The sequence below is a fragment of the Cololabis saira genome, chromosome 14 (assembly GCF_033807715.1).
Source record: "Cololabis saira isolate AMF1-May2022 chromosome 14, fColSai1.1, whole genome shotgun sequence".
NCBI classification, from domain to species: domain Eukaryota; kingdom Metazoa; phylum Chordata; class Actinopteri; order Beloniformes; family Belonidae; genus Cololabis; species Cololabis saira.
The window spans coordinates 42,553,217-42,679,526 of NC_084600.1; the positions used below are offsets into that span (position 1 = coordinate 42,553,217).

The 126,310-nt window shown below is 42.4% G+C and overlaps 5 protein-coding genes across 7 annotated transcripts; 2 read left to right on the forward strand and 3 right to left on the reverse strand.

Annotated features, from left to right (window-relative positions):
• The first annotated feature begins 2,372 nt into the window (after positions 1–2,372).
• On the forward strand, positions 2,373–15,588 carry LOC133459388 (thrombospondin type-1 domain-containing protein 1). The gene is made up of 7 exons (XM_061739279.1): positions 2,373–2,762; positions 4,582–4,973; positions 6,627–7,254; positions 8,799–9,324; positions 11,741–12,203; positions 14,567–15,039; positions 15,148–15,588. Exons 1-7 carry the CDS (start codon positions 2,711–2,713, stop codon positions 15,485–15,487), a joined length of 2,874 nt encoding a protein of 957 aa, XP_061595263.1. The 5' UTR covers positions 2,373–2,710; the 3' UTR covers positions 15,488–15,588.
• Positions 15,589–16,748: 1,160 nt separating this feature from the next.
• Positions 16,749–31,462, reverse strand: fgl1b (fibrinogen like 1B). Its single transcript, XM_061739281.1, has 8 exons — positions 31,436–31,462; positions 30,115–30,364; positions 29,234–29,393; positions 24,426–24,523; positions 24,208–24,296; positions 23,126–23,251; positions 22,974–23,038; positions 16,749–17,651 (listed from the first exon to the last, which is right to left on the reverse strand). Exons 1-8 carry the CDS (start codon positions 31,460–31,462, stop codon positions 17,471–17,473), a joined length of 996 nt encoding a protein of 331 aa, XP_061595265.1. The 3' UTR covers positions 16,749–17,470.
• A 5,225-nt stretch (positions 31,463–36,687) lies between these two features.
• On the forward strand, positions 36,688–59,380 carry tpte (transmembrane phosphatase with tensin homology). Of its 2 annotated transcripts, none has more exons than XM_061739218.1 (19): positions 36,688–36,910; positions 40,388–40,460; positions 40,690–40,770; positions 40,862–40,909; positions 41,046–41,207; positions 45,721–45,840; positions 47,267–47,366; positions 48,942–49,005; positions 49,094–49,158; positions 50,405–50,465; positions 50,549–50,630; positions 53,570–53,658; positions 53,731–53,792; positions 56,249–56,329; positions 56,808–56,913; positions 57,166–57,263; positions 57,949–58,044; positions 58,949–59,019; positions 59,106–59,380. In XM_061739218.1, the coding sequence occupies exons 2-19, from the start codon at positions 40,417–40,419 to the stop codon at positions 59,203–59,205; spliced, it is 1,530 nt and encodes a 509-aa protein (XP_061595202.1). In that variant the 5' UTR covers positions 36,688–36,910; positions 40,388–40,416; the 3' UTR covers positions 59,206–59,380. The 2 variants fall into 2 exon arrangements, with proteins under 2 accessions (XP_061595202.1, XP_061595203.1); XM_061739219.1 differs by lacking the exon at positions 36,688–36,910 and adding an exon at positions 39,729–39,809.
• A 13,802-nt stretch (positions 59,381–73,182) lies between these two features.
• On the reverse strand, positions 73,183–88,213 carry smpd1 (sphingomyelin phosphodiesterase 1). Its single transcript, XM_061739221.1, has 8 exons — positions 87,945–88,213; positions 85,060–85,380; positions 82,628–82,908; positions 80,826–80,999; positions 79,248–79,419; positions 78,164–78,240; positions 77,499–77,644; positions 73,183–74,005 (listed from the first exon to the last, which is right to left on the reverse strand). The coding sequence occupies exons 1-8, from the start codon at positions 88,182–88,184 to the stop codon at positions 73,620–73,622; spliced, it is 1,797 nt and encodes a 598-aa protein (XP_061595205.1). The 5' UTR covers positions 88,185–88,213; the 3' UTR covers positions 73,183–73,619.
• A 2,414-nt stretch (positions 88,214–90,627) lies between these two features.
• On the reverse strand, positions 90,628–121,078 carry ilk (integrin-linked kinase). Of its 2 annotated transcripts, XM_061739222.1 has the most exons (14): positions 120,977–121,078; positions 120,585–120,620; positions 120,450–120,554; positions 108,371–108,536; positions 107,497–107,592; positions 102,872–102,968; positions 102,710–102,793; positions 102,544–102,629; positions 99,530–99,639; positions 94,807–94,934; positions 93,433–93,554; positions 93,245–93,344; positions 92,312–92,442; positions 90,629–91,060 (listed from the first exon to the last, which is right to left on the reverse strand). In XM_061739222.1, exons 3-14 carry the CDS (start codon positions 120,536–120,538, stop codon positions 90,911–90,913), a joined length of 1,359 nt encoding a protein of 452 aa, XP_061595206.1. In that variant the 5' UTR covers positions 120,539–120,554; positions 120,585–120,620; positions 120,977–121,078; the 3' UTR covers positions 90,629–90,910. The 2 variants fall into 2 exon arrangements, with proteins under 2 accessions (XP_061595207.1, XP_061595206.1); XM_061739223.1 differs by lacking the exon at positions 120,977–121,078 and having other exon boundaries at positions 90,628–91,060; positions 120,585–120,638.
• Between the last annotated feature and the right edge of the window lie 5,232 nt (positions 121,079–126,310).

Here is a 126,310-nt window from a genome sequence, read left to right on the forward strand (position 1 = left end):
ATCTGGTTAGAACAGCAGTAACTGTACTGCTGCACCGTTACTAACTGTACTGCTGCACCGTTATTGATCTGGTTAGTACAGCAGTAACTGTACTGCTGCACCGTTATTGATCTGGTTAGTACAGCAGTAACTGTACTGCACCGTTATTGATCTGGTTAGTACAGCAGTAACTGTACTGCCGCACCGTTACACACACGGGAAGAGAGTTTTCTAAAGAGCAAGTTTTGGGGGTTTTAATAGAGCTGGGGATCCATTCAAATGTCAAGAATCGATTTGATTCTTAAGATTCAGAATCGATTATCGGGATTTGATTCGATGCTGATATTGATTTGGGTTAGTGTTAATATGTGGTTTTTTTCTCTACATTTCAATTTTTTTCTCCACATTTGGAATTTTTTCTCGACATTTTGACTTATTCTCCACATTTTGACTTTTTTCTCCACATTTAGACTTTTTCTCAACATTTTGACTTTTTTCTCCACATTTTGACTTTTTCTCCACATTTTGACTTTTTTTTCGACATTTTGACTTTTTTCTCGACATTTTGACTTTTTCCTCCACTTTTTGACTTTTTCCTCCACATTTCCACTTTTTTCTCCACATTTCCACTTTTTTCTCGACATTTTGACTTTTTTCTCCACATTTTGACTTTTTTCTCCACATTTCACATTTTTTCTCCACATTTGGAATTTCTTCTCGACATTTTGACTTTTTTCTCGACATTTTGACTTTTTTCTCGACATTTTGACTTTTTCCTCTTTTTGACTTTTTCCTCCACATTTCGACTTTTTTCTCGACATTTCAAATTTTTTCTCGACATTTCAAATTTTTTCTCTACATTTTGACTTTTTTCTCTACATTTTGACTTTTTTCTCCACATTTTGACTTTTTTCTCCACATTTCCACTTTTTTCTCCACATTTCGACTTTTTTCTCCATATTTTGACTTTTTTCTCCACATTTCGACTTTTTTCTCCATATTTTGACTTTTTTCTCCATATTTTGACTTTTTTCTCCACATTTTGACTTTTTCCTCCACATTTTGACTTTTTCCTCCACTTTTTGACTTTTTCCTCCACATTTCCACTTTTTTCTCCACATTTCCACTTTTTTCTCCACATTTCCACTTTTTTCTCCACATTTTGACTTTTTTCTCCACATTTTGACTTTTTTCTCCACATTTCACATTTTTTCTCCACATTTGGAATTTCTTCTCGACATTTTGACTTTTTTCTCGACATTTTGACTTTTTCCTCCACTTTTTGACTTTTTCCTCCACATTTCGACTTTTTTCTCGACATTTCAAATTTTTTCTCAACATTTTGACTTTTTTCTCTACATTTTGACTTTTTTCTCTACATTTTGACTTTTTTCTCTACATTTTGACTTTTTTCTCCACATTTTGACTTTTTTCTCTAAATTTTGACTTTTTTCTCTACATTTTGACTTTTTTCTCCACATTTTGACTTTTTTCTCCACATTTCGACTTTTTTCTCCACATTTCGACTTTTTTCTCCATATTTTGACTTTTTTCTCCACATTTCGACTTTTTTCTCCATATTTTGACTTTTTTCTCCACATTTTGACTTTTTCCTCCACATTTTGACTTTTTCCTCCACATTTCGGCTTTTTTCTCCACATTTTGACTTTTTCCTCCACATTTTGACTTTTTCCTGCACATTTCGACTTTTTTCTCCACATTTCGACTTTTTTCTCCATATTTTGACTTTTTTCTCCATATTTTGACTTTTTCCTCCACATTTCGACTTTTTTCTCCACATTTCGACTTTTTTCTCGACATTTCCAATTTTTTCTCGACATTTTGACTTTTTTCTCAACATTTCAACATTTTTCTCGACATTTTGACTTTTTTCTCCACATTTTGACTTTTTTCTCCACATTTTCTCAACATATTACTACTAGTATTATATTGAGATTCAACAGCAAGTATTGCAGCTAATGATGCTGTAAGGACCAATCAGCTCCCAGAATGCTGATAGAACTGAAACAGAAACATCGTGGGGCAGAATTACCAAACAGATCCAGGGAGGAAACAGAGACGCATGAAATTGCTTTTATTTTTTCCCACATTCCATTTAAATTCTTTCCATTTTCGGTCTATTTCGGTTTTTAATTTTTGAGAATTTGGTTTTTAGCATTTTACGCAAATGTAACCCCAGGACAGTATATAAAGTAATTCAATATAGACAATTTATGCAATTATAACTGAAAACTTTAATGTTTTCATACCTTTAAACAAACAAAAAACTCAGAAAAGACCAGCTTGGTGAAGGCTGGGGATGTAACTTTAAAACAACAACAAAACAGACTAGAAAAGTCCTCAGATTCATATTTCTACTGGAGGAAGGGGCTGATCTGACCTGGAATTGTATGTTTTCAAGGCATGTTGTCAGTGGAAGTGTGTCTAAAATAAGTCCTGAGGTCTTTGTTGTGCACAAAGGCCCCGGAGGAACCTGCCTGTGTGATGCCGTCACCTCCTTCACCATTGTGAGAATGAGAGGAAGAGGAAGACGATAAATCTGAGAAACCCGTGTTGGCCACCTCTCTCCCTCTTCTCCCATCCCTTCCTCCGTCCCAGCTCTTCACGGGATTCCTCTGTTGATGTTTCTGCTTTTGAAGGAGCGAGGGATGGAGGCCTGAGCCGGCCATGAGAGGGAGGAGAAGAGCGGAGAGGAGGCCAGGACTTCGGGATGCCACCGGCGGCCTCGCCGCTGCCCTTCCTGCTGGCGCTGGCGGGATACGGTGAGTCTCCCAAACGCCGTCACACTCTGACACCGAGCGGTTTTGTTTGGTTTTCTTTAATCCGTGGGAGCAGAAATACTTCCTCTTATGTGCTGCTGTCAGTTTTCCCTCTTATTTAATCAGGAAGAGGAATGTGATGAGTTTCAAAGAGTAAGAAGTTCAAAAGGCTGCAAACTTTTGACTTTGCAGCCAATGAAATGGAATGTTTCCTCACGCAGCAAAGTGGTGCCAGAAAGTATGAACTATTGATCCTTATTGTTATTTAGACAAAAGAATCAGACAAAATATCCTGTTATTTTGGTCAAGTATTTTATTAATTTTTATTAAAACAACAATCTTTCCGGTGTACTAGTTTAATATGAAAGAGAGGGCTAGTGTTTTCATGTTGCATAATGGGTTTTAACATCTTGTTATAGATAGTAGGAATGGGTGATATTTTACCGTTCACGATAAACCGTCAAAAAAATTCCCCACGATAAGAATTTGTATCTCACGGTAAAAATGATAAATTGAAGAAATGAGAAAGAAAGAAAGAAAGAAAGAAAGAAAGAAAGAAAGAAAGAAAGAAAGAAAGAAAGAAAGAAAGAAAGAAAGAAAGAAAGAAAGAAAGAAAGAAAGAAAGAAATGATTCTGAAAGAAAGAAAGAAAGAAAGAAAGAAAGAAAGAAAGAAAGAAAGAAAGAAAGAAAGAAAGAAAGAAAGAAAGAAAGAAAGAAAGAAATGATTCTGAAAGAAAGAAAGAAAGAAAGAAAGAAAGAACGAAAGAAAGAAAGAAAGAAAGAAAGAAAGAAAGAAAGAAAGAAAGAAAGAAAGAAAGAAAGAAAGAAATGATTCTGAAAGAAAGAAAGAAAGAAAGAAATGATTCTGAAAGAAAGAAAGAAAGAAAGAAAGAAAGAAAGAAAGAAAGAAAGAAAGAAAGAAAGAAAGAAAGAAAGAAAGAAAGAAAGAAAGGAAGAAAGAAATATTTTATATATATATATATATATATATATATATATATATATATATATATATATATATATATATATATATATATATATATATATATATAAATAGATACTTTATTGATCCCAGGGGAAATTCAAAGTGTGTGTTATGAAATCTACTGTAAACTCATTTATCTAGAAAAATTGCAGGAAAATTGCATCTTTTTTTAGAAATATTTTCCTGTCAACCATGAAAGAGTCAATTACAAGCGTAAGATTAACCCGAGTCAAATAATTAAACTTTAAATTGAATATTACTGTTTTTCTACTCCTTTTTTTGGAGTCCTTCCCATAATCAGGTCTTCTTTCTTCTTTCAAAAAGAGACAAGTTATCGTATTTTGTTGGACTTTTCCAAGATTCTCTGATTCAATTTTCCTGAGTTAATTCTTTTTTTGTTATAATTTCATTCCAAATCCACTGATTTCTGTTTATTACTCGTGGAATAATAAAAAATAAATAAAAAAAAGAAGAGGAACCTGAGCTGAAGGATGAATTAGACTAAATTAAAGTTCAGAAAGTGTGTGAAAGTGTGTGAAAGAGGAGTGTGAGCTGAAGGATGAAGATCTTTGATGCAGCGCCAGCATCTTCCCCTTCGCAGACAATCTTTGCTCAGTGATATAATTATTATATTAATATTGATTATGGAAGAATTATGTATTTAAAACAGTTTTCCACTGATTTTGAGGCATTTTTTTTAAATGTATCAAACTAAACGAGAAATGTTGAAAATTCTGCGGTAAACTTAAATTTAAGACTAGATTAATGCTCAGAAAGTGTGTGAAAGTTCATAAAAACCACAAACTAACTGTACTTTTGTGCCGTCTCCCCTGCAGCCTTCGGAGGGCTCAGTATCTGGCCCTCCTTCCACGTTGCCCTTAGCAACCGCAGCGTGTTTGTGAACTTCAGCACCAACTCCAGCGGCGGCGTCGCCGCCGGCAACGGCAGCCTCTCCCTGGTGGACACGGACAGCAACACCACGCTGCTGAGCAGGAATCTGCCCGGCAACCCCCCGGCCGGCAGGGTGGAGTTCCACTGCTCCTGCTTCCTGTACGCCGGGACCTTCCGGTTCCTGCTGCGGCGGCCCGGCGGCCCCCCTGGTTCCCACGGTAACGGGTCGGGCCGGGCCGAGGGCTCCACCCTGTGGTGGAGCTCGGAGCTGCAGGTGCAGTGGCCGACGTTCCACCTCTCCGTGGAGAGAGACGGGAACCAATCAGGATCTTTCCAGGTGAGACGTCCATCATTCATCTGTTCATTCATCCATCTGTTCATCCATCCATCTGTTCATCCATCTGTTCATTCATCCATCCATCTGTTCATCCATCCATACATTCATCCATTCATCCACCCATCATTCATCCATCCATTCATCTGTTCATCATCCATCATTCATTCATCCATCCATCATTCATCTGTTCATCCATCTGTTCATCCATCCATCCATCTGTTCATCCATCCATCCATCTGTTCATCCATTCATCTGTTCATCCATCCAACCAACCATCCATCCATCATCCATCCATCAGTCATCCATCCATCCATCCATCATCCATCCATCCATCTGTTCATTCATCTGTTCATCCATCTGTTCATCCATCCAACCATCCATCCATCCATCCATCCATCATTCATCCATCCATCCATCCATCCATCCATCCATCTGTTCATCCATCTGTTCATCCATCCATCCATCATTCATCCATCATCCATCTGTTCATCCATCCACCCATCCATCATCCATCCATCTGTTCATCCATCCACCCATCCATCATCCATCCATCCATCCATCTATCCATTTTCTTCCGCTCATCCGTTACCGGGTCGCGGGGCAGCAGTCTTAGCAGAGATGCCCATCCATCCCTCATCCCTGTCTGGGTCTCCTCCCGGTGGGACATGCCTGGAACACTTCCCTAGAGAGGATCCATCCATCCATCCATCCATCCATCCATCCATCCATCCATCCATCCATCCATCCATCCATCCTCCCGGAGGGACATGCCTGGAACACCTCCCTAGGGAGGAGGGACATGCCTGGAACACCTCCCTAGGGAGGAGGGACATGCCTTGAACACCTCCCTAGGGAGGAGGGACATGCCTGGAACACCTCCCTAGGGAGGCGTCCAGGAGGATCCGATACAGATGCCCAAGCCACCTCAGCTGACTCCTCTCGATGTGAAGGAGCAGCGGCTCGACTCCGAGCTCTTTAAGGAGCAGCTGCACACCAGCAAGGGGCTCTGCTTGAGGGGACACAGAGCTACTGAGTGTGCTGATACTCGTCTGTGTCTGGCTGAAATAAAAGTTCAAGGATTTCTCCTCGAAACCCCGTGTCCTCTGTCCTGTCTGGTGACCCCCGGTAACATGAGATTGCTACAAGGGGCGAAATCGATACAGTGGTTTCGTTTTTCGTTTGTGGCGTTTGTGTCCACAAGGCAACCGTCTGTAGCGGTTCAAATCTGTTAACAAATGCCATGCGCGAACCAACTGTTCTCTCATTGGTCAGAAATGAATGCGGAGTTTCCTCTTCCCTACCCCAGGAAAGACGACAGCTATGGAGCATCGTAAACGAGTGTGGTTAGTTTGTTTCTGTGTGTTTCCGTGTGCTGTGTCAATTATGTTCTCACTGGAAACAAACCGCTCCAGGTCTGGAATGGAAGCGGGCCGAGAACCTAAACCTAACCTCTCCTAGGATCTCGGCGCTCTTGTTTTGTCCCGCATCCAAGCGATTGCTGTGTTCACATATACAAAACGAACCGATCTTTAGGGAGAAACACTCCCTGTTTCGGAACAACTGGTCCAAATGGGATAGGTGTGAAAGCACCCTTAAAGTCGGACTAAAGCTTCCAGAGACACTAATTCCTGCCAAACCTTTCTTCGTCTCCAGGTCGGAATATCCACGAACGAGCACTTCCAGGCGTGCTCCCGCGGTATCGACTCGGCGCTCTTCCTGGAGGTCAGCTACGTGGAGCACAACCAGATTGGGCGGAACAGCATCGACAAGGTTCGAGCCCGGACGCGCCACCCGATCCTGCCACTGCGGACCCAGAGCATTCAGCTAGCCTGCGTCTTCCCGTTCACGGAGAAGGACTTTGTCCGGTTGGCCCTGCGGTCGCCTCACGCCGCCCAGGAGGTGAAGAGCTCCGACGCCCTGCACCTCACCCGGATCTTCTCCTACAAGCTGCTGGTGGACGACGCCGGCGCCTACCGGAGCGGCTGCGAGGGGACGATGACGGTGAGGATGGTGCCTCCGCCGTGCGCTAGCATCAGCGGGAAGGTGCTGCTGTACAGCGACGCGGGTGTCGGTTCCCCGCCGGCACCGGCCGGGTTTGGGGCGGAGGAGCCGTCCTCGCCGCCGCTGGCCTACAACTGGCTGACGCAGGGCGAGAACGAGACGGAGTTCAACTGCTCCGTGTTTCACCCGGGGAAGAACAAGTACTGCTTCCGCTTCGTCTTCAACTTCAGCCGCTCGCCGAGTCCCGCGCAGGTGTGTCTGGTGGTCTACAGGAGCGCAGGTGAGGTGTCTATCTATCTCAAGTAATAATAACTAACTATACTATAATTATACTCACACACTTACCTATACATACATACACATAGTTGAATATTTCTATATATTTGTACACACATGCCCATTAAATATTTATATAAATATATAGCCATTTTCACATAGAGGGCGCACAGCGGCAGCCGCTGCCGGCTTTGCCATTCGTTGTGTATGTGCTGCCTCCGCGCAAGGGCGCAGGGTCTGCCGCCGAGGTCGGCGGGGCGCATCAGGGTGCACGCCGCTGAGTTTGCGCGTCGGCATTGGGCGCAAGTGGACGCACACCGCCGGGTTGCCGCGGTGGCAGAACGCGCAACAGGCGCACACCGCTGAGCTGCCGCTGGGTTACCGCGCAAGACGCCCCAAGCTGCTGCTGCGAATTGAAAATTTTATAATTTCACCGTGCGCCCTGTGACGGCATCTCAGCGGTGTCCAATAGGAGAGAAGGTGCTGGAGGGAGAAAGAAAAGTTGCAGCTTGTAGATCAGAGACGATCAAGATGGAAGAATCTTGGCTGTGAGTCTGTGTGAGGAGCTGTGGGATGCGAGACTGCAGGCCTATCGGGACATCAATAAAAAGGGACAAAAGTGGAGTGAAATCTCCCTGAATTTGGACATACCTGGTGTGTTTAAAAGTGGTAGAAATGTGATATTCTTTTGCTCTTTTAACAATAACATGTCAATTTAAAATAAAATATAGCATTTCCATGCCTCATATCAGGATCCGTTGAATCATTTATCAATATATGGTTATGAAACTTTTTTTCGGTCGCCAAGCAACTTGCAACAAATATGTACGGCAGGGTTGTCCAACCCTGGTCCTGGAGAGACCTATCCAGCATGTTTTAGGTGTCTCCCTGCATGAACACACCTGATTCTAATCAATGGTCGTCATTAACTCGTCATCAAGGTCTGGACAGTTTTGTTGTTGACACAGATCCTTGTATCATGGTGTGCTGAAGCAGGGAAAGATCTAAAACATGCTGGATAGGTCTCTCCAGGACTGGAGTTGGAGACCCATGCGCGCCCTGCTCTGCCCCGACTCTGCGCCGACTCTGCGCCGAGTCTGCGCCACCCCGGCGGTGTTGCCGCGTTCTATGTGAAAATGGCTTATTTATTTACACCATACTATCTCTATATTAACTCCATCTGCTCTATATCTCTATATATCTACATACACACATATACACATACATATTCACACACATACATATTTACATATATATACACATGCATACATAGATGCTCATTTCTGTACATAAATATATACAAATCTAGCCGTTCACCCAATAGTGTTATCTGCAGGCCCCTAAAGGCCGCTAAACCCCTTATATTTGTTTTTAAACTGTTTAATGTTTGGACATTGTTTTAATTCTGAATCCATTTTGTTCCATAGTTTAACTCCACTGACTGATATAGAAAATCTTAGCAGCGTGTTTCCTGGGAACAGAGCTGAATGTTGTGTGAGCTCCTCCTCTCAGGTCTGGTTAACTATCCTGCCCCCCCCTCCCCTGCAGAGTCGTGGGGCCCCTGGCAGCCCTGGAGCCCCTGCAGCGTGAGCTGCGGCGAGGGCCTGAGGGAGCGTGAGCGAGGCTGCCTGCTGCCCCCCGGTGGCCCGGGGGGGCGCTGCAGCGGCCAGCCGAGGGAGCAGTCCCCCTGTTCCCTGGAGGACTGTCCCGGCCGGCCCCCGTCCCCGTCCCCGCCCCCGGGGAGTCCCCCCCTGCTGGGGGGGGACATGATCGTGGTGATCGGCATCTCCCTCTGCCTGGCCGTCATCGCCGCCACCGTGCTGGTGACGGTGTGGAGGAGGTTCTGCCGGACCCCCCCCTGCAGCCCGGTCCGCGGGGGGCCCCTGCACCCCCCGGGGGGCCGCAAGCTGTCGGACGAGGCCTCCATCTGCGGCCACAGCCTCCAGAGGCCCAGCCTGTCCGAGGGCGCCCCCCCGCGGGGCCAGGCCGTGGCCCAGACCCGGGTGGTGCCGCTGGGCCCGGACCCGGACCGGCTCTCCCCCAGCGGCCAGAAGATGCTGCCGCCGATCTTCGGGTACGTGAGGATCTGTGACTACGTTTACATGCAGTCAAAACTGGGGTTTAGGTCAATATTCCAGTTATTGAAACATTGGGAATAATCTGTTTCCATGCGTGAGGCAAAAAGAAAGAAAGAAAGAAATGAGGCAAAAAGAAAGAAAGAAAGAAAGAAAGAAAGAAAGAAAGAAAGAAAGAAAGAAAGAAAGAAAGAAAGAAAGAAAGAAAGAAAGAAAGAAAGAAAGAAAGAAAGAAAGAAAGAAAGAAAGAAAGAAAGAAAGAAAGAAAGAAAGAAAGAAAGAAAGAAAGAAGGATAAATTCACGTTGATGAGGTTTTTGTGTAACAAACATGGCGGATCTGAGAGCGAGATAGATTTATAATTACAAAGTTGGAGTTGAATTGGTATTTTTTAATCGTCATTTTTATCGTTATCGGGATAAATGCCAGAAATTATCGTGATATATTATTTAGTCCATACCGCCCTTCCCTAATACATGGTCATTAATCATTTGGGATATCTGGATCAAACCAGCGACGCATGGAGGACGTCATGACGCAATTCCCGTCATTCCCACTTCTTCTTCCTGTATCCAAATCCAAAACAACAATAACAGCAGCACGGTGGATAATCAACAGCCCAGTAGAAGTCGCCTTTTCCAGCGTTTTCCAGCGGAGCTTGATCTGGTCTGGTGTTCGTACCAAATCCTGCTTCGCGCAACTTTTTGCTCACCTTTTTGTAAATCTCGCTATCAGAATCAGGTTTATTAGGTCAGCTTAGAAAACTGTTTTTGACTTCAGATACACCGGCGGCGACACGATGGTATTGTGTGCCTGTTTTTCCAAGGGTAACACTGGGATAGGGGGGGGGGGGGAGAAAAAAAACATCTTCACACTGAGTATACAGTAATACACAATGTCAAGGTGCAAAAAACACCTCGGCACACAAAGCAACAGACATCATCACAAGACTTGCATGTGGGTGTATGGGTGTGTGTGTGTGTGTGTGTGTGTGTGGGGGGGGGGGTCCCGGCACAGTACATCCAAGTGATCGCCGGGACTTCGTGGCGCTCGAATCCCGGAGACTGTTGGGGGGGGGGCTGATAAGAGGGGGGGCCGAGGAAGGCGTTGAGAATGAGGGAGGTGTGGTTATCAGTAAGTGTGTCTGTAGCGGTAAGTCCGTGAACTTCGCTCCGAGCTGCTCCTCAGCCAATGTCCTTGATGTTATCAGTCGGCTCGGTCAGTTCTGACAACAGTCCACAGATGACCCTGAAGAGGGGAGGGTTAGTGGGGGGAGAGTCCCTTGTTTACATTCCACCAGGAAGATTGTGACCAGAGCGATCGGCCAAAACCGCCCTGTCAAGGCCAGATTATAGAATCAACAATTATATTGCAAAACAGACAGACTCAGTTATTTTCCGTCTGCCTTCAGTCTCTGGTTCATCAATGGCGACTCCAATCAGACGAATTTGTGATCAATTCCCGCCAAGCCGAGCTTCCAACTTCTCTAAGGTCTTATCCATCTTGCCAATTAGCTCAAAGGCCGCTGCTAGCCTGCGATTCTGTTCAAGAATCGCATCCAGCTTACGGCTTTGCTCCCCCAACGTTAAAGTCTGAGTGTTGATCGCCGAGCTTATCCCCTCAGCCACGTCCGGCAGCTCTGAAAGAGCCAAAACAGCTGTTGATGACTTACGCGTTTGTTGGTACTTTCTACCATCTACAAATGTCAAAATGTTCATATCTTTCATTACATTTATGAAGTGATTAGTCTCTTCCTGGTCTTGCGTTTCTCCATGTTTATAAGAACTTCCTGGACTCAAAAGACCAAGATTCCTTGCAAAAAGAACATGCGCAGAAAACAAATTCCTGTTTTTTTGTTTTATTTGAGAGGGGAAGGTTTTTTTTTTTATTGTGCACTTCGAGAAAAAAGTTGAAATGTCAAGAAAAAAGTCGAAATGTCGAGATTAATGTTGAAGTACAATTTCAAGAATAAAGTCAAAATTTCGTGAATAAAGTAGAAATTTAGCCTTTTTTCTCAACATTTCAACTTTATTCACGAGATTTTGACTTTTTTCTCGACATTTCAACTTTTTTCTTGAAGAACATAATGAAAAAAAATCTTCCTCCTCTAAAATATTGTTTTGATTTTTCCCCTGCCTGGCGCTAATACTCTTAGGCAATACATGACCAAATATTCGGGTTAGAAAAGGAGGAACCCAGGGGTCATATTCAAGTTTTTAATAACCGGAATAAGAGCAAATTCCACTTATTCAAAGGGGTTATTGGTGTTTACATGACCGTGCGCAACCGGGTTATTGCTAATATTTTGGTTAGAAAAGGGTTATTGACTGCATGTAAACGTAGTCTGTGTGTGCTGGTTCTGTCGCCGAGCCGCGGTAACCACGGTAACCACGGTAACCACGGTAACCCCCCCCAGGTACCGGCTGGCCCAGCAGCAGCTGAAGGAGATGAAGAAGCAGGGCCTGAGGGAAGCCACACAGCTGTACCACGTCTCGTCCAGCCCCGTCCCCGACACCCTGGCGGAGACGGACGCCTCGGCCCCCTCCGCCCCCTCCGCCCCCTCCGCCCCCCCCACTGTGGGTGCTGCCACCCCGGACCGCCTCAGCCCCAGGGTGGACCTGGTCCTGGGGCCCCCCGTCTCTGCCCGGGCCGGCGGGACCAGGGGCGCGGGCTCGGACTGGCGCGAGCGCACGGCCGACTGGGTGGAGATGGTGGAGAGGAGCGGGTTCGCCGGCCTCAGGGGGGGCGGGGACGCCGGGACCGGGAACTCCTACCCCAGGAACCCCAACTTCAGGCGCACCTCCAGCTTCACGGACCCCAAGCTGCAGCAGGCCGTCCCGGGGCCGTCCCGGCCGTTCAGGGAGAGGAGCATGACCCAGGTCAGCCGTCCAGCACCACACATCCACAAGTCTCACAAACCCAGAACTCATGGAACATACTCAATACCAAGTTTTTAAGTTGTTTTATTCAATGTATGGGTGGGTGGGTGGTTTGATGGACGGACGGACGGACGGACGTCCGTCCGTCCGACCGACCGACCGACCGACCGACCGACCGACCGACCGACCGACCGACCGACCGACCGACCGACCGACCGACCGACCGACCGACAGACAGACAGACAGACAGACAGACAGACAGACAGACAGACAGACAGACAGACAGACAGACAGACAGACAGACAGACAGACAGACAGATAGATAGACAGATAGATAGATAGATAGATAGATAGATAGATAGATAGATAGATAGATAGATAGATAGATACACGTGTGTAACCCGGTGGGTTTCCTGAGGTTACACACAGTGGTATGAAAGAGTTTGGGCAGCCCTGATCAATTTCAAGATTCTCCTCTATAAATCATTGGTTGTTCGGATCAGCAATAAATATATAAATAAATATATCACATAGCAGACAAACACAGTGATAGTTGAGAAGTGAAATTAAGTTTACAGGATTAAAAGGAGTTATGTTTTGTTGGGATGCCCAAATTTATACACTGGGCTGGGGAACTTCAGCTGATGTTCAAGGTCCACCAGCAATTGCCAGTCTCTTGCAGACATCAGAATGCCTGCAGATGAAGTTCTTCTGGCAGGCGCTGCCGTGTCCCCAGCTCTGACAAATGTGATAGTTTTCTTGGTAGGTTGGAACTGTTTTGACCACACCAGTCCTGTGCTGATGGCTTCAGCGATGGTCTTAAGGACCTGGTCATGTCTACACCTGTACCGTCCATCTCCAAGTGCCCTTGTGCAGCAACTGAGGATGTGTTCCAGGGTTCCTCGCTTGGAACATAGTGGCCATGCTGGTGTCTCTGCTATGCTCCATATGTGCAGGTTCGACGTGCTTGGTAGTACATCATACACTGCCTGGGTGAGGAATTTGATACGGTGAGGCTCGGCTTTCCAGAGCTCAGCCCAGATCACTCTTCTCTTGTCCAAGCTCCCTGTTGCTTCATTCCCACTGCCTTGCAGGTTCTTGTTTCCTCCACTGCCGCTCTCACCTCCTCCTGAACAAGACGTCGCCCCCTCCTTCCCCTTGGTGTTCATTTGGGGAGTTTGAAAGGATCCTAGCCCAGCTACACCTCGTGTGACCACTCCCACCAGGCTCCTGTGACGCAGCCTTGCATCTGCCTCTTGAACTGCTTTCTCCGCCCTCCATTTCCTGCCAGTCCTCATTTGGATCCCTGCGTTAGCCACCTTCGAATCACTTGGGTACTTGTACTGAACCACTTCTTTGGCTCTGGTCACCTTGAATTCTTCCTCCAGGGATTTGAAAGGCAGTTGCAGTTTGTTGGTGTTCCCGTAGAGTGCGATGCTGCTCAGGCTCCTGGGTAACCCAAGCCATCTCCGGAGGTGGTTGCTGACCCTCTTCTCTAAGGTCTCCACTGTAGAGATAGGGACCGCATAGACAAGGAGGGGCCAAAGGATCCTGGGAAGAATGCCATGATGGTACACCCAGGCCTTAAACTTCCCGGGTAGGCCTGACTTGTCCACGGCTTTCAGCCAACCATCCAACTCAGAGCAGGCTGCCCGGATAGATGTTGTATCTCTCAGTGAGCAGTCAAAAACCTTCCCCAAGCTCTTGACCGACTATTCTGTGATGGTTGGGATGGCTGTGCCTGAGATGTTGCACCGGAACTTGCCCTCCAGTTTCCCTTTCCTCAGGACCATTGATCTGGATTTGGCGGGTTTGAAACACATCCGGGCCCACTCCACCAGCTTCTCAAGTCCCTTCAGAATCCACCGGCAACCTGGGACCGATTCTGTCATGACTGTGAGGTCGTCCATGAATGCCCTGCTGGTTGGTTGCCGTTGTCCGGATTTCGTGCGGGGCCCTCTGCACTCTGGCTCAGCAGATTTAGTGAGCATGTTCATGGCTAGGGAGAACAATGTTACAGAGATGGTACACCCTGTGATGATACAGATCTCCACCTTGTGCCAACTGGATGTTGTTGCTCCTGATGAGACCCTCATCCTGAAATTGGTGTAATAGAGGGTATGCATTGACGTCACTTTCCTACTGGACCACGCCCCCTTAAGTGGCAAAAATGGCTGCAACTAGTAGAGAAACTGTGGAGAAGACGTGATAACAGCCCATTATCAGCTTAAATTAAAGGCAATTGGACTTGACAGTGACCCGTACAGTTACCCCAAGAACCAGTGGTCCATGGACATTAATATTTGGCCACGAATCAACTTTCCTGATATTTATATGTACTTAATTACATCTGTTCTCTCCAGGTTGGATCTCGGACTCTGCCTGAAGGAAGTAGTTGGAGCAGGGGAAGGTGGGAGAGTCCGCCCCCCCACCCTCAGCCCATCCCGGAGCACCGGGTCTCGGACTGGACTAAAGCCGGACCCCAGAGACCCGATCAGAGGAAACCCTGGACCGAGCTCAAGAACACGGGGACGAACACAAACGCCTCTTCAGGACCCGGGAAACCCGTGAGCACCGCGGAGAGGAGGAACCGCTGCGACCCTGCAGGTGGGGCTGGGGGTCCAGGCCCGGGGGGTCCAGGGCCAGTTCCAGGCCCGGGGGGTCCAGGGCCAGTTCCAGGCCTGAGGGGTCCAGGGCCGGTCCCAGGGGTGAAGGGTCCAGTGCCGGCCTCAGGCCCGGGGGGTCCAGGGCCATTTCCAGGACCGAGGGGTCCAGGGTCGGTCCCAGGGGTGAGGGGTCCAGTTCCTGTTCCAGGACCGAGGGGTCCAGGGCCGGCCTCAGGGCCGAGGGGTCCAGGGCCGTCCCCAGGGCCGAAGGGTCCAGGGCCGGCCTCAGGGCCGAGGGGTCCAGGGCCGTCCCCAGGGCCGAAGGGTCCAGGGCCGGCCTCAGGGCCGGGGGGCCCAGCCCCACACGCCCCCCACCAGCTGAGCTTGGACCGGGCCGAGCAGAACTGGAACCGCCGGGGCCCGTCCCCGATCCAGAGGAACATCCTGGCCCGGAAACTGAAGGAGGCCCAGTCCAGCTCCGGGGCCCGGGGGGGCCGCCAGCGCAGCTCCAGCTTCAGTGCCGCCCCCCCGGACCCGAGGAAGGCCCGCTGCAGCTCTCTGAGCATGTCCGGTGACATCACGGCCGGGGGCGGGGCCTCCCCCTACAGGCTGACGGAGGCGGAGCAGAGGATGCTGGACCTGGACCTGGTCCCGGTCTACGTCCGCGAGGAGGACTAGAACTCTGACTGGACCAGTTACATCTCACCCCGGCTCAGTTTTAAATACACTGTAAATTAAAAACAACTATTTCTACTTTAGAAAACATCTTCCTTTTTTGTTTTGCATGTTTTAATCATTTGATGTTTTTGTTGATGTACCACCGGCTCTATGGAGGTAGATTTGTTTCTTAATTATTCAATCAAAATAAAGATTGCTTCAATCAAACAATATATTTTCAATGTAAAAAAAAATCACTTCAATCAAAAAAATGTATTTCAATCAAAGAAAAAAAGAAAAAGAAAAAAGAAAAAGAAAAAAATATTTGAGATTCAAAAAAATGTATTTGAACACTGTTTTTCTTTGATTGAAAATGTTTTCTTTGATAGAAGTGAAGTTTTTTATTAGAAGCAACTTTTTTGATTGAAGTAGTGTTGTTTTTTGTTTGGGCCATATTATGGGTAGGACATTTGTTTCTTTATCATTTAATCAAAAAAGTTGCTTCAAAAAGAAAAAAATATTTTCAATCAAAGAAAATAAGTCTTTTTTTTTTTTTATAGAATCATTTTGACACAAACATCCCGCAGTGGGCGGATGCTTCCCCACAAAAGTGTTCAAATACAATTTTTTGGGTCTCAAATATTTTTTTGCATTCAAAAACTTTTTTTCTTTGATTAAAATCTTTTTTTTTTATTGAAAATATATTTTTTTATTGAATAAATAAGAAGCAAATCTACCTCCATACGGCTCAAGATTCACCAAAACAAGTCTCACTTCACCAGATGAACTTTACCGGGGCCCGTAAAGGGACACAGAATTTTTTAAATATATGTAATGAGTTTTACGCACGCGTGTGAAACCTTTAAGTGAGCACGTAAAATTGTTTACGTGAGCACGTAAAACGTTTATGCACTCACTAAAAAGTTTCACGCGCTCTCGCAAAACCCTCCAGTTGCTCCTGCTCTGTTTATGAATGGAAATGACATTACAGGATTTAGCTGAGCTATATTTTAACCTGGGACTTCATTATAAGGACATTACCTCTTTGCTTGCAAGTAAACAACTTTACGTGCTCACTTAAAGGTTTTACGCGTGCGCATAAAACTCATATATATATAAAAAAAATGTGTGTCCCTTTAGGGGCTCCGTAGAACTTTGATCTTCGTCCGTCTGAACCGTTCAAGTCAAGACGAGTTAGAGACGGGATCCAGAATGATGCACAATTAAAAATATGTCGTATTATACTTAAAGTCGACTCTTTCCCTGCTACTGTGAATTCCCAGAGTGCATTGCTGCCTAAACTAAAAGAGGGGCCAAGTTGTTGAGATGCTTGTTTTATTATTACTGAGATAAACAGTTTAGGACAGAAATGCTACCTGGAACAGAGATATAATTATGTTTGATAAAACATTCAAAGAAATGAAGGAAAGGGAGGAATTAAGAATAAAGAAGTGGAAAGCGACTACACAGTCTCTGCCCTTCTCTTTGCCTTGCAGGTTCAGTTTTAATTATACTGTAAATTAAACAAAACTATTTCTACTTTATAAAACATCTTCCTTTTGTGTTTTGCATGTTTTAATCATTTGATAATATGATGCTTTTGTTTATGATTCACCAAAACAAGTCTCACTTCACCAGATGAACTTTGATCTAAGTCCGTCTGAACCGTTCAAGTCAAGACGAGTTAAAGACAGGATTCAAAATGATGTAGAATTAAAAATATGTCGTATTGTACTTAAAGTCCACTCTTTCCCTGCTACTGTGAATTCCCAGAGTGCATTGCTGCCTAAACTAAAAGAGGGGCCAGGTTGTTGAGATGCTTGTTTTATTATTACTGAGATAAACACTTTAGAACAGAAATGCTACCTGGAACAGAGATATAATTATGTTTAATAAAACATTCAAAGAAATGAAAGAAAGGGAGGAATTAAGACGATAAAGAAGTGAGACACCCCAGGCAGTCTTTGCCCTCTGCTTCGCCTTGCAGGTTCGGATCTGTTGGGGTCAAAGGTCGCCCGCTCCGCTCCCGACGCTGTCCAGGAAGAGCAGCGGCCGCACCTTCATGGCCGTGTGTCTGAGCGAGTACCAGAGGCCCCGCCAGGGGCCCCACACCACGCCGTTGTCCACCTTGGCCTTGTAGGCCCCGCGCCGGTAGTACTTCCCGTTCAGGTTGGCTTCGTGGCATCTGGGGGTCCAAACGTTTGTTTGTTTGTTTATTTTCACATACAAAACTAGGGCTGGGTATCGATTCAAATGTCAAGAAAGGATTCCGATTCTTAAAGGGGACCTATTATGGCATCTAATCCCTATTTTAAACAGGCCTTGAATGTCTTAAAAACAAGCTTTTGATTGTTTTTGCTAAATAAATGAGAAATTCAGCCTCTGAGCCATGTCTTTATCTTCCCATTCTCTAACCTCATTATCTATGCAGGATTCTGAGTGGGCGGGGCTATGATAATGAGGCTCTGTGCTGATTGGCTGCCTGAATGACGCGATACACCGCTACGGAAAAATGGAGGAATCTCCGGCCGGCGGAGTTAGTTGTGGGCGTGGTTTCACGCATCGGAGGCCAAACTATGTACCGTATTTTCTGGACTATAAGCCGCACCTGCATACAAGCCGCACCCGCTCTATTTAAAAAAAAAAAGATATGCAAGCCGTTGATATTTATGTTAGATTAGATTTACTACATGTACAGAAGGATTTTGAACTGTAAATGATGTACATGTTTGTACCTAAATAGATCCTTTCCTAACAGTGTCTTTTAACACGGCAGCAACTTTGCTGATTAAAACGGGACAGAACCAAGAGGAAATAACCGCTATTTATTTATCTATTTATCTGTTTGAAATCTGCTTCTACCTACTTCTATCTGCTAAAGAAGAAGTGTATTCTTCTTTGCATTTATTTTGTCTTAGTTTTGATTCTAATTCTGGTCAGAGCGCACCCGAGCGCTGGAAGAAAAATCCACAGAATAACCGCACCTTTGTATAAGCTGCATGGTTGAAAACCTATGAAAAAAGTAGCGGCTTGTAGTCCAGAAAATACGTTAAATTGCGCCCGTCGTTACGTAACGACGGGAGCAGAATCTTATTGGCTTGTAGATCCACATGACACTGGACGATCATCCGGGCGGCTGTACAGACACTGCAGAATTTGGTTGTTTCCTCCTTCTCTGAGTTGGCAGGCTGAGGGGAGACCACTTTATATATGTTAAAGCAAGAGAAAACATGTTTTTCATAATAGGTCCCCTTTAAGATTCAGAATCGATTATCAGGATTTGATTCGATCTGATTTGATATTGATTTGGGTTTAGGCGGGTGCAGATATGAAAAAAAAGCACCTTACCCCAAAAAAATTGCAACAAAAGGTTTTTCAACAGTTTTCTGTAGCATTAGGTGTCCTTAATAACATACTAAAAGTCTGCCAAAGTCTGACCACTAGAAAGGTGTCATTTTCAAGATGGCGTCCCAGATGGTCAAAATCACCCTAAAATGTGTATAGCTCCTTTATTATATACCCTAGACAAGTAATTTTGGTGTCTAATCCTATGTTTATGAGGCCTGGGAATCCACTGGTCTTGTCCAAACTGCAGAGATACACTTACATAATTATGAAATCCAATATTTTGTATTTGCCCTATTGGTGGACCATGTCCACACCCATCATGTCCGAGTACAACGATGCCACGCAGGAATTCAATGAGCTGACCTACACGACCAGTGAGCAACACAAGGAATCGACAGAGGCAAGGATCAAACGAGATCACGCTGACCTGGAGAGAATGAAGGAAAAACTTTCCTTTTGCAAACCATTCTCTCAAGAACCAGCTTTGAGAAACATTGTTACCGGTGTTGTCGCCAAACCTGATGTCAATGTTCACGAGTTTGAGTCTGTTGGGAATGAGATCATTGGGAAAATGGTTGGGAAACCAGTTTTTGGAATCTCATTCAAACGCAATGACAGGGCAAAAACTCTTGCAGATGATTGCAGCATCAAAATCACCCAAGACCGAACCACTGATCCTGCTCTGTTGTTCCAACATTTTCTGATTATGTCAAAAACACGACAACTTTCACTTGAAGATGTCATGGGCTATGAGCTCAGTCCATTCCCTGCAGCACTGTTCGAAGCCAAAGAAATCTTCCGTAAAGCCGATAAGCCCCAACTGGCACAGGCTGTCGCTGAATTTACAGGCAAGAAGTCAAAGAAAAGTGTCCTGGATTCTATCCCACCAACTGAACAGTATGTCCTTGATGGTGGCTCCCTGATTCATCGCTTGCCATGGAAGAGGGGTGACAGTTATGGTGCCATTGCACAGTCATATGCAGACTTTACGATAAAGCATTATGGTAAAGCAACTGTTGTCTTTGATGGTTATAGTGAAGGTCCTTCTATCAAAGACAATACACATCAGCGGCACGGGCAACATGCACACCCGGTTATTAGCTTGGATGCAAATACTGAGTTTATGGGAAGAAAGGATGACTTCCTATCCAGATCCAGTAACAAACAAGGGCTTATTCTTCTTGTCACTGAGGAACTGCAGAAGAAGGGCTGTACTGTCATCAATGCACCAGGGGATGCAGATGTGGACATTGTCAAGGCTGCAGTCCAAGCGTCACAACATCAGCCCACAACCTTGATAGGGGAAGATACAGATTTACTTGTTCTTCTTCTCTACTATGGTGAGACGAGCAATAGAGGCCTTTATTTTCATTCAGATAAGTCAAAAGTACCCAAGGTGTATGACATCAGCGAGATGCAAAAGGTCCTGGGTAAAGACTTGTGTTGTCTGTTGATGTTTGTTCATGCCTTCACAGGCTGTGATACAACATCACGCATTTTTGGTGTTGGGAAGAAAACTTCTTTCCAGAAACTTGTGAATGGGGAAACGACCATCCAGGCATGTGCGAATGGATTTGCACTACCAAAGCAAGCAAAAGCTGCCATAGAGGACCTTGGGAGCAAAGCGATGGCAGTCATGTTTGGTGGCAAGAATACCGATGCACTTGCATCTTTGCGCTACAATCTTCTCAGCAAGAAAATTGTGTCTGCGAAGGCATTTGTTACCCCAGAACATCTCCCTCCTACAGAGTCCTCAACGAAATATCATTGCCAAAGAGTTTATTACCAGATCATGGTGTGGACTGAAATGGATAGTGATATGAATCCTGTTGATTGGGGATGGAAATTGGAGGACAATCGTTTTCTGCCAGTTATGACAAAAAAAGCTGCTGCCCCAGAGAGCCTCTTGCAGATGGTCCACTGTAATTGCACAACTGCTTGCCGTACACAACGTTGTAGTTGTAGAAGATATGGACTGCCCTGCATGCCTGCCTGTGGATCATGCCAAGTGGAAAATTGTGAGAATCCACATAATCAAGCATTATGGGAGGAAGAGTGTGATGATGACTAATTGTTACTCCGGAGTGGAAAAAAGGAAATGAAAAAATATAAGTAAGACGGTAAAAAAAAAAAAATCACAAAAAACAAAAAAAAAAAGAAAAAAAAACACAAAAAAACTAAAAAAATAAATAAAAATAAAATAAAAAAGGGGCTAGCGGTACTGAGCCTTCACGTGGCAGCCCTGTTTAGACTAATTTCACAGTACCACGTAGTAATAATTGATTTATTTCTCATTAGTATAAAAATTAATCTCCAGAAATCACCAGAATGTGAATTGAGAGAAACCTCATTTCCCCATGCATTTTGACATCTTTTTTTATGGCATGTGGAAAAAGGAGATTATGTTTGAAATGTTTTTCTTTGTTTTTTTTCATGTCTATGTACTGCATATTTCATTACATATTCGCTTATAGTCAATTGTTTTTATACATAATTGTACTTCGATCACTTCACTATGATTTGTATATGCTTATTTTAATTCTAGATAATCAAATCATGGGGTTAGACACCAAGATTGCTTGTCTAGGATGAATAATGAGGGAATAATGGTATTTTTAGAGACTGGCGGCGGCCATTTTGAAAATCGGACCTTTCTAGTGGTCAGACTTTGGCAGACTTTTGATATGTTATTAAGTACACCTGATACTACAATAAACTATTGAGAAACCTTTTGTTGCAATTTTTTTGGGGTCAAACCATAACTGCACCCGCCTAGTTTGTGTTATTTGCAGTGGAAAACTTTTTGCACACCGGATTTGCAGAAAGGTGCGTCGGAGGAGGAAAGCAGCAGCCAAACTTAACAAGAAAACTCCTGCACACCTTCTTCTCACTGTTCACTTATTTATTAGGCCAACGTTTCGGTCATAGACCTTTTTCAAGGCATCAGGCAGCATGTGACCCTGTTAGAATGTGCTCAGGTGTTTGTTATCAATGCTCACCCCCTTATGATCATGTGGCGGCGTCTGATTGGATCACACAGGCCTACCAGCCTATAATAGACAAGCTCTTTGTCCGATCTGCTTGATGCCTTGAAAAAGTTCTATGACCGAAACGTTGGCCTAATAAATAAGTGAACAGTGAGAAGAAGGTGTGCAGGAGTTTTCTTGTTAAGTTGGGTTTGTGTTATTTAAAATGTTTTTTGAGCTGTTGCCTGAATTATATGACTGTAAAATAACTAGTGAAATAATAATTTCACAATAATTATTGTGAAATAACTAAGAAATAAATAACTCAAACAGACCTTTCAATATCCATTTAAAGTGCAAAAAAAGAAACAAATTGCAACAGTTCATGCAGTAAACAAATCTTTTTAGCTTGTCTAATTTATTCCGTCACCACACACATATTGCCTTGAAGCGCCAGGCATTTTTCAGAAATGTCATGACAAACTGTGTCCGACTTCTGGGATTAAAGTTCACCGGGCGAAAATGTAATGATGAAAAAAAATCGATCTTTAGACATAAGAATTGATTTTTAGAAATTAATATCCATTAAAACCATTAAAAAAGATAACATTTCCTTAGATAAAAAATAAGTATTCCTAAAAAAAAGAAGAAAAATTAATAACAAAGATAATGAGACATACATATAGGGTAAAAAACACCAAGAATAAAACTCTAAAGAAAATAATGAAGGGACCCAGGTTCATTTAGCAGACGGTATGGAAAGTATTTAGTGTCCAAGGGATTTCAGAGTTCTTACATTTATGAGGAGACAAGTCACTGATATAATGGCAGAATTGTAAATCTTTGATCCTCTGAAGCCTATATTATTATTATCATTGAATAATATAACATAGTGGCTACCTCAGAACTGATCAGAGGATGGGTTTTACGGAGAATACCGATACTCTTAGCCACTTTTGTGGAAATAGCCATTATATGTGATTTCCAGGACACTAATCAATCATCAATCATAATACCAAGAAATCGTGTAGAACACGTTAGTTACAGGGATGTTATCAATATATATTGCTGATGACTTTCTTTCACCGAAACCAAATAATCAGTTTTCCAAGTTCTTCATTTAAGACGTTTATAATATAACGTGACCGAGGCCAGACTCAGACCCAGAACAGGAAGTGACATCACGGTCGTACCTGTTGAACCACCAGCCCGCCTGGTTCTCTTCGGCGCAGCTTCCCTGGGTGAAGCGGTCGTTGTCCTGTCAATCACACTCATATCTGGTTACTAGGATCAGTTCTTCACAGAGACCAGGACCACAGACACGGTGAGGGGAGGGGGGGCTGACCTGGTCCCTGGTGCTGAACTGCATCCCCCCCAGGCCAGCCGACCACTGCTGCACTCTCCCTCCGCCGCCGGCCAGGCCGTCCCCCGCCCGCCCGCTGTACTGGCCGCACTGGAGCCGGTACTTGTCCTGGGGACGGAGAAGGACGAGAGGAGGTTGGTGGAACCGAGGTTCCTCTGAATCTCCGAATCTCTGAATCTCTGAACCTCCGAATCTCTGAATCTCTGAATCTCTGAACCTCCAAATCTCTCAATCTCTCAATCTCTCAATCTCTCAATCTCTGAATGTCTGAACCTCCAAACCTCATAACCTCATAACCTCATAACCTCTGAACCTCTGAACCTCTGAACCTCTGAACCTCTGAACTAGTGATGCACCGAATGTTCGGTAACCGAAATTGTTCGGCCGAAAAAAGCAAAAAAAACACTTTCAGTGTTCAGTGGAATAAGTGGGGAGCAAAAAAACGAACAATTAACGGCATGTTTAGATGACGCAATCAAACAGCGAACAGTGTGGAGTGAGGGAGCGGTGTTAAATGCAGCAAACATGTCAGCATGTCAGATCATTACTTGGATGTGGGGAAAAAGCAGAGGACACGAGAAATGATCCAGAGTTTGATTTGGGAAACTGCTTGGTGATGGAGACGGTGACGGGACGCACAGCAGAGAAAAGGTCGTACTACCGATGCGGTGGAGAGAACTCACTGTCTGATATGACGAGATCCTCCAAGAAAATAACCCAGATTTTTACAATTATTATACAAGGCTTCAAATTGCGGAGATCAGCCCCACCACGACCCGATTAATTGGATTTGAACGGGTGAGAATGAAAAAGGATTATAAGAAAAAATACAATAAGTACAGTAAGACAAATTGTGACTGGCGGGTATTTCACTGCACATTTATTTGATTTATGCAATGGTGAACAAATTGGCAAAATAAGTGAAAAACTGCGAAGAACCATTGTTCGGTATTATTCGGTATTCGGCCAAGTGTTTATTATTAGTTTTGGTTTCGGCCACAAATTTTGATTTCGTGCATAACTAGTCTGAACCTCCAAACCTCCGAACCGTCATCAGGACTTACGGCCTCATCGGTGATCCGGAAGTTCTCGTAAAACGCAAAGCTCTTCTGCCCGTCCCAGTCCATCAGATCGATCTTCACTAGGTTCTGACCTTCAGGAGAGGAAGAAGTGGTCAACTAATCAGACATGATAAAACTATTTATCTAAGATGAACCTCTGAGATGTATTTAGGTCCATAAACATTAAGTTCGAGGTGAAGTGAGACGTGTCGACTTCTGACCTTCAGAGAGCAGAGAGTACATTCGCTCGTTGCCCAACCAGAACTCATCGTTCCACAGTTTGAAGTCGCCAAAGCCGTCTCTGTAGTCCACCCAGTCTCTGAAAGGGACAGATAATAAAATAAAATAAAATGTTATTACTTGCGTATAAAGCCCAAAACGGCTTAGCTCCGCATTATTTGCAAGACCTGATAGTGCCTTATGTTCCTGGCAGAGCTCTCCGTTCTCGGAGTGTTTACTCGTAGTTCCTAGAGTATCCAAATGTAGATTTGGAGGGCGGGCGTTCTGCTATCAGACACCATTACTATGGAACCAACTTCCAATCTGGGTTAAGGAGGCTGACACCAACTCCACCTTTAAAACTAAACTTAAAACCTTTCTGTTTAGTAAAGCCTATAGTTAGTGTTTAGTAAACCTCTAGCTGGTGTTGGTAAATCTCTAGGTAGTGTAAACTCTAGTGTGTTAGAGTCAGTAGTCATAGTTGCAGCTATAGAACAAGACTATAATAGTTAGTGTCAAATATAGCTTGGTGGTAGATATGCTGCTATAGGCCTATGCTGCAGGGACATGATCCGCTGGGCGGTGCCTCTCACCCTTCTTCTCCTCTTCCCTTCCTCTCTTCTCCATTTCCATTTTTATTTATTATAAGTATCTCATAGCTATCATTTTTGTCCATCGTTCCTGTAGTTTCTTGTGCTGGTCCCCCTTTTCTTTTTTTTTTCCTCTTTTGTACATGGTGCAGCATCCTCTGCCAGTGGCGAAGAGCATCTCTGAATGCACAACACCAGAACCTGCAGCGTGGGAGTGAGAGAGGCAGGTTAACGGCCCGGTCAGGCGGGGGAGAGATTTGTCCCTCAAGACTCCTCTCCCTGGCCCTGCCCCTTCTCAACCTTTCCCCGACCCTGCACCTAACCTGGGGCTTGCTGATTGGGCCGGAGCTTCGGGAGCTGCGTGCCCCCCCCGGTCATCCCGTTGCTGCTTCCACCTGCCTGCTGTGTGCTGCTGATGTCCCCGACCCCCAGTCTGGCCTTCGGCAGGAGGGTCCCCCCTTATGAGCCTGGTCCTGCTCAAGGTTTCTTTCCTCCTAAAGGGGAGTTTTCCTTGCCACTGTTTGGCTTAAGGTTTTTCTCCCACTAGGGGAGTTTTTACCTGACATTGTTTATGTAATAATTGCTCGGGGGTTTATGTTCATGTTCTTGGTCTCTGGAAAGCGTCTGGAGACAACTTTTGTTGTATTAGAGGCTATATAAATAAAATTGAATTGAATTGAAGATGCTTCAGGAGCTTCACGCGTAACCATGACAGCTTCGGTGGGGATTTTAGGGATTTTAGAGATTTTGGGCTCCACCGCTCACACGAAACGTGGGTAGAGAACCGAGAACCGGTTCTTGTTCAGAACCGGTTCCTAGTGTTTTGAATTCCTTGGAATCTTTTGCAATTTTTTTTTTTCAAACCTTTATTTTAAGATTTTAAACACAGTCAGAACATTGACCATGAACAATACAAAGTCTGGTAACACTTTACAATAAGGGTCCCTTAATTAACGTTAGTTAATGCATTATTAAGCATTAATTAACAGTTTAATAATAGTTAAATAACCATTATTATGTATTACTTAACATTAATTAGCATATTAGTTAATGCATTAATAAACAGTTAGTTAATGCATTATTAAGCATTAATTAACAGTGTAATAATAGTTAAATAACCATTATTATGTATTACTTAACATTAATTAGCATATTAGTTAATGCATTAATAAACAGTTAATTAATGCCTACTGCTCAGAGTTAATTAATACATTAGTAAGCATTAATAAACGTTACATGATGTAATTATGTATCCTTATGTATGCATTACTTAGTATAAAGTAATACATTAGTTAATACATAAGTAAAACGTTAATAATGTCCCTAGTAATCATTTACTAATGGTGTTTATTTGGAGTGAATATGCATTAAGTAACAGCTACCTAATACATCTACTAATCATTCGCTAATGGTGTACATGTTTACTGGATGGGCATTATTAAACAACTATTTAGAGTCTTAAGTAATCATTTCCTAATGGTGCTGTGTATGTTATCAGGTAGCTTACCTGACCTTATGAACGGTAACCTGACATAAACCTTAATAAATGTATAGGAGTGGCTCATAACCATTACTTAACCATTAGTAAAGGCTTGCTGGACCCTTATTGTAAAGTGTAACACATTTATCCCTTAGGTAACACATTATTAATGCTTAACAGCCTCATAAGCATTACTTGACCATAGTTAACCATTAGTAAATTAAGCAATCACATATAAAGAAGTTTACACTTTTTATTTAAAACAAAATAAAACAGATTTTAACAGATAACATTTGTTATATGTATACAACATATATATATATATATATATATATATGTTGTATACATATAACAAATGTTATCTATCTATATATCTATATATATATATATATATATATATATATATATATATATATATATATACCGACCTTTGGAGAATTTGGTTTTATGTATTTGGAATTTTGCAATTAGAATGATCAAGTTAATTAAGTGTTGCCTCTTTCTATCTTTATTATTATAGTGTAACAATATATCTTTGGCATTTAAATGTATTGGTGTGTTGGAATATGATGTCACTTAAGAATCAATCAAAGAATCTGGGAAAATTTACATCAAAGAAAAGGTGCCTAATCATTTCCACTTTGGTATTACAAAATACACAATTAACATCAATATTGACACATTTTGACACAAATCTGTTAGTAGGGTAAATGTATAATTTTATATTGAACTTCTTTGATATTATAGGATATTGGATTTTATTAAATGTTCCAGTTAATGTCAGAGAGAGGCCTAGACGCCTCTAGGCGTGATTTTCCTTTTTTCTGGAGAAATAATTGCAAACAATTCCCTTTTTGATTCCAGTGGGCAGAATGACGTCATCACGCACGTTGCGTAGCTTACGTACGTTGCGTTAGCAACGAGTGTAAACCAGCAGTCAATAGTAATAAACGCTCGAAAGTCTGGTTAAGTTTCAGTAAAAAAGACGACAACAGGGCAACTTGCAGTACCTGCCAAGTGGAGATTTCATCAGTGGGTTGCAGATTTGCAAAATGCACAGTTTAATAGGATTTGAATTGATTGTATTTGTCACTGGCTGAGTTTTATTTTTGAGTGTTCAGTTCATATTTCCTTTTACAAAGGTGAATTTTAATTTCTATTAGAAAAATGTTGGACATCCTTGTGGAATAGGGCTTGGTCGTCTTGACGTCATCACTTGACGGAGCCGCCATGTTGGAAGCTTCCTTAGCTGCTCTTCGGACCACTGTGTACAGACGTGCTCCCTCTTCGTTGTGTCTTACAGTACTTGTAATCGTTACTTTCCGTTATTCTGTAAACCATGGTAACCGTTGCTGTGTTGTGGGGTGCAACAGCTCCACACATAACAGACGTGGGGAAAAGATCTCTAATGGTTTAACTTGTTCCCACTGTTTGCCGGCTTTATGATCTGAAGCTCCTGCACCTGTCCATTTGTGAACTGCACATGAGACTCCAACGACTTAACAACAGAACTGCTCCGAAGTGTAGGCGCTCACACCGCAAACACGGTAGCTGAAGACGTCGGTTGTGCAGAACTGCGGCAGTAAGTCCTCGTCGGAGCTCCACTCTTTAGTAGGGATTTCATATGCATCCAAACCGCTAATAATCATTATTTTCTCCATATACCGATCCCTGGCTTCCTTGTTTAAGGTATCCCAGTAAATTCCAGTTCCTTTCCGGCATTTTAACTTTTTTTTTTTTGCGGTCCGTCTGTTCACTTGGTACGTCACGGATGACGTCACAGCCGTGTCCGTGCATTCCACGGATGTTTATATTAATATATATTATGTAATTATATTATATTAATACATTAATAATATATGTAATGCTATACATGTAATAATATACATTAATTTATGTATTATATTAATACATATTATATTAATATTCGCGGCATTCCCCCGGGGCATGATGGGAGGCCCCAGAGCATCATGGGAGGTGACTCAACTGCGCATGCTCTATGGGCCGCTGTATGCGGAAGTAAACCCGGAAGTCAGGAACTTTTTCAGCGTATGCGCTGAGTGAGTAATATGCATTGAAATGAATGGGCGGCCATTTTCAGTCTCCGATCCAGTTTTATAATACATCCATGGTTTACACTCACGAGGCTGCCAACATGGCCGCCGTGTCCCAGAATGCAACTTGGCGACCAAGCCCTATTACAAAAATGCTGGACATCCTCGTGAAATTGCCACAGAATAATTTATGTTGTATTATGTTAATTTCTACTGAAGAATATTTATTTTATTATTATTTTATTTTTATTTATTTTTTTTTTTATTATATCTTTTTTTCTTTTCTCTTTTCTTGTGAAGAAGGTAGGCGTCATAAGCTTAGGCTTCAGTCTACACCTTTTGGTCCTTGGTTTTTAGTAAAAACTGTGTATGTATGTATGTATGTATATATATATATATATATATATATATATATATATATATATATATATATATATATATATATATACCAAATAAAAATAAAAACATTTTTGTATTACACTGACGATTTACACCTGTACTTTGGGTTATTTGTGTTGTGGAAATTGAAAGGACCAATAAACCTTTTTTCCCATCGTCTCCCATCGTTAAACAGAATCGAGAATGGAACTAGAATCGTAAAAATCTCATCAACTCCCGTCCCTACACGTGTTTCTCTGTCTGGTTCTTGTATCACCAGGTCTGGGACACGTGTTCAGCCAGATTACCTGTTGAAGTCAACTTTCCCGTGCCGGCGTCTTTGAAACACCGTCCAGCCTCCTCCGTCCGTCATGTCGCAGTAAACCAGAAAAGGCTCTTGGTCTGACCTCGGTCTGATCCTGTAGAAGCCGCTCGGTGAGCTCAGTCGCTCAGATACTTCAGAACAGTCTGGGGGGAAATGGTGATGGAAGATTATCACCTTTAGCACCATAACTGCTCGTATAACAAGACTACGGTACTTAAATAAAAATGAAAGTATTTAGAAAATTCTCCAAGGCACTGTGGTTTACTACGGAAGAGTATTAGGGCCATGCAGGAGAAAAAATATTTGAGAGGGGAAGATTTTTTTTTTTTTGTGTAATTTGAGAAAAAAGTTGAAATGTTGCGAAAAAAGTTGAACTGTTGAGGTTAATGTTGAAATACAATTTCAAGAATAAAGACGAAATTTCGTGAATAAAGTCGAAATTTCGACTTTTTTCTCAACATTTCAACTTTATTCAAGAAATTTTGACTTTTTTCTCGAAATTGTATTTCAACATTAATCTCGACATTTCAACTTTTTTCTCAACGTTTCGACTTTTTTCTCGAAATTGTACTTCAACATTAATCTTGACATTTCGACTTTTTTCTCGACATTTCGACTTTTTCTTGACATTTCGACTTTTTTTCTCAACATTTCGACTTTTTTCTCGAAATTGTAATTCAACATTAATCTCGACATTTCGACTTTTTTCTCGACATTTCGACTGTTTTCTCGAAGTGCATAACGAAATAAAAATCTTCCTCCTCTAAAATATTATTTTTAATAACACCGTGTCTGTGGTCCTGTTCTCCTGCCTGGCCCTAATACTCTTCCGTGGGTTTACACATCCCGTGTCTCGTTTCTCACCTTTGTCATAGACGATCAGGCTGCCGGCGGGTGGGAGTGGCGTGATCGGGGCCTTGTTCAGGCTGTTGTTGCGGGTCGCCGCCGGGCCCGGGTCGATCTCAGGTTTACCGTCAGACTCCACGGGCTGAAACGGCCTGAAGTATTTGTGCGACTGCAGGTGATCGACCTGCCAGTTCACCAGGAAGAGCCGCTCCTCCAGTTTCCTGATGCTGCTCTTCAGGGCGGCGGCTTCCGGGGAGCACGGCTCTCTCTGCTTTCATAGAAAAACAATAATATCATCAAACATCAAACACCAGCCAATCATGTGCATTTGTTTTGGTCATGTACATCCCTGTAAAACAATAGAGGGTCTGCATTGACGTCACTTCCACACTGGACCAGCCCCCTTACTCTCACTGAGTGGCAAAACATCAGCAAAAATGTCTGCAACTAGTGGAGAAGACGGGATAACAGCTGATTATCGGCTTAAATTAGCGTCAGTTGGACTTGACAGTGACCCGTACAGTTACCCCAAGAACCAGTGGTCCATGGACATTCATATTTGGTACAGTTACCAAGAACCAGTGGTCCATGGACATTAATATTTGGTACAGTTACCAAGAACCAGTGGTCCATGGACATTAATATTTGGTACAGTTACCAAGAACCAGTGGTCCATGGACATTAATATTTGGTACAGTTACCAAGAATCAGTGGTCCATGGACATTGATATTTGGTACAGTTACCAAGAACCAGTGGTCCATGGACATTAATATTTGGTACAGTTACCAAGAACCAGTGGTCCATGGACATTAATATTTGGTACAGTTACCAAGAACCAGTGGTCCATGGACATTAATATTTGGTACAGTTACCAAGAACCAGTGGTCCATGGACATTAATATTTGACCATGAATCCAGTTTCCTGGATTGTACTTAATTTCTACGCCGGGGAAATACACGAAGCAAAGCTTGAAGGCTTACAAAAGTCTTGACGCTTGGTCCGACTTCAAGGCAGGATTTGTTGTAGAAATTAAAGTGATGAGGACACCGAACTTTATGATTTGACCGTTTAACGTTAGCTACCCAAAAATCCAACATTACCTGATACAAAATGGGAACCGCAAATCCACGTTTCGGTGCCTGGAATCCAGTTGTTTTTGCGAATTGCAGCGATCCATTGGTCTCTCTTAAGCTTATTTTTCGGCAGTCTGTAAAACGATAACTCCGATTGCTAAATCTATGAGTACAGTCGATCGCACAACAGCTCTTTCCCATTTTAGATGTTTTCCAGCTGCTCAAACGGAAAGTTTGACAACTGAAGTTTCCACCACAGATCACCCAGTCAAGATTGAGACCTGATATCATCTTGGTCTCAGAGGCAACAAAGCAACTCTTCTTGCTGGAGCTGATGGTTCCCTGGGAGGAGAGGATGGAGGAGGCCCATGAAAGAAAGAGGGAGAAGTACCAGGAGCTGGTGGAGGACTGTCGGAGGAACGGGTGGAAGACCAAGTGTATGCCAGTGGAGGTGGGCAGTCGGGGGTTTGCCAGCCACTCCCTGAGCAAAGCCTACAGCACACTAGGCATAACGGGTGCCAACCGTAGAAGGGCCATAGGCAACGATGTGGAGGCAGCAGAAAAAGCCTCCAGATGGCTCTGGTTGAAAAGGGGAGAGCAGTGGTTGTAGTGGGTGCAGCATGCCACTTGGACGCAGGCAGAGACTTGATCACCTCGGCCGGGTCGCCTGGATGAGGGAGTCTGTTGCCAGACCCGAAACACCCAGTAGTCCAGGATACAACACTGATGATGTGTCCAAGTTTGTGTATCAGCAGATGTATTGTTAACCGTTAGTGTTATTAAAACAGTTTTTGGAGCTGTTGCATGAATTATATGACTGTAGTTCTGCAACATATTAATACTAGTATTATATTGAGATTCAACAGCAAGTATTGCAGCTAATGATGCTGTAAGGACCAATCAACTCCCAGAATGATGATAGAACTGAAACAGAAACATCGTGGGTCAGAATTACCAAACAGATCCAGGGAGGAAACAGAGACGGAGGAAATCAGTTTTAGTTTTTCCCACATTCCGTTTTTATTTTTTTCATTTTCTGTCTTTTTCGGTTTTTAATTTTTGAGAATTTGGTTTTTAGCATTTTATGCAAATGTAACCCCAAGAGAGTATATAAAGTAATGAAATGTAGACAATTTATGCAATTATAACTGAAAACTTCAATGATTTCATACCTTTAAACATATTTAAAGGCAAAAAAATGGCACCAGTTTCGATTTTTTGACATACAAATCGATTTTAATGAATTAATATGAGAATCGATTTAGAATCGGAAAATTGATTTTTTCAACACAGGCCTAGTTTGAACAGAACAACGTGTTAGAAATATATTTGAGAAGGTTCAGGTTACGTACGTCCAGCTGTGCAGCGGAGGCCAGCGAGCTGCATACCAGAGACAGAAACACCAGCAACACCAGCATGGCTGCTGGAAAAAACTCCTTGTGATTGTCTGAAATGTAAAATACACGTTAAATTCAAATCATTAAGAATATTTACCAATAATAACCTCACGTTTACCTGAGAACGCTTCCCTCTGCCGTGTCCAGGTCCGTGTTCCTCCTGCAGAACCTGTCAGGGTTATTTATAGGCTGCTCAGTTCTGCATGGTCCATATTAGAGGATCCAGACTCAGACAGCTGCTCCAGGATCTGATCTCAGGTCAGTTTCTGGTTTCTCCTCCTCCACCGGTCCCACCAGAACCAGGAGACACGGCTGACCCCAGAACAGCTGAGGTCCAGGTGGACGGAAAGTTCTGAGAGGTTCATTCCTCACATAGTGTCCCGGCGCAGCGGGAGGCATCACAATAACAGGAATAAACAGTGTTGAGCTGCACACTTTAATACAACACACATGTTTCCTAGAATATAATATCTTATGAAATGTCTTTTTTCCATTAGTTGTTTATTTTAACAGTATTAACAACCGGAATATTTGATAATTTCCTTCCACCCTTTATTTTCTAAAAGATTAGAACTTGTTTCACTTTTTCTTATTGGTCAATATTTGGCTTTTAAATGCTCTTTTTTGTTTGTACATGTATCTAAAGATCAGATTTTTTTTTAAAAGGACCCTCGTTGACCTTTAAAAGAGCCTTATGGTTCTTTAAATCTGCAACATCGTTCATATTTTTTTCTTGGTTTTGCCAAAAATAAAAGAACAAAAACAAATGTTATTTTACAATGTTTAAATGCTGTATTAACAACCAGAATATTTGATCATTTTCTTCCACCTATATATTCTAAAAGATTAAAACTTCCCAAATTAAAATCTCACTTAAGGGAAATATTATCTCGGTCTCGGATAATTGAGAATCCGTTTGACACCGAGGTGACAGAATCTGGTGATCAGCAGTTCTTCAGTGTAATCTGGATACTTTAATGGTAAATAATGCAATTTTAAGTTGATAATTGTGTCTTTAATATCTCAAATTCAGGACCAACACTAGTTCAGTTCAGCTCCAGACCAAACAGAAACCTAGTTATATCCTGATCCTGCGTGATTGTAGAACATCAGCTCCATCCTGTTATCCTATTTTTACACTATTGGAAGATTGACTCCAGCGCTTTTTTTTAAAACAATATTTTTATTAATGTTTCACTTTTACAAGTAAAGAATGGATACATAATATGATCCACAGAAATAACAAGCAAAACAGGCAAACAAAAAAAGAGAACAAAAAAACAAAATCAAAACACCAGCTCAGATCCATATAAATAATAATAATAATAATAATAATACTCTGGGTTACAGTAAACATGTACAGTATGACCAGTCAATAAATCCCTGCAACATGATATTAGAGACATCAGGCTCTACATAGTTCAAGTATTGCTCCCAAACCTTATAGAATTGGTCTGTTTTTGAATGTAATACACATGTAAGGTTCTCTAATGGCACCAGATCAAACACCAGCCTTTAACAGTTGCTACTTTTTCATTGATCCACTGCAATAAAATATTCTTCCTCGCTGCATAAATAAGAATACAATACAGCGTCCGATTATGTTTTGATGTTAAGTGTTGTCTAGTATGAGAGATACGGGTCCATCTCCAGTTTTAAACCCAATATCTTTTCTATTTCAGATCTATTTCAGATATTAGACCAATACACTTGCATTTTACAACATGACCAAAAACAATGGGTTAGGTACCAATTTCTATCTTGCATTTAAGGCACATGGGTGAGAGAGTAGGACTGAAGTGATGTCTACGGTTAAGGGGATTTGTGCTTTCTGTGTATAATTTTTAACTGTATTGCTTGGGCGCGATTGCAAACTGAAATTGATTTAGCAATTTAGTCTCCATACATCCTTCCATTCTTCATCATCAATTATGATGTTTAGCTCCTTCTCCCATGTGCCTTTAAGCTTTAAGCTTTATAAAAAAGGCTTACAGATATCTCTCTTCCTGTTAATAATAATAATTTCTCAACAGGAGAGCTTTCATGGCTCTCAACTAACGTAGTTCTGTGAAAGATACAGTATCATGCCTTATCTGTAAATAAGGAAAGAGGTCCTGTCTGGGGATAGAATATCTCTCTATCATTTGTTCAAATGTCATGACCGTATTATCAGAGAGTAAGTCCTTCAGTCTGTGAACAACATTATCACCACTGACTCCAGAGCTTTTAAGGATTGACACGACTACTAACTAGTCCCTAACTAGTCCTCTAGCAGAATAACCAGCTCCAACACCCCCCTCCACCTCAGAAACTACTAACTAGTCCCTAACTAGTCCTCTAGCAGAATAACCAGCACCAACTCCCCCCTCCACCTCAGGAAAGTAGTGAATAGTAAATGTTACTGATTTAAATTGGACTGAATTTGGAGATGAAACCTGAATTTTAAATATTAAAGATTGAAATTACATTATTCACCATTATAGTAATCAGATTACACTGTATATCAGCATCCCTGAAATGGACCTGATGCTTAATCAATGACAACGATGTGCAAATATTATCCATATATTTATTCAAACAAGGCCACTATAAACACAAAAATGTAATTAAATACAGACACATGCAGATGCACCAAAACATTAAATCAGATGCAAAATACAAATAGTTTACAAAACTGATGTTTCACGCTATAATTTACATGTAGATTTTTTGTAACTTAAGTTTTATCTGGAGAACTATATTTCTGTTTAGATTTCTATTGTACTTTTCACACGCTGCCTTTTTTAAATAGTCTATAAAATAGTTCTGTAAATCATCCTTTCTATGCAGGGACTCTGGATTGGTTGTTATTCATTGTGGACTGCTGGGTAATAATCTCCTTGTGCGTCTCTTTACGGTGCACATGATAATAAACTTTGAATTTTGAATCTTGAAAACAGTTTGGATCTGAGTGGATTTGAAAGTTTGACCCTCCCTCCCTCTGAAAGGTCAAAGGTCAAGGGTCAAGGGTTGATTCTGGGCTGTTTTAGCTCCAGAATGAAGACGTTTTCTGTGTTTCTGATATGAATGTAAAGCTGAATGTATTATATTGGTAAATGAACAGAAGCAACACACAGGTCTGAACGAGGGACTGAAACATCCCAGCATGCACCAGAAATCCTGCTGCTGTTACTCTTTTATTTTACGCCTCAAGTCACTGATTGACTTTCACTAAACCTTTACTGTTTCTGACAGGTTAACTAACTAAAGAATATAATTATAATAATACATGACTCAGTAACGTCAGAGGGGGCGGGGCTGGAGCTTAAAGAGACGGAAGCAAAATTCAGACGTTTCTGATTGAAATCAGCAGGGAAGCAGAAAATATGAATTTACTGATTTTAATTTGCTATTTTTATTGTTCTCAAATTTACAAAATACAAAAAAAAAATGTACAAAAAAAAAAGTTTTTAAATCTGCAATTTCGTTCATATTTGACTTGGTTTTGCCCCAAAAAAAACAAAACAAAACAAAAACAAATGTTATTTTACAGTCTATCAAACATTTATCCGAGAGTAAAGACATTTAAATGAAAGATAAAATAAATCAATTAAAAGAGCCTTATGGTTCTTTAAATCTGCAACTTCGTTCGTATTTGACTTGGTTTTGCCAAAAAAAAAATGGTTATTTTATAGTCTTATCAAACATTTATCTGAGAGAACAGACGTTTAAATGAAAGATAAAATACAATTAAAAGAGCCTTAGGGTTCTTTAAATCTGCAATTTCGTTCATATTTTACATGGTTTCGCCCAAAAAAAACATAACAAAACAAAAACAAATGTTATTTTACAGTCTATCAAAAACATTTATCCGAGAGTAAAAACGTTTAAATGAAAGATAAAATAAAATAAATCAATCAACAAGTAGGTCAATGTTATTTAAAGGCAAAGTTTAGTGCAACTTCTCGTGGCTCGGGAGCGCGCATCCAATTAAAGCCAGATGTAGCGGAGTCGCGGGAGCGCGCAGGGAGGAGGGTTTGGTTTCTTTTCTCCTTTAAACGTGTTAAACTGGTTCTGGTTCTGGTTCTGGTCCTGGTCGGGTTCAGTCGGACTTCAGGGCGTGAAAGTGAGAAAGAGGGCTGGACGTTTGCAGAGAGAGAGAGTTGAACTTCAGGAAGTCCGAACAGCTGCGTCTGCAGAAAATCTGCAGAAAAACAAAAGCAGAAATAAAAGGATGAGCTTTATGAGCGCGGGCACGAGCGCGAGCACGAGCCTGCCGAGGAACCTTTGAACCTCCGTCCGTTTGTCTTCGCGAGAGTCACAAGACTGGAGTCGTTTAGCTCCACGGATGACACGGAGGACGGTAAGCGGGGATCCGGGGATCCGGGGCCGGAGGGCGGGCTGGGGGCCCGGTGGTCTGGGGGGCCCTGGAGGTCTGCACAAAGATTGCGTTTGATCTACTTAAAAAAACAATAAATCAACTTTTTGCATGGGATTATTATGTAGATCAACAAAGACTAGTCTTTAGATTATTGCAATGCACTTTTTGCAGGACTGACAAAGCAAGTGTTGCATACAGGACTGTCTCAGAAAATTAGAATATTGTGATAAAGTTCTTTATTTTCTGTAATGCAATTAAAAAAATGTCATACATTCTGGATTCATTACAAATGAACTGAAATATTGCAAGCCTTTTATTACTTTAATATTGCTGATTATGGCTTACAGTTTAAGATTAAGATTCCCAGAATATTCAAATTTTTTGAGATAGGATATTTGAGTTTTCTTAAACTGTAAGAAAATCACAATATTCTAATTTTTGTGAGACAGTCCTGTAAACTCCAGTTTATTCAAAATGCTGCAGCCAGAATTTTAACCAAAACCAAGAGATATGAACACATCACTCCTGTTTTATCCTCTCTTCACTGGCTCCCTGTGAAACAAAGAGTAGATTTTAAAGTACTTATTTTTGTCTTTAAATCTATGAATGGCTTAGCTCCCTCCTACATGGTTGACATGCTGAATACAGACCGGACAGATCCCTTAGATCAAATAAGAGTCTTGTAATCATTCCTAGAATCCACACTAGATCTGCTCATTGTGTTTTCACTCACTACTACTCTCTGGAATTCCTCTCTGCAGGAACTAAGGTCTTAACTAAGGTCTGCACCAACAGCCCTCTTGGTAAAGCAGAATAAAAACGTACCTTTTTGCACAGGCGTTTGACTAAACTACATGGTTGGCTGAGTGATCGCACTTTTGTTAAAATGGAATTATTATTGTTTTTCTCTTAACATACTTTTGTCTGTTTCTGCTATTGTAAACCTGTAATTTTGTTTGTTGTTTTATGTATTTGAGCACATTGAGTCCATGCTCGTCGTGTGAAATGTGCTACTGTATTTGCCTTGCCTTTGTATAAACTACTTATTTTTTTGTATGTAAATGTATGTAAATTTTGCAAGTACAGTCAACTTAATTGTGTTAAGTTTACTTTATTTATCAAAATTAAGTTGACTTTACTTGCAAATGAATTTTGTACATACTAAAAATGAAGTAGTTTATACAAAGACTAGTCTTTCTTGATCTGCATAAAAATCTCATGCGAAAAAGTCGCATTAATTTTTTTTAAAGTAGATCAAGCATTATTTTTTACTGTGGTGTTTCTACTTAAACAAATAAAACATGATTTTTCTTTTAAACGTTGGTAAATCTGCCCAATAAATTAAAATTGTTAACGGAAAGGTAAATACAACAAGATCATTGCTTGTTGTTTGTGTGTAAATGAAAAGATTGCCTTGGATTACATAAATACTGCTTGTTGAGGAAAAAATGCACAATGTCTTTAAGTTCAAAACTAGATGTATTCATGTAAAGCAACATTTTTAATTGTTAATATCACAGATTTAAAAATGTTATATTTACATGTGCTTACATTTATTTTTTTCAGTGCAGTGGTCTGGGGGGGTTGTGGGGGTCCTGGTCTCCTAAAGGTTTTCAACTAGTTTTGTCCCAGGGACCACCATTATAACTAAGGGAGCTTTCCCACCTGTCCCGTTTGCAGCAGTTGTTCCGAAACAGGGATCGTTTCCCCCTAAAGATCGGTTCGTTTGGTACATGTGAACTAGGGTTGCCACCCGTCCCGTAAAATACGGAATTGTCCTTTATTTGAGAAAAAAATGTTGCGTCCCGTATTGAACTAAGACGGGACACGATTTGTACCGTATTTTCCTTAACTTTTACACCATATTCTAGTTGAATTATTGAAATAAGTTAACTTTTACACCATATTCTAGTTGAATTATTGAAATAAATTAACTTTTACACCATATTCTAGTTGAATTATTGAAATAAATGAACTTTTACACCATATTCTAGTTGAATTATTGAAATAAATTAACTTTTACACCATATTCTAGTTGAATTATTGAAATAAGTTAACTTTTACACCATATTCTAGTTGAATTATTGAAATAAATTAACTTTTACACCATATTCTAGTTGAATTATTGAAATAAATTAACTTTTACACCATATTCTAGTTGAATTATTGAAATAAGTTAACTTTTACACCATATTCTAGTTGAATTATTGAAATAAATGAACTTTTACACCATATTCTAGTTGAATTATTGAAATAAATTAACTTTTACACCATATTCTAGTTGAATTATTGAAATAAGTTAACTTTTACACCATATTCTAGTTGAATTATTGAAATAAATGAACTTTTACACCATATTCTAGTTGAATTATTGAAATAAATTAACTTTTACACCATATTCTTCACCTGTAGGCTATATTACATCTGGGCTGATGTGGACATACGTAGCATAGGAGGATATTTCAGCTGCTAGTATGGTTGTCTGCCTGTACAGTCATGCAAGTTCAATGCTATTAAAGCACTTTAAACTTTAAATCAAAGCATTTTGTTTTTTCATATAAAATAAACACATTTTTATTCAGTTTAGAAGTTTTGGGGCTGTTTTTTTGGCTCCTGCGCTGCTGAAATCAGGGCGTCCCTTATTTCTATTTCTGAAAGGTGGCAACCCTAATGTGAACACAGCAATCGCGCTCGGATGCGGGACAAAACAAGCGAGCCGAGATCTCCTAGGAGAGTTGTTCTCGGCCCGATTCCATTCCAGACCATTCATTTTTTTTTTTCTATTTGCAGTGAGAACATAATCCACACAGCAACCGACACAACTCCATTCATTGTGTATGTGCGACTGCGGCGCAAGGAGAGGAGTCGGTGCAAGGAAAAGGTCGGCGCAGCCTCCACTCCTTCTCTCCTATTGGACACAACTTTCGCTCTTCTCCCTTCTATCTTATTGGACGTGCTGAGATGTCGTCCCAGCGCGGCACGGCGAAATTAAAAAATTTTCAATTCGGGCAGGTTTGCGCAGCGTAAACGCCGAGGCAGGCGGCCTCTCGCCCGCAGAGCGGTCCGCTCTTGCGCCGGTAGCACATACATGAATAGGAAAGCCGACGGCGGGCTGCGCTTTGGCCCTCTCTGTGAAAGGGGCTTGTTGTTTTTCCTGGGGTACAGAAGAGGAAACTCCTTCCACGTTAATTTCTGACCAATCAGAGAACAGTTGGTTCATGGCATTTGTTAACAGCTTTGAACCGCTACAGACGTTCGCCTTGTGAACACAAACGCCACAAACGAAAAACGAAACAACTGTATCAATTTAGCCCCTGAATCGGAACAAAACAAATGGGCCACAGGTCTGAAAGCACCATACAGTCAAGCCATTATATATAGATAATATTATAAGCCAAGAGGGCTTATAATATTACAAAGTTCACAGTAAAACTTCTCTAACGGTTCTGTCCGACCCAGGAACCCAAGACCCGGGACTTCTGTGCACCATGTCTGTTTACTTCAACCCGGGTTCGGACTCTGGGGTGAACGGGTGAGTAGAACCACATGGAGGTTCTGGTTCTGTCTGGGTCTGACTGGTTCTGTTTGGTCTGACTGGTTCTGTTTGGTCTGAATGGTTCTGTTTGGGTCTGTTTGGGTCTGACTGGTTCTGTTTGGTCTGAATGGTTCTGTTTGGTCTGACTGGTTCTGTTTGGTCTGACTGGTTCTGTTTGGGTCTGACTGGTTCTGTCTGGGTCTGACTGGTTCTGTCTGGGTTTCAGAAACATCGCGAAGATGGAAGACGCCAAAGTGGAGATCGATGATGGGAAGGAGGAGAGTTTCCACCCGGACACCGTGTACCAGTAAGTTCTGATGCTTCCCGGTACCGATCGGGTACGGGTCGGTTCTGCAGAACCAGATTGATCCGGACTGACGACCCGTTTCCCTCCGCAGGACGGTCCGGAAGAAGATCAGCCCGTTTGTCATGTCGTTTGGGTTCCGGTGAGTCTGGTTCTCCTGTATAAACATCAGTGATGTGTTGGTTCAGGCCCGGTTCTGACCCGGTTCTGACCCGGTCCTGACCGGGTCTGACCCGGTCCTGACCGGGCCGGGCCTGGCTAACGACCCCCTCCCCCAGGATGTTCGGCGTGGTTCTGATCCTGCTGGACTTCGGGCTGGTGGTGGTGGACCTGGCGCTGCCGGCCCGGAGCCGGGACGTGGGCAACGCCCTGGAGGCCGTTTCCCTCAGCATCTCCCTGTTCTTCCTGCTGGACGTGCTGCTGCGGGTCTACGTGGAGGGGTGGGTACCGACCCGGTTCTGTTAGGGGGGGGTACCGGTACCGACCCGGATCTGATTAGTGATGCACCCAATTTTCGGTAACCGAAACTGTTTTCTACATCCTGCTCCCGCATCCGCTAAACTCTGAGAGTTCATGCCCACAAGGCGCACGATAATAAAGATGCATTGATTTAGTGTCTTCTCCTGTCCCGCAAGAGAAATGTCCAGACAAATCTATCTGATTTAATGTTAACATGATCATTGTGGAGTTTGATGGATAATTGACAGTTCATAGGCACCTGATTGAAAGTTAGATGCAAATCCATCATTGTCATCACACAAGCTTTTTCTCCTTTCGCGCAGCATCAATTATGATTGAGGTTAAAGCAACGAGAGTAGCTGTGAGTGGCTCAAATAATACTAATAAATAACATGAAATAAACAAAGTTAATGAATGAAACAAATTAATTTAACAAATGAAAATAGGTTTAATATCTGACCAAGGCGAGTCCGTTTCGTTCAACACTCCGACGTGCTTTCTCTTCAAATGCATTACCATTATCGTGCTCCCGTGAAAATCAGGTCGGCTTTGCAAACCTTGCAAGTATCTTTTTATTCACCGTATCAAGGCTAAAATGCTCCTAAACCTTTGAAGTTTTATTCCCCGCAGCTGCTGAGACGCTATCGTGCTGCACGACTCCTGGCAGAGATTGTATTGAAGTGAGACGCCTCACTCCGTTGGAAAAACACGTCTGGAGACAATTTTGATTATCGTTTGTCGACAACGTCGACGAATCGTTGCAGCCCTATTGTTTAGTGGTAAAATGCATTGCTAAAGAGAAAGGTTTTTAGTCCTCTTTTAAAATTGTCCGTAGTTTGTGGTGCCCTTAGGTTGCCAGGGAGGTCCTGTCACCCATGGGTGCAGAGTCTGGTCCTGGGAACATGGAGGCGGTTAGTGTGAGAAGAGTGGAGGGAGCAGTGCGTTGTGGGAAGAGTAGTTCTTTAAGGTAGGGGGAGCATTTCCATGGACACTCTGGTGAGTGAGGAGGGAAACCTTATATTCATTCCTGGTGGAGACAGGAAGCCAGTGGAGTGAGTGAAGAGTGGAGGTGATATGTTTGTGTTTCCGCACTCTCATCAGGATCCTAGCTGCAGAGTTCTGGATGTACTGGAGACTCTGGAGACTCTTGCTGGGGATCCCGATGAGAAGTGCGTTAAGCCTGGATTATGGTTCTGCGTTAAACCAACGCAGAGCACTTGCCGTGACGCCGTCCTGAATCCTTCGGACTTCTCCGTCACTATTTCGCCGCGGTGCAGTACCCCCCCCAGAGCGCTAGGGGGGTGCGATCTTTTCCTGAATGGTTTATCCGACTTTTCCGGTCAAAGTGAATCAAAGAGATAAGGACAACTATTGTGCAAAAAACCAAAACAAAAAAAATCGCACACACGCAAAGAAAAGAGCGCTGAAAGTTCACGACTGCTTCACGAACCGGAACCGGAAATGCGTTGCTACCATGCAAACCACTCACAGCCCTCTCGGTCTGCGTTTGGTCTGCGATCTATTGACGCGTAGTTACATTTTTTGGGAGGTGCGTCAGGCATGGCGTGTAGTGCGCCGTGGGGTGCTCATTGCAGCGCAACCTGCGGCGCATGCTTGCCGTTGATTTAACGCAGAACCATAATACAGCCTTTACAGTAGTCCAGTCTGGAGGAGACAAAGCCGTGGACCAGCTTTTCAGCATGTGGGAGGGTGAGGGTGGGACAGAGTTTGGCGATTTTCCAAAGGTGGTAGAAGGAGATCTTGCAGAGGTGATTGATGTGGGAATCAAAGGAGAGTTGGGGGTCCATTTTGACACCAAGGTTGGTGACAGATGAATAGAGGGGAATATTGTGGCCAGAGACGGCGATGCTGGATGATGACTGGGTCTGGTGAGGGGGGGCCAACCATGATCGCCTCTGTTTTGGAGCTGTTCAGTTCAAGGAAATGTTGCTCCATCCACGCCTTTATCTCCTCCAGACAGATGGTGAGTTGTGAGGAGGATGACACTGGTGACAGTCAGAGGTGTCTTCAGTATTCACATTCATTACTCAGGTAGAAGTATAGATACTAGAGTTTAAAAATACTCCTGTAGAAGTTGAAGTATCAACTCAAGTTTTTTACTCAAGTAAAAGTATAAAAGTACTGGTTTCAAAACTACTTAAAGTATAAAAGTAAAAGTAATGTAAGGGGGAAAAAGCCATTAAGGACAAAAGCCATTGAAAATGAATACATCTTAGTATAATGCAAATATATTAAAGAAGCATATATGTGTACTATTGAGCATTAACATGTGTTTCAGAGAGCAGGAGATATGATGACTAGTTACCTATAAGTATTGTAATGGTGCAAAAAGTCAAACTTCATGTTCATGTTATCATTTATCCTAACCTTTATTGGAATGTACATCCAAGTTTAGTTGCAGGAATCTGAGGGAACGGATGTAAGAACAAAACTGGACAAGAACATCTGAAACAACCACAACCAAATTCACTCTATCCGGATGGAGCAATTTAACTGGATAGTTTTATTAAAGGACGAAATGAAATAGAGTAACGAGGCTGTTTTTAAAATGTAAGGAGTAAAAAGTACAGATAATTGCGTGAAAATGTAAGGAGTAAAAGTAAAAAGTCGTCTGAAAAATAATTACTCCAGTGAAGTATAGATAACCAAAATTTCTACTTAAGTAAGGTAACGAAGTATTTGTACTTTGTTACTTGACACCTCTGGTGACGGGGCTGCAGCTGTAGTTCTGACATAAAGTTGTGTATCATCAGCATAGCAGTGGTGAAGAGGGTGGGGCCGAGCACAGACCCCTGGGGGACCCCACAGGTGACAGTATGGGGTTTGGATTGTGGGTTACTGAGGGAGATTCTGTTCTGTTCGATTTGTAAGGTCTGACTTTAACCAGTCGAGGGCTGTATGTCGGAGAGAGAATGGTACGATGAAACCGGTTTAGGAGGATGTCATGCACTGTGTTTCCATGCATCAATAACCCTTTTAAAACCGGAATATTAGAAATAACCCGGTTTTGCACGGCCATGTAAACACCAATAACCCCTTTGAATAACCGGAATTTGCCCTGGGTTACTCCTTTTAAAACCTGAATATTGGGTCATGTAAACGCCAAACGGAATATCCCCATCGAACGGAACAGGAATTTGTTTTCTGCACATGCTCTGTTCACAAAGAATCCTGGTCTTTTGAGTCCAGGAAGTTCTTATAAACACGGAGAAACCAAGACCAGGAGGAGACTAATCACTTCATAAATGTAATGAAGGATATGAACATTTCTGCATTTGTAGACGGTAGAAAGTACCGGGATAGAAGATTTACAAGAAGGAGAGAGAAAAGTTGCGCGAAGCAGCATTTGTTTTGAATTTGGATACAGGAAGAAGAAACGGAAATGACGGTAATTGCGTCATCACGTTCTCCGTTGCGTCGCTGGTTTGATCCAGATATCCCAAATGATTAATTACCATGTAAACTGAATATTCCCAATGTTTCAGTAACCGGAATATTAGCAATAACCCGAATTATTACTGCATGTAAACGTAGTCATGGTCAACTGTGTCAAATGCTGCATATAGTCCAGGAGAATGAAAAGGGGGAGCCAGCACGGTTCTGCTGAAACGGCTGTGAGCGAGGGAGGAGGAGGAGGAGGAGGAGTGGTGCAACATTCCTGGTCCTGCGTCAGCAGAACCTCCAGTGATTAGCTGCTGAGCAGGAAGTGAAGAACAGGAAGCTGCACAGGAAACGTTTGCAGATCCTCCAGAGGATCTTTAACCCCCCATGACCCGTTCTCTTCTATTGAATGTTCTGGGTTTTATTATTATAGTGTTGTCCCGATCGATCAGGCCCGATCAGGGCATTTTCAAAACATCGGTATCGGCCAAAAAATTATCGGGACATACCTAGTTACTAATGTTTTTAATATATATTAAATCATTTTATATATCGTTGCATTTAACGTCACTTCCAGCCGGCGAAGTAATTGAAACTAACATGGTTTACATGTTTGAATTGTGAAATGTTCTATCTGTTCATGTTCATTAAGCTGCTGCTATTCATTCATTCATTCATTCATTCATTCATTCATCCATTCAGAATGTTGCACTAAGGTTAAGCCAAAAAGTATTTTAATTTTCTTGTGTTTGTGAGTTTTGCACTTTTTGTTTTAGTTTACAATTTCCTGTTTTTACATTTTGTGGCACCAGAGCTGATAATCTTTGTTGAAATAAATGTCCATGTTATTTCCAATGGACAAGAAAAGAAACTTGGATAATTTAGTCCTTTTTTTTTTTTTTTTGTATCGGGAGCCAAAAAAAGTGATCAGATTGGGAAAAATCGGGATCGGCAGAAACTCAAACTCAACTGATCGGGATCCGATCGGGAGTTAAAAAATCCTGATCGAGACAACCCTAATTATTATTATTATTATTATTATTATTGTTATTATTATTTGTCAGGAAGCTCATGAATGTTTCTATCTTCCAGGTTCCGAGTTTACTTCAGCTCCAGGCTGAACGTGGTGGACGCCTGCGTGGTGGTCGTCACCCTGGTGGTCACCATGACCTACACCTTCACCGACCTGTCGGGGGCCAGCCTCATCCCCAGGTGGGCTCGGCACCATCTTAGAAAACTGCTTTTCACGCGTAGGAAAATATACAGAAAAGATGTCTGCACACTAGGGGTGTAACAATATATAATATATAATTTCGCGATACAAAAATGTCACGATACGTGTCGTGGAGGTGACAAAGTGTATCGCGATATTGGGTTATTAATATTAATCTATTGTGTTGACTAGTAACGCGCATCTGACCGGGCCTCGACCCGCGGACCAAAATCTTCCTCCGCTCAGAAGAAACTAGTCCCGTTTTGAGCTCTGAACTTTTACTGATGTAAGGCGGGTGTAGAGTTAAGCCGTACCTTATTAAATTAAACCTTTTACTGATGTAAGTCTGGTGTAGAGTTAAGCCTTACCTTATTAAATTAAACCTTTTACTGATGTAAGTCTGGTGTAGAGTTAAGCCTTACCTTATTAAATTAAACCTTTTTGGGGTTGTGAGTAGGATAAACACGGGGAAACTTCTGCTGAGTTCCAGTGTACTTTAATGTCCCTCAACAGTGTAGGATTTTAGAACATCAACACAGCACCTAGTGCCGTACTGTGGCGTATCACTCCGCCCAATCTAAAACAGACTAATCACTACAGATAAACTGACTAGTGTCATTATAGTCCCTGATTTACATCAGAATATAAAGAATATATTTATAAAATAATGAACCCTGAATTACCAAAATAACCAAAATAAATCTCCTCTTACACTTATAAGGTGAGCATGAATCAATCTTTTTTAGGATGTAAAATTGTATGTATTTATTTACTTGTATTTATTTATTTATTTAATTTTAGTTGTTAAATTTCTGGAAAAGAAAAAAGTCAAGTCATACATGAGAGAAACTATTCAGTTTGTGGCTAAATATTTGTACTTGTATGAAACTGAAGATCATAATGCAAACCTGACATTTACTTTTAGTTCAGTTTGTGGAAAATGGTTGGCCTGGCTTTCTCTTTAAAACTTAAACAGTTATAAAGCATTACAAACTGTAACAATAGGGCAAATGCACAGCATTGTTTTGTATTTTGTGTCTTTCAAATAAAAGACAATTTTTTCCAGTCATATGTTCCTCATTCAAGGTTGTTAAAAAAATACTGCTATAATATCGTATCGTTATCGTGACCTCAATATCGTGTATCGTACCGTATCGTGACATTAGTGTATCGTTACACCCCTACTGCACACAGAACACGTGCTCTGAAGTCGCTGCTACAACTGCTGCTGTTACTGTTGTTGTTATGCTTGTTTTATAAAGGGGAGGTATTTTCATGAGCCTTTTTGACTTCCACCTCTCCTGCACTATGCTTCATTTGACCATTGTTTTTACTGTTCTGTTTTATGTGCAAATAAACTAAATAATTATTGTAGTTTCTTGCTAGATTTTATGTTTTTTTATGTCTTTTTTATGTCTCTCTCAGGGTGGTGTCGTTCCTGCGCTTCCTGAGGATCTTCATCCTGGTGCGGGTCTTCAGGCTGGCGGCCCAGAAGAAGGAGCTGGAGAAGGTCACCAGGAGGATGGTAGGGACCCGCCGGAGGTCAGGTCTGGTCCGGTCCAGCGGGTCCGGACCCGTGTAGAACTGAACTGAATATTTTACAAAAAAAAAGCAATTAGAATTGTAAACTTGGCTGACTATTTTGCATCAACCAACCCACTTTTCATTCAAAACAATACACTTAGATTGCAAGACATAGTTAATCTGAACACCATTGTAATAATATATAAGGCTTATAACAATTTACTTCCGGGCTGCAGAAAACTGTTCAAGCCCAGAGAGGGCAAACACGACCTCAGGGGAACTGCAATGTTTGACACAACAGCAATAAGAACAAATACAAAGGGCAGACGTTTATCCGTTTTATAGGGCTGGGCGATATATCGAGATTTTAATATATATATATATATATATATATATATATAGATATATTTTCAAACGCGATATGGTACGAGACAATATCGTTTATATCGATTATTAAAAAAAATATATATTTTTTTTTTAAATAATTTTGAAATAGCTTATTTTGTGACAAATTGACTTGAATGTTTTATTTGAGATTTGCACAAATGTTTTGTTATTTGCTCTATTTGAACTGTCAAGCTCAGTGGAAAAGTCTGCCTGTTACTGTCTACATTGTATTAATTGCACAGTGTATTTTAATTTAATTGTTATGCAGGAAAGGGATATTTGTTTTATTTTATTCAAGAAGCATTTTTATTCTATATATGCAGTCAGTTTCTTTTTATTTCATTTGTTTTATACATTTTGATATTGTGCAGACCTCTGTTAATAAAGGTACCTGTGTGACATTTGGCACGAGGCTTTGTATTAAAACTGACTGTTTTTTTAAGGGTTTGCCTCAGAAAAAAATGAAGCTAACAGAGATGCTAACAGAGATGCTATGCTATAATGCTTTGGGGGAAACCCCAATTAAGGCACAGAAAAAATATCGATATATATCGAGTATCGCCATTCAGCTAGAAAATATCGAGATATGACTTTTGGTCCATATTGCCCAGCCCTACCATTTTCGGAGTAAAACAGTGGAACTCATTACACAACGACCTTAAACTAGCAAACTCAATAAAAGCATACAAGATATTATTCAAAGCAAAGGTAATGGATACATACATAGAAGCAGAATTAGCAAACAAAGAAGAATGTACACATGTATGTGTGTGTGTGTCTACACCGGTATGAACATATGCATGTATAGTATGTAGGATTTGATGTATAGACACAATACACATGCATGAGATGAAATGACAACCTAAATTGGTTTTGTCGGTTTCTTTAGCATCTTTTCACTTTCTGTTTTCAGAGCTATTATTATTATTATTATTATTATTATTATTATTATTACAATTATTGAAGCTATTATTATCATTATTTTTCTTCGTTTGTTCTTTTTGCCTATTCTATTCTGTTAAAAGGTGGGCAAGATAAGCTTTCTGCTTCAAGCCCAGACCTTTTCGGTCAAAATAATCACAATGTTGACCAAAGAAAAACCTGTAAATGTTTATTATCTTGCTTATTGATTTTTATGCTTATAATTGACCGAAATAAAGATGAACTAACTAACCGTTTCTGTCCTCAGATCTCGGAGAACAAGCGGCGCTACCAGAAGGACGGCTTCGACCTGGACCTCACCTACGTTACAGGTGGGAGCGCCGCTTCCTCTTCAGGATTTATAGTTTTGACATGTTTGTTAGCGAGTGAAAAGGCTGATGTTTGTCCTCACGCCTGCAGATCGGGTCATCGCCATGTCCTTCCCCTCCTCCGGGAAGCAGGCCTTCTACAGGAACCCCATCAAGGCAAGTGGGCTTGATGAAATAAATGCAGGGCGGCCGCGGGTCCTTAAAGTCTTAAATCCCATTTTTGCTAAAAATAAGGCCTATAAATGTCCTTAATTGTCTTAAATCTCATTCCAAGGGTCTTAATTTTAGAGTGTTATGTATCGAGTTATCATTTAAAAGTTTTTATTTCATCTGTTTGAGGGGTCTAAATCTGTGTTGCCAGGTTGGGCAAGCTTCAGCCCAATTGGGCTGAGAAAAATATATGGTTTTTACAAAATATTTAGGAGAAATTATTAACAAAAAAGTTTCCATTATGGCAGATAAAAGTAGAAAACTACACAATAAACTCAGTGAATGTTATATTTGCTTTAATCTACTCAATTTAATTGTAGTCTTTGTTTGGAGCCTGAACCTTTTTTTGGCTTCATTTGCTTATGACTTGAAATTTATTCCGCATTTAATAATTGATGGTTTTAACATAAAGAAAGAATGATTTGGGCTGTTTTTTTCATGATTTTGACGGGTTTTACATCGTGTTTGAGCTGGAACCTGTCAGCCAGATCTGGCAACCTCGACCTCAGCGCTGGATTTCTTAGTGACTTGTCTTTTTGGTCTTAAATTTTATTTGAAAATGGTATTAATAAGTCTTAAATCTCAATCCAAGGATCTTAATTTTAGAGGGTTATGTATCAAGTCATCATTAAAAAAGTTTATTTAATCGTTTTAGGAGAATCTCCTGCAGAAGGTGTAAATCTGTGTTGCCAGGTTGGGCAAATTTCAGCCCAATTGAACTGAAAAATATATATTTGGGCTGCTTTTCCTGGTTTTTACTAAATATTTAGGAGAAATTATTAACAAAAAAGTTTCCATTATGACAGAGAAAAGTAGAAACCCACACAATAAACTGATATTTTATTTGCTTTACTCTACTCAATCTAATTGTAGTCTCTGTTTGGTGCTTTTTTGGGCTATTTAGTCGTGTTTGTGAAGCTTGAAATTTATGATGCATTTAATAATTGATGGTTGTAACATAGAGAATGTTTGATTCCGGTTGGTGTTTGGTTATTTTGGCGGGTTTTACATCGCGTCTGGGCTGGAACCTGTCAGATCTGGCAACCTCGACCTCAGCACTGGATTTCTTAGTGACTTTTGTTTGAAAATGGTGTTAAAAAGTCTTAAATGTACCTCGGTCAAACCTGCAGATGCCCTGAAATCCACATTTAGGGAGTTGATTCATCCTTACCCCCCCCCCTTCTCTCTGCAGGAGGTTGCCAGGTTTCTGGACACCAAACACGGAGACCACTACAGAGTTTACAACCTGTGCAGTGAGTTCCCCCCCCGTCCCTCCCTCTAGTTCCCGGTTCCTGGTGCGGGTCAGACAAACATGCTGCTGTGCTTCTGCCTCCAGGTGAGAAAGGTTACGACCCCCAGTTCTTCCACTACCGGGTGGAGCGGGTCTTCGTGGACGACCACAACGTCCCGTCCCTGGAGTGAGTCTGCCGCCGGAAGTCCTGTCTCGGTGTAGGGGTGCGACGATTCGTCAACGATTCGACAAAAATTGATAATCAAAACTGTCGACAATGATTAGGGGTGTAACAATATATCGTGCCACTAAATTTCGCGATACAAAAACGTCACGATACGTGTCGTGGAGGTGACAAACTGTAGCGCGATATTGGGTTATTAATATTAATCTATTGTGTTGACTAGTAACGACCGCGCCCCGACCCGCGGACCAAAATCTTCCTCCGCTCAGAAGAAACTAGTCCCGTTTTGGTCCCGATCACGGGACTCTTGCAGGGTTTTGAGCTCTGAACTTTTACTGATGTAAGGCTAGTGTAAAGTTAAGCCTTACCTTATTAAATTAAACCTTTTTGGGGTCGTGAGTAGGATAAACACGGGGACAACTTCTGCTGAGTTCCAGTGTACTTTAATGTCCCTCAACAGTGTAGGATTTTAGAACATCAACACAGCACCTAGTGCCGTACTGTGGCGTATCACTCCGCCCAATCTAAAACATACTAATCACTACAGATAAACTGACTAGTGTCATTATAGTCCCTGATTTACATCACAATATAAAGAATATATTTATACAATAATGAACCCTGAATTACCAAAATAACCTTCTTAACAAAAATAAATCTCCTCTTACACTTATAAGGTGAGCATGAATCAATCTGTTTTATGATGTAAAATTGTATGTATTTATTTACTTTTATTTATTTTATTTTAGTTGTTACATTTCTGGAAAAGAAAAAAGTCAAATCATACATGAGAGAAACTATTCAGTTTGTGGCAAAATATTTGTACTTGTATGAAACTGAAGATCATAATGCAAACCTGACAATTACTTTTAGTTCAGTTTGTGGAAAATGGTTGGCCTGGCTTTCTCTTTAAAACTTAAACAGTTATAAAGCATTACAAACTGTAACAATAGGGCAAACACACAGCATTGTTTTGTATTTTCTGTCTTTCAAATAAAAGACCATTTTTTCCAGTCACATGTTCCTCATTCAAGGTTGTTAAAAAAACACTGCTATAATATCGTATCGTATCGTGACCTCAATATCGTGTATCGTACCGTATCGTGAGATCAGTGTATCGTTACACCCCTAACAATGAACACCATTGTCCACAATTGTCGCCAGACGTGTTTTTCCAACGGAGTGAGGCGTCTCACTTCAATACAATCTCTGCCGAGAGTCGCGCAGCACGGTAGCATCTCTGCAGCTGCAGTTAATAAAACTATAAAAGTCGGTAATGCATTTGAAGAGAAAACACGTCGGAGTGTTGAATGAAACGGACTCGCCTTGGTCAGATATTAAGCCTATTTTCATTTGTTAAATTGATTCATTTCATTCGTTAACTTTGTTTATTTCATGTTATTTATCAGTGTTATTTGAGCCACTCACAGCTACTCTCGTTGCTATAACCTCAATCATAATTGATGCTGCGTGAAAGGAGAAAAAGCTTGTGTGATGACAATGTTACAGGTGTAAAATTATGGCATAGACAAAGCAAGGAACTGAAAAGTTGCACAAGTTTGTGTCAGCTTAAGAAAATGTTTAAAAAAGAAAAGATAAGTGCCTACAAAAAAGAAGAAGGAGAAAGAGAAAAAAAATAGAAGAGTGGTATTTTTGTTTGTTTTCTTGTTTATATATGTATAGATAGATTGGTGTTCAGCAAGTCAATGTAATTGTATTAACAGAGAGGGGCAGGTATCATAAGTTTTCTTCTTCCTGCTCCTTTTCTTTCATGGTGTAATGTGTACTTCTTGGAATTTTGTACAACATTGTTAAGAAGATATACCATGAATGGAATAAATAAAATGAAATGAAATGAAATGATGGATTTGCATCTAACTTTCAGTCAGGTGCTTATGAACTAGGAATGGGTGATATTTTACCGTTCACGATAAACCATCAAAAAAATTCCCCACGATAAGAATTTGTCATCTCAAGGTAAAAATGATAAATTCCCGTTGATGACGTTTTTGTGTAAAACTGATTTATGGTTCTGCGTTAAATCCACGCACAACGTGCGTGAAAGAAAGAAAGAAAGAAAGAAAGAAAGAAAGAAAGAAAGAAAGAAAGAAAGAAAGAAAGAAAGAAAGAAAGAAAGAAAGAAAGAAAGAAAGAAAGAAAGAAAGAAAGAAAGAAAGAAAGAAAGAAAGAAAGAAAGAAAGAAAGAAAGAAAGAAAGAAAGAATAAATTCCCGTTGATGACGTGTTTGTTACACGTTTTTGTGTAACAAACATGGCGGATCTGAGAGCGAGGAGCTTGAGTCATTACAGTTACAGTCAGTACAGGTGTAACTCATTTAATTGTTTTTTATCAATTCAGTTTAATTGGTGTAGTTTAGTATTTAGTATCTTTTAGAGCAGTGATTTGGGGGCTCCAAAGACTGAATGTGGTGATAGATTTATAGTTAAAAAGGTGGAGTTGATTTGGTATTTTTTTATCGTCATTTTAATCGTTATCGGGATAAATGCCAGAAATTATCGGGATAAACTTTTTTGTCCATACCGCCCATCCCTACTATAAACTGTCGATTATCCATCAAACTCCACAATGATCATGTTAAAATTAAATCAGATAGATTTGTCTGGACATTTCTCTTGCGGGACGGGAGAAGACACTATATCAATGCGTCTCTATTATCGTGCGCCGTGCAGGCATGAACTCTCGCATGAAAGTTTTGCAGATGCGGGAGTAGGATGAAGAAAACAGTCCCGCTATATCAGGGCTCTAGGGCCATCTTTCTGGTGTTTATTATCTTTTTGCCACATAATTAAAGCAATTTAAAAAAAATGACTAATTATCCGATTAGTCAACTAATGGTTTCAATAGTCGGTGACTAGTCGACTATTAAAACAGTTGTTAGTTGCAGCCCTGTATCGGTGTTGAGGGTTTGTGTGTCTGCCCAGGGACATGCTGAAATACACGGCCGGCGTTCGCAAGTGGATGTCCGCCGACCCCCGGAACGTCATCGCCATCCACTGCAAGGGCGGGAAAGGTGACGTGGTCGTCTCCACCTGAGGTCAGTGTGGTGAACTAGTGTGGGGCTAACGCCGGCTAACTCCCGCAGGGCGCACCGGGACCATGATCTGCACCTGGCTCATCGACAGCGACCAGTTTGAGAGCGCACAGGTGAGAGTTTTATCTCCTCCTCGGACCAGGAGGTGAGGAGGAAACCTCACTGAAGCAGGACCGCCTCCCTTAAACCCCTTCCTTTACCTCCTTAACCCCCTTAACCTCCTTAACCTTGTTAATCCCCTTAAAACCCCTTAACCTCTGTTGAGGAATTTATCAAACCAGTTCAGAAGTCCGCTTTGTGGTTTTTATGAGGTTTTATTGAGCCGGCGGTGAGCACGTCTACACAGACCAGAGGTCTGGTAGAAATGCTGACCTCGAGTGATGTTGTAATCAGATTCTTATACAACAAGATGCAGGTATACACGAATCAGGCGAGAGACAAAAAGTAATTTACAGTCGGATGTGAATCAGGCCAAATGTCATTATCAGACATTTGGCATGACTGTCACAGACCTCCAAATCACCCCATAGGGTGCTTTCGTGATTCAAGTCTGTTTGAACCAACTTCCGAGGTGTCGGGATCTGCACGGGGGGTAGGAAGCTGACGCTACCCCAAAGGTGTTGGGTCCTAGTTCAAAACTTCTACAGGAGGTAGGACTGGGGCAACCTGCCCCTGCAGGGGGCCAAGCTGCTTCATCACCTCCTTTACCCCTTCCACCTCCTTTGCATTGCATTGTATTTTTTTCTTCTTTCAAAAATGTGCAAAAAAAAACCAACCTTAACCTCCTTGACCTCCTTAACCTCTTAAACCCTCTCAACCTCCTGAATCCCCTTAACCCCTGAACCTTGTTAACCTCCTTAACCCCTTAACCTTGTTAACCCCCCAACCTCAACCCCCTTAACCTCCTCAAACTCCTCAACCTCCTTTGCATTCCATTGTATTTTTTTCTTCTTTCAAAAATGTGCAAAAAAAACCCCCAAAAAACCCTCAACCTTCTTAACACTCTCAACCTCCTTAACCCCCTTAATTCCGCAACCCCTTAACCTCCTCTACCTCCTCAACCTCGTTAACCCCTTCAACCCCCTTAAGCCGGGCATACACTGTGCGATATTTTGAATTGTATGAGACTGCCCCATCTCACACTGCACGACTAGATCGCGGAGTTCAAAATTTCACACCCCACAATTTATGTTCTCACACTGTACGACCCGATGCTCTGATGCGACCCGTCTGCTCACACTATACGATCATAATCCTCCCGTCGGACCTCTGTGTACTGGAACTCGAGGCCGGTTCTGGGACAGGGGTGGGCACTGCGCATCATTTTTAGACATAACAATGAACACATACCGCAAAAGTTGTGTCTCGCGGAGGAACCCGACGTCCCAGCAAAATGAGAAGAGAAAAAAGAGTTTGTTCCGAACAGTACAGCACAATGATAAAAACGAAATCACATTATGGGCGATTTTTATTATTTCACTTTAGTTTATAATTCATCTTCATTGTGGCATCATATAACACTGTTTTAGTCATTTTTGTGCACTTTTCGGCCTATTAAATTGTATTTTTCTACATATTTGGGAAGACGAGGTTGCGCCAACATTGTATGACGTCAGGTTTGTTTACATCAGAGGCCGCTGTTATTGGTCCAGCGCGATCACGTGACGCGTCCGAAGCGCTCCTCGACACAGGCGCCGCTGGAAATAGTCCCGCTATTAAAATAACGATCTTGAAAATACTTTCCAAAAATCCGAGTTCAAACTTTTATCCTATGCTTAACATAAATAGCTCTTTTTTTAAAAGTGAAAAGAATTTACACGCAGGAGGTAGGAACGAGATGAAACGAAAAGGTGGGTGACCTGACGGCCTACAGCAGACAGCGCACACACCGAAGGCTGATTTATGGTTCGGCGTTACACCAACGCAGAGCCTACGGCGTAGGGTACGCGGGACCCGCACCGTACGTGTAAATGCGGTCTTTTTTGCCATTAAAACATGATTTGTAATGTGAATTTGCAACACTTAAACTACAAATAATAGTTTGAGGTGACATCAGAGATTGTGCATGCTCTCTGTGAAAGGATGAGGTAAATCTGGTCGCAGCTGCTTCAACTGTGATTCCTTCACGAGGAGCGACCAGGATTTCAAACACGCTTGATTTTCTTGCGACCTCACGATTTGTGATCGGGAGCTCGTCGTGAGGTGTTAATCTCTCGTCGTTACCCCACGTACACTGCACGAGGCACGAGCAACGATTGGGTCAAAATCGGGCCCGATCAAAAAAAAGTCGCACGACTGGAAAATCGGCTCAAAACGAGCCGATAATCGCACAGTGTCTGCCCGGCTTTAACCTCCTTTACTTCCTTAAACTCCTTAACCTCCTCAACCCCCTTAACCTCCTCAACCCCCTTAACCTCCTTTGCATTCCATTGTATTTTTTTCTTCTTTCAAAATGTGCAAAAAAACCCTCAACCTCCTTAATCCCCCTTAACCCCCTCAACCTCCTTTAACCTCCTCAACGCCCTTTACCCCATCAACCCCCTCAACCTCGTCTCCGTTCCCGCTCCAGGACAGTCTGGACTACTTCGGGGAGAGGAGGACGGATAAAAGCCGGAGTTCCAAGTTTCAGGGGGTGGAGACTCCGTCTCAGGTGAGAACCAGGACCGGACTGTGTGTGTGTGTGAACACACTGAAACCCACCAGACCTGGTTCTTATTGCTCATCAGCGCCTCCCTGTGGCAGACCGGGGAACTGCACCAACATCAGTTTATTATTGTACTTCACCGAGTTACTTCCAATAGGATGTTTTAGACTTGTAGATCACCTAAACCCAGACCAAGACACTACCAAGACCAGAGAGTATCAAGACCTTATGTAGAACATCAGCAGCATCTCAGTTATCCGAGTCTGAGACCTGGAGACACCGAGACAAGACCAGGACCACACAAAAGTGGTCTGGAGAAAATACAAGTCCAGATGTTTTACCTTAAATAATTAATACTTTAGTTGTTATCTGATGTTTCTGCATCTTTGTTTCTTAGAAATAGTGTTTTTCAAACCAAATGTAGTTTATTTCTGGTAGAAATGTTAAACCTCTGCGTGTGTGTGTATGTGTGTGTGAGCTGCAGAGCCGCTACGTGGGCTACTACGAGATCATGAAGACGCGCTTCGACAGACAGCTGCCCCCCCCGAAGAGCCTGAGGATCAAGAGCGTCCGGGTCCACTCCATCGCAGGTGAGTCCAGGTCTCTGGTCCAGGTCTCTGGTCCAGGTCTCTGTCCAGGTCTCTGGTCCAGGTCTCTGGTCCAGGTCTCTGGTCCAGGTGTCTGGTCCAGGTGTCTGGTCCAGGTCTCTGGTCCAGGTCTCTGGTCCAGGTCTCTGGTCCAGGTCTCTGGTCCAGGTCTCTGGTCCAGGTCTCTGGTCCAGGTCTCTGGTCCAGGTCTCTGGTCCTGGTCCAGGTCCAGGTCTGACCCCCGTCTCTCCCCAGGTGTGGGTAAAGGCGACGGCAGCGACCTGAAGATGAAGGTGATCGTGAGGAAGGAGCTGGTGTTCCAGTGCGTTTGTGCCAAACAGCAGAACTGTACGGTAGGTCTGAGTGGAACCTGGAACCTGAGGGTCCATGGAGGTAGATGTGCTTCTTAATTATTCAATCAAAAAAAATGATTTCAATCAAAGAAAAAAAGTGTTTGAATGCAAAAAAATATGAGACTCAAAATGATGAATAAAAAAGACTTCAAAACTTTTCTTCACTTCAATCAAAAAAAAATCACTTCAAATCGAAAAAAATATTTTCAATCCAAAAAAAAGTGTTCAAATGCAATTTTTGGGGTCTCAAATATTTTTTTGTATTCACTTTTCTTCTTTGATTGAAAAGATTTTTTTTTTATTGAAGTGATTTTTTTTTATTTTTTTTTATTTTTTTGAAGCAACCTCTTTTTTGATTAAATGATCAAGACACAAATGTCCTACCCATAATATGGCCCAAACACAAGACAACACTACTTCAATCAAAAAAGTTGCTTCAAAGAAAAAAAAACTTCACTTCTATCAAAGAAAACATTTCCAATCAAAGAAAAACAGTGTTCAAATGCAATTTTTTCGAGTCTCAAATATTTTTTTGGCATTCAAACACTTTTTTTCTTTGATTGAAATACATTTTTTTTATTGAAGTGAAAACATTTTTAATTGAAAATATATTTTTGGATTGAATTATTAACAAATCTACCTCCATGAGGGTCCATGAGGCTAACCCCCTCCCCCCCTCTGAAAGGTGTTCCCGGACGTGGGCAGCAACGCCGCCGTCATCAGCCTGCAGCCCGGCCCCCTGGTGGACGGAGACGTGAAGGTCATGTTCGAGTCCAGCGCCGTGAGTACGACGCTGTTGCCATGACGCATCTTCCAAAGAGTTTAGCCAACATGAACTAAGAGGAACATTTATGTTCAGGAAAACAAAGCATTAAACAACGATGCATCTCAGTGACAGGATTAATCTATGGAACAGTTTAGATACAGAAATGAAAATGTGGAGCACGTTATTACAATTCAAAAGCAACTATAAATACAAAATGATTAATGCATATAAAACAAAGGTATAATACACATAGGCATGTATCTAATGACATGTGTATGAACTACTACTTTATAAAAGCTAACATTTTTCTTGTGAAGAGGGGAGTCGTCATAAGCTTAGGCTTCAATCTACACCTTCACTGCAAAAACTCAAAATTTTAACAAGAATATTTGTCTTATTTCTAGTTAAAATGTCTCATTTTAGTAAAATAATCTCATTGCAATTAAAACAAGACTCATCACTGGATGAAAACAACAATTTTCACCTGTTTCAAGTAGATTTTACTTAAAATAAGTAGAACAATCTGCCAGTGGAACAAGATTTTTTTGCTTGTAATGAGAAGATAAATCTGATCCCACTGGCAGATTTTACTTATTTCAAGTGAAAATTTACTTGAAACAGGGGAAAATTTTCAAATGAGTTATTTTTCTGGTAATGACTCTTTATTTTTTAAGTGTAATGAGATTTTTTGGGTTAGGGTTAGGGTTAGGGGAGACATTTTAACTAGAAATAAGACAAATATTCCAGTATACCTGTGTTTTGGTCCTTGGTTTTTAGTCAAAAGTGTGTGTGTGCATACACCAAAAATTATATATAATTTTTGTATAACACTGTCGACTTACGACGTACTTTGGGTTATTTGTGTTGTGAAAATTGAAAGGACCAATAAACTAAACTAAACTTCCTTCGTCCTCATCAGGGTCTCCCTAAAGGATACGAGGACGTTCCCTTCTACTTCTGGTTCAACACGTCCTTCATCACCGATAATAAGTAAGTTTTCTTCCTGATTATCCCTGAAAGCTGTCGTCTTCCTCACTGATGATTGATTGATTGATTGATGGATGATGTTTGAACAGGCTGTTTCTGTCCCGGGAGGAGCTGGACAACCCTCACAAGCCCAAGACCTGGGACCTGTACAAGGAGGACTTCGGCGTCACCCTGACCTTCTCCGAGTAAAGAAGAAACTAAACGGAGCACTAATGAGTTTAGGGAAATAAAGAGGTTTGCACTTCTGTTAATGTTTGTGTGGAGGTGACCTGAGCCGAATCACGTTTACTGACAAGTCTCTGTTGACATCAAGGATGATATGAGGTGTATAAAGATTGCTAATAAAACCAACAACACTGTGAAAGTTCTCTGCAGTTCCTCTTAATGACGCAACACTTGTTTGTTTTGTTTGTTTTATTGTTTGCACTCGTAAAAAGGTACGATGGAGTATTAGGGCCAAACTAAGACAAAAAAAATGGAAATTACAAGAATAAAGTCAGAATAATACGAGAATAAAGTCATAATGTTGCGAGAATGAAATTGTAATTTATGAGAACCCTAACAGGAAGATACATCTTTTGTGGAAGAGAAGCTGTCTGGTATAGTATAGTAGCGGTGGTTCCATGTGCTTCCATTCAAAGAGGTTTTGTTGACGCAAAAGACGCAATTTCTTCCAAGTCTGTGTGGTTCCTTCTTCGAAATAGACGCAGTCGTTTGCACAATCGTTTTAAAGTCCTTATACTAATAATAATTCCATGCTGATGTCCCAAAAGATTAAGTATTTCCTTATTTGTGAAACCGATACCAAAATATAACTTCACAAGATGCTCAATATTCCTCATTTTAACACAGGGAGAAGATGCTGTTCCTGTTCTCATAAATTACCAATTTATTCTCGTAATTTTACGACTTTATTCTCGTAATATTACGACTTTATTCTCGCAACAGTAAGACTATTCTCGTTATCTCGTCATTTTTATGTCTTCTCATATTATGACTTTATTTTTGTAATTTCCAATTTTTTTTGTCTTAGTTTGGCCCTAATACTCGTAAAAGGAATATTACACAGAGGAAAAAAGGTTAAAAGATGTGCAGGAGAGGACATAAAAACCCGAAGGGCTTATAAGCAACTCCCCCATCCTAAAAACAAGGAAAAATAAAAAAAACAATTCACAAAACCATATAAGCACAATACATAGGCCTCTACAGTATAACTGATAATTGAGTTATACGATACTTCAGAATACAATTTATTTGCCAGCCTATAGAGCCCTATTGTGAACCCGGAAATGTTGAGTACCCCAAAGTTTTATGTTAAAAATGTACAGTATCGGTCCCCAGCATTTAGAAACTGCCGGATGCTAACTTGCATATGTTGGGCAATTAGCATAATTAGCAACAATTAGCATACTCGCATATATATGGACAATATTTCAGCAATTGCTTGGCCAATTTGGACAATATTGGAGTGGTTTTGGGGGTTATTGATGATGCTGAATCCATTTCTGACATTTTCAGAATTCAAAATGCCCGTTTCAACCAGAAGTGGCCATATTTCAACTCAACACTTTTAATTTCAACTCCCGATTTTGATGAATTTTAGTCGATTTTGAGGTTATTGATGTGCTTAATACATTGGACTTACATTTCAGAATCAAGAGAGCTAACCCTAACCCTAACCCTCTAAATGTGATGAGCGACAGGATGACTGGGCTAGGGTAGTGGAGCTACGGGTGAATGGCGTCCTGGACCTGCCTGCAGCTGATGCCCAGTATCACACCAAGTGCTACAATGATTTTAGGAAGATGCCTATTGACTCAAGTGCAAGTATTAGTTATAAACCAGTTGATAGCTGCTTAGCTGCTGTCATTGACCACATGAATGCAAACAAGTCGGTGACCTGGACTGTGTCAGAGTTACACGATGTATATGAAGCTAATTCGGGGGACCTCTGCAGGAAGCAGATGCTATCCAACTTGTGTGATTATTATGGTGACACTGTAGTTGTACTGAGGGTTGAAGGGTGCCTGACTATTGTTGGCTTTAGACAGTGCGTTGGTAAGTCACTCAAACTAGTAAAACAAGCTGAAACCTCTAGTGATGATGATGATGTCACCAAGCTTGTTAGGAGAGGAATATTCCCTTGCCCCGTGAATATGACCTTGGCAGCTTCCGACATGACAAGGTCATACAAGACACAAGTCCAACCCTCCTCAAGCTTGTCTCCAGTCTCATGTCCAAGGAAGGAAAGGTGACTAAACCATCACTTACACTTGCTCAATGCATCCAGCAGCACATCAGTAGGAGCTGGAATCAGACAACTCTGGGGCTTGCTGTGAAACTCCACCATAAGCATGGTAGGTCAGAACTGGTTCAGAACCTAAATGAGCATGGCATTGTCACTACCTATGATGAAGTCCTACGGTTCCGGAAGTCAGCTGCCAAATATGCTTCTGAGGACCCAGATATGTACCTGCGCGCAATTGGTCTAGAGAAGCGCATCGGGCCCTATCCACAGTTGGGGTGATAATTTTGATCTTGTCGTCTTCACACCCAATGGTCGCCGCACGACTCATGCCATGGCCACTCAGTTTGTGCAGAATCCAGTGGAGGAGCCACTCCTGGTTGTGGAGTCATGTCACTAAAATTACCCCGTCTGACGAAGCTCGAAGCTGGGAAACTTTGTCTAGCAGAAGGGAGCAGTTTTGTCATTGAACATTATACAGGCCCCAAGACGATGACTCCACCAGCTCTAAAGGAAGTCCCAATAACTGATGCTATCCAAGATGCCATCAAACAGAGTGTTTCAAGAGCACAGAAGAAGGACGCTGCTTGGCTCTGTCAGCTCCACTCTTCCCCTCTTCCCCTGGACTGGTCAGCCTACAATGTTGTGCAAGATCACAATGGTGATGACAGTGATCCTAAGCTGAAGACGATCAGTGTCTTTGGACCACTGCTTGACTCGCCCCCTGCCCACCCTGATACAGTGCTCAGTACCATCGCCTACTTAGACACATCACTCAGGTGCCTTGGCATTAGCCACAGTCATATAACGTTTGACATGCAGCTGTACATGATCGCATGCCTGATCAAGTGGAGTGATCCACAGCGATGGTCCTCAGTGTTGCTCAGACCTGGGATGATGCACACTCTCATGTCCTTCATCGGCTCAATTGGAGAACTGATGAATTCAACCGGTGTGGAGAAGCTAGTAGCTGCATCATTTGGAGGCCTGACATCCATCTTCAATGGGAAGGCCTGGCCCAAGGCTATGCGAGCCTTCCGTATGGTTGTGTCTGCTCTTCTTCATGACTTCTTGGAGGAGGGGGAGAAGACTCACAAGCAGATAACGGCATTCCTGGAGAAAGCGAGAGAGCACCCCACAGGCCGGCTATGGGTGGATTGCTTCATCACCCCAACCCTAATAGCTCACAGGTTCTGGCGAGCAGACAGAGAGGGTGACTGGCTGCTGCAACAACAGTGCCTTGAAGAGATGCTGCCCTATTTCTTTGCCGCCGGTCATCATCACTACTCAAGATGGATCACATGGCATCTGTGTGACATGCAGCACCTTCCTGCTACTGCCAAGGATGACCTCCTCGCCGGAAGCCATGTGTGCCGCCACTCAGATGGTGCAGCTGTAGTGAGTGGTGATATGTTTGGGGAGCAGACATGCATCAAGCAAGGGAAGGGAGTAGGAGGCATGAAGGGCATCTCCACCAACCCTGAGCAGGTCGCCGTGTGGATCCAATCTTTCGGTATCTGCTCCCATCTCTCCAAGTCATTGGATGAGATGTACGACGATGCTGAAGCACTGGATAAAACAATGAAGCCCAATAGACATAAAGAAGAGGGTAAAGGACGGCGGGAGTTGGACGCAGAGGACCGGGCTAAAATCCCACTCCCACCCACTCACCACAGAGACTACTACCCTCCACTATATCATAAACGGCCAGGTGGCGGATGGAAACGTCAATGTGCAAGATGCACTGAAGATTGGACAGGACATGAGCACACTGTTCTCTTCATCACTTCCTGGGGGATTTCATGTGCCCATCTCAAATAAGGTGGTGACAATGAAATTCAAGACAAAAGGAGTGAAGGTCAATGGGAAGATCATATGTGACCTTGAGGCATTGGCCGGGTTTCCCAGATCAGTTAAGTAGTTCTTAACAGCGAAAGACTTCTTTCAAACCTTCTTAAGGAGCCTGTGAAAGAAAATCGCGTTTCCCAGAGTCACTCTTAGCTTAAGTATCTCTTTCATTAAGAAGGAAATGAAAGATGCTGCTGACCCAGTCTTTACAACCATCTTAGTGAACAAAGACTCACAGATCCAGCCGCGTCAGGCAAATCAATATCACACCAAGTAATGAGATATTAAAACAATGCACCCCGCACAAATTTTGATTTATTTTATACTTTAGATTTATATTGTTTAGCATTTATTGGTGACAGCAAAGGGGGGAAAAAAAGAAAAATAAGGAATAACAAGTGTGTTCCTGTATATGCTTTATGCATTACGCACAATAAAACGATGATCATGAATATCATTTATTTGATAATTTGGCTGCTATACAGCATGTTCTCGCTGCAAATCAACCGCGTCACCGTGCGCGAAGCAGAACTGTTTTTATGAACGCATTCGTGCGTCAGCACTTCAGTCCCCTGGACGTGCTGTCGGACCGGGCTGTCCAGGCACCGATCCTCCTGCGCCGTACCCGAGCACCTACATGTGTGATGACAGGGAAGCAGCAGCTGAAGAACGAGATCCTTTGATGAATCGTTCATACAGTCTCAAATATAATCAATGGTGTCGGTTTATATTAAAGAATATTTTTGCCCAGAAGAAAAAAGAGCGAAGACAACGACCCATAACTATTTTCTTCTCTTGAAAAAACCCACCTGCACGGCGGGGTTTAGGATAAAAAGACGCTGCAGCGCGAGTCGGGATGCAGCAGCAGAAGAGCAGTGGAATACGTGCGAGGCGGTTCTGATCTCCGCAATTAGAAGCCCTCTATAACTGTAAAAAGAATTTCACTTATCAGGGGTTCTTTTTGGAACATAACCCCTGCGAAAAACCAGGGATTGCTGTAATTCCACGTTGCGATTTGCGAAACTCGCCTTCTCTTGGCTCATGTTTTTGAACGCACACACACGCCCACCACGTTTCCTCCCGGTCTCTGCGTGTGGGGGGAAAAAAGCCTCACTGTAGCCAGAAATAACGGAGTAACGCACCGTTTGGATGAAAAAGGGTCATTGAATTATATTTATCATCTTAATTTTTCATTATAACGCACAGGCAGCAGGGAATTAGTGCGTTAGGTAGCAGTGCTGCGTGTAAAAATGCGCTGATAATGATCGGTGATCGATTTGCCTGGCATCGATTGATTTGGTTTCAGAACCGGACAGCTGCTCCAAAGAGCTTCTGAAAGAGCGAAACTAAAGGACGGTGTTAAGAAGTCATCTGGGAAACACCCGTATCTTAGGGTTCTCTCTTAGTTCAAACCTTCTTTGAACCTCTCTTAAATCCTTAAGAGAGGTCGGATCTGGGAAACCCGGCCATTGTTTGCTCGGCTGCTGGTGGTGGGGAACAAGAGAAGAGCTCTCTGCCCTCTTTGACTACGAGCTCGGCCCGGTCCCTGCATCCATCACAGATGAGTATGGATGCCTCAGAAAGGGTAACAAGTCTGTGATCATCCAGCATCTTGGAATCCTTGTCCCCAATCCCCACCCACCAGACATTGTACTCGTTGATGCATCGCAGCTTATCTACCACGTGGTGTGGCCATCGTCAGGCACCGTGACTGACCTTGCAGCCAGCATGGGGCGCAGGCTTAATCGCTACATCACCCAAACGTTTGTCATCTTTGACCGGTATGAGCAAGTCTCTGCCAAAGACCACGAGAGGCAGAGAAGAGCCGGGGAGCGCTCAACAGAGTACCAACTCTCACTGACAACCCCTCTACCGACAAAGTGATGAAGAAACAAACAAGCGGAGGCTGGGCAAGCTCCTGTGCATGCACAGCATAGGAGATCACATCAAGATGGTTAGCAGAGCAGACAGTATTGTCACTCATGATGAGGCTGACGTCTCCCTCATCTCATACATGTTGGATGCAGCCAGGCATGGAGCTAAAACTGTCCACATTCTCAGCGATGACACTGATGTGTTTGTGCTCATGGTCTATTGGTGCTGGAAGGAGGCTATCACATGTCACCTGCAGATGGAGAGATGGGATGGCACTGTTCTCAATATCAATTCGACAGTAGAGAATCTGGGTGAGCAGTGTCGCTCCATCCTGGCTATGCATGCTCTCTCCGGGTGTGACACCACCTCCTATCCCACCGGGAAAGGGAAGGTGTCTGCGCTCAAGGCCATGAGAGTAGTACCTGGTGACCTGCTTCACTTTATTGGAGAGGAGGGAGCTACTGATTTGCAGATCACAGAGGCAGTGAGGGGTTTCTTCCTGGCTCTGTACAACCAGAGGAAGTCGGCATCTCTGAACGTCGCCAGATATGACATCTACCGAAAGCGTAAAAACCCCCCAGCACTGAAGACACTGCCTCCTACAGAGCGAAACGCGCACCTTCATGGACGACGTGCCCATCTACAGGTGCTGCTTTGGAAAGCAGCAGACCGCCCTGATCCACCAGCTGTGGACATCACAAAGTTTGGATGGGACAAGAAAGAAGGCGAGAAGGAAGGAGAGGAAGTCATCATGCCTGTCCTGGATGCAAGCCCCATTGCTCCTCCTGCCCTGTTGGACATTATCAGCTGTAGCTGCAAAGCTGGGTTAAAGCCATGTACAATAGCAAAGTGCAGCTGCAGGCCTGGCCTGTACCAGCTACTGCTTCTGCAAAGGCTATGATGGTAGATGTTGCAACACGTACACACACTCACAGCAAGAAGAGCAAGACAACAAGAATGTAGAGTCTGGAGAAGAAGATGATGACAGAGCAGATGACTAGGATGAGGTTGAGATTGATTATGAGGATATGATTTATAACAGTGCAGAGTAGTAGAAGTGCAAGGCTTGATGAAAGTTTTCCAGTTGTAATGCATTGTGTAACTAGTTCACATAGAGTTTTCTGCTTTGATAATTTTGGGTATATTTGTGTTTTAAAACCTGTGTGTAAACTCATGTGTCCTACCTGTTGAACATTTTTTACTTGTATTATAGTCCCTTCTCTATTTTTTGAGGATATTATTCAGCCATAGTCATATTATTAGGGCCTGAGCACTTACAGTGCGAAGGCCCTATTGTATCTGTAGGAATTATTCTTTCTTTATTCTTTCTTCGGACGAAATGAGGGCCTTTTTTCCCCCCTAAACGTCCCCCAAAAGTCACCAAATTTTGCATGCAAGCCAGGCCTGGCGAAAAATTTGATATTTAATGGTTTGCATTAATGGGCGTGGCAAAATGGCTCAACAGCGCCCCCTAGAAAACTTTGTGCCTCAAGCCCCACAATACGGTTTGTCGTACATGCACGAAAATCGGTACACATCTGTATCATGTCGCAACTTAAAGAAAAGTCTCTTGGAGCCATGGCCCAAACCGAACAGGAAGTCATTTTGAATTAATCGTGTAATTTTGGCGCAATTTATGCCATTCCTTCGGCAGTTAATACGGCCCGAACCGTAACGTGCACCCAAGTATGTTATACATCAAAATGTGCGTCTCCATCCTGCCACTACAGGCATTACTTTTCTCAGTCTGGACATGTTAATCTTGTGGCACATAGTTGGTTTGATGGGTTGCTGTAAAGCTCAGGAGGTAGAGAATGTGTTTGAGATGTTGCAGGACTGAGTTCAATTCTATGCAAAACTATCAGAAAATTACGCCAAGGAATGCTCTGTCAAATATTAAATGTGAGAACTAGTCAGTTTTATTTAAATAGGAGTACCTGCTTGTGTTGAGGTTCAGTGCCCTCTTCAACATGTTCTTTAACATGTTGAACATTTTGAAAGCTTGAAACAAAGGACAAAAGATAAAAAGTTTTCAGTGCAGTTAAACTTGTGTCCTGGTGTAGCTCATCTTGGAACAAAGAGGCTTTTAATGCAGAGGTTATTGGACCAAACCTTATACCTGGACCACTTTTAAAATGACGTCCTTCTACTGACGATTGAAAACTGGCCAGGAAGCCTGGGAAAGAGGCAAGATTGTGGGGCCTCATGGTAAAGAGCTGTACATTGCTAAAGAGACTGTGAGTCCCGCCAGAGGTCTTCAGCCCGTTGACTTTAAGTAGCACAAATCCACTTTTAGAGTTCAACACACAAACTGAAAAGTTAAATGCGCTATATGAGAGATGTCTTCTGTCTGAGTGTAGTTGGTGGTGTGGAGTGTTTGCTCACGCCTTTAAGGCACCATTGAAAAGGTGGTGCATGCTGGTTCAAACCATCCTCAGTATCTGGAGGAATCAGACCTTATAATTGGACCACTTTTTAAATGATGTCCTTCAACTGAGGACTGAAAACTGGCCACGAAGCCTGCAAAGGAGGCAAGTATGTTGTGCACCATGGAAGAGTGCCGCACGTTGTTATACAGACTGTGAGTTCAATTCCCGCCGGACTTCTTCATCCAGTTGTCTTTAAGTAGAACTAAATCCACTTATAGAGTTCAACACACAAAATGAGAAGATAAATGCACTAAGAGAGATGGCTTCCCCCAAGGATACTGGTGGCGTGAAGGGTTTGCTCAGGGCTTTAAGGTGCCAATGAAAGGGTGGTCCATGCTGGTTCAAACCTGCAGTATCTGGTGAGGTAGAGGCATCAGACCTTATACCTGGAACACTTTTAAAATTACGTCCTTCTACTGACGATTGAAAACTGGCCAGGAAGCCTGGGAAAGAGGCAAGAATGTGGGGCCTCATGGTAAAGAGCTGTACATTGTTAAAGAGACTGTGAGTTCAATACCCGCCAGAGGTCTTCAGCCCTTGACTTTAAGTAGAACAAAATCCACTTTTAGAGTTCAACGCTAAAAATGAAAAGATAAATGCACTAAGAGAGATGTCTTCCCCCCAAGGATACTGGTGGTGTGGAGGGTTTGCTCATGGCTTTAAGGTGCCAATGAAAGGGTGGTGCATGCTGGTTCAAACCCTCCCTATCCTCAGTATCTGAAGGGGTAGAGGGATCAGGGAGGATGAGAGGTTAGGAGTGCTAGGGGGATGAGGTAGGATGAGGAGGGCTAGGGGGGTCAGGTAGGATGAGGAGGGCTAGGGGGGTCAGGTAGGATGAGGAGGGCTTGGGGGGTCAGGTAGGATGAGGAGGGCTAGGGGGGTCAGGTAGGATGAGGAGGGCTAGGGGGGTCAGGTAGGATGAGGAGGGGTCAGGTAGGACGAGGAGGGGGTCAGGTAGGATGAGGTAGGGCTAGCGGGTCAGGTAGGATGAGGAGGGGTCAGGTAGGACGAGGAGGGGTCAGGTAGGACGAGGAGGGGTCAGGTAGGATGAGAAGGGCAGGAGGACTAGAGGAGAAAGGCAAGGGGGATCAGGGTGTAAGAGGTGTGCTAGGCACATGAGGATAGACAGCTTGCGGGGGTCAGGAAGGTTGAGGTAAGAAAGTAATTACCCTTTTCAAAGCTTTGATAAAAGGTCCTATCACCTGATCCACCTAGCCCTCCCACCATTTCCTCTTACCTGATCCTTCAAGCACTCCTGCCTCCCTTCTTGCCTCATGCCCCCTCTTACACCTCGTCCTTCCTGGCCCCCCTTGCCCTACCTAACCCCCCAAGCCCTTCTCAACGCCACCAAGCCCTCCTCTTCGTACCTCATACCCCTGGCCCTTCAACTGTCCTCCTACTCCCTAGCCCTCCTCTTACTCCCTAGCCCTCCTCTTACTCCCTAGCCCTCCTCATAGCCCCTAGCCCTCATGCCTTCTCCTCCTACCTGACCCCCCCTAACCTTCTCCTCCTACCTAACCCCCCAAGCCCTCCTCTTCCTACCCCTGGCCCTTCAACTGTCCTCTTACTCCCTAGCCCTCCTCATAGCCCCTAGCCCTCATGCCCTCTCCTCCTACCTGACCCCCCCTAACCTTCTCATCCTACCTCATCCCCCAGGCACTCCTGCCTTCTCATCCTCCCTGATCCCTCTACCCCTCCAGATACTGAGGATGGGGAGGGTTTGAACCAGCATGCACCACCCTTTCATTGGCACCTTATAGCCATGAGCAAACCCTCCACACCACCAGTATCCTTGGGAGGAAGACATCTCTCTTAGTGCATTTATCTTTTCATTTTTAGCGTTGAACTCTAAAAGTGGATTTGTGCTACTTAAAGTCAACGGGCTGAAGAACTCTGCCGGGAATTGAACTCTCAGTCTCTTTAACAATGTACAGCTCTTTACCATGAGGCCCCACAATCTTGCCTCTTTCCCAGGCTTCCTGGCCAGTTTTCAATCGTCAGTAGAAGGACGTCATTTTAAAAGTGGTCCAGGTATAAGGTCTGATGCCTCTACATCACCAGATTGTGAGGATGGGGAGAGTTTGAACCAGCATGCACCACCCTTTCATTGGCACCTTAAAGCCCTGAGCAAATCCTCCACACCACCAGTATCCTTGGGGGAAGACATCTCTCATAGTGAATTTATCTTTTCATTTTGAGTGTTGAACTCTAAAAGTTGTTTCAGATGTTCTTGTCCAGTTTTGTTCTTACACCCGTGCCCTCAGATTCCTGCAACTAAACTTGGATGTACATTCCAATAAAGGTTAGGATAAATGATAACATGCATTAGATTATGTGCTACTTAAAGTCAACGGGCTGAAGACCTCTGGCGGGAATTGAACTCACAGTGTCTTTAACAATGTGCAGCTCTTTACCATGATGCGCCACATACAGCACTCACCTCTTTCACAGGCTTCCTGGCCAGTTTTCAATCCTCAGTAGGACATTATTTTAAAAGTGGCTCAGGTATAGGGTTTGCCCCAATAACCTCTGCATTTGAAACCCTCTTTGGTCCAAGATAAGCTACACCAGGACACAAGTTCAGCTGCACTGAAAATTGCAATCCCTCCAAACCACCAAATAACCTCTTCAGTCATGTCTCATAGCGCATTTAACTTTTCATTTTGAATGTTGAACTTTAAAATTGACAGGTTTGGTGCTTTTTAAAGACAACAGGATGAAGAACTCTAGAAGGAATTGAACCTTAAGTCTTCTTTAGACCATGCACCTCCATAACATCTGAGTTTTTAGTCCTCAGTAGAAGGAAATCGCTTTAAAAGTGGTCCCAGGATAAGGTTTGAACACAAGCTCTGCAGTGGAAAGCCTCTTTTCATCCAGTTGAGCTACTGAAGAGTACTTTGATATGAGGTTTCAAAATAGTCTATCACAGGGCTCTTCAAGTCCAGTCCTCGAGGGATCAGGTAGGATGAGAGGGCAGGAGGGGTAGAGGGATCAGAAGGGTCCTGCATGGTTTAGGTGTTATCTTGCATCAACACACCTGATTCTAATCAATGGTCATCACCAGAAGTGTCAAGTAACGAAGTACAAATACAAAAGGTGCGTGTCGCCGTGTACCCTGAGCAGCTCTGAGGGGAGGAGGGGGAGTGGGTCCCGTCCCGTCTTCGCATCGCTTTCGCACAGACAGTCTTGAGGATTTGCAATCACAGGCTGAGCCTACCGTTAGTTTTTAAACTGTAAAGTGGGGGGGGGACAAATACATGATTTTGTAAAGTGGGGGGGGACATGTCCCCCCTGTCCCCAGTGGTAATTGCGTCGTGGCACTAACGGGCAGCAACGGCGTGCTGCCCGTTAGTGCCACGACGCATAATGACGAATAATGTGGTTTTCCTGTCCTCCACATCATCTACAACATCTAGATCTAAGTCTCCGTGAAAGTCAGTGTCACGGTGGCTGGACACCCTCTCATTCATTCTGACGCCAAACAGGCTGCAGGAAGCCACTGCGCATGCTCAGTACGCTCATCCATATGCATTTATGGTAAACAGTGGGTGTGTAGAGGGCGGGATATGAGGGGGATTCAGCTGCGCAACCTTCCAGCTGGACTGTGATTTATAAAGAAAACATTGCGTGCAAGTGTGCGTCCACACGGTTTTATTGATCCGGATTTTTTTTTGCGCCCGGCATTTTCGGCTTTTGGGTGTACGTGCACTTTTAGTATGACTCCTATGCAGTCCATTTTAAATGAGGCCCCAGGTCTGAAGAATCTACATGCAAGTCATACAAGCTTCCACTGCAGCCTGAACGTGCACAAGGGTGTGAGGGCCCGTTCATCGCTGCTTGCAGCTTTAATTCTAGTTTGGTATGGTACCTGCCTTTGTTACCTCCAATACCCAATTGTGAGTCACCTCAGAGTGTAATGTGAATTAAAATGTACATGTTCTGCACTGTTTGGATAATTGTGTTCATAAATATCCTACCATTTATAACAGAGTTGTTTCAATTATTTCAAATACATAAGTTCTGTCCAAAATCTGTCCAATCCAATCGATTCAGCATTTTCTAAAACTTCTAAACTGACTGAAACTTCATCAAAATCGGCCCACCAGGAGTTGAAATATGGCCACTTCTGGTTTAAACGGCCATTTTGAATTTTGAAAATGATTCAGCATCCTCAATAACCCCCAGAACCACTCCAATATTGTCCAAATTGGCCAAGCAATTGCTGAAATATTGTCCATATATGCGAGTATGCTAATTTATGCTAATTATGCTAATTATGCTAATTGCCCAACATATGTAAGTTAGCATCCGGCAGTTTCTAAATGCTGGGGACCTATACTGTACATTTCTAACATAAAACTTTGGGGTACTCAACATTTCCGGGTTCACATTGCTGGCAAGTAGACTATTAGCTTAGAAATATATTTGAATAATGGTGAATGAAAAACAGATATATTAAAAATCTATAAACTTTTTTTCAGCTTTCTTTTGAATGCAGATAATGATGAGCATGTTTCACTTAGATGTTTTAAACTGTTCCACAGCACAACACATTGATACATAAATGAACATTTAGCAACTGCAGTTCTACAGAAGGGGATAATCAAATCATTCCTTCTTGTGGAGGATGAATGATAAGAATTAAACTTAAAATAACTATGAAAATGTCTGGGTAAAGTTAACGGAGAGATTTATTCACATCGTAGATTGTAATTTTTTAAACAGGTGTTGATGTGGACTTAAGTTTATAATGAAACAGGATACGAGAAGTTCGTCCTTTACTTCCTTAACCTCATTAAACTCCAGCAGAGATGAATATTTAAGGTTTGGATGGATCAGTGGGTTGAGCAGGCGCCATGTGTGGAGTCTACAGTCCTCGTGCAGGAAGCGCAGGTTGGAGTCCCGGCCTGGTACTATACTGCAATACTCTCTCTACCTGTTTCCTGTCTACCTACTTTCTCAAAAGGTCCATAGTGCCTCAAAAACCTTTTAAAAAAAAAAGATGCTTCACCGTGTGGCCTCCTCAAAATAATTGTATTTAATTTGGAAATTAAAAAATATTTAACTTGAAAAATAAAAATATACTGGTATTTAACTTGGAAATTAACAAATACAATATTTAACTTGGAAATTAAAAAAATATATATATTTAACTTGGAAAATAATAAATTATTTAACTTGGAACTTAAAAAAATAAATACTTGTATTTAACATGGAAATTAAGGAAAATAAAAAAGCCAGAGTTTCAGATCTCAACTTTTATTCATTTGCATTACAGACCAAGATCATTTGTGCTCATCAGAACGCTTCAGATTTATCAAAATAATTAAAGTGCAAAGAAGTAAACCAGAGGGGAGGAAAAAAAAACCCAAACACTGTTTAAACACGTGAGGCAGATCGTCTAAAGCAACGGAGCATCGACCCCTGAGTCAGTCGCTCCATCGCCTGGATGCAGAGGACGTTACCGCGGCAATGCCGTCTCCTGGATGCAGAGGAAGTTACCACGGCAACACCATCACCTGGATTCGGAGGACGTTACCGCGGCAACATTATCACCTAGATTCGGAGGACGTTACCGCGGCAACAACTTCACCTGGATTCGGAGGACGTTACCACGGCAACGCCGTCACCTGGATGCAGAGGACGTTACCGCGGCAACGCCGTCACCTGGATTGGGAGGACGTTACCACGGCAACGCCATCACCTGGATGCAGAGGACGTTGCCAAGGCAACGCCATCACCTGGATGCAGAGGACGTTACCACGGCAACATCATCACCTGGATGCAGAGGACGTTGCCAAGGTAACGCCATCACCTGGATGCAGCGACGTTACCGCAGCAACACCTGACAACTTACTGTGGCTCCAAAATTCACAAGATTTGAGGACGTGTGGAACAACTGCTGATAAAGATGATTAACTCGCCCCCTGGCGTCTGGAGGGCGGACGGACCAGACGGACCCGGGTCAGCGCTAACGCCCCCCACCAGTCTTTCAGGGCAGTTTTCACATAGTTTGTCCACAACTGGCACTAAAAAAAACAACATTCAGTAGATCTAAGGCCGCTACGGCAGGACCGAGGAACGGCTCCCACACCTGAAGGGACTCAAACATAATTCTCACTCAGAAACCTGTGTTCAAGACCTTTTGGCTCATATTTGGTATATTGCTTTAGCCCCGCCCCCCGGCGTAGCCCCGCCCCCCCAGGTCAACACAGGGTTTTCCTGACACGGTCCCCCCCGAGGGCCCCGGGGTGCTCGCACTGCTGCAGCTGGTCGGAGCGGCCGCCGCGCAGCAGGCACAGCGTGGTGGTCTTGCACTGCTCCTTGCAGACCTCCGACACGTGGCCCTTGTGCGTGAAGTACCAGAACCTCTGGAAGACGCCGTCGTCCTTCAGGAAGGTGTTGAGCAGCAGGTCGTGGTCGGCGGGGGAGACGCCGGCCAGGCCGTACGCCTCGGTGGCCCGGTACAGACGAGTCCACCGGGGGTTCGTCTGCGGGTTGGCCTCCGTCAGGTTGAGGATGAAGGTCTCGTGGTCCAGGACCAGCCGGGAGCTGCTGGGGTACTCCCCGTCCACGTAGTACACCCGGTACCCTGGAACAGCACAGTTTCATCAAATCTTTATTTATTTGTATATAGCGCTTTTCATACAAATAAAAAACGCCATGAAAGCGCTTTACATAAAACTTAAAGGGGACCTATTATGAAAACCAGGTTTTCTCTTGCTTTAACATTTATAAAGTGGTCTCCCCTCAGCCTGCCAACTCAGAGAAGGAGGAAAGCAACTAAATTCTGCAGTGTCTGTACAGCCGCCCGGATGATCAGTCCAGTGTGATGTGGATCTACTAGCCAATAAGATTCTGCTCCCGTCGTTACGTAACCAAAATACAAACCACGCCCACAACTAAACACCGTGTAACTGCATGAGCGTCCGACTATCGTAGCACTGCGTGACATCGTCTCTCTGTCCATCTCCCTCCAGCAGCTGAACTTTATTGAGGTTTTTGTAGTGAAATGAGGAGGAATCATAGAGATAACTTCTCATTTCAACTAACTGGATCAGCCGTTCCTCATCATGACTGTTTCCTACAGCGCTTTCAACCGGCTTTCAACGAGAGGGACAGGAAGAAAATAGAAGCAGGACGTCCAACAAATGTTCAGCTCAAAACGGCGATTTGCATCGGTTTGCCTCCGATGCGTGAAACCACGCCCACAACTAAGTCCGCCAGCCAGAGCTTCCACCATTTTCTACGCGTCATTCTGGCAGCCAATCAGCACAGAGCCTCATTATCATAGCCCCGCCCACTCAGAATCCTGCATAGATAATGAGGTTAGAGAATGGGAAGATAAAGACATGGCTCAGAGGCTGAATTTCTAATTTATTTAGCAAAAACAATCAAAAGCTTGTTTTTAAGACATTCAAGGCCTGTTTAAAATAGGTATTAGATGCCATAATAGGTCTCCTTTAATCAAATCAATCTTTATTTGTATAGCGCTTTTCATACAAATAAAAAAACGCCACACAAAGCGCTTTACATAAAACTTAATAAGGGAGGGGGGAGTGGTTTTAATACAGTTTGGTCATGACACCATTCCTCCTTGAGGCCCTCGTCTTCCACGATTGAAATGCAAAAACAGTGGTGTTTTCATGTGTTTTGGACGTTCGTTTACACGAAAACGAAGCTCAAAGTCTCCAAAAATCATCATTTCTGAAAACTCCGGCCAAAGTGGAGATTTTTAAAAACTCCGTCTTCACGTTTGCTTGTAAACGGAGAGAAACGGACATTTAGGCTTCAGAACGTCACATTATGAGACAGAAACCAGCATCATGTGCTCGACCTGTGTTTACAATTTGTTTGGCCACCGTCAATATTTTCTTGTATTTTACCTGTTTTATATTCTAAAGTCACACTTAAAAGTAACTCCACTTCTCTGTCACTCCAAACCAAAGACTCTGGTTCATCTTGGAAGTAACTGGAAGTTACTCGTGTCATTTGTTGATGTTTTTTTCCAGGATTCTGATTGGCTAGCATGACTTTATCTTCTCGTTACACTGCCCCCTGTAGGTTTGGCTGCTCATAGCACCTTAACAGATATTTATGCGGGTTTGTGTAAATGATGGTATTTTTCAAAACGTAGAGGGGGAAATATCCGTTTTTGTAAATACCCGGCTATGTGGAAACGTGGCCTGAGTTTGTCAGTTTTTCTGTCGTGGTTTTGCTCATTCATTTCCCAGATTCTGCAAGCGTGGGTTGGTAAAGTGAGCTCACGCTAGCACTAGTAGCTGTAACGTTTACAGTGGAACTTGTCCGGACATGTTTAGCGTTTAAATGATTTCAGGCTGGAGCAGCTCCGGTGAGATGAAAATTATTTTTTACAAAAATGTACAAATCACCGCGTTCTTGTTGATAGTCCCGTCTACTTTCTTTTTATACATAAACTTGCCGCTCAAAGGTCCTAGCAAAGATTTGCTCCCCTGAGTCGTCCAGGTCTGTCACTGCTGTGTTAGTTTGACCAGCAGCAGGAGGGAAGTAGTGGCTACGGGTCCCTCAATGGGCCAAATTTAAGATGCTCGTGTATTTTGCCACTCATGATTAATTGCATTAATTTTCATAACGTGTTAATTAGCAGTGTAATTAATAAATCTAATTAACGCGCTAAACTGAGAGCCTTATAAAAAAAAAACACTAAAAGAGTTTAAAGTATAACAAAATCCTAAAAGTAGGTTAAAAAAGCAAGACCTGCTAAAACAAGCATCAGCACAACTTAAAACCGTAAAACCTGGGTTAAAACACCAAGAACAGCTAGTTAAAACAAGGGAATACAAGAAAGACTAAAATGAATCAGCTAAAAGCCAATTTAAAAAGGTGAGTGTTGAGCTTTTAAAAGCATCAAAAGTCTCTGCCCTGAGTTTCTCCGGCTGCTGTTCCACAGACGTGGGCCGTAGTGATGAAATGATGCCTCATGGTTATGGTTCTGACTTTGGGAATGATTAAAGGGCGGGTGCCTTTTAAAAATCGATCCTGAAGCACACGGGGAGCCGATGCAGCGATTCTAAAACTGGTGTAATGTGAGCCCTCTGGTCTTCATCAGCACACGAGCAGCTGAGTTTGGTAGTAATTGGAGACTAGAAATGTTCTTTTTAGGAAGACCAGAGAGCAGGGCGTTACAATAATCAATACGACTGGAGATAAAAGCATCAGCACCTGCGTGTTTGCCCGAGAGAGAAATGGCCGGACTCTGGCTACGTTGTTAAGGTGATAAAAACCTGTTTTTGTTGTGTTTTTGATATGAGGAATACAATTCAGCTCAGAGTTTTCAAAACATCGGTATTGGCCAAAAAAGTATCGGGACATACCTAGTTATTAATGTTTTTAATATATATTAAATCGTTTTATATATTTGCATTTAACGTCACTTCCGGCCGACGAAGTAAGCGAAACTAACATGGTTTCCATGTTTGAATTGTGAAATGTCCTATCTGTTCATGTTCATTAAGCTGCTTCTATTCATTCATTCATTCATTCAGAATCTTTCATTAAGGTTAAGCCAAAAAGTATTGTTAAATGTATTTATTTTTGTTATTGCACTATTCTGCACTTTTTGTTTTAGTTTACAATTTCATGTTTTTAAATTTTGTGGCACCAGAGCTGATAATCTTTGTTGAAATAAATGTCCATGTTGTTCTGCAATGGACAAGAAAAGAAATTTGGGATAATTTAGTTTTTTATTCATTGCCAAAAAATGTTTTAAAAAATAAAAAATTAAAAGAAATAAAAATAAATAAATAAAAATATATATAAAAAAATTAAAAAAAATAAAAATATATATAAAAAAAAAAAAGATTAAAAAAAATATATATATATATAAAAATGTATTTGATCAGGAAAAAGTATCGGAAATGTATCGGGAGCCACAAAAAGTAATTGGATCGGGAAAAATCCTGATGGGGACAAACCTACCAGGTTCTTTACACAATGTGTTGGTTTAAAATCTTGTAGTTTTGGTAAAGTTTCTCTCTCTTGGCTTCAGTTTAAGTAGGACTGAGTTCTACGGGACCGGAGCCCCTGGTCCCACTAACACTCACCGGGGTTGAGGTTGATGAAGGTGGTGACGCTGGGGGCGATGAAGGCCACGCCCAGCGGCCGCGTCATCGTCTCCTCGTCGTAAAACATCTGGAACTCATCCAAGTGAGTGTGTCCGAAAAACTGCCCCGTGATTGTGCTTTCATACCTGAGACGCAAACAAAAAAAGGTTTATTACACCAATAATCTCTGGAAGGCGAGAAAACAGGAACACAAGGTAGCACCGACTCTGCTGGGCTAGAGGAAACATTGGTTTAAGATTCAGTTGAAACAATATTTTTTTTAAATTTAATGAATGGCGCTGCTCTGATGACTCAACCGTGCTCAATTTGCAAATCCCCTCGGGGGAAACATCAAAAACAGCTATTTTTACTGCTCTGATGAAACCCGGTAAATAATAACAGTCTGAGATAACTATGTCTGAGAATGATGGTGGTTTAGTTTTATCCTCTGTAGTTTGTGACTAAGGGAGTTGTGTCTTTTATTGTTTTGTTTGTCATGTATAATGTATGGCTGTTATGTATTAAGTGTTAATTTGTGTGTTGTGTGTGTCGGACCCCAGGAAGAATAGCTAATGCTGTTGCTAATGCTAATGGGGATCCTAAATAAAACAAAATCAATCCGTTACGGTGAACCTGCAGCGTGGCAGGTGTTGCAGCTACTGTACCTGTTGACGATGTGGTAATAGTTCCAGCTCCAGCTGCCCAGACACAGGCCTGGTGGGATGTGGCCGATGATGTGCACCTGCATCAAGAGAGATAAAATAAATTAAAGCTGCAAGCGGCGATGAACGGGCCCTCGGGCGTGCAATTTTCACCAATAAAAGGTCAAGGACTCAAAATGAAGTCAGATGACACCACCATGACTCTTTATGTCAAACCATTCAAAAGTTATTGCAGAAAGTAGTAATTTATAGTATGTTTTTGTTTCTTGTTTAGATACCTCTGTTACTTGTCCAATATATCCATTCTTTTTCAATGTTTGAATCCAAATTACTAGTTTTGTTTTGTATAAAACCTCCTGAGTTGAGGTTCATAAAAGGGTAGGCATAATAAGCCTTGGCTTCAGCTTATACCTTTTCGGAGCAATTTAAAATATTGGACTATTTTTATGTTTTATCCAAATGGACCGAAATAAAACTCAAAATCAAATCAAAGTAGGAACTATCAACTATGGACCAATCAGAAGAAGGGGGGGCGCGCTTTTTGGCATCTATCGTCGCCACAGTAACTCTTTTGACTGAAAAAAGTAATGCGTGTCGTCGCAGGATGGAGACGCACATTTTGATGTATAACACACTTGGGTGCACGTTACGGTTCGGGCGAATGAATGGCATAAATTGCGCCAAAATTACACGATTAATTCAAAATGGCCGACTTCCTGTTGGGTTTCGGCCATGGCACCAAGAGGCTTTTCTTTAAGTTGTGACATGATACAGGTGTGTACCGATTTTCGTGCATGTACGTCAAACCGTATCGTGGGGCTTGAGGCACAAAGTTTTCTAGGGGGCGCTGTTGAGCCGTTAGGCCACGCCCATTAATGCAAACCATTAAATATCACATTTTTCACCAGGCCTGACTTGGTGCAAAATTTGGTGACTTTTGGGGCACGTTTAGGGGGAAAAAAAGGCTCTCATTTCGTCAGAAGAAAAACGAGAATAAAAACAAAAACTCCTACAGATACTACAGATACTGATAAATGAGACCCTGAAGCTTCAGCCTCCACCCCCCCGGGGCCCCGGCCGGACTCACCTTCTCCCCCTTGTCCTCGCTGGCCTGCAGCACCTGGACCAGCCACTGCAGCTGGTCCGCCGGGTCCGTGGAGTTCACCATCAGCCAGAAGTTCTCCCGCGCGCAGAAGTTCATGTTGAGGGAAACCACCCTGAGGCCGGGCTGAATCCTCACCGTGTAGAAGCCCCCGTACCTGAAACCACGTCACAAAACCACCGTCAGGCTCCAGAACGCCCCCCACCCCCACCCACCACCCGGGGGACCCGGTTCTGAGAAGCCTTTCCACTTCTGGTTCCCTTGTGGTCGGATGCAAACTGGAAACTGGACACACGTCACTTCCCCCGTCACCCCCCGGGGTTAATCATCATCATCATCATCATCACCCTCACCTCAGGGGCTCTTTTTTATTAGGGGGTGAGGCACAGTAGAACAGGAATCAATGACACATTTACATTGAATATCATATCATTTCTTTATGGCAATCTACAATATAACGGATATTTGACACCATAACATAAGCATAACTGTGCATCTCCATGGAATGAGAAAAAGATATACAGTCGACCTGCTAGGATGTTTTTCTTGATTTAAGGATAGAACATTACACAATTCAATGAAAATAGTGATAAATAAATAACTGAAAAGTATTTTAAGTAATAATTACGTATTAAAGCTACACAGTATAAATAAAAAGGGAGAAAAAAAAACAAAACAAAGCAAAACAAAGAAGAAGAAAGAGAGAAAAGAGAGAAGGGGGGTCTGTTAATCAGGAGGCAGGGACTGGAGAGAATGGAAGAATGTGAGAAAGGGAAGCCACTTATTATAGAATTTGTTAGAGCTACCGTTCACTGAATATCTGATCTTTTCCAGCTTCAGAAAAAACATGGTATCGTTGAGCCACTGAGTACTAGAGTACTCTAGATACTAGTACTAGAGTACTCTAGATACTAGTACTACACTGCAAAAACTCAAAATCTTACCAGGAATATTTGTCTTATTTCTCGTTAAAATGTCTCATTTTTAGCCAAAAAATCTAATTAAACTTAAAACAAGAGTCATTACCAGAAAAATAACTTGTTATTTGACAATTTTCACCTGTTTCAAGTAAATTTTCACTTGAAATAAGAAAAATCTGGCAGTGGAACAAGATTTATTATCTCATTACAAACAAAACAAATCTTGTTCCACTGGCAGATTTTTCTACTTATTTTAAGTGAAAATCTACTTGAAACAGGTGAAAATTGTTGTTTTTTTCCAGTGATGAGTTTTGTTTCAAGTGTAATGAGATTTTTTTTACTAAAAATTAAACATTTTAACTAGAAATAAGAAAAATTCTCGTTAAGATTTTGAGTTTTTGCAGTGTAGAGGAGCCTTAGTCGACTTCCAGTGGAGAAGAAGGAAGCGTCTCGCCAGTAAGGAAGTAAAAGCGGAAGTAAACCGGCTCTGGTTCCTCTGGGAGGCGGATACGGCAACATGGGGGGAGACTTTTAGAATCACTGAAAGTATGTTTTACACGGTGTCAAAATAATTCAACCAAAAGCGAGAAAGTAGCGGGGCAAGAGTAGAACATGTGGGTTAGACTGCAGGATGAGGACACACCTCAGGGTCTTCAGCGCCTCCTCCGGTAACCACGGCGACCACTCCTCCGCCATGGTGTTGTAGAGCCAGGCGGTCGAGCGGTTGCCGTGGACGAAGGGCGGGGGGAAGCTGTTGACGGGCGTGCTCTCGTGGTTTCCCACGGCGGGGTACACCGTCACGTTGGGTCCCAGGTGTCTGCACAGAACAGGGAAAAGTAAAAGCTTTAATATTCCAGCGAGTCAGCGATTTTAACAGAAATGTAAGGAAGAGTATTAAGGCCAGGCAGGAGAAAAAATATTTGAGGGTGGAAGATTTTTTTTTTTATTGTGCACTTCAAGAAGAAAGTCGAAATATCAGGAAAAAAGTCGAAATGACGAGAATAAAGTTGAAATACAATTTTGTGAATAAAGTGTAAATGTCTCCTCTGGCCATCAAATCCAGTTAGAGAGACTGACAGCTCTGCAGCAGCAGCCGTAACTAACTAACTAACTTACATACTTGGAGTGGAATGTTACGTTTCTGGAGTTATGCAACTGCATGTGTGTGATATGTGTTTCAAATCAATATCGTAACGAAATTTTGACTTTTTTCTTGACATTTCAACTTTTTTCTTGGAATTGTACTTCAACTTAGACCCCGTCCACACGTAGCCGGATATCTGCGGATATCTGCTAAACCGGAGATATTTTCCTACGTTTTGACCTGTCATCCACACGAAAACGCAAATAAACGAAGGTTTAAAAAAACTCTGGGCAAAGTGAAGATTTTTGAAAACTCTGTTTATGTAGATGCGTGTGGACACACACAACCGGAGTTTTGCGTTTTCGAACGTCACATTATGCGCCAAAACAACAACAAATCTGCTCTGACGTGCGTCTTTTGTTTACTACAGAACTACAGATGATCCAGCATCTGTTCTCCAAGCTATTAAATAAATGGTCTCTGGTCTTGACCACCGCTTACTGCGTTACACCGACACAGAGCCTACGCCGTAGGGTACGCGGCGACGCGCACCCTACGCCGTACCCTACGGCGTAGGGTGCGGCGTAGGGCTGTGTCGATAACGCGGCAGCTCCGTGGCGGGACACGGGGGGGAGAAGGAGACGCGCCTGCCAGGGAAGCGGAGCCGCAGCTTCCCCGGGAGCCGCAGATTATCTACAGGTTTGAAATGCTTATGAATGTGGTCGAAAACGCAGATCTTCGGTTACGTGTGGAAGGGGTTTTAATCTCAACATTTTGACTTTTTTCTCGAAGTGCATAATCAAAAAAAAGAAAATCTACCTCCTCTAAAATATTATTTTTATGTTTCTCCTGCCTGGCCCTAATAATCTTCTGTTAGAAATGGCACCTGTCAATCAAGAGAAACTGTTTTTTCTGGACCTGAATTTTGCCTGAACAGGCCTGTCCAAATTAAATCAACAATATCTCCACAATTATAAGGACAATATGCATAATCTTGGTCTCAATGTAAAGCTAAGACCTCCCAGAATTTATTTCCACTGTCTGTTTAGTTTGCACAGTGGAAAACACCATGACAGCAATGCATATAATTATAAAGACATCACTGCCTGGATTCAGCAACTCCTTGACTACAACTGTACCACGTTACATGAGAATAGCTTAAAGCAGATAGATTTTATAAAGGTTTTAGTACCAGACGGACTCTTCATTTGGCCACTCATGGCACTTTTCCACCGACACGACTTGCCTTGGTTCTTTTCCACCAGGGATCTAACGTGCTGAGTAGATACTTTTTCTGTAACTATTCTGCCGAGGTTCGTTTCCTCCCTAACTCGTGTCCTGCAGGTCCGGGGCGAGCTTACTTGTGTATGAGGCGGGTGATGACCACCAGCTCGGACAGCTGCTGCTGGCGGGTCTGAGACCAGACGTTGTGGGCCGGGATGTCCCCGGTCCAGTAGACCCAGTCCCAGGGCCCGGTCTTGGCCACGTTCTCCAGGAGGTTTTCCACGGTGCGCAGCGGCAGGTCGCACTTGCTGTACGTGCCCCAGTAGCCGGCCTCCCTGCGCCGCCAGCCGGGCGGCCCCGAGTCCTTCCGGCAGCACAGCGGCTGCTTGCAGTCGGCGGCCGCGCCGGCCTGGTACTCCTGGAAAATGGAAATGTACTTTATTTACATAGCCCTTTACAGACACCTCTAGCTGAGCCAAAGTGCTTTAGTTTACAGAATACAACATACCGGTACAATCATAAGACAAAGCAAAAAAATAACTAGAATAAAAGAATAAAAGTAATAAAAGAGTAAAAAGTGTCCAACTCTACTGGGTATTAAAAGCCATTTTAAATAAGCCTTGATTTAAAAAGGCCCTAGTCAGAGATGCGTAAGTTGCAGGGGAGCTTGTTCCAGAGCCCGGGGGGGGATTGAAAAGGCTCGGTCACCACGGCGCTTGAACTTTGACCTTGTCCTCGTTTAAGTGCAGGAAGTTCTGGGCCAACCATTGCTTGATGTCAGAAATAGAGGGTTTGCATTGACGTCACTTCCTCACTGGACCAGCCCCCTTACTGCACTGAGTGGCAAAAACAGCTGCAACTAGTGGAGAAGACGGAATAACAGCCGATTATCAGCTTAAATTAGCGTCAGTTGGACTTGACAGTGACCCGTACAGTTACCAAGAACCAGTGGTCCATGGACATTAATATTTGGTACAGTTACCAAGAACCAGTGGTCCATGGACATTAATATTTGGTACAGTTACCAAGAACCAGTAATCCATGGACATTAATATTTGGTACAGTTAGCAAGAACCAGTGGTCCATGGACATTAATATTTGGTACAGTTACCCCAAGAACCAGTGGTCCATGGACATTAATATTTGGTACAGTTACCCCAAGAACCAGTGGTCCATGGACATTAATATTTGGTACAGTTACCAAGAACCAGTGGTCCATGGACATTAATATTTGGTACAGTTACCAAGAACCAGTGGTCCATGGACATTAATATTTGGTACAGTTACCAAGAACCAGTGGTCCATGGACATTAATATTTGGTACAGTTAGCAAGAACCAGTGGTCCATGGACATTAATATTTGGTACAGTTACCAGAAGAACCAGTGGTCCATGGACATTAATATTTGGTACAGTTACCAAGAACCAGTGGTCCATGGACATTAATATTTGGTACAGTTACCAAGAACCAGTGGTCCATGGACATTAATATTTGGTACAGTTACCAAGAACCAGTGGTCCATGGACATTAATATTTGGCCACGAATCCAGTTTCCTGATATTTATATGTACTTAATTTCTACGCCGGGGAAATACACGAAGCAAAGCTTGAAGGCTTACAAAAGTCTTGACGCTTGGTCCGACTTCAAGGCAGGATTTGTTGGTGAAATTAAAGTGAGGAGGACACTGAACTTTATGATTTGACCGTTTAACGTTAGCTACCCAAAAATCCAACATTACCTGATACAAAATGGGAACCGCAAATCCACGTTTTGGTGGTTTCTGCCAATTGCAGTGATCCATTTGTCTCGCTTATTTTACGGCAGTGTGTAAAGTGATAACTCCAATTTCTTACTAAATCTATGAGTACAGTCGATCGCACAACAGCTCTTTCCCATTTTAGATGTTTTCCAGTTGCTCAAACTGAAAGTTTACGCTGCCACTCAGTCCTTTCCGACACTCAGTCCTTTCCGACACTCAGTCCTTTCCGACACTCAGTCCTTTCCGACACTCAGTCCTTTCCGACACTCAGTCCTTTCCGACACTCAGTCCTTTCCGACACTCAGTCCTTTCCGACACTCAGTCCTTTCCGACACTCAGTCCTTTCCGACACTCAGTCCTTTCCGACACTCAGTCCTTTCCGACACTCAGTCCTTTCCGACACTCAGTCCTTTCCGACACTCAGTCCTTTCCGACACTCAGTCCTTTCCGACACTCAGTCCTTTCCGACACTCAGTCCTTTCCGACACTCAGTCCTTTCCGACACTCAGTGGGCGAAACCCGCTGTGAAGTCTCATCTGTGACGTCATGCACATTCCCTCTATACATGCAAGCAGGGAACTTGTGCATCTCTGGGCTTCAATGGATAGATTTGCAGATCATCGGCATAACAGTGAAACGATAGCTTGTGCCTGTATATAATAGACCCAAGTGGTAACATGTATAAAGAGAAAAGAATTGGACCAAGAATAGAACCTTGCGGGACCCCGAGGTCAGCTTTAACGTTTTAAAGAGCTGGACTGGTCACACGACTCCCCCCCGGTGGGTCATAAACCCCTGACGACACTGACCTTGTCCCAGTGGATGTCGGTGAGGAACAGGACGCGGCTCTGCGGGGAGCCCGGCTTGGGCGGGGCGGGCGGCCTGACGGGCGGCTTGGGAACCTTCGGCAGGGACACGTTCCAGGGGGCGTAGATGTCGAACGTCCCGCAGGACGGGCCCACCAGGACCCCGCAGGCCTCGGAGGGGTACAGCAGGGACTGCTGCAGGGCCCGGATGAAGTCTTCCCGGAACAGCTCCGTGATCTCCCGGCACACCTGCTCGTCGGCCAGGTGCAGCCGGACGCAGGCCTCGCCCACCGCCCGCGCCACCCGCTTCTCATTGGTGTCACTCTGGAACAGGAAGCAGAGCAAGATCGCATGAGGAAGTTACACCACAGATGAATGTCGGAAACTTCCTCAGAGAAACACGGAAGCCGTTTTCAAATCCCGGGTTACAAAACCAAACTGAGTTTCTTAAGGTTATAAAAGCAGAAAGTCACAAGTTAACTACTATAAAAGATAAAGAAAGAAGCTAAAGAAGGACTTTATTGTTATTGCATGTCAGACATAAAATGAAATTTGAACGCTTCTCAATTTTGTGCCGAAATAAATAAAATGCCATGAATAAAATAAAATAAGACAAAATAAAATAATTTAGAGACATAAGTAAAAGCACGGCAGAGAACAATGACATTTACAGTGTCTGTATTCCTTGTTGTTGTATGATTTCACCAGGATTTGTTCTTTTGGATTAGTGTGTTTTTTTTTAATTTTCTTTAAATTTTTCTATTTTACACTTACACACTCTAGGTAGTGTAAACTTTAGTGTGTTAGAGTCAGTAATCATAGTTGCAGCTATAGAACAAGACTATAATAGTTAGTCTCAAATATAGCTTGGTGGTAGATATGCTGCTATAGGCTTATGCTGCAGGGGGGACCGACATGATCCGCTGGGTGCTGCCTCTCACCCTTCTTCTCCTCTCCTCTTCCTCCCTCTCCATTTTTATTTATTATAAATATCTCATAGCTATCATTTTTGTCCATCGTTCCTGTAGTTTCTTGTGCTGGCCCCCTTTTTTCTCTTTTGTGCATGTTTGCAGGCCGGAGCCTCGGGAGCTGCGTTCTGGCCTGCGGTCCCGTTCCCCCCCCCCCATCCCCGGTCATCCCGCTGCTGCTTCCACCTGCCTTCGCGCCCCCCCCCTCCCCCCCTCTGGACAACCTGCTGCTGCTTCCACATGCATGCGCACCCCCCACCCCCCTCTGGTCATCCTGTTGCTGCTTCCACCTGCCTGCGCTCCCCCACCCTCCTCTGGGCATCCCGCTGCTGCTTCCACCTGCCTGCTGTTGATCCTGGCGTTAACTAAACCAGTCTACAACTCTTGCAGTCCAGATTAAATGAGGAAAAGACACCAAGTCCTACTGAAGTGTTTTATTTGCACTAATTAGTGTGTAAATGCGTCAAATAAATCTGGCTTCTGCAGAAACCAAGTTAATAGTTAAACCTACTGGACAACAGGGGCACTTTAAGTCAACGAAGGTCATATGACTGTAGTTTTGTGCTCCATCAGCTAAAAGCTGAGCTGGTTTCTATTTTTGGAGACTGTAACTTCTTATAAACACAGAAAAAAAAGATAAAGAGTGAGATACAGCCGACTTGAGGTTGCTGCTTCAGCAGATAAAACACCGGCGGTTCTGAGCAGATATTTGAGGGCAGTTAAATCACGATTAAGACCAGTGTTGGCTTCATATCTTTGTTTGATTGACCTGCGAGTCAATGGAGCAGGATAAGGAACACACACACTCAATGCAACTGTGGGACGCAGTTTGTTTCACTACCTCAACTTAACGTTAAAAGCATTAATAACTGTCACTAAATTCAATATTGATCTGAAATGAGAACACTCCTTAAACCAGCAGGAGAAACAAACAACAACAACAGCAGGATATATAACGATTTAACCCCCAAAAAAGACAAAATGTCCTTTTTTGGGCCAAAACCTCAGTTAATTTGCCGTTTAAATATCTTCTTTTTTTAAATATTTTATTTTCAGGTATGAAACTTGAACAGAAAATGCGCACACACACACAAACTTTAGGTCATTTGGTTGAATTAAATCTAAATCAAAGCACCCTAATAACAACAATAATAATCTTTCTACCTCATAAACATCCTACCTGCTTTTTTTGCACTACTTTTATTTTCATTCTTCTGTATACTGTTTATATTTTATAATTATATATTTTTTATCCTCCTTTCGCCGCATGTGTTGTGTTTACTGCTGCTGCACAAAGTGAATTTCCCCACTGAGGGATGATGAATAATAATAATAATAATAATAATAATAATAATAATAATAATAATAAGTGATAAAATTGGTTAAAAATCGGGGATAAAAAATATATAGTAATAATAATAATAATAATAATAATAATAATAATAATAATAATAATAATAATAAGTGGTGATAAAATGGGTAAAAACAATCGGGGATAAAAACATCCAAAAAATATAATAATATATAATAAGTGATAAAATTGGTAAAAAAAAATCGGGTATAAAAACATACAAAAATATAATAATAATAATAATAATAATAATAATAATAATAATAATAATAATAATAATAATAATAATAATAAGTGATAAAATGGGTAAAAAAAATCGGGGATAAAAACCTTAAAAAAATAAAAACAATAACAATATTAAGATAAAATGGGTAAAAATCGGGGATAAAATATTTTAAAAATAAATAAATAAAAATATATAATAAGTGATAAAATGGGTAAAAAAATCGGGGATAAAAACATAAAAAAATAAATAATAAAAATAAATAAAAAAAGTGATAAATGGGTAAAAAAAATCGGGGATAAAATATATTTAAAAAAGAAATAACAATAACAATAATAATAATTACCATCAGTGCTATGTCCAGGATGGTGAACATGGCTTTGCAGACGGGACAGGACAGGTTCTTCCAGTTGAAGCCCAGACTGAGACGCTCCAGCTCCACAGACCCGGACCCGGTCCTGGACCCGGAACCCTGCCCAGATCCAGATCCAGGTCCAGATTCAGGTCCGGGTCCGGGTCCGGGATGCCCCCAAGTCTGAGCCGGGAGGCAGCAGCCCAGCAGCGCCAAGAGCAGCAGAGGGGTCATGGTGGTCCTGGTGTTCCTGCTGGTCCTGGTGGTCCGGTTCAGGTCTTCAGGTCTTCAGGTCTGGTCTACTGCCTGAAGGACAGAGAGAGACGGTTATTTATGCAGAAACCTGAAGGAAGTCCCAGCAGCAACACCTCGGGTGGGGGGGGTGACACCTCCCCGGCTCCAGCCGCTCACCGCGCCTCTACCTCGGATTAGTCCTGGTCCTGGTCCTGGCCCCGGTCCTGGTCCTGGTCCTGGTCCTGGCCCCGGTCCTGGTTCTGGTCCCGGTCCTGGTCCAGATGAAACCTCTCGGACCCGGGTCCCCCAGCTGGTCCGGATCAGCCTGATCAGGTTGTGATCAGGTTGTGATCAGTCCTGCCCAGTGCGCGCCCCCGCTGCGCACTCCCGTGCAGCTCGGTCAGCTGACGGGTCACGTGGTGTTTGTTTTTGCAGCTCAAACAGCTGATTATCGCTGAGACAGCGGATCGATCGGCTCAGTTCGGACCCGCGTGTCCTGTTTTTGTCCCGTGCACTTTTTACTGCCTCACAAACATTTAACTGCGGGGTAAAGGGTGAAGTTTATAAGGGGTAAAGTTTCCTCTGGGCTCTCCAGCGCCGCCTCGTGGTTCCTCCAGAAGACCTTCCTTTTTGTAATGATTTATAATCATTGACGAGGCTCAAAACTTTGCAAAACTCGTTTATTTAGCCCGACTGCAGCAGACATCCAATACACACGTGTAACAAGTTAAGTGTGAATTATGGTTCCGCTTTAAGGTCTGCGTCGGTGTAACGCAGAACCATAAATCAGCCTTTACTCTCACACCGTGACGCCCTGTCCTGACGTCACACTTGCCGTAGTGCTGTAGAACTGTCGTAAACATAAACACTCTTTTTAGTTTAGTTTATAACTGAATGTTATTTATTTTATTAGTGTGGTTTAATTTATTGTTATCTATGTATGTTATAAATGTGTGTGTATATATATATATATATATATATATATATATATATATATATATATATATGTCGATAGATTTATAGTTATTTTTACGTATATAATTGGAGGTAAATATATGAACCAGTATAAAGTATAAATAGCATATCTACTTTTATATAGTTATTCAAGTATATTGTTATACCATTGATGTGTATTCTTCTCTATTATATTGTAGTATTGTTATTTATTTTAATGGTTTTATTATTTTACTTATGATCTTTTTTTTAGTGATGGAAACACCTTTTTCAAACACTTTCTGTTGTTATAACAGTTCGGCTGTATTGTTAATGAGGTGCTACCTCAGAATACTATATATATATATATATATGCCGATACCAGCCTATTAGACGCCATATTGACCAATTACTGAAGACGCTTCAATTAAAGCTGGTGGTTTATCTTTAGAAATAGAGCCTGTTTCTCTTTTAAAGCAAGAAAACGTGTTGTTGTAGCCACTTTCTTGCCACTCCAGGATTATGTTGTTTATATGAAAGATTCTGCTCACTAACTACATCTACTGGATGCTGCATATCACAGATCTTTGAGATTCATAAAATTATCTTGTGTTTCTGTTTTGTTTTTGTCTCTTGTTCGTTCAGTTAGTCTGTAACTTTGTGTTTTGCTGCTGCTTTACCTGAAACATGTCTCTCTTATAGATGAGAGCCTGGTTTTAAATGAGATTTAACCTGTAAAAATAAAGATTGATAAATTACATAAATAAAAAATGATAACTTCCTTCCAACTGCAGGTGAGCAAGCAGGTCTTCTGATAAATGTACAGCTAGAAGAAAGTTATACGTGCTGTATTTACTGCACAAAACCAGGCTGATGCTTCAGAAGAAGGTAAGAAGGATCTCGTCGGTTGTTGCAAACGTATGAAAGCATTTATTCTTTACACATTTCTTTGGAGCTGTTCTGACTCATGAATGAATATAATACACACACTGGATAAAAGGATTTCAGGTATTTCAGCCATAATACAAAAAAAAATAACAAAAAAAATAGTATATAGAATATTTAAAACCTCAACTTAACTTAAGCGATGAAAGTAATGTAATAGTGTTCAAACTGCGTGTTGCATCAGTGGTTTGTGGCGTCATTTTTACAAGTGACCCGGCAGGTCCTGGACCCAGTAGATCCTGGACCCGGACCCGGACCTGGACCAGGTCCTGGACCCGGACCTGGTCCTGCACTGCAAAAACTCAAAATCTTAACAAGGATATTTGTCTTATTTCTAGTTAAAATGTCTAATTTTTAGTAAAAAGAAATCTCATTACACTTAAAACAAGATTCATCACTGGAAAAAAAACAACAATTTTCACCTGTTTCAAGTAGATTTTCACTTAAAATAAGTAGAAAAATCTGCCAGAGGAACAAGATTTTTTTGCTTGTAATGAGAAGATAAATTATGTTCCACTGGCAGATTTTTCTACTTATTTTAAGTGAAAATTTACTTGAAACAGGTGAAAATTGTCAAATAAGTTATTTTTCTGGTAATGACTCTTGTTTTAATTGTAATGAGATTTTTTTTTACTAAAAACTATACATTTTAACTAGAAATAAGACAAATATTCCTGGTAAGACTTTGAGTTTTTGCAGTGTAGGACCTGGTAGATCCTGGACCAGGTAGGTCCAGATCCTGGACCAGGTCCTGGACCAGGTCCTGGACCAGGTCGAGGTCCCGGTAGGTCCGTGACCGGCGTGAAGCTGAAGTGGTTTAGCTAATCAGACACCAGATCCGGAGTGGGTCACTTGTCCTGCATCTTCTCCAGGATGGGGACGATCATGTCGAACTTGGGTCTCTTGGCCGGATCCTCGTTCATGCAGAGTCTCATCAGCTTGCAGATGTGGGGGGAGATTCCTGGGGGGATGGTGGGCCGGAGCCCCTCCAGCGCCACCTGGTGGGGGGGAGGGGGGGTGCCGTGAATATTCTACATGTACAAGTATGTGTGTATTCCTGCACTAATGTGTGTATTCCTGCACTAATGTGTGTATTCTTGCACTAATATGTGTGTTCCTGCACTAATGTGTGTATTCCTGCACTAATGTGTGTATTCCTGCACACGTGTGTGTATTCCTGCACTAATGTGTGTATTCCTGCACTAATGTGTGTATTCCTGCACTAATGTGTGTATTCCTACACTAATGTGTATTCCTGCACTAATGTGTGTATTCCTGCACTAATGTGTGTATTCCTGCACTAATGTGTGTATTCCTGCACTAATGTGTGTATTCCTGCACTAATGTGTGTATTCCTGCACTAATGTGTGTATTCCTGCACTAATGTGTGTATTCCTGCACTAATGTGTGTATTCCTGCACTAATGTGTGTATTCCTGCACTAATGTGTGTATTCCTGCACTAATGTGTGTATTCCTGCACTAATGTGTGTATTCCTGCACTAATGTGTGTATTCCTGCACTAATGTGTGTATTCCTGCACTTATGTGTGTATTCCTGCACTAATGTGTGTATTCCTGCACTAATGTGTGTATTCCTGCACTAATGTGTGTATTCCTGCACTTATGTGTGTATTCCTGCACTAATGTGTGTATTCCTGCACTAATGTGTGTATTCCTGCACTAATGTGTGTATTCCTGCACTAATGTGTGTATTCCTGCACTAATGTGTGTGTATTCCTACACTAATGTGTATTCCTGCACTAATGTGTGTATTCCTGCACTAATGTGTGTATTCCTGCACTAATGTGTGTGTTCCTGCACTAATGTGTGTATTCCTGCACTAATGTGTGTATTCCTACACTAATGTGTATTCCTGCACTAATGTGTGTGTATTCCTGCACTAATAAGTGTGTATTCCTGCACTAATAAGTGTGTATTCCTGCACCAATGTGTGTGTATTCCTGCACCAATGTGTGTATTCCGGCATTAATGTGTGTATTCCTGCACTAATGTGTGTATTCCTGCACTAATGTGTGTATTCCTGCACTAATGTGTGTATTCCTGCACTAATGTGTGTATTCCTGCCCTAATGTGTGTATTCCTGCACTAATGTGTGTATTCCTGCACTAATGTGTGTATTCCTGCACCAATGTGTGTGTATTCCTGCACTAATGTGTGTATTCCTGCACCAATGTGTGTGTATTCCTGCACTAATGTGTGTATTTCTGCACTAATGTGCTCCCGCTCACCTTCATCCCGATCTCCATGTGCGACAGGTCGGCGAAGGGAACCTCCCGGGTCACCAGCTCCCACAGCAGAACGGCGAAGCTCCACATGTCGGCAGATCTGCGGTTGATGTCCTCCGGTCTCTTCTGCAGGGCTGCAACCAGAGACGGAACAAACACTCACGTACAGGGCTGGGGATCGGTTCAAATGTCAAGAATCAATTAAAGTTCTTAAGATTCAGAATCGATTATCAGGATTTGATTCGATTTGATTCCGATATTGATTTGGGTTAGTGTTATTAAAACTGTTTTTTCAGCTGTTGCATGAATTAAATAACTGTAGTTCTGCGATATATTAATGCTAGTATTATATTGAGATTCAACAGCAAGTATTGCAGCTAATGATGCTGTAAGGACCAATCAGACCCAGAATGCTGACAGAACTGCTTTCAGAAACATCGTGGGGCAGAATTACCAAACAGATCCAGGGAGGAAACAGAGACGGATGAAATCGGTTTTAGTTTTCTGTGTTTTTTTGGTTTTTAATTTTTGAGAATTTGGTTTTTAGCATTTTATGCAAATGTAACCCCAAGTCAGTATATAAAGTAATGAAATATAGACAATTTATGCAATTATAACTGAAAACTTTAATGTTTTCATACTTTTAAACATATTTCAAGGCAATAACATGGCACCAGTTATTCTGGTGTCCAACAAAACATTCCTTTTTTGCGCATAAACAAAAAAATACCAAAAGTTGTAATGTAATGATGAAAAAATAAATAAAAATGTTTTTGTTTTTTTTTAAATCGATCTTTAGACATATGAATCGATTTTTAGGAATTCATATGAGAATCGATTTAGAATCGGAACATTTTTTTCAACACAGACCTATGCATTTAAGGTGTTTAATATTTGAATAAGGAAAGAGGGAAGATGGAGACGAGGCTACTGTACCTTCTGGGGCCATCCATGCCGGGGAGTACATGCGTCCGGGGCACTGGAAGGAGAACTTGGCGTCCGCCATGCTAATCCTGGCCGTCATGTCCTCGTCGATCTGCAGGGGAATCCAGCAGCTCGTTAGAGTTAATACACGTGGTGGATTCATGTTTCCAGCGGCCGGCGGCGGAGCGGCGGCACCTTACCATGATGTGTTTACTGTTGAGGTGCAGCCGGTGGACCATGGGCTCCAGGGTGTGGAGGAACGCCATGCCGCTGCCGATGTCCAGGGCGAACTTCACCGCCTGGCTCTGGTCCACCACCAGCGCTGGGGGGGGTTTCTCAGAGTTATCACTGATATAAACTGATCTGAAACCTAATGTTTTTCACTCATGCTTGTTTGTGTATAAGTTTATTAATAGAAAACAAAATCTTCCTTTCAATTTCCAGCAGTTTTTAACTTTTTCATTTGATTTTAATTCATATCCAACTAGACACAGTGGCAATCTTCATTTACCCTTCTGTCCAACATCTGGTCGTCAATTTAATGTTACGTTTAAATCCAAAACTCTGGAATGTACGGAATGAGTATCAGGGCCATGCAGGAGAAAAAATATTTGAGAGGGGAAAATATTTTTTTTATTGTGCACTTCGAGAAAAAAGTCAAAATGTCGAGATTAATGTTGGAATACAATTTCAAGAATAAAGTTGAAATTTCGTCAATAAAGTCGAAATTTCACCTTTTTTCTCAACATTTCGATTTTATTCACGAAATTTTGACTTTTTTCTCGACATTTCGACTTTTCTCTCAACATTTCGATTTTTCCCTCGGCATCCCAGAATGCTGATAGAACTGCTTTCAGAAACATCGTGGGTCAGAATTACCAAACAGATCCAGGGAGGAAACAGAGACGGATGAAATCGGTTTTAGTTTTTCCCACATTCCATTTTAATTTTTTCCATTTTCTGTGTTTTTTTGGTTTTTAATTTTTGAGAATTTGGTTTTTAGCATTTTATGCAAATTTAACCCCAAGACAGTATATAAAGCAATGAAATATAGACAATTTATGCAATTATAACTGAAAAAATGTTTTCATACTTTTAAACATATTTAAAGGCAAAAACATGGCACAAAACAATCCTTTTTTTGGGCATTAAAAAAAATACCAAAGGTTATTTGTCTGAAATAAATAAGGCATAAATAACTCAAATATGCCTTTCAATATCCATTTAAAGTGCAAAAAAAGAAATAAATTGCAACAGCTCAAAAGCGCATGTGTGAATTAAATGACTTTGGGAGTAAAGTTCACAGGGCGAAAATGTAATAATGAAAAAAAATCAATCTCTAGACTTACGAAATGATTTTTAGGAAATAATATAAGAATCGATTTAGAATCGGAAAATCTTTTTTTTCAACACAGGCCTAGTGCTAAATAAATAAATGAAATGAAATATGAATGGAAACAGGGAGGTAGTTGGATATCTGAGTATGTTTGATGGTGACAACCCTCAGACGACCATGAAACAACAACAACATGTCATTTCCTTGTTAAAAGGTGTAGATAAAGCGCCATATTTACTGGTGCCCTGGTGGAGGATGTTGTACAGGGATCCGTAGGGCATGTAGTGGGTGATGATGATGGGGTGGGGGGATGGAGGGGACTGACACGCCCCCAGAACAGGCAGAATGTTTGGATGAGAAAAGATCCTGTAGGGGCACAATAAAGGAGACACGGAGGAGGGGGAACAACACACGTGGGGCTGTTATTTTAGGTATTTTGTACTGAAATTATCATCAACCAAGGAGCATAATGGCACGTTGTCAGATCAAGGTCTTCCACAGGTGAGTCAATATAAAGAAGCTTTAAGAATCCACATGCACTTGTTTCACACTTTCCTCATGAGAAACGCTCAAACTTTTGCCCAAGATGTGACATGGTCTAAGGATTTTTAACCACACTCATCCTCAATGCCTGCCAATACCTTCCAATATCTGCTAATACCTGCCTTTTCATGCCAATACCTTCCAATATCTGCTAATACCTGCCAATACTTGCAAATATCTGCCAATATGTGCCAATATCTGCCTATACCTGCCCATACCTATCCATAACTGCCCATTCTTGCCTATACTTGCCAATACCTGCCAACACCTGCCAATATCTGCCCATACCCGCCAATATCTGCCAATATCTGCCCATACCTGCCCATATCTGCCCATACCTGCCAATATATGCCAATATCTGCCAATATCTGCCCATATCTGCCAATACCTGCCAATACCCGCCAATATCTGCCCATACCCGCCAATATCTGCCCATACCTGCCAATATCTGCCAATATCTGCCAATACCTGCCCATATCTGCCCATACCTGCCAATATATGCCAATATCTGCCAATATCTGCCCATATCTGCCCATATCTGCCAATATCTGCAAATATCTGCCTATACCTGCCCATACCTATCCATAACTGCCCATTCTTGCCTATACTTGCCAATACCTGCCAACACCTGCCAATACCTGCCAATATCTGCCCATACCCGCCAATATCTGCCAATATCTGCCCATACCTGCCCATATCTGCCCATACCTGCCAATATATGCCAATATCTGCCAATATCTGCCCATATCTGCCAATACCTGCCAATACCCGCCAATATCTGCCCATACCCGCCAATATCTGCCCATACCTGCCAATATCTGCCAATATCTGCCAATACCTGCCCATATCTGCCCATACCTGCCAATATCTGCCAATATCTGCCAATATCTGCCTTTTCCTGCCAATATATGCCCATACCTGCCAATATCTGCCCATATCTGCCTTTTCCTGCCAATATATGCCCATACCTGCCAATATCTGCCCATATCTGCCTTTTCCTGCCAATATCTGCCCATACCTGCCAATACCTGCCAATATCTGCCCATACCTGCCAATACCTGCCAATATCTGCCCATACTTGCCAATACCTGCCAATATCTGCCCATACCTGCCAATATCTGCCAATATCTGCCCATACCTGCCAATACCTGCCAATATCTGCCAATATCTGCCCATACTTGCCAATACCTGCCAATATCTGCCCATACCTGCCCATACCTGCCAATATCTGCCCATATCTGCCCATATCTGCCAATATCTACCAATACTTGCCCATACCTGCCAAAACCTGCCAATACCTGCTAAAACCCACCAATACCTGCCATTACCTGCCAATACCTGCTAAAACCCATCAATACCTGCCAATACCTGCTCTCCTCAGACTCCAATGTTTCTGTTAATCATCATATTTTTCATCATATTTCTTGTAGCTTGGTGAACATGTGTTTGGTGGAACTGACCAAATGACACTAAAGTAAACATGCTTTCCTTCCTGTTGAGCTTTAACCTCCGACTCTGATCAGATGCCTTTAAAAGCTCCAAATAGATAAACAATCAACCTGGCCGTGATTAAACTACTGAATTACCTTTGACACACTGAAGTCCTCTACTTTTACATCACATCCAAACTTCAACACTAAAAACGTGCCACTTACTTGATGCTTTTTGGGGAAAGTTGATGTGCAACAGACATGAAAATATAACACACTTGAAACTTAAAACACAGAGCAACGTTTATAAAGGGGAAAAAGGATTAAGAATGAATTTAATGTTGTATTTTAAGGAATACCTTATTTTTCTGATGGAATTTTTGGATGACTAAAACTTTTGTTACTTCCACCACACAGAGACTCTCTTTAGTGGTCTTTTTTTATTGTATTTTTATATTTTCGATCACAACAAGAGGGGTATACTGTACATACATAGACAAAACCCCCACATCTCAACTTCCAATAAAAACTTAAGTCAGTCAAAGTCCATACACACCAAGATATATTTCATAGTGCTATAATCCTGCCAAATATTCTAACCAAAAATTCTACTCATTGCACTAATTGAAAATACTAGATAGTACTACCATATCAATGACTCTGAAATAATAATTAAAGGTATTATCCATGATTTTAGAGAGCTAGCAAGATTTGAAAGTGGCACCTCATCTAAGCCCCGCCCCCTCCTCCCACCACCCGTCAGCGCTCCGTCCAAAGCCACGCCCCCACAAACTTTGGGGAACGCGCATTTGCAGGAGTCGAGTTTTCCAGGACATTTTGGACAACACATTTTCAACAAACTACCCCATGTCTCATTCACCTGTAAGCGAGGCTGGTTTTAGGGGGGGCAGGGGGGGGCTGTGCCCACCCAAACGTGCGTCCTACCCACCGGCGTCTCCATCCTGGCGAGAGTGGAGAGCAGAGAGTGGACAGCGGCTGGCGGTGCGCTGCAGGCTCTAGAGCCACGGCTACGGCGTAGGTTACGGCGTAGCCTACGGCGTACCCTATGTAGCTGTGGCAACAGAGCCTGCTCGGCACCGCAGTGCTCCGCCAGCCGCACCGGCGCTCTCCGCTCTCCATCCCCACGGACCCCCATACAGCTTCCGAGCCGGAGCTGCTGCGGCATTTCAGTGCAGCTGCTCGTATCCCCGCGGGCTGCTGCTGCTGGGCGGAGAGTCCTGCAGCAGCAGCCCGGACCGACGCTCTGCTCCCTGCTCTCACACACAGCGGGACCGAGCCGCTCTGGAAATAACTACATAATAACTACTGGGGCTCCGTGGCAGAGGGGAGGGAGGGGGGTTACACTGGGACACTGTGAGCCCAGCAGGACTCGTGAGAAGTGGACACGTCGGGCTGGAAGCGAGTCCGCGCATGGGACAGGGGGGGGCGTGGGCGGCATGAAGGCATCTGATTGGTTCTTTCCCCCAGGCCAAACCTCTGGTCCTGGACCAATCCGTTTCATTCGGACCGAAGATTGGTTAGAGTTTTTACATGATTTAAGCTGGGAGCGGGAGGAGGGGGCGGGGCTTAGAGGAGGTGCCACTTTCAAATCATGCTAGCTCTCAAACATTGCATACTATAACTTTAAATAGTTAAATAGTCTTCCTACCAGACTTCATGATGAAGGGGACTCTTTAAAAAAAAGTAGGAAACACTTCATGTCATTGTTTTCCTATCCTAAGTTGGGGCTTGTCCGTTAAAGAACCAAAATGATATCCAAACATAAACCCTCAAAATAAAACCAAAAACCTAACAAAACAAACAGACATAAATGGGAAAACCCAACTTAAAACAAACAAGACAACAAAACAACACAAACCATTGCACTCAGATCTTATTGTCACTATGCCACTATCACATTGACCTACCAAATTCTTAAAGTCAAATTCTAAATGAGATTGCCATATTTTTAAAAAGTCTGAGGATCTGCCTTTACTCTTGTGTAAGGAGACTTGAGAGTTCATTCCACCAGTGGACTAAAACTGGGGGTTTAGATTCTTTCCAATTTAAAGTTATACATTTCCTGGCTGCCAGCATAGCAAGATCTATATATCTGCTCTTTAGTAGATCTATATATCTGCTCTTTAGTGGTCTTTGACCGATCGATCACATGCACCTCCACGCCAGGACTGTTTACCGGCCGGATCACGAGCCCTGATGTCGGCGGTTTCTATGTAAACTAGTGTTGTCCCGATCAATCAGGCTCGATCACGGCCTTTTCAAAACATCGGTATCCGCCAAAAAAGTATCGGGACAAACCTAGTTATTAATGTTTTTAATATATATTAAATCGTTTTATATATTGTTGCATTTAACGTCACTTCGACCCGCCGGAAGTGATGAAGTAAGTGAAACTAACATAGTTTACATGCTTGAATTGTGAAGTTTTATATGTTCATGTTCATTAAGCTGCTGCTATTCATTCATTCATTCATTCATTCAGAATGTTGCACTAAGGTTAAGCCAAAAAGTATTTTAATTTTCTTGTGTTTGTGAGTTTGACTGGATGTCATTCAACTTCCTCTTTTGAAGTTAAATGTATTTATTTTTGTTATTGCACTATTCTGCACTTTTTGTTTTAGTTTACAGTTTCATGTTTTTACATTTTGTGGCACCAGAGCTGATAAGCTTTGTTGAAATAAATGTCCATGTTGTTTCCAATGGACAAGAAAAGAAACTTGCGATAATTTAGTTTTAGTCCTCTTTTTTTTTCTTTTAATTCATTGCCAAAATGTATCTGATCGGGAAAAAGAATCTGAAATGTATCAGGAGCCAAAAAAAGTGATCAAATTGGGAAAAATCGAGATCGGCAGAAACTCAAACTTAAGGGATCGGGAGTTAAAGAATCCTGATTGGGACAACCCTAATGTAACCCACCCAGGAGGTCAAAGACCCCCTAACGGCTCCAGACCCGGGGGGGCCGCTCACCTGAGCTTGGGGTGCTCCTCGTTGAAGTCCCGGCTCTTCCTGGTGCTCCAGTCTCTCACCTGCAGGACCTTCACCACGATCTCGTCGCCCTGCCACCGGCCCTGCCACAGCTAACCAGGAGCAAAGAAGAGCAGGATAATAAATCACGCTGGGCGTCTCCGTCACACCAATCCTCTGTTCCAGAGGTTTTCAACTGGTTTTGTCCCAGGGACCAATATAATTATAATTATAATAATTATAACCGAGAGGCAACTCGGGGACCAACTGCCTTTGGGGATGTTTGTTTTTTTTGCACCTTGCTTTTAAATAAGAGTATGGGCCTATATAGACTATTTATTTGCAGCGGTGTATATATTTTTTTTCAGCATTTGCGGTGGCCGGCCCTAAGCTGTGGAATAGTTTGCCACTGAATATTAGATCTGCTCAGACCCTAGAGGTTTTTAAGTCTTCTTTGAAAACGTATTTATTGTCTTTGGCTTTTGGTGTACGATGAATAGTTGCCTACATTTTGTGAGAAGTGATTGTGCACTTTATGTGTCTGTTCTTTGCCGTCTATTTTCTACTTTCTATCTTTTATTACTATTTTATTGATCATTCTAGCATGTTAGTGATTTTATTGTTTCTACATTTTGTACTGTATTTTCTTGTGGTATTGTTTCATGTTATTGTATACTGTACAGCACTTTGGTCGACCTCGGCCGTTTTTAAATGTGCTATATAAATAAAATTGACATTGACATTGACAAAAATGAATAGTAAATGGAAAATAAATTGAGTCTAAAGAATACATTTTTATTTTTTTAAGTATTATTGTTTTCCATATGCAATTTCACAGACCACATGTAATACCGCCACGGACCACCAGAGGGCCGCGGACCACCGGTTGACAATCCCTGCTCTATTCCTTAAAGGGGACCTATTATGGCATCTATTAGCACTTTTCCACTAGTACCTACTCAGCGCGCCTCTACCCGCCCCCGTCTTGTGCTTCTCCACTAAGGGCCGAGGCGGGTCTAACGTGCAGAGTAGGTACTTTTTCTGTATCTATTCTGCCGAGGTTCTAAGCGGCTGAGTCGGCCCTGTATCTGACATCATCACAATACACGCCACCTGCCCTGGTCGGGGGGGCCGTCAGATGTTTGAATCAGGAAGCGGGAATCAGTGCGAGAGCGACTCGCGGCTTCCTCAATTTATCAGACAGGCATTGGCAGCAAAAGTCTGTTTCATGATCCAACTCTGAGGTGCAGATGTTCATAAACCTGGTGCTGAGGAGAGGATTAAAAAGGGATCTAGACGGGAGATAAGGAACGACCAGATCTACCAGGAGCTCTGTCACTTCTCAGCCGCTCGCGGCTCCAGCTGATTTTTCATCAGCGCAGACAAACAAAATTAAAAAAAAGCGTTGCCGCTTGAAGTTTCTCTCACTCATTTTTTAACTTGATATGGAACACGAGCCACAGACCCAGCAGCACATCTATCATCTCCTCCAGGTTCTACATCTTTAGTGTTGTTGTCTTCTCCGTTTAGATACACAATCAAATACGTCACAGCAGCTTCACTCCTACCTTCAATCCTTCTCTGAGTTGTCAGGCTGAGGGGAGACCACTTTATATATGTTAAAGCAAGAAAAAAACCTGTTTTTCATAATAGGTCCCCTTTAAATTACAGATTTTGAAATTCATGGAAAAATTAGAACAGCAATAATAATGTTCAAAGCAAGAAATAATCCACTGCATTTAAACATTCAAAAAATGTTTCAAGATAAAGAAGGAACATATCATGTAAGAGGAAAACTACATTTTAAACAACCTTGTGTTCGTACTGCTCTTAAAAGCATGTGCTTATCAGCAGTGTTGGGACTAATGCGTTATTTAGTAACGCTAAACGTTATTTAGTAACTACTTTTTAATGAAGTAACTAGTAACGGTAGCTAGTTACTACTTTTCACAACACTGCCCTCAGTCTGAGGGGGAACTTTGTGGAATTATGGTCTTGATGAAGAAATCAAACAAAGCACTTACTCTATACAGTTTAAAAACACATACAAGAAAACAATTCTTGTATAAAAGTATAAAAATAAGGATCTCTAAAGAACTCAATTTACCTTCTGTATGTATTTCTTTTATTATTATTCTGTTCCTTATGTCATATACGATACAAATGTAACTCCCTGCATTCATGGCTGGTCATGGATGGATGAATGAATGAATGAATCTTTATTTCGGCTTGTACACACTTTTTTTTTTTCATCATCAGAGAAGTGACTGGAAATGACATTTTTGAGTTTAGGATATTGTATTGGAGGCTAGTTTAATTATGCCCTGATCTTTGTTCATTAATTGTTTGTGTTGTATTTATTTATTTTTTTGTTATTATTTTGTCTTTTCTTTCTTTTCTTATTTTATTTAAATTTTAAATTTTTATATTTTTATGGCATATATGATATGATATTGTGAGGAAGAGACAGGACTAAATCAGCGTTCTGCTTCCTCCTGTTCCCTCTCCCACACATTATTTTGCTGTTGTTCTTTATTTCTGGATGAGACTGTTAAATTGTTTTACTTTTTTGATATTTTGACGCTTTTAATTTGATGGTGATTTGTTGTTGTTTCGAGATAAAGCCAACAATAAACAATAAAACAATAAATAAAAGCACGGACGGGACATGAATTTAGGATATTGTAGGAGGATAGTTTAATTATGCCTTGATCTTTGTTTATTAATTGTTTGTGTTGTATTTATTTTGTTATTTTTTTGTTTTTTCTTTCTTTTCTTATTTTATTTTATTTTTTTAATTTAATTTTTTTTTTTTTATGACATATATGATATGATATTGTGAGGAAGAGACAGGACTAAATCAGCGTTCTGCTTCCTCCTGTTCCCTCTCCAACACATTATTTTGCTGTGGTTCTTTATTTCTGGATGAGAGTGTTAAATTGTTTTTTCTTTTTTGATATTTTGACGCAGAGTCCCGTCAGCGAGCCAGCCTCGACGGGCCGTTCCAACACACCCACCTCCCCGGACTGGTTCTCGTTGATCTTGGCCAGCAGCGAGAGCTGCTTGAAGTCGATCCCGGCCTGCTTGTTGAGCGTCCCGTTGCCTGAGGGGAGCAGAACAGACCGCATGGAAAACACAGCACACGTCCAGATTTGACATCATGGCGAGAGGAATGCGGCTCACGGGGGCGGGTCCGCATGGTTCCCTTCCAGAAGGTTTCCTTGTACGGGATCTTGGTCAGGCTCTGGCCCAGTTTCTCTGCCTTTTCTAAAAAAAGAAAAAGAGAAGTGAGTAAAAATACACGACTTCTGTGCTTGGTTTCCCCCGGCAGACGTGACCTCTGACCTTGCAGCAGCTGCCTGAGGTGCGGCTTGGCCTTGTCCAGGGGGGTCTGTCCGTACCGGTTGCACATGCACACCTGGGCGCCGCTGGCCACCAGGTCCTGCAGAAAACAGCAGGGTTTAAGTGAATTCTTACTCCGGGACGCAGCAGTAGGAGCTGCTGCAGTAGGAGCTGCTGCAGTAACACTCCGTGGCCACAAGGGGGAGTTTCAACCACACGAGAGGAAAGTTGCTTTCCTCAATGGAAATTATGACTAAATATGGTCGTCAAAAAACCATCATCACTTGAGGAAAACGAGACGCAACGAAAATGCTGGTCATGTGACGATAACGAAAATTAAATATATAATGCAATATCGTTGACGAATAAAAACCAGACTGAAATAAACTTCAAATCTTTATTTGTGCGTACAACAAAAATAAGTTTTTATGTATCAGTTTGTGGAATTAAACTGTGGAATGGTTTGAGAGTTAAAAGAATGTACAAACATAAAACCATTTAAGAAGAAATATAAAGATAGTTTATTTGAGGTATAAAAGTGAAGAATGTGACTCTCACAGCTCGGTTTAAACATTTGTAGAATTTCTTTTTCCTTTACACACAATCGAGCCCAACTGTGCTTTGCTCCCTTTTTTTGTGTTTTAAAATTTTTTTTTTTTTTTTTTAATTTTTATTTTTACGATTATTTTTATTTCATCTACTGCTATCTATTTTTTTTGTGTAAAAAAAAAAAACAAAAAAAAGCAACAAAAAATGATTATATGTCTAAAAATGTTGCAATTGAAAATTATTTGTTCAATAAAAATATTTGAAACAAAAGTGAAGACTGTGTTTAAAGATCAGCAGCTGTGTGTGTTCTGCTATTTCGTCATGTTGTCTTTGTATGTTTATATACTTAGATATACATATTATATTTATATCATAATTATATTATATTTATATCATAGTTATATTATATTTATATCATAGTTATATTATATCTATATCATAGTTATATTATATTTATGATCGAGCTTACATCTGGTATTAAACAGGTTATTTTTGTAAAAATTATATATTTATACAAATTAGTGTATAGTATAAAAAGTAAATACAGACATATAATTAATGTTTAGTTGTGGAAAGGGGGTGGGATTAAATAAGTTTATACTTCCCCCCACTCCTTTTCAAACATGTAACTGAAATATGTGTTTTGATGGTTTTTCTTTATGTGCTGGAATTATGGAGCTAGAACAGTCTCATAATTCACAAATGCACAGGACAAGTTTTACAAATGCACAGACCGATTTGCAAATACACACACCGTTTCACACGTGCACAGGACAAGTTTTACAAATGCACAGACCGATTTGCAAATACACACACAGTTTCACACGTGCACAGAACAATTCACACGTGCGTAGGACAAGATACACAAATGTATTTTTGATGCACACACAAATATAACCTGATTTACACATGTTTTTTTGTCTGTGAGCTGCGCTGGATTTGTGTGTGAGTTTTGAGACTCTCCTGACGTGACAAGATCCACACGTAGGTTTTTTTTAACACGGAAGGATCTGCAACCAATCAGATTAAAGGGGCGGATACACCTGCTGTTTGAACTGCGTTAGCGCTGGTTTGTCGGGCTGATCAACCAGAGCCGTCAGGAGACTGCACTCCAAGTCCTGCCGATGCAGCAACTGATGATGAAAAACAGCGGAGATTTTTATATATTTGCTCCGTTTGGTTTCACGAAGTATTACTGTCCCGCTGATTCATCTCAGAACCAGACAGACAGCAGAGAGCTGCTGCGCTGCCTGGCGGGGACGAGCAGCGGCCAGGTGGAGCAGCACGCGCATGTCAGGAGATTAATTTACCCAAATATCTGGAGTAACGTCGGTATCAGTCGACTGATAACCGAAGAACCTCTGTATCAGCTCAGATGTTTGATGATCGGTGGACTAAACCCCGACCAGCATCATCACGGCTGCATCTTCCCATGCATGACTCTATCTGCACCGGGAATGTGTTGATCTGCCACCGCTGTTTTGACACGTTTGTCTCTGTGTGGTGGCGATGTCACATCATGAATGTGAGGATAACAGCTGCTTGTTTCTGACCTCCGTGTCTGGTCCCTGGTCAGCTGGTCTGACCGGGACCAGCGCCACCCACGGCCAGAGCCAGAACGAGACTGCAGCAATATTCACCCCCGTCAACAGGCTTGTTCTCCTGAAAGACACCTGTAGTTCAAATATATATATATCTCCGCTGTTTCTCATCAGTTGCTGCATCGGCAGGACTTGGAGTGCAGTCTCCTGACGGCTCTGGTTGATCAGCCCGACAAACCAGCGCTAACGCAGCTCAAACAGCAGGTGTATCCCAGCCCCCGGGTCTGGCAGTCAGAAGGCGCGCCGATTTTTTCCAGTGGCCAACCGCGGTACTGCAACCAAAAATCCCATGCGGCCCAGAAAGCTTTTTTCCCATAGACCGCAATAGTAAAAGAGAAGCCTCTAAAACTGTTCACAGGAACCTCCAGCTGTAATCCCCGGCAATTACTAATCTTTGTATTCTATATTTTTAAGTCATGGACTTTATATCCGTCAAAAATGTTTTATAACGGCCAGAAAAGTCAAAGAAAAGTCTCTTTCTGGGCGTGACGTCACGGCTGACGTCACAGCCGTGTCCGTGCATTCCACGGATGTTTTATATTAATATATATTATATAATTATATTATATTAATACATTAATAATATATGTAATGCTATACATGTAATAATATACATTAATTAATATATTATATTAATACATATTATATTAATATTCGCGGCATTGCCCCGGGGCATGATGGGAGGCCCCAGAGCATCATGGGAGGTGACTCAACTGCGCATGCTCTATGGGCCGCTGTATGCGGAAGTAAACCCGGAAGTCAGAGATTTTTTCGGCGGATGCGCTGGCTGAGCAGAATGCATTGAAATGAATGGGCGGCCATTTTTGACGTCCGATCCAGTTATTATTATAGATCCATGGTGTATCCGCCCCTTTAATCTGATTGGTTGCAGATCCTTCCGTGTTAAAAAAAACCTACGTGTGGATCTTGTCACGTCAGGAGAGTCTCAAAACTCACACACAAATCCAGCGCAGCTCACAGACAAAAAAACATGTGTAAATCAGGTTATATTTGTGTGTGCATCAAAAATACATTTGTGTATCTTGTCCTACGCACGTGTGAATTGTTCTGTGCACGTGTGAAACTGTGTGTGTATTTGCAAATCGGTCTGTGCATTTGTAAAACTTGTCCTGTGCACGTGTGAAACTGTGTGTGCATTTGTAAATCGGTCTGTGCATTTGTAAAACTTGTCCTGTGCACGTGTGAAACGGTGTGTGTATTTGCAAATCGGTCCGTGCATTTGTAAAACTTGTCCTGTGCATTTGTGAATTATGAGACTGTTCTAGCTCCATATGGAATGCCCACCTGTATTTGTTTTTCTTATCTTTTTTTCTTGTTTTTTTTATACATGTTCGAAATAAACAAAACGAACGAACGAAAAATGTAGATTACAAAATAAAAAGTCTCCTTTTTTCCTTAATCTCCATGTTTTAAGTTAGGGGTCCCCAAACTTTTTCCAGTGAGGGCCACATAACGTTTCCCTTCTCTGACGGTACGGGGGCCAGGCTCAGTTTCTAACAGAAAAAGCCTTACAATCGCAGGGTTGCCTAAATGTTATCATTTATTGTTTTCCAGAAAACATGCCGACACATATCCAAATATGAATAACCCTTTCTGAGATCAAATAACCCTCTCTGCGTTCTTCACAGAAATAAAGTTATGTTGTGCCGTGCACAATCCTAGGTAAATGTTCAGCTTCAAACTATTTAAATACCCTGCATTCTGAATCAATGTTTCTCTTACCCAACCTTTTTGCCATTATTCCGTTCTAAGGGGGTCACGTTCACGCTTTATGACTAGGGTAGAGGGCTGCAAATCTGGCAGGAGCGGGCGGTTTGAACTTTGCTGCGGGCGGCTAAAAAAAACACTGCGGGATCGGGATGGAGTCTAGCGACAAGATGGAAATCAATGAGGTGGAAAAAAACCTCAAATAAGATCTTTACAAAACAAAGACGAAGCAAAGCCAGTCAGATATTTGGAGAAACTGCGTTTAGTGTCTGTGGAGCATCTTGGAAGAGAGACATATAATTGTAATTGTCTCGAAATTGTACTTCAACATTAATCCCGACATTGACTTTTTTCTGGACATTCCGACTTTTTTCTGGACATTCCGACTTTTTTCTTGACGTTTCGATTTTTTTCTCGTAATTGTACTTAAACATTAATCTCGACATTTCGACTTTTTTCTCGACATTTCGACTTTTTTCTCGATATTTCCACTTTTTTGTCGACGTGCATAATGAAAAAAAAATCTTCCTCCTCTAAAATATTATTTTTATTTTTCTCCTGCCTGGCCCTAATACTCTTCCGTATTTAGTCGACTGAAACTTGACACGACTAAAAGGAGAATGAACGTGACTAAAACTAATAAAAACTAAAATGATAGCTTGACCAAAGACCAGACTCAAACTGAAATTGAAACAGGCTGAACAGAAACAACGACCCGGGAGGAAGGAGACGTAGCTGCGTGTAACTCACCTCTGCCACGTCGTCCTGCCCCCAGAAGCAGGCGTAGTGCAGCGGGGTGTTCCCGTGCTCGTTGACCGTGTTGGGGTCGGCTTTGCACTGAATCAGCTGGCGGGAGGAAACGTTACCAGCGTTAGAGGCAGTACTCCAGTTGTAAAAAGAAATCAGGGGGGATGGTGGATTTTATCATATGGGGACAGATAATTTGTGCTGATTACAAATAATATAATATATTACAAATAATAGCAGTGACCAAAACACCTGCAGAAATACTGCAGGAATGACATAGCAGCAGTTAAATGCAGCCTTCTGTAAGCTTTAAATATCCACTGGGCTTACATCAAATACATCAAAACACAACAATAAAAAACACTTTTCTGAACTTCCTTCACAGGATAAGTAAAATAGATCACTGCAAAAACTCAAAATCTTAACAACAATATTTGTCTTATTTCTAGTTAAAATGTCTCATTTTAGTAAAAAAAATCTCATTACACTTAAAACAAGACTCATCACTGGAAAAAAACAACAATTTTCACCTGTTTCAAGTAGATTTTCACTTGAAATGTAGTAAAAGTAGAAAAGTAGAAAAATCTGCCAGTGGAACAAGATTTTTTTGCTTGTAATAAGAAGATAAATCTTGTCCCAGATTTTTCTACTTATTTCAAGTGAAAATTTACTTGAAACAGGTGAAAATTGTCCAATAAGTTATTTTTTGCTGGTGATGACTCGAAATGTTGAAATAGCAGTAAAACCACATTCATTGATGAAATGACATAAGAGATGGAAAGGGGGGATGGCAGTTTTACAGGGGGATGATTTTGACCGTTTTTATTTCAACTCCAGTACTGGTTAGAGGAAGTGAACCTGCGTCTGGGGGCTGTACCTTGGCCACGATGTCCCGGTGGCCGTGGCTGGCGGCGAGGTGCAGCGGCGTGTCGTCGCCGCGGTTCATCACGTTGATGCGGGCGCCTCTCATGATGAGCATGTCCACCACGCCGGCCTTGCCCTCCCTGCAGGCCCAGTGGAGCGGGCTGAAGCCGTGGTCGTCCCTGGGAGACAACAGCTATTTATGACAACAGCTCCAGAAATATTTACTTTTGTCTTGTTATTGTGACTGGAGTTGAGGAGCAGAATGTTAGACATTAGGCTCCTCCCCTAAAAATCGATTCGTATGTCTAAAGATCGATTTTTTTTGTGATTTTTTTTTCATCATTACATTACAACTTTTGGTATTTTTTTGTTTACAGTATGCCCAAAGTATCGTGATATTATCGTTATTGTGGGCCACATATCGCCACAGTATTGAATCAAGTTACCCATATCATCCCGACCCTAATATACATACATATATACATATATATATATATATATATATATATATATATATATATATATATTAGGGGTAGGCAAAAATATCGATATGGCAATATATCGCGATACTTTTCCAGCCGATTCAATATCGATATTCAAAATTTGAATATCGATTTTTTTTTTTTTTTTTTTTTTTTTTTATCCCCGATCTTTTTCCCATTATATCACCCAGTGCTCCTACCTAACAGTCCTGGGCATTGCCACTCTCTACCAACCCTGGGAGGGCCCTGCACTGAGCTCAGGTTTTATTTCACGTTTTATTTCATTTTATAATTTATTTTTTATATAACACAGTTGCCTGTCCTTAAAAAATGAAAAATAATGGACAGAGGTTTATTTATTTATGGATTTATATCTATACTGACTGATCACTGTGCCTGTCCTTGGTTTTAGTACCATCTTTCTTGTGTTTATTATCATTTGCCACATAATTAAAGCAACCTCATACTAAATTTAATGTTAATTTCATATGATGTAAATAATATGAAAAACATATACAAATATGTTGTAACTTTAGCTTGTATAGCTAAACATTGTTTTGACTCAGTTTGTCCCATGAATTGTCACTATAATCTGATGAACGTGCAACTCGGATTTTAAGATCCATCACTATCATCTGATGTACATATATACAACTTGGATTTTAAGATCCATCACTATCATCTGATGTACATATATACAACTTGGATTTTAAGATGTGTAATGCATTTTTAAATTTTTCGGTGAACTATGTAGAATATAATAATCAGGATATCGCAATGTGTATCGTATCGTGGCTCAAGTATCGTGATGTGTATCGTATCGTGAGGTCCTTCCCAGTACCCACCTCTAATATATATATATATATATATATATATATATATATATATATATATATATATATATATATATATATATATATATATATATATATTGCTGTCTGGTGGTATCATATGATAAAGTAGTTATTTAAAATTATATATATATAAATTATTTAAAGTAGTTATTTAAAATTCCATATATGTGTGTGTGTGTGTGTGTGTATAATATCGTGCCTTTAGCACGAGCTGTGGAAAAACAGACCGGTTCTCAGCTGGTTCCTAGTTGAACGAGTTGTGAACCAGAACCAGCTCTGGAACCGGTTCGGTGGAAAAGGGGTAAACGAGATCATACACCGTTATTCACGTCCGCCACCGTGAAACGTCTTGGGAGGTTTCACGAGGTCATGATTCAGAAACCTCAAATAACAGGGGTTGGGTTGGACTCGGCCAGAACCCGTCTTCCGGATCCAGAACCGCTCTGGTGCAGGAGAGAGAGAGACGGGCCTCGGAGAGGACACTTGTGAAGAAGCTGAGGATAAAACTGGGTTTTTACTTTCTAAAGAAGCTGTGTTTTTCCTTTAATGCTAAGAAGCGACTTGTTGCTGCTACCTTTTTACCAGTACTAGATTATGGAGATATCCTGTACATGAATGCTTCTGCTAAATGTCTTCATATGATCGATACTGCATATTCTGCTTCCCTGAGGTTCATTACAAATTGTAAACCATTGACACATCACTGAGTTCTACTCTGGGTTGGATGGTCTTCTCTGGCCACCCAAAGGTTCAGTCATTGGTAGGGATGGGCGGTATGGACTAAAAAATGTATCACGATAATTTCTGGCATTTATCCCGATAACGATTGAAATGACGATAAAAAAAATACCAATTCAACTCCACCTTTGTAACTATAAATCTATCACCACATTCAGTCTTTGGAGCCAAAACACTGCTGTAAAAGATACTAAATACTACTAAACTACACCAATTAAACTGAATGAATATAAACCAATTAAATGAGTTACACCTGTACTGCAAAACTGGAATGAGTCAAACTCCTCGCTCTCAGATCCGCCATGTTTGTTACACAAACACGTATCAATGGGAATTTTTCTTTCTTTCTTTCTTTCTTTCTTTCTTTCTTTCTTTCTTTCAGGCTCATTTCTTTCTTTCTTTCTTTCTTTCTTTCTTTCTTTCTTTCTTTCTTTCTTTCTTTCTTTCTTTCAGGCTCATTTCTTTCTTTCTTTCTTTCTTTCTTTCTACCAACGGGAATTTATCATATTTATCGCGAGATGACAAATTCTTTTTTGTCGGTATATCGTGAACAGTAAAATATCGCCCATTCCTAGTCATTGGTAAGTTTTTATATATAAGGCAATGCTTGGTCTGCTGCCTTCTTCCGTCTGCTCCTTGATTGTACAGAGAAGTCCTGGTTCTTACTCGCTACGTTCACAAGACTCTGTTCCTTTTGTCCCCGTACAGAACTGGCTAAAAGAGCCTTAGTTTATTCTGCTCCTTCAGCCTGGAACACATTACAAAATGACTGGAGGCTAACAGGGTTAATTTCTTTGAGTACTTTTAAATCTAAATTGAAAATACTTGAGGCCGACTCCATTACATGTGCCTGTTTTTTGTGATTTGCTTGCTTTTTTAATTTTATTTTAATTGTATTTTTATCTGTTGGTGTTTTATCTGTCATTTGTAACTCTGTGTAACTATGTGTTGTAATTGCTGCTGCCTAATCTTGGCCAGGTCTCCCTCGGAAAATAGGTTTTAAATCTCAATTTTAATCTTTTAAAATAGGTTTTTAATCTCAATGGGATCTTCCTGGTTAAATAAAGGTTAAATAAAAAAATAAAAAAGAAGCCATTAAAGGTCCAAGCAGCTCGTGATCCGGAGCATGCAGGGACTCCGGTGGCACCGCGTCACCAGGGTCCAGCGATGATTGACGACCCGTCAGGTGACACCCGGACTTAGCCAGGGCCAGTAAAACCTTTGCATGAAAGAGAGCCGGGAATGTTTGGAGAGTTGGGAGGAAGAACATTCTGGTCCGGACGAGCCGACCTGCCGGGGGTCCGGAGGTCCGGAGGTCCAGGGAACCGCTGGAGATTCTTCAGAGATTCAACAGTTGGTTCCAGTCCGACGGCGGAGAAGCAGACGGAAACTTTCAGCTCAAGAAATGGTTCTGAAGGGTTCACATTAGTGTAGTCCCAATCGATCGGTCGCTCGATCGATCACGGCATTTTCAAAACATCGGTATCGGCCAAAAAAGTATCGGGACATACCTAGTTATTAATGTTTTTTTTTTTAATTCAAGATCTTTTTATTGGAATTTTCACAGAGTAAAAAAAGGTGAAATGCTGCATGTCGATTACAAATATTTTGATTAGGCATGGGCATGTTAATCATAGCATACACCAGTGTACAAAATACAAAAAACAATTAAACAGTATGAAAAAATATAAAATAGTAACAAAAACAAACTACAGACCAAACTAATCCCTCCCCTGTCACTGCCAGATTACTAATCACAATATGAGGTCACTCTATCATCAAAAGCCTGCACTAGGAATACAAAAGAAATATGAAGTATAGTTCACAGGGTCTGGAATGCTTCTAGAAAAGGTCCCCACACTTTCTGGAACTTATTTGATTTCTGAAGCGAGTATCTAATTTTCTCCAGTTTTAAGCAGGACATGATGTCTTCCAGCCATTGTGCACGAGTAGGAGGGAAGGGATCCTTCCACCTGAACAGAATTGCCCGACGAGCCAAAAGGGAGGCAAAAGACAAAGTGTGCCCCTGTGCAGTGGTTAACTTCCTTCCTCCCTCCATGACCCCAAACAGGGCAGTCAGTGGGTTTGGTTCTAATCTGATTTTAAGCACCAGAGAGAGAGTATGAAATACTTCCATCCAGTACTTATTTAGACATGGGCAGGACCAGTACATGTGGATGAGAGAGGCTTTGGCTACTTTACATCTTACACAGTATGGACTAATATCTGGGTACATGGAGGATAGCTTTGCTTTGGAAATATGAGCCCTGTGTACCACTTTAAACTGAATTAAGCAGTGACGTGCGCACAGGGAGGTTGTATTAACCAGTTTGAGTATGGACTCCCAGGTATCCTCTGATAAGGGAAGCCCTAAGTCCTGCTCCCATGCTGCTTTGAGTTTATCTGTAGGGGCACTCTTAAGATCCAGTAACATGCCATAGAAAGACGAAATGAGCCCCTTTTTGAATGGGTCTGTGGCAAGAACTTTGTCAACTGTGGTCAAGCCTATCGATGCACCAGGGCTGGGTGTCTGGGAAAGAACAAAATGTCTAGCCTGAAGATACCTAAAGAAATGTGATTTTGGAAGGCTGAATTTACTACTTAACTGCTCAAAAGATGCCACAGTGCCGTCTATGAACATATCTTTAAAACGAATCATACCCCTCCTGTGCCATTCCTGGAAGGTGGGGTCCTCAAGGGATGGTTTGAAAGAGTGATTTGATGCAATGGGGCTAAGAAGAGAGAAGCTGTGAAAACCAAAAAACGTCCTAAATTGGGCCCAAATTCTAAGAGAATGTTTAACCACTGGGTTTTTGATTGATTTAAGTGAAGGAAGTGGAAGTGAGGAGCCGAGTAGGGCAGGAATTGACAGGTCATCAGTTGGATGTAACTCCATCGCCACCCAGTCAGGGCGGTCAGCGCCGTCGCAGTGGAAGGACCAGAATGCAAGGCAGCGCAGGTTAGCAGCCCAATAGTAATAACGAAAGTTTGGGAGGGCCAGACCACCTGCAGACTTAATTTTTTGAAGGTGAGTTTTGTTCAAACGTGGCCGTTTACCTCGCCATAGGTATGAAGATATAACTGAGTCAAGGGACTGAAAAAAAGAACCAGGAATAAAGAGTGGTAAGGTCTGGAAAAGGTACAAAAATTTAGGTAAAATGGTCATTTTGACTGAATTGATGCGACCCACAAGAGACATTGACAGGGGTGACCATTGTGTAAGGGTTTGTTTGGTCTCATTTAACAATGAGATAAGATTCTCTTGGAGCAGGTCTTTGTGTTTCCTTGTCACCGATATGCCTAAATAGGAGAATTTGTCATTTGCGATTTTAAAGGGAAAATTGGAAAGGTCTAAAGCATGCGATTCGAGATTGGTAGGGAAAAGCTCACTTTTGCTGAGATTCAGTTTATAGCCTGAGAGTTTCCCAAACTGACTGAGAAGTGACAGCGCAGGGGGTAATGAGGCCAGAGGGTGAGAGATGAAAAGCAAGAGGTCATCGGCATAAAGCGAGACCTTATGTTCCCTGCCACCTCTCCAGATACCGGACACATCCTCACAAGATCGGAGCGCTGTGGCAAGCGGTTCGATAGCCATGTCAAAAAGCATGGGACTAAGGGGGCACCCCTGACGGGTTCCACGATGCAGATTAAATGGTTTTGACCGTTGAGAGTTAGTACGAATTGAGGCTGTTGGGTGTAAATAGAGAAGTTTAATCCACAGAGCAAAGTTCGGACCAAAACCAAGCCTGTCCAGCACAGCAAAGAGATAATCCCATTGGACGCGATCAAATGCTTTCTCCGCATCCAGAGAGACAACGCATTCAGGGATAGCCTCAGAGGCAGAGTAGATAATATTGAACAGTCGCCTTGTGTTGAAGTAAGACTGCCTACCTTTAATGAAGCCAGTTTGGTCTTCAGATATAATTGTGGGGAGGACATTCTCCAGCCTATGGGCTAGGACTTTAGCTAGGATTTTAGCATCTGTGTTTAAGAGGGAGATGGGCCTGTAGGAGGCGCATTCAGTAGGATCCTTCCCTTTTTTAGCTATGAGGGTGATGCAGGCCTCCGAAAAAGAAGGAGGGAGGGAACCGTGGCTGAAGGATTCTGAAAGAACTGAAGATAGCAATGGGGAAAGCAAATTAGAAAATTTCTTTAGAAATTCCGCCGGGAAGCCATCAGGGCCAGGACATTTACCCGACTGCAGTGAAGAAATGGCTCGAGTAATTTCCATCAGGGATATCGGTTCTTCTAATGTCTTCCTTAGATCTGGTGAAAGACTGGGAATACTAAGACTATTTAAAAAGTCCGCAATCTCATCTCGATCAGTCTGAGATTCCGAGGTGTATAGCTGGTATAAAAGTCCCTGAATGCTTCATTTATGAGTAAGTGGTCTGTAGTTACATGGCCATTTGGTAATCGAATCTTAGAAATATTTTGTTTAGCCTTAGAGCCTTTAAGTTGGTTGGCTAATAATTTGTCAGATTTGTCTCCATAAACATAAAACCTGGTTTTACTTTTCAGAAGTGACTGTTCAATTGGGTGAGTGGTAAGCAGGTCAAATTTAGTTTTAAGTTCTAGCCGCTTTTTGTAAAGATCTGGGGATTTAGTCCGAGAATATTCTTCATCGACCTCTTTAATTTGGCGGGCAAGGTCTGATCGCTCCCTATAAGATTTTTGCCTCACCCTAGCAGTGTAGGATATAATCTGTCCCCGGAGATAAGCCTTGAGGGAATCCCAGACAGTTAGACTAGACATTCCTGGAGTCATATTCGTGGATAGGAAAAAGGCTATTTCCGTTTCCATTGATTTAACAAAATTTGTGTCCGACAGCAGAGTTGAATTGAATCGCCACTGTCTGTCTCTCTGAGGTAGGTCAGGAAGGGACATGGTTAGAACCACAGGAGCGTGGTCGGAAATGACAATGCTCTGATAAGCACAGGAATGGACCAGGGGAATCAGTTGATTATCAATAAAAAAATAATCAATCCTCGAGTATGTGTGGTGCACTTGTGAGAAAAAGGAGTATTCTCTGTCACATGGATGTAAAGAACGCCACACATCACAAACACCGTAGTCAGAAAGGAACGCCTGAATAAGACGGGCTGACTTACTTGCTGTGCCGGGGTTGGTAGAGGATCGGTCTAGGACTGGGTCGAGCCAGCAATTAAAATCACCACCCAGTATGAGAGAATATGTATTAAGGTCAGGGAGCAGTGAAAACAGTCGTTCAAAAAAGACTGCATCATCTGAATTAGGGGCATAAACGTTCACAAGTACGACCAATGTATTGAATAATTTCCCAGAAACGATCACGTAGCGACCAAACTTGTCAGAAATCACATTGTGCTGCTCAAATGAAACATCCTGACTGATCAGAACTGAAACTCCTCGGGCTTTAGCTTGAAAGGAGGAGTGAAATCTCTGCCCTGACCACCTCGGGAACAGGCGGCTATTATCAGAACTGCGAATATGAGTTTCTTGTAGAAAGGCTATTTCTGTTTTAAGGTGTTTTAGATGTGAGAAGATCCTCTTCCTTTTAACAGGGTGATTCAGACCCTTAACATTCCAGCTCACCAACTTCAAGTATCTACTCATAATATCTAAGAAGAAAAATTAGGTGTGCACAATGACCTAGGCAGAAAAAAAGAGAACGGAAAGGAGGTTGAATGTGACCCACATTAAGTAATGAGTTGAAAAGAGTTAATGCAAAGTTTCTGGCAGTGACATATCCCCCCGACCCACCCTCCCCAACTAAGACAGCTGCTATAGAAAAATAAAAAAAAAGCAGCAAGCTCTTCAAAACAAACATAGTGCAATAACACATCTTCCTATCCTACACACTAATAGCTTTTGCTCCCGTATCATGGGTGTATACCTATTAGCACCTTAAAACGTGTAGATGTAAATAAAAAAAAAAGGAATACCCTCTCAAATCTTGACCTGGAAGTCCCGATATGAGCCCAGAAATATTTTTACAAAAATATAAAATATAAAACGTCCGACTTAAGCAGCGTAAAAGTAAGGTTAACAGCTTACAATTATTACAAAACTTATAGGTAAATCGGAAAAGCTTTTTTTTTTTTTTTTTTTTTTTCTCTCCCTCTTCACCACTTATTTTTCCCCTTCCCTCAAATAGCCAAAAATAACTGCAAATTAATAATATTTGCAAAGGGGCAGTCCAACTAACAACAGAGAAAATACTGGTTGTCGCGGGGTTACTCACCCTCCCCTCAGGAATAATGTGACTCACGTAAAAAAAAAAAAAAAAAAAGAGAGAGAAAAAAAAGTCAGTCCGTGAGCGTCAGTGAGCCGCACCGGGCTGCAGGCGGAGCCGTGGCAGCCTCCAACAGTCCCGTTACGGCGGGTTTGAAGCTTTGCTGCGACTCGTGATGAATTTGCGCGCCTCATCCACGGAGCCGATCCACTTCCTGGCCCCCCCGGACAGCGTGAGCCGGAGCCGGGCGGGGAAGAGCAGAGCCGGCCTCAGACCCAGCTGGTAGAGCTCCGACATGACTCCGCTGTATTCCGCTCGTTGGCTGGCAACGTCGGGGCTGTAATCCTCCAGGACCCGGATGGGCTGGCCGCGATATTCCAACTTTCCCCTCCGGCGCGCCTCCCTGATGAGGATATCCTTCGTCTGGTACCGGTGAAGGCGGATGATGACCGGACGCGGTCTCTTTCCCGGGGCCGGCTTGGCGGCGAGAGAGCGGTGCGCTCTGTCTATCTCTGGCGGTGACGGCAGCGTATCGTTCCCGAACACCTCACACAGCAGCTTGGAGAAGAAAGCCGCCGGAGAACCGCTCTCGGTCGACTCCGGTAAGCCCAGGATACGGATGTTCTGCCTTCTGCTCCGGCTTTCCAAATCCACCACCTTGGCCTTCAGCCGAGCATTATCATCCCGTAGAGTCGAGCAGATGCCTTCAAGGTCCGTAACTCGCTGGCTGAGGTCTTCTGTGGCGAGTTCAAGGGACGAAACCCGTTGGCCATGGTCCTCGACCGCGAGCCGCGTTTGGTCGAGTTTGGAGTCGAGCTGACTGAAAGTATTTTTGAACTCGGCGGCCAGGGCAGCGCGGTGTTCCTCCAGCAACGTGGTAATGGCCGCCAGGGTTAAGACAGCGCCAGCCTCGTCCTTTTTTCCCGACTTGCCGCTCTTCGAAGCCATCTCGGAGGTAAGTGGGCTCGTTCGAGACAAAAAAAAAGAAAAACAGCAACAGGGAATCCCTTTTAAAGGAAAAAGTTTGAAAGTTTGAGGGCTTGGTGGTTTAAAAAGTTTGGCATTTACGGGAGCACTCACGAAACACGTCTACTCCATCTGCTCACCAACCGGAAGCCCCAGTTATTAATGTTTTTAATATATATTAAATTGTTTTATATATCGTTGCATTTAACGTCACTTCCAGCTGGAAGTGACGAAGTAAGCGAAGCTAACATGGTTTATATGTTTGAATTGTGAAATGTTCTATCTGTTCATGTTCATTAAGCTGCTGCTATTCATTTCATCCATTCAGAATGTTGCCCTAAGGTTAAGCCAAAAAGTATTTTTATTTTCTTGTGTTTGTGAGTTTGACTGGATGTCGTTCAACTACCTCTTTTGAAGTTAAATGTATTTATTTTTGTTATTGCACTATTCTGCACTTTTTGGTTTAGTTTACAATTTCATGTTTATACATTTTGTGGCACCAGAGCTGAAAAGCTTTGTTGAAATAAATGTCCATGTTGTTCTCCAATGGACAAGAAAAGAAACTTGGGATAATTTGAGTTTTTAGTCCTCTTTTTTTTTTTTTTTAATTCATTGCCAAAATGTATCTGATCAGGAAAAAGTATCGGAAATGTACCGGGAGCCAAAAAAGGTGATCGGATCGGGGAAAAATCGGCAGATACTCAAACTCAAGTGATCAGGAGCTAAAGAATCCTGATCGGGACAACGCTAGTTCACATATTTACCCCCCAACAGGGTTTTAGCGATCCAGCTCCGGTCCTGATCCTGATCCTGATCCTGATCCAGCTAGTCCTGATCCAGCTCTGTATGAAGCCCAAAACGGCTTAGCTCCGCATTGCAAGACCTGATAGTGCCTTATGTTCCTGGCAGAGCTCTCCATTCTCGGAGTGCAGGTTTACTCGTAGTTCCTAGAGTATCCAAATGTAGATTTGGAGGGAGAGCGTTCTGCTATCAGGCACCATTACTATGGAACCAACTTCCAATCTGGGTTAAGGAGGCTGACACCACCTCCACCTTTAAAACCAAACTTAAAACCTTTCTGTTTAGTAAAGCCTATAGTTAGTGTTTAGTAAACCTCTAGTTGGTGTTGGTAAATCTCTAGGTAGTGTAAACTCTTATGATCCAGGTCCTGATCAAGGTTTCTTCCCTCCTAAAGGGGAGTTTTTCTTGCCACTGTTTGGCTTAAGGTTTTTCTCCCACTAGGGGAGTTTTGACCTGCCATTGTTTATGTAATAATTGCTCGGGGGTTTATGTTCATTTTCTGGATCTCTGGAAAGCGTCTAGAGACAACATCTGTTGTATTGGACGCTACACAAATAAAACTGAATTGAATTTAATTGAATTGAACTGATCCAGCTCTGGTCCTGGTCCTGATCCAGCTAGTCCTGGTCCAGCTCCGGTCCTGGTCCTGATCCAGCTAGTCCTGATCCAGCTCTGGTCTTGGTCCAGCTCCGGTCCTGGTCCTGATCCAGCCTGGACTGGGACCAGCCCCTCCAGGCTATAAAAAGCAACAGCAGTCTGAGGAATGCCGGCTGGAAACTGCAGCGCTGGAGCCGTTCTGGTGTTTGTGTTCCCGCGCCGCTGGAGGAGGAGAAGGGGGGGGGGGGGGTTCTTGAGAGGGGGGGGGCGGGTCTCCGGGGCATCGAACCCGCTCCACATTCCACTCTGACTCCACATGACAGCTTTATGACACGTTCCAGGGATTGAGGAGGAAACGGGGGGGGTGATGACGGCTGGTGTTTACGCCCAGCAGCTCCGTCACCGCGGCCCGGTGGGGGGGGCTGATGGGCTGCCGGCCCCCCGGGCCCCCCGCCCTCAGCACGCTGCTGCACATATAAGGCCAGGACCAGGACCAGGACCAGGACCTGGACCAGGACCAGGACCAGGACCAGGACCAGGACCAGGACCGAGGCAGCCGACGGTTCTGGCTGGATTCTGCTGGAAAACTAGTGCCCGAAGCTTCTCCTCCTGGTGCATTGTGGGATATGAGCAGCAGAACCTTCCGGGCCTCAGTCCAGATGTTGGTCTGGATGACATCAGAGGAAGGGGGGGGGACGGCAGAGTCCTGCACAGATGTTGGGCTCATACTCCTGGTACCAGGCCACCGGCCCAGATGTGCCCCCCAAGACCCAGATGTGTCCCCTCAGACCCAGATGTGTCCCCACCCAGACCCAGATGTGCCCCCCCAGACCCAGATGTGTCCCCCTCAGACCCAGATGTGTCCCCCCTCAGACCCAGATGTGTCCCCCCTCAGACCCAGATGTGTCCCCTCAGACCCAGATGTGTCCCCCCCAGACCCAGATGTGTCCCTCCCCAGATGCCTCCCGCTTCCCCCTCAGACCCAGACGTGTCCCCCCCCAGACCCAGATGTGTCCCCCCAGATCCAGATGTGTCCCCCCCAGACCCAGATGTGTCCCCCCCCATAATTATGAGATAGAACATCGAAATTACGAGATAAAAAAGTCATAATTATTAGATAAAAAATGCCCCCTCAGACCCAGATGTGTGTCCCCCCCATAATTATGAGATAGGAAGTCGAAATTAGCAATTAAAAAAAATCATAATTATGAGATGAAAGGCAAAATTGTGAGATAAAAAAATGCCCCCCCCCAGGTCCAGATGTGTCCCCCCCCCAAGGTACCCCCCCCCCCCCACCCACCCCAGGTCCAGATGTGTGCCCCCCCCCAGATTATTATTATTATATTCACTGTGTATTTCTTTGTATAATTTGTCCAGATACCCTGCACAGATGCCCCAGATGTGTGTGTGTCCTCCAGGTCCAGATACCCCCCCACTCACCCCAGGTTCAGGTCGTTCTCCGTGTTGTCCAGCCACAGCCGAACCGCCACCGAGTTTCCCTCCCGGCACTGGGTGAAGATGTCGTCCATCCTGACCCTGATCCTGATCCTGATCCTTCTGATCCTTCTGATCCCTCAGATCCTTCAGATCCCTCAGATCCGGAACCGGCTTCTGGAAAAACACATTCTTACTTACATCTTTCTCACAAACAAAGAAGATAAGAGTTTTAAACCGGTTCCGAACGTGACGTATTATTTCCATTTATAGCGGAATCTCTCAGAGCGTTTTTATTATTACTGGTTTTATAATAGAAGAGAATAAACTTTATTGTAATAAATAAATACTATCTAATAATCCAGTTGTGCGGACAGAAGCGGTGACGTTGAGGCTCGTCCAGCTGGTCTTTTCCATATTAGTGCTGGTTCGGTTTTCCTGCTCCGGGCCGGATCCCGAACCGGTCCAACTTGGAAAACTTTCGGGGGAAAAGTTCCGACGCGCTCGCTGAAACATTTCAGGTAAATACAAACCTGGTCGAGGTTCTTCCCGGACGGTCTGGGTTCGGGGTCGGGTTTTCTTTCTTCTTTTTCTTCAGTTTTCCTCTTTCTGCTGTCGGGAGTCTCCAGGAGACGTGAGGGATCCTGGCGGAGAGTCCCGCCCCGCCGCCGCTGCTGTCTGCGGGCCGAGGGAGGAGCGGCGCACCGGCGGCCCCTGCTGGAGGAACCGCGGCGGTGCAGCAGCGGCCCCTGCTGGGGGAACCGCGGCGGTGCAGCAGCGGCCCCTGCTGGGGGAACCGCGGCGGTGCAGCAGCGACCCCTGCTGGAGGAACCGCGGCGGTGCAAAATAAAAATATTATGGGCTCAAATTAATGCCATAAGTATTTTGTATCTGCAGTGGTGGACAGTAACGGAGTAAATTTACTTGAGTACTGTACATATCCAGAGGATTTGTACTTTACTTGAGTATTAGATTTCTTTGGTACTTATTACTCTTACTTGAATAAATTTCCAAGACAAATATTTTTACTTTTACTCGAGTAAATTTCTAGGAAGGCTGAAAAGTACTCGTTACTTTCAGGTCTGCTCTTTTTTCTTCTTCCCTAAAATCCTATTGGGCACAAGCTGTTTTTGTCAAAGGAGGAGACCTATCACAGTGCACGCTCTCCACTGGGATGTACGTAAAGCAGAAATACGTCACGCCTCCTCAAAACCATACCGCCAAAGTAGCCTGCGTTTGTCAAGACAGAGCCGCAACAAGTCAAGACAGAGCCGCAACAAGTCAAGACAGAGCTGCAACAAGTCAAGACAGAGCTGCAACAAGTCAAGACAGACAACAATGGCTACGCCGGCGTCAGGAGAAGAAAGACAATCCGCTGAGTCATCTGAGTCTGATAATGAGCCGGACTCGGCAGGACTTTCACAAAATCCTTGGCCGTATCTTAACTCAATGTTTGAGTTCGACCGAGTAAAAAACAAAAAAATTTAATTAAATTAAAATTAAATTAAAATTAAAAAATATAGTAATTTACTGATGTGGAAAATAAGAAATTTACTCTTACTCTTACTCTTACTTTTACTTAAAGTACATTTAAAAGCATTTACTTTTGGATACTTAAGTACCTTTAAAAGCAAGTACTTTTCTACTCTTACTCGAGTAATATTTTGACTGAGCTACTTTTACTTGTAACGGAGTCAATTTTGACCAGTAGTATTTGTACTCTTACTCAAGTACTGGGGTCGAGTACTCTGTCCACCTCTGGCCATAAGTATTTTGTATCTGTAAATAAACTTTGTACTTGTAGAAATATTTTGTGCGTGTGCAAAAAATATTTGTATTTGCAAAAAATATTTGTACTTGTAGATACAAAGCTACAAGCTTTTTTTTACAAAAGCTACAAACTTTTTACAAAGCTAAAAACTTTTTTTTTACAAAAGCTACAAACTTTTTACAAAGCTACAAACTTTTTACAAAGCTAAAAACTTTTTTTTACAAAAGCTACAAACTTTTTACAAAGCTACAAACGTTTTTTTTACAAAGCTACAAACTTTTTTTACAAAGCTAAAAACTTTTTACAAAGCTACAAACTTTTTTTTTACAAAGCTACAAACTTTTTTTTACAAAGCTACAAACTTTTTTTACAAAGCTACACACTTTTTACAAAGCTAAAAACTTTTTTTTACAAAAGCTACAAACTTTTTACAAAGCTACAAACTTTTTTTTACAAAGCTACAAACTTTTTACAAAGCTACAAACTTTTTTTTTACAAAGCTACAAACTTTTTTTACAAAAGCTACAAACTTTTTACAAAGCTACAAACTTTTTTTTACAAAGCTACAAACTTTTTTTACAAAGCTACAAACTTTTTTTACAAAAGCTACAAACTTTTTACAAAGCTAAAAACTTTTTTTTACAAAAGCTACAAACTTTTTACAAAGCTACAAACTTTTTTTTTACAAAAGCTACAAACTTTTTTTACAAAGCTACACACTTTTTTTTACAAAGCTACAAACTTTTTACAAAGCTAAAAACTTTTTTACAAAAGCTACAAACTTTTTACAAAGCTACAAACTTTTTACAAAGCTAAAAACTTTTTTTTACAAAAGCTAAAAACTTTTTTTTACAAAAGCTACAAACTTTTTACATAACTACAAACTTTTTTTTTACAAAAGCTACAAACTTTTTACATAGCTACAAACTTTTTTTTTACAAAGCTACAAACTTTTTTTTACAAAGCTACAAACTTTTTTTACAAAGCTAAAAACTTTTTTTTACAAAAGCTACAAACTTTTTACAAAGCTACAAACTTTTTTTTTACAAAGCTACAAACTTTTTTTACAAAGCTACAAACTTTTTTTTACAAAGCTACAAACTTTTTTTTACAACTACGAGTTTTGGCAGTGTTTTGACGTGCCAAAACTAAGAGCCAATCAGCGATCTTTGACACGGGTTTCAAAGCGTTCCTGGAGAGCCAATCAGCACATTGCATCGCCTACTGACTAGCCAATCGGCGCTGCACTGCACACCGACACAGACGAATGGCAGAAGAAATGGCAGAAGTAAGTATATTTGGAGTTTTTACCAAGGCTATTGTACGACGCACAATAACACAATCAATGGCTTTTACCCTACAGTTCTTTCTATCCGTTTCTCAGATAATTCTCGTTATGTGGAGGATATGGTCCGATTTGGTACATTTGGTCGCTTTCATGGTACTTTGGGTCTAAGTCTAAGGGCCTGATTTACTAAAGGTTTGCGTGTGTAAAAACGTGTGCAAACTTGACAGCACCCGCAAACCAATGTGCGAGCTGATCTATTAACAGTGTGCAAAGAGGACTGCGCCTCTCAAATGAGCAAAATAGCACACGCTATTCATTTAGTACTTTTGCCCTGATGAATAATCAATATGGGGCGTACCCGCCAGAAATCGCTAAATACTGGGAGGGGAAGATGCAAATTGGTCCATTTACCACGCGCAATGAGATTTACCAAGCCTGAAAGTTTTTGCGGGGATTGTGATTGCGTCTGTATTTAATACGTTCGAAAGGAAGGTGCTAATCTGCCCAGCATTACGCAGGGATGCTTGTTGGTGCCTGATTTGAGGACTGGGGTGGGGATGGCTCAACTTGTGGTGAGGATTCTCCACATGCAAAAGGAGAAATATTTTATTTGAATGTTAAATCGAGTATTATTCAGCAAAAGGTTGCCACAGGAGGCACATTCATTTTTTTATTTGTGATAATAAATAAATTACGTGTTTTCATGGAGAAAAAAGTGTTTCTTATTGTGCGCCTGTTCTGCAGTTGTCATACCCCGGTGTTGTGCCGTATTCAGCACCCCTGCCGTGAAAAGCACCCCCTCGTCTGACAAAAATTATATTCTCATTCCGTGTCACGTTCTGTTTAGCGTCCAGTTTTGTGTTAATGATTCATGTTTAAATGCGCTCATGGATTCCACAATAGTCATACTTTCCCACAATCACAGTCACACATAACAAAAATCGGGTAAATGGTTATTGATGTCATTAATTAATAGCCTGCTTACTGTGTTGTCTTCCATAATATTTGTAAATATATATAATATAAACTCCTAAGTATGTGTTTGTGTGAGTGTGTATATATAAATATGGTTGCTCACTCCCCTGAGTCCCTTCAGCATGCCCTCAATGTGGTAGCTGCCACCTACAGAGCTGTCGGTCTTCAGGTCAACATCAAGAAGACGCAAATAGGCCACCAACCAAGTTCCACACACACTCCCACACCGGTCTTCTACATTGACAACACCCCTCTGGAAAAGGTACCACACTTCAAGTATCTCGGCAGCATCCTCTCAGACAGTTGTAATGTTGATGCCGACATCCAAGCTCGCATCAACCTTGCCTCTGCCGCATTTGGTCGCCTACGATCACGGGTCTTCACCAACAAGAACCTGAAGGCATCAACCAAGGCAGCAGTGTACCAGGCAGTATGTGTGTCCACACTACTGTATGGCTCTGAAGCTTGGACACCATACAGACGACACATAAGATCTATGGAGGCCTTTCACATCCGTTGTCTGCGAAGGATCCTGGGCATCACATGGGAACATCACATGACCTTTGCAGAGATTTACGAGCGCACCAACTCATCCAGCATAGAGGTAATTCTGGCTCGCAGACAGCTACGCTGGCTAGGTCATGTGATCCGCATGCCTGCAGCCCGCCTACCTCGACAGGTCCTCTATGGTCAACTTCAATCCGGCCTGAGGTCTGCAGGAGGGCAACAAAAGCGCTACAAGGACCACATGAAGGCACTGCTCAAGAACTGCAACATAGCACCAACCAACCTGGAAAAGACAGCAGCAGACCGAGACATCTGGCGATCCTCCTGCCTCTCAGGTGTCTCCCACCTGGAGGAGAAGTCATCCCGAACACGTGCGGAAAAACGCAGGCAGCGGCATGAGCGCGCTGCAAGGACTGCTCAACCGGGTTCAAAACACACCTGCCCCTTGTGTGGAAAAGTGTGCGGATCAGCAATTGGTCTGCATAGCCACAAGAGGTGGCATGAGCGCACCAAGCGCTGAATTCCCCCCCTCCTCCCCCCCTGGGAGATATGAAGTCATCATCGACAACGATGGACTGCCATAAGCAAGCAAGTAAGCATATAAATATATTGAAGTGTCAGTGTGTTGTTTTTTTTCTTGGTCTACTTATCATTGAATATACGAGGGGGTGCTTTTCACGGCAGGGGTGCTGAATACGGCACAACAATTTGCCTCTTCCACTAATATCTCTAACTCCAACTCGTCAAATTTCATTTTACGCTTGCGACTATATCCTGCTTTCCATCCAGACTCTCCATGGCGCAAAGTTTGCACCGCAAACCGTAAGACACGCAACACCTCATTTAAATACTGCAGTTAGCACCTGTTATCAATTACGCACGCAATCTTAGTTGATCACCCGCAAAACACACAACAACAGCACGCGCAAACTTTTTCTGTGCACACGCAATTTAGTACTCTTTATTTAGGATCTTAGTAAATCGGGCCCTAAGTATATAGCCTATTCTTTTGATCCATGAGGGAAATTTGGTGAGATTATTTATCTTAATTGTGAAATTAGTAGAAACACACATAGTGAGGTGAAACACTCACTAGCCTGGAGCATTTGGCTGCCTGCTACAGCGGTGCCCAGGGAGCAGTGAGGGGTGTGGTGCCTTGCTCAAGGGCACTTTAGTTGTGGTCTACTGGTCGGGAATGAAATGGCAACCCTTTGGTTTCAACCCTGAAGCCACATAGGCCAACGCTGCCCTCACAAGTAAGCTGCGTTTACAAATTGACAGACTTATGTCTTAATTCTCAGATTTAATGTACACACCCCATCCCAA

Coding starts and splice junctions, on each gene's coding strand:
- LOC133459388 (XM_061739279.1), top strand. CDS start 2,711: ATGCCACCGGCGGCCTCGCCGCTGCCCTTCCTGCTGGCGCTGGCGGGA. Junction 7,255..8,798: donor GGTGGTCTACAGGAGCGCAG/GTGAGGTGTCTA, acceptor CCTCCCCTGCAG/AGTCGTGGGGCCCCTGGCAG. Junction 15,040..15,147: donor CCGAGGGGTCCAGGGCCGGC/CTCAGGGCCGAG, acceptor TCCAGGGCCGGC/CTCAGGGCCGGGGGGCCCAG.
- fgl1b (XM_061739281.1), bottom strand. CDS start 31,462: ATGATATCAGGTCTCAATCTTGACTGG. Junction 29,394..30,114: donor CCTGATCGTCTATGACAAAG/GTGAGAAACGAG, acceptor ATTTCCCCCCAG/ACTGTTCTGAAGTATCTGAG. Junction 24,524..29,233: donor GGGAAAGTTGACTTCAACAG/GTAATCTGGCTG, acceptor TGTCCCTTTCAG/AGACTGGGTGGACTACAGAG.
- tpte (XM_061739218.1), top strand. CDS start 40,417: ATGTCTGTTTACTTCAACCCGGGTTCGGACTCTGGGGTGAACGG. Junction 45,841..47,266: donor GGGGCCAGCCTCATCCCCAG/GTGGGCTCGGCA, acceptor TGTCTCTCTCAG/GGTGGTGTCGTTCCTGCGCT. Junction 49,006..49,093: donor GGACCTCACCTACGTTACAG/GTGGGAGCGCCG, acceptor TCACGCCTGCAG/ATCGGGTCATCGCCATGTCC.
- smpd1 (XM_061739221.1), bottom strand. CDS start 88,184: ATGACCCCTCTGCTGCTCTTGGCGCTGCTGGGCTGCTGCCTCCCGGCT. Junction 85,381..87,944: donor TCCTGGACATAGCACTGATG/GTAATTATTATT, acceptor TTCCTGTTCCAG/AGTGACACCAATGAGAAGCG. Junction 77,645..78,163: donor TATTACCACATCGTCAACAG/GTACAGTAGCTG, acceptor TTTGCGTCTCAG/GTATGAAAGCACAATCACGG.
- ilk (XM_061739223.1), bottom strand. CDS start 120,538: ATGGACGACATCTTCACCCAGTGCCGGGAGGGAAACTCGGTGGCGGTT. Junction 107,593..108,370: donor ACCGGGACATCGTGGCCAAG/GTACAGCCCCCA, acceptor TCCTCCCGCCAG/CTGATTCAGTGCAAAGCCGA. Junction 92,443..93,244: donor GGCATGGATGGCCCCAGAAG/GTACAGTAGCCT, acceptor CTCTGGTTGCAG/CCCTGCAGAAGAGACCGGAG.